The 110,781-nt window shown below is 41.5% G+C and overlaps 8 protein-coding genes and 1 long non-coding RNA gene across 21 annotated transcripts; 6 read left to right on the top strand and 3 right to left on the bottom strand.

Moving 5' to 3' along the window:
- Nucleotides 1–1,584: 1,584 nt before the first annotated feature.
- Nucleotides 1,585–10,826, top strand: LOC116065233. Its single transcript, XM_031320641.2, has 4 exons — nt 1,585–1,692; nt 5,044–5,506; nt 5,636–6,037; nt 6,479–10,826. The coding sequence occupies exons 2-4, from the start codon at nt 5,063–5,065 to the stop codon at nt 10,382–10,384; spliced, it is 4,752 nt and encodes a 1,583-aa protein (XP_031176501.2). The 5' UTR covers nt 1,585–1,692; nt 5,044–5,062; the 3' UTR covers nt 10,385–10,826.
- A 3,152-nt stretch (nt 10,827–13,978) lies between these two features.
- Nucleotides 13,979–20,187, top strand: mief1 (mitochondrial elongation factor 1). Its single transcript, XM_031320698.2, has 5 exons — nt 13,979–14,230; nt 14,583–14,736; nt 14,871–15,051; nt 15,917–16,188; nt 16,852–20,187. Exons 2-5 carry the CDS (start codon nt 14,590–14,592, stop codon nt 17,689–17,691), a joined length of 1,440 nt encoding a protein of 479 aa, XP_031176558.1. The 5' UTR covers nt 13,979–14,230; nt 14,583–14,589; the 3' UTR covers nt 17,692–20,187.
- On the bottom strand, nt 20,083–28,358 carry napsa (napsin A aspartic peptidase). 2 transcript variants are annotated; one of them, XR_004896220.1, is made up of 10 exons: nt 28,140–28,358; nt 27,621–27,774; nt 26,634–26,757; nt 25,421–25,539; nt 25,067–25,266; nt 24,678–24,800; nt 23,999–24,143; nt 21,936–22,034; nt 20,580–20,939; nt 20,083–20,548 (listed from the first exon to the last, which is right to left on the bottom strand). XR_004896220.1 is itself a non-coding variant. In XM_031320709.2 (9 exons), exons 1-9 carry the CDS (start codon nt 28,205–28,207, stop codon nt 20,778–20,780), a joined length of 1,194 nt encoding a protein of 397 aa, XP_031176569.1. In that variant the 5' UTR covers nt 28,208–28,358; the 3' UTR covers nt 20,083–20,777. The 2 variants fall into 2 exon arrangements, 1 of the variants encoding a protein (XP_031176569.1); XM_031320709.2 differs by having other exon boundaries at nt 20,083–20,939.
- A 6,733-nt stretch (nt 28,359–35,091) lies between these two features.
- On the top strand, nt 35,092–43,073 carry LOC116065246. Of its 9 annotated transcripts, none has more exons than XM_031320673.1 (12): nt 35,092–35,161; nt 35,259–35,393; nt 35,487–35,642; nt 36,763–36,879; nt 38,789–38,875; nt 39,099–39,194; nt 39,590–39,685; nt 40,793–40,921; nt 41,502–41,576; nt 41,721–41,760; nt 41,936–41,990; nt 42,252–43,073. In XM_031320673.1, the coding sequence occupies exons 1-12, from the start codon at nt 35,093–35,095 to the stop codon at nt 42,988–42,990; spliced, it is 1,794 nt and encodes a 597-aa protein (XP_031176533.1). In that variant the 5' UTR covers nt 35,092; the 3' UTR covers nt 42,991–43,073. The 9 variants fall into 9 exon arrangements, with proteins under 9 accessions (XP_031176533.1, XP_031176532.1, XP_031176531.1 ...); XM_031320672.1 differs by having other exon boundaries at nt 38,789–38,904; nt 39,110–39,194; XM_031320671.1 differs by having other exon boundaries at nt 38,789–38,905; nt 40,796–40,921.
- Nucleotides 39,989–46,280, top strand: atf4b (activating transcription factor 4b). 2 transcript variants are annotated; one of them, XM_031320701.1, is made up of 3 exons: nt 39,989–40,051; nt 44,310–44,765; nt 44,889–46,280. In XM_031320701.1, exons 2-3 carry the CDS (start codon nt 44,414–44,416, stop codon nt 45,893–45,895), a joined length of 1,359 nt encoding a protein of 452 aa, XP_031176561.1. In that variant the 5' UTR covers nt 39,989–40,051; nt 44,310–44,413; the 3' UTR covers nt 45,896–46,280. The 2 variants fall into 2 exon arrangements, with proteins under 2 accessions (XP_031176561.1, XP_031176560.1); XM_031320700.2 differs by lacking the exon at nt 39,989–40,051 and adding an exon at nt 43,268–43,523.
- Nucleotides 46,281–49,788: 3,508 nt separating this feature from the next.
- Nucleotides 49,789–56,527, bottom strand: si:dkey-110g7.8 (GTPase IMAP family member 8). Of its 3 annotated transcripts, none has more exons than XR_004896219.1 (7): nt 55,256–56,484; nt 53,852–54,407; nt 51,991–52,088; nt 51,735–51,866; nt 50,542–51,132; nt 50,256–50,403; nt 49,789–50,212 (listed from the first exon to the last, which is right to left on the bottom strand). XR_004896219.1 is itself a non-coding variant. In XM_031320691.2 (7 exons), exons 2-7 carry the CDS (start codon nt 55,284–55,286, stop codon nt 50,330–50,332), a joined length of 1,482 nt encoding a protein of 493 aa, XP_031176551.1. In that variant the 5' UTR covers nt 55,287–55,881; nt 56,417–56,527; the 3' UTR covers nt 49,789–50,329. The 3 variants fall into 3 exon arrangements, 2 of the variants coding, with proteins under 2 accessions (XP_031176551.1, XP_031176550.1); XM_031320691.2 differs by having other exon boundaries at nt 49,789–50,403; nt 55,256–55,881; nt 56,417–56,527; XM_031320690.2 differs by having other exon boundaries at nt 49,789–50,403.
- A 40-nt stretch (nt 56,528–56,567) lies between these two features.
- On the top strand, nt 56,568–71,093 carry adsl (adenylosuccinate lyase). The gene is made up of 12 exons (XM_031320693.2): nt 56,568–56,861; nt 62,047–62,250; nt 62,496–62,540; nt 62,791–62,870; nt 64,904–65,075; nt 65,203–65,249; nt 65,501–65,591; nt 65,718–65,787; nt 66,284–66,431; nt 67,486–67,666; nt 69,558–69,734; nt 70,899–71,093. Exons 1-12 carry the CDS (start codon nt 56,718–56,720, stop codon nt 70,983–70,985), a joined length of 1,446 nt encoding a protein of 481 aa, XP_031176553.1. The 5' UTR covers nt 56,568–56,717; the 3' UTR covers nt 70,986–71,093.
- Nucleotides 71,094–72,274: 1,181 nt separating this feature from the next.
- On the top strand, nt 72,275–83,967 carry tmem150b (transmembrane protein 150B). The gene is made up of 6 exons (XM_031320725.2): nt 72,275–72,670; nt 79,278–79,337; nt 79,475–79,542; nt 79,849–79,976; nt 80,106–80,283; nt 83,256–83,967. The coding sequence occupies exons 1-6, from the start codon at nt 72,606–72,608 to the stop codon at nt 83,462–83,464; spliced, it is 708 nt and encodes a 235-aa protein (XP_031176585.1). The 5' UTR covers nt 72,275–72,605; the 3' UTR covers nt 83,465–83,967.
- Nucleotides 83,045–103,864, bottom strand: LOC118494145. Its single transcript, XR_004896223.1, has 3 exons — nt 103,853–103,864; nt 100,388–100,392; nt 83,045–83,140 (listed from the first exon to the last, which is right to left on the bottom strand). It is a non-coding gene; the product is annotated as an uncharacterized LOC118494145 (long non-coding RNA).
- Between the last annotated feature and the right edge of the window lie 6,917 nt (nt 103,865–110,781).

The raw sequence follows: 110,781 nt of genomic DNA, 5'->3' as shown, positions 1-110,781 counted from the left end.
ATTTTGATGATAATACTTCTGTACTTTTACTTCAGGACATTTTTCAATGGAGGACTTTTACTTGTAGAAGAGTATTACTGTAGTACGGCTGATGTATATTTAGTATAGGTAAAAGATCTGAATATCTCTTCTGCCACTGGATGTTCAAACTGAAACAAAATGTTAAAACCGTGCATATACCAGTGTATCTATGCAGCAGACATTTCAATCAGGAGAGACTTAATTTGATAGTGAAATAACTTAAATTAACATGCTGCATAATAGGTTGATATGTTAGAGTCTTTGGCGATTACACTCCATCGTAGTTTTAAATTATATATGTATATATAGAAGCCATGGATATACAAGGAATATCCCCCGATGGAGTCTAGACACTGGTGGTAATGGATGTAATGTGGATGATGGAGGAACCCTGGGCGCTGGGAATGATGAGAACTGGAGATCGCATTTTTCCTGAAATGACAGCAGTAAAGAGTAAAATAGGTTAAAAGCTTTGAATGCAACAACTTGATAGCTCACAGACATTGTGGCAAAATCTGGTTGGTTCAAACTGACAGAGTGAACGCCCAGAGTCAGCTGATGACAATGCAGCTGATTTGGATTGGGAGAGAGAGAGAGAGAGAGAGAGAGAGAGAGAGAGAGAGAGAGAGAGAGAGAGAGAAATGTGAAGCAAGTTTTCCTGAATGAACTTACGCTGCGCTTCATTAGACATGCTTCTGTGTAATGTTGAGGTTAAATAAAAAAGTGAAAAACAGACACTTTGAATTAAAATTGTACTTCCAATTTAGTCAAATAGTTGATATAAAACTACACAGCTGTTGGGTGCCCGGATAGCTCAGTTGGTAGAGTGGATACCCATATATAGAGGTTTACTCAAACTCGACTTTACTACTTTACTCTCCTGTGGTTTTTAGCTCCATGTTCAGATATGGTTGTGTTCACTGAGAGAGACGCACAAAGGCCAAAACATGAAAGAAAACAGATAATTGAGATGTGGGTGTACAACATGCTGTTAAAATAAGATAAAGTTACCGTATGAGCACCCAATCTAAAATAATGACTGGAGCTGCATTTGTGGGTGCCATGAGGACCTCAGAGATTAATGCTACAGGCTTTTTGATTGTGACAATCTTAAAGGTATACAATGAATTTGCATGATCACAAGACACCTTGCTCAATTTGTTTGTGTTTTGTGGAGGCTGGCTTTTGATAGGTTACATTGGGAGCACATTGGACCCATTAATGGCTGTAGATTGAGGCATACTTTAACAATATTGAAGACCAAGTTGTATGTATCCCAGTGAGGATTGGTGCTTTTACCATGACAATACTCCCTGTTATGTACAGTATGTCTAAAAGTTGCCTTAAACATGATGATGGTGAGGGTGCTTTGGTGAAGTTGGACTGTGCAACAGACATGCAACTGTATGTGAAACCCACAAACAAACAGGGAAGAGACAGGCTGAGAGGCTGAGAGAGAGAGAGAGAGAGAGAGAGAGAGAGAGAGAGAGAGAGAGAGAGAGAGAGAGAGAGAGAGAGAGAGAGGGACAAGACACTTAATTGCTTAATTGGAGTCACTGCCTCTATATTATAGGCAAACCCTTGTGTTTGTAGTCCAACCAAGTTTTCCTTCCACGGACCGTTGTTCCATCCTACCAACTGGCCAGATCTTCCAGAAATTTCCATTTTGAGGTAAGCTGATTTTCTCTCTCAAATAAAGGAATAGATGATGTATTTATAATGTTGTACTCAGATGTGAAGTATGTGTTTCTGAATGAATAGTTTGAAACTTGAAATCTTGTTGTTTTTGTACTTTAGGTGTAAAAAGTAAATAAAATACTTGAGGAATATCTTTTGGGATATATCACTAATGACCAAAATGAAAAACACAAATAGTTCTTCTGTCACTTTGATTGCTTTTTGGCAGTTTTGGGTTTGGGGATTTTGGGATATTTTGAATTAAGAATAGTTTTTAAATGGAAAAGAAATCATGATTACAAATATTACAGTAATATCAGTGTCCCTATAATTGTCAACAGTTCTTTCATTGGCGATGGAGTAATTTTCTTTTATACAAGAAATTGCATTTTGTTTCTTTAAGTTTGAAATGAAAAAGGAGACCAGGATGGAATCTATGAATATTGCATATTAACAATTTGAAGAGCACAGTGTCTTCTCACAAACAGTATCATGAATCCACAGCCTTCACTGTGTTTTTTATAGGTAGTATTTCATTGGTGAAACGTTTTTTCTCTTTTTTACTCAAAAGTAAACTGTCCCGAGAAATTGGGATATTGGTTTTGGAAAGAAATGTTGCTGTAAAAAAACAAATCTTCAAATTTGCAATGCTTTGAGCAGCACAAACTAAATCCCATTTACTGTACCTTGATTGTACTGGAGCATTGGCAACAAAAAGTCAGAGATGAAAATAAAAAATGAAATAAAAATCTGCATGGCTTGACACCACTGGGCTAAATGAGAAAAAAATGTCTTCATGCAATTTGCGTGAACTTTAAAGTAAGACCACTAAAGAGAAACTGATTAAATGTTTTGAATAATTTCAAATAAAAAAGAATGATAAAACAAATCAACTTTAATGTCCATAAAATCTGATAATCCAAATCTTACGGAATCTAAAGCAAATGTAGTGTTACATTAAAGAAAAAACCTATGAAAGTAGTAGTACTGGTAGTACTGCTTGTATTGAGTAAATGAGCTATTGGAATCACAAGACCAGTATCATTGCAAAACCTGAATCCATCGTCAGATAGAACACAGACAGCCAGCATTGTGTGGAGGACTCGAACTGATGAGACAAATCAGGAGAAATCTAATTTTCATACAGCGTGGGATGCATTCCCTTGACAACCAACAACATTGCCCAGCTTTAGTTTCGTACAGAGGAGTGGTTAAAGGGAATAACTGCTTTCACGTGAGAGCAGATGGGTCATTACTTGGGTCCGTATAGCTACTGATTCCAGGGGGTATTGTCTCACAAATGAGTAAAATCTGGATGCATTCCATCCGTTTACTACATTAATACACAAAAAGACCAGTGTTAGACATCAGCTGTCCCATACCAAAAATCAGATAATTGAATTACTGGTTACACTAATGTAAGAAAGGTTGGACATCATGTGAAGGAAATGTAAAGGGCAATGAGATGGACGCATGCCAGTTGGTGTGTGTGTGTGTGTGTGGGTGTGTGTGTGTGTGTGTGTGTGTGTGTGTGTGTGTGTGTGTGTGTGTGTGTGTGTGTGTGGGTGTGTGTGTGTGTGTGTGTGTGTGGGTGTGTGTGGGTGTGTGTGTGTGTGTGTGTGTGTGGGTGTGTGGGTGTGGGTGTGTGTGTGTGTGTGTGGGTGTGTGGGTGTGTGTGTATACTGTATGTCAGTAAACCTGACACTTCAGGCTTTACTACAGCTACACTAGTGGCTTTGTGAGACTGTATGTAGGAACAGTGATGCTTTAAGCTAAATGCTAACGTCCACATGCCTACATGCTCACAATGACAATGCTCAGTAGCACCGCAAAGGGGGGGACAAGGGGGGACAGCCACCCTGATACAATCGCTGCCACCCCACTAGCCATGTACTTTTGCACTAGCATGTACCTGCAAAAGAGGAAGCTGCAGTTTCAAGACCGCATTCCTAGGACCCTAGTTTTTCAGGTAGATGCTAGAATGTAGTTACCGAACATAACTGGCATGACACAGACAGTTATTTGAACCTTGCTACAACCCAACGTTGTAGTGAATAAATATGAGGCCAAACGCAGCAATAATCTACTTTGTAATTCATTATAGGTTGCATTAAGACAGAACTCAAACCCTGTCTTTTAACCTAAACCCTACATTAACCCTTCATAGCTAGCTGCTGCTAACTTAAGTGATGGCACTTGCACAGTATGACAGTTTCGTTTGGTTACTAGGGTTGTGAAAAAGCGGTCCTAGGACTGCAGTCCTGAAACTGCAGCTTCTTCTATTGCAGGGACATAGTATAGGATTTCATGCCAATATCCTTATCTGTTGTGACACATTTCACACAAACAAAACAAAAATGTCAACCTCATGGTGGCTCAAAAGGAAATGTCAGGGAGTCACCAAAGTCATTAGGACCCATATTCCAGTCCCACTATAGTACTTCAACTTCAACTTCAACTTCAACTTTATTTATTTGTGTCCCCGAAGGACTATTAGGTGTGCAGCAAGTATAAAACACATACAAGACTCATAAATACATACAAGTTCTACACACAGTCCAACTGGAACACAACCGTAACAGTACAAGGACAAATAAATACCAGTACAAGGTGCATGGATAGCAGCATCAAAGTAACCTACATAGGGTAGGAAAAAGTGCATATCAGTCTACAAAGTTGACACAATATAATCAACAATGACCATCGTCAACAACAACATCAGCATCCCTTACATTACATCACTAACCCCTTTTATCAACATTTCTGACATCCTCAACACATAATCAACAGACTAGAATAGTGGACAGATCAACCAACTGGCATAGATAGACTGGCATTGCCTTTCCTAGTGCCACGCAAGCAGCATGGATTTAGAGCTCTTGGCTCTAAAAACAAAGGTTACATAATCACATCTATCCACTATATTCTGTGTCTATTCCTTGCTATCTAAATATATTTAGGAGAACACACCTACTTAGCAGCTTCTGACAATTTTGAGTTTGTCGTGCTGACTTTGGCTGATTATAGTGCCTATATTCAACTCCTGACTGTGGTTTACTGTGCTTATGTGAAAATATTTTGTTTCTGCTTGTGTTTAAGTGCCATTTGTTTGTCAAGGTTAAATGGATGTTGTTTGCTAACACTATATACATGTAAAACAGCTTTCAGTATAATTTTTATCAGTATCATTAGCTGCAGTACAGTCATATACACTTTACGTGCAGGTGCATGTTTTTTTTTCTGTGCTCTTCATATGCATCTAATTCTGTTTCACAGTATAACCCATCAAATAACCAGTACCTGGCATCACCGTTCATGCTTTCTCTCTGTTCCTTCTCTATCAAGCCTCCTCCATATAAACAGGATGACCCTTCTCGACTACCCTGTTCCAGAGTTGGATGCTACCTTGCAAGAGGTGAGCCGTGTCCTGCAGCTTACTTTAGGTCCAGACCTTTACCCAGAGTTCAAAAGTACGTTGGAACAGCAGAGGGAGATCCTTCAAGAGGCCCAGCAAAAATTGGCAGCCATTGCTTCAGGCCAAGAAAACTGGGTGACGAAGCAGTTTAAAAGAGGTCTTTTGTCTTGTGATGACCCTCTGCCCACCTCCACTGCCCTCCCTGTTGTTCTTCTTCCTTCCAAAGCAAAGAGAAGTACCCAACTGGGGAGGGCAGCCGCTCTGCTCTGGGCAGCAGCAAAGCTGTACAGTGAGCCCATGTTACTGGAAGGCAATGCACCAATGGAGCGCACACAGCAGTCTGAGGTATTCGCTGCCAGTCGCATTCCTGGCAGGAGTCAAGATGAGATTAAGGTGAGATTACTGGCAGGGCACAACTGGTAAGATTTAGTAAAGCAAAATAAAAGAGGAAGAGAAGTTACAGGTTTTCAATTATCAATTTGTCAGATGTGCTCTATTTCTAATCTGTAGCTTTATCTCCAGGTATACCCAGATAGCCTGCATGCCATCATCACCTGTGTTGGAGGAGTGTTCCCTATTGACATACTGTGGCGTCCCAGCACTGGTAGGCCAGTTTCTGCTCGACCGTTCATTGACATCTACAACCAACTGGCTCAGGTGATGGATCAACCCAGTGCAGGAAATCAGAATGATCCCTCTGCAATTTGCAGTCTCTCAGCTCTGGGGCGCAAAGTCTGGGCTGCCACCAGGGAAGAGATCCTGGGGCAAGGAGGGGACGCAGCGGCATCACTGGGGCTGATGGAGAGTGCCGTGCTGACACTCTGTTTGGAAGACTGCAACGCACCCTCTGAACTGGCTGATATCCTCAATGCAGTGAGACTGGGAGGAGGAAGAGACAGTCCATTCCTGAGATACTATGACAAGGTATTGGATATAATCTGGATCAGATTCTATCACACACAACACACACAAACACACACACACACACACACACACATGCACGCATGCACGCACGCACACACACACACACACACACACACACACACACACACACACACACACACACACTCTCTCTCTCTCTCTCTCTCTCATACTGTTGAACTTTGCATTTATTAATAATAATAATAATAATAATAATGGCATAAAAAGCCCCAGAGTAGCAATAATTGGGAATTTTATTGCTGCCTTTACTGAAATGGTGTGTCACAAATTGGTTCAATGTGCATTTTAATATTCATACCAGGCTAAATTCAACGATTGAACACATCAGTATGTTATCAGTGCTATTAGAGGTGGTCAGAAAATCACACATTTTAAATAGACTAATAAAATAAAACAATCTTTTGTTTTTCTATTTTTTGACAGGTGTTGAACCTGGTGGTGTTTAAGGACAGCACAGCTGGGATGGTGTTTGAGCACAGCGCTGTGGATGGGATGGTGGCTGGGCTTATGACTGAGCATGTATACAATCTGTCTGAGACTGCTGATTTAGACCTAATCCATACTGACACAGTAAATGTGAATGGGTCTGTCACAGTAAATAATGTTAATTGTGTTTGTCCAACTTCCCTTACATTCCCCTTGCAAGGAGTAATTACCCCCAAACTAAGCCGTGACTTGAAAGCAACACACCCAGTTCTCACTTTTGATGTGTCTTCCTATCCTGATGTCTTTTCTGCTCTCAGAGGGCAGAGAGGCCTGTACGATGCTTGGATCAACTTCTCTTTGCAGCTTTCCCTGAGGCAGACTCTTGGGGAATCTGCTTCCAATCACATGCTTGTTACACCTACCCATATGCGCCACTACAAACATGGCCGTTGTGATCCTACTTACTCACTCACTATGCATTCTCAAAAGTTAGTAGGTGCCTTGACATCCTGCATTGGCCCAGATAACACAATGCGATACACTACTGACCTCCTACGCGTGTTCCATGTGGCATTTCTGGAGCATAAGAGCCTAATCAGAAACACCAAAAGTGGTCGAGGAGTTGGTCCCCACCTAGCTGCCCTGCGCCGATTATTGCCATTTGACAACCCATTGAAGAAGTACCTGGACCCCTTTGGATGTCCATCTGTGTACCTCACAGGTACAGATCTGATGGAGGGTGTAGAGTGTGGAGTAGGGAATGTTTATGCACAAGATCAGCTGGCTGTAACCTACCTTGGAAAGAGAGACACGGTCCGCATTGTGCTTAATGGGAAGGGGAGCTTTACTCTGGCACTGGAAAAGCTTCAAGAACGTCTGAAGATAAATCTGAAGTTAGTGATGCTTCTAGCTGTAAGGTATGCTATTGCACACCAAATGGGAGCCCTGGAGCATCTACTGAATCAGGGTCAAACAGAGAAAATCAATGGAGAGACAAACCACTGTTCAGCAATCCCAAACAACGGCAAAACTACTGTGGACTCCACCTCTGGCATGAGCACAGACTACACTGTGGTGATCCATGGTGGCGCTGGAGAGGAGATAATGCTGAACACCGAAGTGATTGGGGTTATTGAGTTTGCTCTACAGACAGCCTTAACCCTTGGATCCCAAGTGCTTCAACAAGGTGGAAGGAGTCTGGACGCAGTTCAGAAGTCAGTAGAAGCTCTGGAGGACTGCTTCCTGTTCAATGCAGGTAAAGGCTCAGTATTCAACAAAGATGGCAAAAATGAAATGGAAGCAACCATTGTGGATGGCAATACAATGAGGTCAGGATCTGTTGCTTGTGTGCAAAGTGTGAAGAACCCAATAAAAGCAGCTAGATGTGTCATGGAGAAGAGCTCACATTCACTCATAGTGGGAGATGGAGCTGAGGACTTTCTGCAAGGGTTGGAGGAGAAAGAGAAACCTGTTGGGCCTGAGTATTTCTACACTGATATACGTCACAGACAGTTAATTGCAAAGCTCACTGTTGGAAACACCTCAAAAAACAATCACCCTCAGACAGTTGGAGCTGTGGCCTTGGATCGTTGGCATGGGTTAGCTGCTGCTTCGTCCACAGGGGGGTTAGTCGGAAAGCTGAAAGGGCGAGTTGGGGATACAGCAGTAGTAGGGGCAGGAATATATGCTGATGACAAGTTAGCTATTACCTGCTCTGGAGATGGAGATGTATTTCTGAGGCAGACAGTTGCACAGAAAATAGCCAGTCTCTACCACCACAAAGGCTATAGCCTTAGGCAGGCATGTAGAGAAGTGATGGCTGAAAATCTAGATGGTGTCTGTGCAGGAATCATTGCTGTGGACACGAAAGGTGATGCTATCATTGAAACGAATGCTGGAGTGATGTTTGTGGCCTCAATGATAGGTGGCATTTCACGAGTAGAAGTCCTCCGGCCCCTGAAGAGCTTCTCTGATGTGATCTGGGAAACAGATGAGCTAGTTGCCTACCTAAATCCCAACCCCTGGATCCCTGGGTCAACCATTCTGACTAGAAAGACTCTTAGTGGGGCAAGCAGCATCTTCCAGTTGGCTCCACCTGATTTTGTAGCAATGCTACAAGGAGCAAGAGCTGTGTCAAGCTTGCTATGTGAGCGATTGGGAGTGCAGCGCTGTGCCTTGGTTTTCAATCCAACCCCTGATCAACCAGCACAAATCAGACTGCTCCCGCTTCATGGCGTAGAGCCAAAGTGGCAACCCCATCTTGCCAATGAAGAGGAATTCCACACTCACGATCCTGGCTACTGCACCTCAAAAAGTGGCCCCCGCTGGGATGATGAGGCACTGGCCCAGGTTCAAGCCCAGATTGGAAACGGACTGCCAACACCAAATGCACCTTCATGCTTTGACTTTTTTGGAGACGCTTCCAATGATAACCTGTTCAGTCGTATTGTACGTGGAGAGCAGCAACAGTGGAGAGTGTGGGAAGACAATGAGCATGTTGCCTTCTTGACACCATACCCAAACAGTCCTGGACTAACAGTTGTAGTGCCACGCAAACACCTGTCCAGTGACATCTTTAAACTGGAGGAAGCTGACTACAACACACTGATCTTAGCCACTTATAAAGTTGCCCGACTTCTAAAAGAGGGAATGAGAGCTCAAGGTGTTGCGCTGATCTTTGAGGGCCTTGAGATTGACTATGCTCATGCCAAGCTAATCCCTTTGTTACCTTCACCAGATGGCACTAAGCCTTCTGAGCTGCAAACAGAATGCTTCCAAAGCTACCCTGGATATGTGTCATCATTGGATGGCCCAGCTGCTGACCCTGAGGCCCTTAAAAAGATCCACTCAAAAATCACCCAGTGCAGGCCTCCTCATTCATGGCAAAACCCTCAGTCTCACTCCACACTGGCCATCAAGAGCCAGTGGTATCGCAACCTGTTCCAGATTCAAAACACTCTCTTCCACAGCACAGTGGAATATTTCCACAGTTCCTGCCAGTACTCCTACGCTTTAACCCCTCTCACCACAGACACCATCTCTTCACCAATGGGCTTGGGATCTGACTCAGAACCAGTGTCCGTTAACTTGCTGGGCCAGGACATCTACCTGGCTGACTCAATGCAATTTGTACTTGAATACTTCCTTCGCTTCCAAGACAACCTGCCGGGGACGTATTACATATCCCCCAGCTTTAGAGGGGAAGATCCTGATGCCACACACTTGAACCAGTTCTACCACGTGGAGTGTGAACTGTTGGGTGACATGGACAATGCCATTTCCATAGCAGAGGGATACTTGGCTCATCTCACCAAGTCCATGTTGAAGAAACACTCTGATATGATTCTCAACACTGCCGGGACTCTTACACATGTCAAAGCCATGCTGAGTAAGCTGGATGGAAAAACCCCACTTCCAAGAGTCCCTCTAGATCAAGCCATTCCCATGATGCCATCTGCCGACTGCTTAGAGTGGGTACAAGATGGCCAGCCGCATTTTGGCAGAAAGCTTACACGCAAAGGAGAGCGTGTCTTGATAGAGAAATATGGTGGCGCTGTTTGGCTGACTGAGATGGACCATCTAGGAGTTCCCTTCTACCAGGCCTATGTGGAGGGCACTGGACGGTGCAAAGCCAAAGCTGCTGACCTTCTCCTGGGGCTGGGTGAGACTGTGGGTCTAGGTGAACGTCATTCCACCCCTGAGATGGTACTGGAGGCCCTCAGACACCATGCAGTGCCAGAGCAGTCCTACAAATGGTACACTAACATGCGTCAAGTTAAACCACTCCTCTCCAGTGGATGGGGCATGGGGACGGAGCGCTACTTGTGTTGGCTGCTTCACCATGATGACATCAGAGATATACATATCATTCCTAGGATGAAAGGAATGAAGTACATGCCCTGATGTACTCCACAGGTCTACAAGCCATTAGATGTGATATAATTGTAATAATGGGGCCAAATATTATACAATATGGATTTTATACATAAAAACGCCCCAAAAGTCCAGACTTTGGACTTTCATCCAGCTTTAAGTGTCCTATAATCCTTAATTGTCCATGGCTAGAGAAAATTTACAACAACCCTTTAATCTACCCGTCCCTTGTACCCTTCAAAGTATAATGTTTCTGAAAATGTGTGCTATGGCACTGCAACACAAACTGGAGATGTCATTGCAGTAAATGAAATTGATGTAAAGAAAGTTGAATTTGAGGTTACAGGAAGTTAATCAACAGTTGTTTGTTAAATGTTAACATTTAGAGTTGGCTTCTTTTCTTGGTGGTAAAGCTATAGCGCCAATGTAAATGCAAAGTGAGAATACATAAATTGTGTAAGTACAACTTGAATTGTTTCAGCATATTCATTTCTTGGTGTAAGACTTAATAACTATTTAATAATGTAATTAACATAAAAAGTTAATGTATACTTTTTTTCCAGACTATGTAAGACAACATGAAGATGAACATGTGTTTAAGTCCTTGGCCATATAATTATTTATGCAAGCAAATTATTCATATTGTTCCTAAATATGTTATTGTTTTATATCTATCAGTCTTTGTATTACAGGATTTTTGTTAAAGTCATATGGCTCGTTAAGCTCTTTTTAATAAACCAATAATGACTTTTGAAACAGATATCGGCACCATCTGGATGGGATAATGATAAGGTCAATGGGACCTGTTCCCAGAAGCCTCTGATCAGACATTCATAGGCCCCTGTGCATAGAGACAAATATCACAAAGCTAAGATGTGTATGCATACATGTAGCATTTTCAATTTTAGATAATAAATGATAGGATAGAGTGTGATTGGTAAAGGTATTTATCATGGTCTCTGGCCAACAGATTTCAAGGACAACAAGGTCATTACACAGTGTATACCAACTATTTAAAGAGTAACTTAACACCTCCTGAAAAGCTGACTTCCAGTGGTTTAATTTCTTACCTTGTTGTAGTGATGTACAAGTGTACTCCAGGGCCCTATGACATCACAGCTGGATGTGGTAACAGGTACACCAAAGCACACTTATTCTTTCTTTTTTTTTAGTTTGTTTCACCAAGGAAAGCACACTTGTGACCACACCCAACTACACCCATCAGTGTTGCTGATGTGGTCAGAGGTGAAACAGGTTTGAAATATTCAATCAGAGAGGGCAGTGAAAAACATATTTTCAGTTTGATGTTAAATTAGTCTTTAATATGACAACAGACCTGATTGATCGGTGTCAGTGTACAACAACTTATCAGTTTACCATGCATACCTGAGCAATGTGATGAAAGTGGCTGAACTCTGCATTGATCTGCAAAGTTGGATCACCAGTTCTATCAACACTCTGATATTACAGGGAGTCAGTTTTCAATGTTTGAATTATAAATATATTTTGATGCAACTTAAAAGAAGATAATTTGGACGTTTTTGTTAAGGTTGTACAATCTCAGTGAAAATGGCTCAGTTCACCTTTAACCTTATAAAGAATGCTTTGAAGATGTCGGCCTCCCCAAACTCATCACCCTTTCCCAAGGTAATGTTGCAAAGGCTTCAATGTACCTGAAACTCAACTTTTGCAAGGTTTGTCCCATTTATTCTATCTAAGTATCAAGACAATGTTTATGAATAAAATCCATAAAAATAAATGAAAATGAAATAAACACCATAAGGCCAACACTGCAAATATGTTGATGAATGTTTGATTGAAGAATATTTGATTGATCGGCTATTTAGAAACACAATTGTGGTGTGCACAATTATACCACACACATTTTGTCCTGTAAACCATTTACATCATTGACATAGTGGAGTTATAACTTCAAGGAGAAACCACCTAATATGACATTTGAACAGAAATACCATCTGGCAACATCTGTGTGGTTAAAATAGAAAAAAAAGTGCAGGATGCTCAGTTGTGTAGAGCTTTATCTCTTATAGATTCTAATTTGTTGTAATTATCTTGCTTTCCAGTGGGATATATAGATATTTCATGTGAACCATAAATAACACTTAGAGAGAATTATTTATTTTTTTTTTTATCTTGGGCTGAATCTGTTTTCAGAAAAAAATGACATTACCCCTCTCAGTCTAGATAATTTTTTTTCCATCACTTTATCTTTTATCTTTTTTATTGATACATAGCAAAAACCAGAAATAACCATAACATCATTAAAAAATAGAGATGAGTGATGTGATAGAGACACACAAACTTCCAAAATTCTTGAATGCATCATGTAAGATCTATCACATGTGGCAACTAAATCATAAAAAAATAAGGTAATACCTTCTTATATACTGTCTATGGGTAATACTAATAATACCATAGACTTTATATAAGAAGATAAATACAGTAAAAAATGATAATAACCCGGATGTAGTATGTGAATAGTAGTATTTGTTTCCGTTTGTCACTGTCGAATCTGACCCCCGGCTTGAGCAGAGCGCTGCCTCTGTCTGAAGACGTATCTTTGCTCTAATTTCTGAAACGTAGGTTTGCGCGTGCTTTTTTTGCTGTCTGTACTTGTGTTTTTGCTTCCACTTTATCCTCCGCACATTTTTACGAGTGTGTGTCTTGTCAATAAGGCTTGCTAAAGGTAAGGTCAGCGCTGGTTTAGCCTAACGGCTAGTTAGCGTGTTAAGCTAACATGCTAGTCAAGAGTGAGCGAATCTGTGACTTTCCGTTGAGCCAGCCATTTTCTGAAGACAAATGACCCTCTGTAGATTTAAATGCCATTATTGTACAGTCGGTAGAGGCAATGGTCACATAACAGTCATTGGAAATTTAGGGAGACAGTGAGCCGCGGTGTTAAGCTAAGTGGTCACATTTGGATGGTTGCTAACCGTAGCGAACCCTTATCACTGCACCTGAGAGGCAGTAACGTTAGCTAATGTTGAGTGTGACTGAATGTGTGCCACAGACGGAATATAAGCTGGCAAAGGAGCAGGTTGTTTTGACATAACATTAGTATAAAGGTGGCGTGCTCTTAATGTGAATCTTATTTATGACCATACTCTTTGCAAGGCAGAGACAGACTGAACAAAAATATGTGCTGCATTGGTCATGGATGCGCTGTGGGATGATGTTCGCTTTTTGCATCTGAAATACTACTATAATAACTCAGAACAGAGTGGTAACCAACCAAGAGTGAAAGGCAGGTAGCTTTCCCTGGGAGCCTATTAGCCTATTACATAATTTCTAAGTGCAATGCATAAACTTCAAACTACAGCAGCAAACTCTTGTTCTCTCTTTTTCCACCCATACTATCTGTGACTCTTTCTACCAGTTGCATCCTTCCATGACCATTGATCCAGCATGATGACCAGAATGTGTGGCCCACATGAGCTTTCTAATATTTTAGACATGGTTGCTTTGTAATCCAAATACTCATTTCAATTCAAAAAATGATGCAATGTTGTTATCTGTTAACGTCTGTCCCTTCACACAACTTCTGCTCTCCTTTTCCCAGGTGCCAGGGTGTCCCCCCTCTCCATGTGTGGTCCCTAATGGGCGGCTGGTCTCGCAGTGCCGTGCTGGAGCTGTACCGGGCGCTGCTCCGCGCAGGGCGTCAACTTCAGTACACTGACCGCAATTACTATCGTCGTGCCGTGGCTCGCGAGTTTCGCCGCTGCCAAGCCCTGACGGTACCTGAAGATAAGGAGGACGCACTGAAGAGGGGCCAGTTCTTCCTCAACAGCCGATTGGGTGGGCTTATGTAGGGGAACGGGCCACGGGTTTAAGGTCATCTGGAGGTTTATCTCCCAGGTGGGTTTTCATATAAGAAACTACTCTTTATGTCAGCAATGCAAATGTTTAGATCTGAGACATTCTTTGTGGGGAATGGTGGACTATTTAGTGTAGGATAAGGCAAAGATCACAGGTCATGAGTAGGCAAATGGTTAAGTTTTAATTTTTTATTTGAAAAAGAGATATTTATGAAACTAGATTTTCTTTTTTCATTCTTTTGGCTGTAGCTACGCATAGATTTTCCTCTTATAAGTGAAATATTCAATCAGTGCCTCTAAGCTCAGCAGCAGAAAAAATTTGCTTTTTCTGTCCTTATCCGCTTCCTGTCAGTGTCCTCCTGTCTTACTCTCTTTATCTCCTCTGTGTTCAGTGAAAGGATGGCGGGGGTGAATGGAGACCGTAAAGGGAAGAAAGATGACAATGGGATTGGCACAGCCATTGACTTCATGCTTTCCAATGCTAAGCTTGTGCTGGGGGTGGGAGGAGCAGCCATGCTCGGCATTGCAACACTTGCTGTCAAAAGAGTAAGCGAGAAGCAATTTATCTCCCAACTGTTTATTTTCTTCACTCCCATGTACGACGAAAGGAAAAAAGCAATGCTCTTACTTAAGCATACGTGGCAGCGTGAACAATGTGCTCACAGTTCTTTGTTGTGCAGATGTATGACCGTGCAATAAGTGCTCCCACCAGCCCCACCAATATGGAGCCGACGGGACAGAGAAGCTGGGAGGAGCCCGCCTGGATGGGTTCGTCACCACGGGTACTGAACCATGACATGAAGTCCACAGTTAGCAGGTCTCTACAGTCTCTGCCTACTTCCTCACATGCTTTTGAACCAGGTTAGTGCCCTTTAAGAGTTAAGTTAAATGTGTCCCACTTCATTGCATCATGTCTTTTTCGTGTTTTATAATGCAGTATTGACCAGTATATTTTGTTGTTTAGACTTTCAGCCAGCTGTCATTTTATCTGTTGACAGACAGCCTATTTGGAGGATTCTTGCTCTTCCTTTACAGTGGGTGTTGGCTCTCTGTAGTGCAGTAGTTGGTCATCCAGCTGTTTGATATTAGTTTGATATGATGTAGTTGAACTTTTTAATTAGAGGTGTGAATCTTCACTGATCTTTCGATTACGATTATCATGTCTTCGATTCGATATCTCGATGCATCAAATACATTTTTCTATTAAAGCCATATAGGATATTTAACTCATAGCGTTTCAACCTTCAAAAACAAAACATTCTGCAGTGCTCTAATACTAAATAAATTGGATACATAAAACTACAGCACTGAGCACATGGCACGTCCTGAATGTGCAAAACATAACAGAATATATAAACAGAAATGTTGTTAAGCCTACATTAAATTGTAAACAGAAATAATCGATTATGGCCCGGCCGATTATCGATGCAGCATCGTCCATGTCCACGATTCGATGCATCGATTATTTGATTAATTTCAACACCTGTACTTTTAATGTTATAATTCCTCAGATACTGTAGAAGCACCTTAATTTGGTATTTGTAGATTCATAATTTGAAAACACACTCATACCTCTCCTGTTTTTTTAACTTTACCTGCTACACACACACACACACACACACACACACACACACACACACACACACACACACACATCAAAAGTCATTATTTGAAATGGTGGAAGAGGGAAGATATTTTAACTTTCAATTGCTTCTAACCTCCTCAGACTGTCTGCGGAGGGCTGTGGGTCGAGCTGCTGTGGGAGGCAGCGGTGCCACTCAGTCAGACCGCCAGCGGGCCCGAATGCGTTTGTCCCTGCAGGAACATCTGTGGGAGTTCTACCAAAATAATGTGAACATCCCTACTGAGGAGCAGGCTGTGGCTAGGAGGGCTGCGCTGGACATCTGCGCCGAACTCCGAGTGTTCCTTCATGCCAAACTGCCTGACATGCCGCTCCGAGAGATGTACCTGAGTGGCAGTCTGTATGATGACCTGCAGGTAAGAGGTTACTTACATTTGGTCCTACTTTAGACAAAAGAGTCCTAATTTGAGCTTGGAGCCAAATATAAAAAATGTTCTCTCTCAACATAGTTAGTAGGACTGGGACCATATGCTTTTGTCCCGATTTGATTCTTTCACGATACATGGGTGCCAAATAGATTTGTATTGCGATTTTCAATCATTGCAATTCTAGAAGTATTGCAATTCGATAGTATTGCGATTTTCTTTTCCTTTTTTAACAAAAACAAGAGTTGAATAAAACACTTCTAGAGAAGATGTATCATACGACATTTCTAAAAATGAATAGTTTTTTAAAAGGAATGCACATGTCAGTTAGTCACTCTGATATTTATTTCATTTGTAAAGAACATAACATGTATTTTCTGCATTTTCTGCTTTCCGTCCGTTTTGCTAGAAAGGGATATGATGTAGTTGCCGTCAGCGGTACCGTATAAACAGAAAATATTTAGGTGAATCATTGGTAAAAAATAAAAATAAAAAATACAGATTCTAGGGAAAAGAACCGATTCTAAAAATTGTCGGGGGAAAAAAAATCCCCATACATACGATTTCTTTCCCCAATCCTAATAGTTAAGTCATTTTGAGAAAAGAGAACCTGTCGTGCCTTCTTCATTTTTATCCCCTTCCTCCATCTTTTAGGTGGTGACAGCGGACCACGCCCAGCTCATGGTGCCTCTTATCTTGGAGAAGAACCTGTGGTCGTCCATCCCCGGGGAGGACACCATCATGAATGTCCCGGGTTTCTGGCTTGTCCGCAGGGAGAATTTGGAGTATTTCCCGCGGAACAGCAGCTACTGGGACCGCTGCATGGTCGGAGGCTACCTCTCCCCTAAATCAGTCCTCGAGGTCTTTGACAAGCTCGTGGCTGGCTCCATCAACTGGCCAGCTATAGGGAGCGTCCTCGACTACATCATTCGCCCTGTGGTTCCCTCAGAAACACTGACCCTGGAGGTGCAGTACGAGATGGACCGGAAACTGTACGTGGACTTCCTACCGTTACTTGTGATGGAGGACGGAACCTCGCTGATCGCCAAACCACATCGACTCGCTGCAGAGCGCCACGAGAACCTGTGGCGGCAGAGCTTCCGTGTGGCTGAGACGGCGCGACTCAGGGCCCTGGACCAGGAGGACGGAGGCTGCCGGTGCGCCTGCCTAAAGCTGGCGAAGGCCGTGTGCAAGCTCAACCCTGCCCTTCACCGACTCAACGCCAGCCAACTCACCAACACCATCTTGTTGCTATGCGAAAAAGAAGGCGACTGGACCCGGGAAGCGCTGGCCGACCGCTTCCTACAGCTGCTACGAGCGCTAGTGGGACACCTAGAGGCCGGGAGGCTGCAATGTGCCCTCAGCCCTAAAGTTAACTTATTCTGTGAGCTGACTGAACAAGAAGTGGACGAGCTGGGATACACGCTCTACTGCGCCCTCTCAGATCCCGAGGGGCTGCTGAGAACTGCTGTGGCACAGCCGCCCCAACCCTGACAACCTCGTATAATAACATCACTAAACGGCAACGTGGCATTCAAATTTCAACAACTGATTTTTGGGCAATGGTGACCTAGAGTCATGATGAGGTTCCTGAAGGAAAAAAACAACTTCATGGAATGGTCCTCTGTCCTGAAACACTCGTCCTCTTCAGTCTTAAATGCCATCAGTAAGAAAATGGGGTATAAACGGTAGCAGTTACTTAGTGTTGAGATGTGTATGAGTGTTGACATGAAAGCTGTATGTGGTGTGATCACGCAAAGCCCTATTGCCGTTCATGGCTCTCACTAAAGCCATTGTATTAATGAAGTTAAGAGTAAACTGTATGCTGTTAGAGCCTGATACATTGGAATATAGGGATTGTACTTTGCATTGGTTGATCATATTAAAATGGAAGGGGAAGACAGTATGTTATTTTTAACTTGTTGGAGTTTTAGGACGGACACGTCCAATGCAGGTAAATGTTGTGTACTCTGTTTTGAGATAAGTCCAAGCCACTGTGTCAAGGGACAGAGTGTAATGTTGATTGTGTGTACGCCAACCCAAAAGCTAATAAATTCATATCGGCCTAAGGAGACAAGCTGTCTTTTCATGCTCCTTTTTGTTAGTACTGCTAGTGCTTTGATATTCAGTTTGAAATGAATGTTTTGTAAGAACTTCATTAATACAGTGGCTGCGGTCAAGATGTATGATGCTGTCCATGTTTCCAGGGATCTGTGAAAACGGACATTAGGCTGTGATTGGAATGTGTGCAGCTTGCATGTGTTATATTTACCTAATCTAGAAGCAGTCTCTTTGTAATATTTCAAACTCGCACCATTCAACTATACATCTGATGAAAAGTTGAATATATATCCAAACAGTGGAACATACTACCATTTATGGAGTCATGAAGTCTGAACAACACAGCGCCTCCATTTTCTCATACGCTTATTTAGGCCAGAACGGAAAATGTTTCCATGTGACTGACTTGTCTAATACTGAGCTGCTCTTTGTTCTGAAAAGGGTTTCTTCTTCAGTCTCGCCATTTGTTACATTGGTAAACAGGTCTGATACGCTTTATCTAATTTTTTCCAACACCGGTTATTTTGCGCTGTCAAAATGTTAGTAAGTTGGTCAAAAGGATCTCTGTAGGACTCAAAGTGCTTTTGTCTACTTGTTTTCGCTTTCATTTAAAATCCAATTTAGATCCTCTTTCCTCTAAATGATAACCTTTTAATATTGACATGGGTACTTAAAATCCTGCACCGTTGGCTGAATACAACAACACACTGCTGAAAACATTGTACTAATGTTTGTCATTTGGTGAATTAGTCTCAGTATTAACTTCCTGGCCTGATTGCAGTTAGAGCCTTGAGCCTGCCACCTCTGTAGTTTCAGTACTGTGTGTCTGTATGCACACTAGTGCACGTTTTAAGTCCACATTAAGCCCTGATTACATTATAGGTGCCCAGTCTGTCTAGAATAGGTAGCCAGACATGGATTAGTGGAGTACACGAGGCCATGCTGTTGGTCAGTTCTGACCATGTACATGAAGTGTACCAACAACACATCACCTGTACTGATCACTATTCACAGGCTGCTTCTGTCTGCCAGGACAACGTGTATATTAATAGATTACAGGTGCTTATCTCTTATAGATCATGATCTGGTAGAGAGGGATCTACTCACAGATCCTCAGTTATATAAAAGCAGCTTTGATAGCAGATGTTCCTGACGCTAGATTAGCCTGCTACTCATTGCAGGCGACAGCAGGTGGAGTCGTTACAGCAATAGCTGCCAGACTGTCAAGTGGGGTTTGTGTCTTCTCTCTAAATGACATCCTAAAGTGATGTCCAAAATAATGAAATGCTTTTTGTTCTCACTTGTAGCCTTACAATGAAAAGGAAATGCAATGACATGGAGCAAAGTGTCCTCTCAATCCCCAGCCCACTGTTTGTATTGTGTACAATATGAAGGGTTGTTTAGTTGTCTTGTGCATTCAGTTAATCATCCAGGTAACGGAGAAACAGGTGAATATTTTTGTATTTATTGTACATTTGTAACCAAAAAAAGAGCAGACTATTTATTTCGTTCCATTAAACATGTAAAGTACCACTTATTGTGCTTAAGTCCTGGATGTACCGATATATAAAAATGAAACCACAGTAGATCTTCTTTGTTTGCATATTAAGTCTTACTTTGCAGACCTACTTTATGCCAACAATGACTGCTGTACTGAAGGAAGGGAAGTCACTGTGCCACCTTTGTAATGTTATTGTAAAACAAAAACCCAAAGTAGATCACTACCTCTACATTGTGGAGTTCATACTAGCCATATGCTTTGTTGCATGCTTTGTATTTTTGCAGTGGAGATGGATGTTGCAGCACTTTGTATACTTCATTAAATGTTACAAATAACATTCTGTATGTTTATTTTAGTTTTTTTCCCAAGGGAGCAGTGTGAAAAACTTATTTTACACAATGGCAGATCACAATCTAAACCCATCCATTCAAAATTTCGAAGAAAAAAAAAAAAAAAAAAAGTAAAGCTTTCTTCAGTGATTTTTGATAATACAATTAAAGGCATATTAAGTGAAGCATGCTGAGATACATTGGAAGCTGGAAAAGTGGGTCAGTTGTTCCAAATGATTACATCCAAAGAAAAAGTTGCATTTGTTCCCAAACATTACAAAAATGAAAATGGCACAAACACTTTAAAATGCATAGCTCTGATTGAATCCTGCCATATCAAAAGGTGAAGCATAAACCGAAAGCAGCTTCACAGACAAATGCAAGAAACTGAGTACATCAGTGCCTTTGTTCAGTAACACAAAACATCTAAACTATTAATATAGCATCCACACTTGCTCATCAGCAGCCACTTTCTTATATAAACAAACAGAATAAACATTCTAAGTGATATATTTATGTGGCAAGCCAGGTCTTGCAGTGATGTACAACAACCATTAAGTGCTTTTGATTGCTGCAAATGAACTAACGCAACAATGACGATGAAATTAAGCTTTGCTCGGTGTGACGTAAAAGTCAAAAAAAACATTAGAACACTGCAATGTATTTCACACAAACAAGAGTTCAGTAATCTACTTGGCGGGGGCAAACCCCACACGATCGGCGTTTCTGTCGAACACAGTGTAGTACCTCCCGATGAATACATCTCCCAGGATCCACAGGGGCCCTGCGGGAGGCGGGATATCCATGGCCATGAAGCCTGACAGACAGATTGATCTACCCAACTGAGACTCCTGCATCAAAAGCAAAACAAAAATTCAGTTTTGCAAGCATATCTTCAAGACAGGGTCACACTTTTATCAAAGTTGTTTTTAAAGACAGTACTTACATGCCTATATTTTATCATTTGTCACCATTTGATCACTTCAGTATGGAGAGTCGAAACAATTACAGCGACCAATATGTTGTTCATTGTACATGGGAAAATTCTATTAAGACAGACTCAAAAAAATGTCAACCTGTCCTTTAAAAATTAGTGACTGCATCCATAGCAATATTCAAACTCAAAGTCTCATAAATACACCTGTAAAATATATTGCAAGTCAATACAATGCTTTGTTCCAAACCTATCGCCATACAACAGGGAGACAGATATTAGAAATCTATCAATATGATGCAGATCAATACACCAGTCAAATGACCACACAGATAAACAAAAACTGAACATTTAAAAAAGGGATAAGGCTGGCGATACTCTATAGTTGTAACTACAGTAGTAACTCTTGTTGACTCGTGACTTAAACTGGAGTAAATGGTATTTGTTGGGGACTACCTTTTGTGCGCTACAACACCAAATGACTCAAACTACAGCAGCCATGTTTATCAGTTAAGGGTCATGCCTCATTGATGCATTTTATAATACAATAACAATTGAGCTCTACAGCACAGAGGAATAAGCTACATTGGGCATTTGCTGTCTAAACACACTTGTTATAAAAAAAAAGGACCAATGCATTGCTGGTTTTGGTACATTCATGGGATTTGTTGACAATAAGAAAAATTAATAAATCCCCAGACTTATCCTTTACAAATGGTGGGGTTTATTGCAAGGCTATTGTATTGGATTGCATTACATTCTAGATATATTACCATAATCTCTTCCAAAGACCGTCACATGGACATTTTTTTACCTCTAAGAAAAAGTACACTCCTCCTTTTGAATTGGTTTAAATAACTGGCAGTGACAAAATAAAAGTGAATGTTATCCATATGAAATGAGTAATATCTACCTGCACGACATAATCCTCTCCAGTCAGGTTAAACGTCTTCCCTCCAATGTTGAAGGAGATGGCGGGGAGGGATGGGATCCTCTTGCAGTCAATCAAGTACTAGAGGGGAAGGAGAGGAGGGAAAAACATACTGAAATGATCTCAAGATCCAGACAATTTATCAAACCACAGCAGAGTCAAAGATGCAGCTTTTGGAGGTGTGCAATATTAAGAGTAAGTCTAGATATAACATGACCTATGACATTTAGTGGGTGCCTTCACCATAAGCACCATATCTCTTAAGTGTTAAAGCAACACCAAATATTCTTTTGTACCTTAAAATAATGTTTCCAAAATCGTTTCAGTGGTTCATCAACCCGTAACAGGGTGAACGGCACTTCTGCATTCTCTTTGCGGCCCTCTATCGGCTATAACCGCACTATGCAAGTTTGCCAGATCGGGTAGCAGATCTGTAGTTCGAATGAGACATACGACAGCGGTAAAGGACAATTCTGCTTCCAACCTGTAGGGGGACCGAAGAGGGAAAGTGCTTTGGTGTTGCTTTAATACATGTTTAGTGGGTGGGAGAAAAAAATTCCCAGATTTTCACTAGGGCTGTCAGCATTAACGCGTTAATCGCGATGCGATTAAGGGCCGAGCATAACGCGTTCATTTTTTTATCGCATGCCGCCATTTATTAATTTATTTTACACTTCACTCTGCTTTGCGTCGTGCCTAACAACGCCCCTTAGCTGTTCTAAAAATCACTAGAATCTAGCAAGGCTACTATTTTGTAGCAAACAATTACTACAGCTCTTGCAAAATGGGTGACAACTAACTGCAGACCTGTCAGCATCGTAGAGGACTCGGGTCTTAAAGACGTACTACGGTTGGCATGTTCTGAATTGTGCAATAATGACAGAGTCACACATTTTTCTTTTGTTTACAGTAAATAAATAATAAACAAATACAAATCTTAAAGTCAAGTTCATAAAGCAACTTTCTTTGCATCAATTTGATTCCCAATCAAGATACACTGGTACGAACTGCTTTCCATTGTTAATATGTACTTAAAAACTGTTCTGAAATGCAAAATAATAGAATTTTAATCATGTGATAAAACATGCGATTAATCGCGATTAAGAAAAAATGAATCGTTTGACAGCGCTAATTTTCACGTTTGTTCTTGTATAACCAGTAACATTTTGAATTCTAACCAACACTAACAATTCTTTTTTTTACTGATGGACTGTTGGCAGAGAAGTTAACTGGTTATTCAACATGCAACCACGCAATGACATTTAAGCACTGTTTACCAACCAAACAATAAAATATGATTGTAATGCACTGAGGAAATCGCGTGCGAAACCAGTCGAGGTGAGCGGCGTCATACTAAATGAATAGGGGAAATGCAACGCTACCAAGCCACGGCCAAGCCGACCAATCAGTTGTTGCAGTCTGCGAAGCCGCGACATAAAGTTACTGTACATTTTTTTGAGAGGTACACATCATGCTACGGCGTAGGGTCCGTATCAACACGTACCAACGACGTGGATTTAACGCAGAAACATAAATCCGACTTAAGTGTGACTAACAGTATGTGTCAAAGAAAACAGTCTACACCCTCCTACAACCGCGATGTCTGCAGCTGATTGGACGAACGCGTCACGTGGGTCTGTCTGCTCCCGGATTTCAAAACCGACCACATTGGTCGGATTTGGAATCCGGTCTCTTATTTTACGAAAACAGTTCACTGAAACGTGTTTCTGAAAACATTTCAAGCGAGAAATAGGCCATGCAGTTGCTGAATCTGTCTTTATTTCAGATCGACAAAGGTCAGTTTAAAAGATTTTTGTCAGCTTTTGAGAGGAGTCGAGCCGAGCCGGCCGCTCCTCATTTGCATAAAGTTGGCTGGATTCAACTTTATGCAAATGAGGAGCGGGCGACTCAACGCCCCGCTTCTCCAAAGCCCTTCCCTACAAAATAAATGGGAAGCGTGGAAATGACGCTGACAATGATGGACACACACTGTATGGCGTCATGTCTTTTGTAAAATAGCTCTGTTTGACATGTGTCAGCTCTACCTCTCCCATCAGCAGGGGCAGAGCTCCGATGGCTTTGTGCAGCGCTCTGATTTCCTCCTTAGGACCGACAATCAAGGATGTTCCCGTGTCGACAATAGCCTGGCAACCGGCCTTGCAGAGAGTCAGCTGGTTGCCAACATCAACTCTGCGGGGCAAGTTAGAGAGGAAGCAGCAGCAGGGCGAGGCAGAGAGACAAGAGGCATTAAGTTTATTACCAAGTGTTAGAAATGTGTTGTCGTGCTACTGTAGTGCAGCCTTTAAAAGGAGAAATCCGGCGCAAAATGAACCTAGGGGTTAATAACACGTGTACCGAGTCGACCGTTCTCTGGGATATGTTTTCATGCTAATCGAATGTGACCAGTTTTAGCGCAAACCGCTAATTAGCTTATAACGCTAGTCGTCGGGGCACGGGTAAAGTAAAAAGAAGTTGCTACTTCTATACCACTAACGACAAACACTGTGCAACCAGTAACCGGTAACAGTGCTCAAGCACGGCGTTCGTGGTTCGACTGGTCGTGACCGTTTTCCCAAGATGGCGCCCGCCTGTATACGTGAACGCTACGGTCTTTATAATCTATCTTTTTAATAAACTGGAATGCATCATACCATAACGAACACAAACAAACACTATTCTATTTCTGTTCCTTGTAACAATGTAGCCAAAAAAGGTTTGTTTTACCCGCTCATCATGATCTGCCAGTAGGCCTTTCGTGTGACATTGACATAGTGCAGGTCTCCGGTGTAGTACTGGGGGTCTGTCCCACCCAGCATCAGCTCTCCTCCTACTGCTGCTTTGGGGTCTCTAACAGTCAGGGTGGACAGAAGCATACCTCGCTGTGAAGAAACGCCCAAATGTGCCAACTCATTTCCCAACTGGGAAAACCCCACAGTTTCTGAATTAATAACTGGCAGTAGCAGAGAAAAACAAAGTAAAGACCAAGTTGATAAACCACAAAGTCTCTCTGACCAACGTTTAATACAGAAGGCAGTAATTCTCGAGCTGGCTGATTATAATATTGATAAAAATCAAAGCCTGTTCTTCCATACTTCCTGCTGTCAGACACCAACCTGCTTATGTAGAAAGAGAAAATATTCTGGGGCAGCAGCTTGGCAGCCATGGCCGTGTCAAACACCGGGGTGACATTAGCTACTGATATGGAGGGGTAGGCCATGCCCAAGACCCCATCGAACCGTGCCACTGCAAATGTAATGCCAGGCTGCTTCACCGCTTCACCAAACTGCTGGCCAGGAACAGACAGACCTGCAACCTGCAAGCCGGAGAGAGATGTCAAAAATAAAAAAATAAAAGTCTCTAATGAAATGATAGGAATGGCGTGACCACCAAAATTGAGGAATGCAGTCAAACAAAAGTGGCTATGTGAGTGAGCGAGGGAATGTGAGTGAGCGTTTCCTCATACTCACAGAGACAGTGTCGCCGCTGATGTAGCCAGACAAACTGCCTCTGCCGTACCGGATGGAAAACTGTGTGCCATTCTGGACGAATGTGCTCGACTTCTTCGAGTTGTAACGATGGTGAAGCCCTAATGAGAGAGGACAGACGATCGGTTTCCTGAATCCTTGTAATCTGAACATTTTCATTTTGATCGTTAGTTGTTATACACAATGAACAGTTTGAAACAGAGCCAGGGGGTTTCAGTGTTGTAGTACTCAAACTTGTTCTTAAAAGAAAGAGGATGTTATTTAAAGTCCGGTCAAGACCACAACTGCAGGGATTTTCCTAATTTGCCTGTGCATTGTCTGATTTAGGCCTATGTGTTAAAACTTTGCAAAAATGCAACCAATAACTTGACTCATATCTAATTTGAAATGTGTTACCGTAAAGCCCCCTCGCCGTGCCCCCTTTACACACACTTCCAAGAAAGTTGCAGGTAGCTGGCTTGTCAGTATCAGGTGCGGTGGGGGCATTTCACATGTTTGTGTTCAGGAGCTAATCTCTCATACGATGTCCATGGCTGTAGGCTATATGGAGTAACAAATACAAGCTATTTATTAATATTAGAATGTTTAAAGTTGTTCGACATTCAATTAATACATTGAATAAACAATGTCCTATTAATAATGTTTATTATTACCAAGAATTAGGGCTTTGAATTTATTCGAGTCTTAACACTCATTTCCTAAATGTGCCCGCTTCTTTGAATCTTTTAAAAAAAAAAGGTCAAGGTTTGGTTTTACAGGCTTTTTAAAATAGGACAGTCCTTTGTGTAACTTTTGTCTTTTGAACGTCTGTCCTACTTACAATGTACTGTACATTGTAATGTTATACATTGTATTGTACTTTAATTGCAATAATGCCAGAAAAAAAGAAAACTCACTTAACTGTACAAGTCAGCAGTTACGTTACATATACATTCCTGTGGATAAGTATTACTCAACAGTTAATGGTAATGATGCTAAAGAAGTCAAAACAGCCCTAGGATACAGCTAAAGGTTTGCATGTATACTTCAGGTAAAAAGCAAACTCTAAAAAGGTATAACAAAGAAGAAGAAGAAGTGTGATATTTTAGTCACTGCTGCTTGGAAAATACAGTGAGCATCTTCCAGGAAGTAGCCAACAGCTACGCATGCTCTACACATATAGAGCATGCTGAATGAGTCAGTTCCCCATACTCACAGCAGGCCAAATCGAGGAAGGAGCAGTGAATGGAGGGGACCCAGAGGTTGGAGGAGCCAGTGTCAAAGAGCACAGTGAAGTCCTGTGGAGGGGTGCCAATGCTGATCATCCCATAGTACTGGGCCTGAGGAGACCATACATAACACTGAGATCTGCTGGGAAACATCTGGGACTAATAACATATACAGTATAAGTGAAAAAGACTTAAAATACAGGAAGAAATGCAGAGCCTTTTCTGATTCCAACCTTATTCCAATTATTTAAAGTGGCAAAAAAGAAATGTCAACTAGGTCATGGCAATATATCAATATTACATCAACATCAATATGTGAGGCTAGATATCGTCTTAAATTTTGGATATCGTAACAATAGTAAAAGGATACAAGTGTCTTTTCCTGGTTTTAAAGGCTGCATTACAGTAAAGTGATGTCATTTTATGAACTTACTAGCTGTTTTATTATTTGCCTTTACCCACTTAGTCATTGTATCCACATTATTGATGATTTTTTCAAAATCAAAACTCTTATTAAACTTATACTTACAGTGAAAACACCAAAAGTCAACCCATCACTGCAGTATCGACACTGATGCATTTAGTCGAAAATATTGTGATATTTGATTTTTCTCCATATCGCCCAGCTCTAAGCTCTAATGTCAACCCATGATATCATGGGTGCCCAACTATAATATTTACTTATTTCCCTCCTGTTTCTCAACGGCAATACTGCTCAAATATTGAACTCTGTTTCACCCACATTGCCTTGTGTATCTAGTAAACTCTTGGATAAAGTGAAGAAGTGTGATGTGATGTAGGCCTGCATCTGATAAATTTGGGGTTATAAGAAGCTGGCTCCCTCCGATAAGGCTGCACTCACACACTTATATTAACCTCAGTGTGTTGCTGCTGACATCAGGGAGGAGAGGATGACTCAGTATTGTCATTCTGGGTTTAACTGCTAAATGAAGTATACTGTGTACTATTCATACATCCATGAAGTTGGTCAGCCTCTCTACGGGCACTTTGGGGGAGGGAGAGCTGTCCGGTGCTCCGGTGCTCCTCGCTAAAGCCTGAAGCTCCTCCAGAGACATCCCATTGTCGCTCATCAGGCGGCGTAGACTTCTGGTTTTATGAAGAGGAACTCTGAAATGAGGTTATATTGAATTAAATGTCACGGGCACAACGTGCGCCTTGCACTCGAAAAAAAATGCTTCCTGGTACAGAGCGCTCGCGTCTACTTTCATGTAAACTGTGTGACTGTACAAACTGTTAAGCTACCATTTAGGCTAACTGCAAGTGCACTGGCGTCACTATTACAGGTAAACACTTTCTTTGGAAACATGTGCACATACCAGAGAACAAAATAAGGAAGTTAACACACACGCGCGCGCATACATTGACTGCAATCAATCAAGCCAATTTGTCTGTTGCAATGAAGTGATATATTTAGGCTGAAGTGTAGTATTAGCTCATACAGAGTTGCCAAAATATCAGCGTACAGTATTTACCTGAAGATGGCGGCGCTTTGTGTTATCAGCAGCGCCCAGATGATACAAAAATACGCCAGCTGCGCCATTTCTGTCCTTGTTAAAAAAATAACTCACACTTTGGAATTGTTTCCGCAACTAACGAGGGCACAAACACAGTCCACTATTTCAACTGACGCAGAGGGCGATTCGGCAATGTCCGGATTTACTCGGTATTCCCCGTCATGTGGCTCAGTGATTGGAGGAAAAATAATCAGTAAGGTGTTCTTATTGGTGGAAGAGGATGGCCATCATCCCCCCACAAACCGGTGAAAAAGGTCTGTGCAAGGTCACGAGTTGAAGGCTGTTGTGACTGTGAAATGCGAATGATAGGGCACACACACACACACACACACACACACACACACACACACATTGTGTTCATGTTTTAACTCCAGCTGAGAACACATTTCATATAATAGACAACATTCTTCTAACAGTTTACTGGATACATTTCCCCAGATAATCTATAAACATAACCACACAGACTAAAGTTTACAGATGTTCAGTAATCATACATAGGCCTTTTGTCAGTATGCTTTTAGCCTCGGCTCGGCTTAATCAAATCAAATCTTGCAATTTTGGTGAAGAATTACTTTTTGGGAAGCCTAATGAATGACAATGCCACTATACTTAAACAAATGAAAGAGGCACTCCAGTGGTTAGGATTGCAATTCCATTACATATGGGCCTTGGGAGAAACTCAAAAATAGTGATCAACACTTATAATATCTTATTCCAATTATTTAAAGTGGCAAAAAAGAAATGTCAACTAGGTCATGGCAATATATCAATATTACATCAACATCAATATGTGAGGCTAGATATCGTCTTAAATTTTGGATATCGTAACATCGTGATAGGATACAAGTGTCTTTTCCTGGTTTTAAAGGCTGCATTACAGTAAAGTGATGTAATTTTATGAACTTACTAGCTGTTTTATTATTTGCCTTTACCCACTTAGTCATTGTATCCACATTATTGATGATTTTTCTTCTAACAGACAACATTCTTCTAACAGTTTACTGGATACATTTCCCCAGATAATCTATAAACATAACCACACAGCCTAAAGTTTACAGATGTTCAGTAATCATACATAGGCCTTTTGTCAGTATGCTTTTAGCCTCGGCTCGGCTTAATCAAATCAAATCTTGCAATTTTGGTGAAGAATTACTTTTTGGGAAGCCTAATGAATGACAATGCCACTATACTTAAACAAATGAAAGAGGCACTCCAGTGGTTTAGGATTGCAATTCCATTACATATGGGCCTTGGGAGAAACTCAAAAATAGTGATCAACACTTATAGTATCTAACATGGGTCAAGCTTTAAAAAAACAGGATCCTACACTTCCCACAATGCAACCTAATAGCATCTTTTGTTAGGCCATCCCTGTCTGGTCAATGCTCATGTCTTTCAAACTCCATGTCGCCGATTTGCTTTCTGTTTAAGAGGCCAATGATTTACAGGAGAAGATCTATACCAATCTCTCATGCAAGAGTGGTTTCAATCTTCTCATTTAACTCTCGGCAAGAAAGTGAAAGCATATTTCCCAAAATGTTGAACAACAGTATTCTTTTTAAGATCAGACAAAAAGATGCCACGGGCTAGAATCACTAACTCACGCACTCACAAGCAACAACATTCTATTATAAATGATAAATGAAGTGTGGTTCATATCCAAACCACAGCAAGTACAAATTCAATGAGTCATCCAAGCTACCATTCAAAAAGCTGCTCTTCCTGACACAGCCCCGAATGGCATGAAAGCATTCACAGAAACAATCACAAAGCAGATACTCACTTGGCCTGTTGGACGAGCTTTGGATGGAATCCCTAAGACAGAAAACACAAACGCTCGTACATAATTACTGATGCATGCACAAAAAAATACACCCACACACAAACACACACACACACGGTCCATCACTATCAATCCGACTTTGAGCTGTTGACAATAAGAAAAGCTGGTCCCCAACAAGCTAAATCGTTAAACTTTAGGGTTCAGTCTCTTATTTTCTTATGTTAAACAGCTATTCTGTATATACTTGTTTCTGTATTTATTGTTTAATATGTTTGTTTATGTATGCACCAACCAGCAAGGCAAATTCTTTGTAAGTGTTACTTGGCAAAAAAAAAATCCTTTTCTGATTCTGATTCTGACTCTTTCCACCTGTTAATGTTAATGTGCAAGTTTTTCAAAAAGAGGATCCACACCCACACATTCTTCTCTCTGTTGTGACGCTGCAGGGAGATCACACCTATTTAGACTTGACGATAGAGACAGAGGCATTTATGGTATCTGTGGCCTGACGAAGGTACAGGCATGTAAACGCAGGGGAGAATCGAAGCCATTTCCTACACTGGCTCCATAAATAAAGGATGAAATGGAATAATAAAACAGAGAGGACTGATAACTGATGAAGTGGAACATGACGGTAGGAATCAGCTCTTTCTGTACTGTTGTATATAAATTGTCAAATGTGTCAAAGCGTTGGGCCTAAAGGATACATGACAGAGAGAAACTCTAAGGCTCACATGTGAGACACATGTAGTGAAATGGAAGTTAATTTACTTAAGTACTGTACAGTTTTGGGGTACTTCAACTTACTATTAGTAGTAGTAGTAGTAGTAGTATTTCCATGCTACGCTATACTTCTACTCCACTATATGTTGGAAGCCAATATTGTAGCCTACTTTTTACTCTTATCTGACAACAATAATTAATTTGCAGGTTTAGATTATTAAAGGTCCAGTGTGTAACGTGTTTAGTTGTTCATTATCAAAATCTGTGTTGCCCGTTCACAAACTTTTCCTTTTTCATGAATATTTACCACCACCATCAATTCTAAGTATTCCTATTGGCTTGAAATTTTACATTTGCATTAGCATGAACTGGGGTAGACGCTCCATATTCATGCTCCATTTTGAAATACGTTAGCCGGTAAGGGACATACAGGACATACTGCTCCACCTTTTGCATTTTCGCTGCCACACGATAAACTCACAGGTGCTGCTAATGCTGCTAATGGGTATCGTAGCTTCCCGGCCCCGGCAAGTTTAAAGAAGGAAACATGGAGGACCACACGTATTCAAAATCCAAATTTCAGAAACAGGAGTCTTCTTCTTCGCCCAGAAAAAGAAAAAGGATATTGAAAAGAGCAAGAGACCAGCTTTTTGAAGCGTGAAGGCTCCCGTAGCTGTAATACGTACTTTGAACTGCGTGGCGCGAGAGAGTTGATTGCGATATATGATCTCAACGCTAGATGGGAAAAATTTCCACACATTGGACCATTAAGAACAAAATATAAATCAACTAATACATTATTAATGTTATTAGGTATAGAGATACCCAGCATTGTATAAAGTAATAAAAATGAGCCCCTTTACCAGCTGCAACAATAATGATACTAATAGTGATGCAACATCAATGCATTGACATGCAATGATGCTAATACTTTTGAACTTACCAAGTAAGATTTTATGAATGAATGAATGAATGAATGAAAACTTTATTGAACAACAATCAACAAGAGGTGTTCAAAAGGATAAAAACATAATAAAGCCCAAAGTCTTGTTTCCATTGTGGTCCTTAATGTTCTTTAAATGCAGGACTTTTTAATGTAACAGAGTATTTTACACTGTGGTATAGCTTAAGTCAAAGATCTGATACTTCTTCCACCACTGGTGTGGCATGTACCACCACTTCACTGAATATATTACTATAACTTATATCTGGAGCTCTGGACACTAATAAGTTACACAATCAATTAGCCAGTAAAGGCCGTTTTATGCTTCTGCGTCGAATCAACGGCGTACCACCGCAGACCCCTCTGCGTCTACGCCGGACCCTACGCCGTAGCCTGACGGGTACCTCTCGAAAAATGTAACTACACGAATCAGAGACGCATGTCGCTCGCTCGTCCCCCGACTCATTTGCGGGTTCTCCTTCTCCATAAACAACATGAAATCAAGGAGAGGGTTAACTTTTCCTGCTACAGATTTCCCACTGTGGTCAGAAAGAACAGGGGAGACACTTTGTTTCTCTCACTATGCCTCTAGAGTCGGTACTCGCTCCGAAGCTAATCGCTGTCACTCTCTCACTTCTCCCTCGCTCTACCACACTCCCCACACACACACACACACACACACACACACACACATGCCGGCTCGACACACACACACCAGCGCACAAGTATAAACATCAGGCCACTTACGTAGGCTAAGGCGAAAGCTCTGTGTGGAGCCTCTGCAGAACCATAAAACGGCCTTAAGATTGACAGCAACCTTGTCCAACCTATGAGTCAATGTGGGAATCCGGTTTAACATAACAAACCAGTTTTGTGAATGCGTGAATACAGCAGTGCATGGTGGTGTGTTTAAAAGGCCTCAAACATCTTGCAGTAGTCACACTTCTCAAACAACTGTCCAACTATTGTACAAATAAATAGCTTTTAGTAGGCTACAACGCAAAACCCAACACAATTTGAGTCTACTGAAATATGACGACATCAACGAGAGGCACTAATTATATTGCCGGTGGATTTCCCTGTGTTGCATGTGTGTGGTAAATTCACATCAGTAAGGCTGAAATTGTTAAACAATTCTTATCTCACCTCGACTGGTTTCTCACACAATTTCCTCAGTGCATTACAATCATATTTTATTGTTTGGTTGGTAAACAGTGCTTAAATGTCATTGCATTGTTGCATGTTGCATAACCAGTTAACTTCCGCCAACAGTCCATCAGATAAAAAATAATTGACAGTGTTGGTTAGAATTCAAAATGTTTATCGTTACACTGGTTATACAAGAACAAACATGTGAAAATCTTATACTGGGAGACTCCAATAAAGGGATATATTAGTAGCACCATGACGTGTTGCTAGCTTCTTGGGAATAAGTTAAATAACGCTCCAATTGTAGGCTAAATTTAGGTTAGGGAAAAACTGCCATGACCATTTTCAAATGGGTCCCGTGACCTCTCACCTCAAGATATCTGAATGAAAATGGGTTCTATGAGTTTCCCCTTCACAGACATGCCCAGTTCATGCTAATCCCATGCAGTTTGGAGCAATAACCATGCAGTTTTTCACATTCGGTATAAATGTGTTATTTTCGCCTATTCTAAAATGGTGAATTTGAATATTTAGTGGGGTCCCTAAACAGTCTTGGAGTTGCATACATTTGGTATGATTGGAAAGCTGAGACTCTTTAGGGTTCTGGATGTGTCTTAAAGAGGGCCCCTTTGTCAAAACTTATCCTTCATTATGCTCATATTTTGCAGATTGCTAAATTAATGTGTTTTTAATGGAATTACTATACAGCAAACCTAAGGTCAGGCATGGGAATACCGTAGACCAGGGATCAGCAGCCTTAGGCAGCTACCATTGGCAGTGTTTGGAATAACGCCGTTTAAAAGAACGGCGTTAGGTAACGACGTTATTTTTTCAGTAACGGGGTAATCTAACTAATTACTTTTCCCGTCGTTACAACGCCGTTAACGTTACTGGACGTTAAATGCGGTGCGTTACTTTGCATTGATTGAATAAACTGTGTAATCTGAACGCACCCCTGGCTCACAGTGAGGAGGTGGGTTAAACAGCTAAACAGAGATTCGAGGAAGCCGCAGAGATGGCGAGTCAGGAGCAATCCGATGAAAAGTTGGCATTTTCAAGGTGGAGATATAAGCACTACTTCAAATTCATTGTGGTCAAAGGCAAGAACGTGCATGTAATGTGTACATTATGTCCAGGAGCGAAGACTTTGTCGACATCCGTTGTAAGCAACTCTAATTTAATGAAGCATCTCACAACGACACACGCATCTACAAAGCTAGTGGCCAAAAACACCGATACCTCCACCACAGATGATAGCTCGTCATCCACTAGCAAAGAAGGACTCGGAGCAAAGTCCTCCAAGCAGCAAAAGCTAGATCTTTCTGCCTCACAACAAAAAAACTGCTCAAAAAAATCCAAATTCTTTGACATATAGCAACTTTTTTTTTAACAGTAACGCAAATAGTTACTTTCCCTGGTAACGAGTTACTTTTATTATAGAGTAATTCAGTTACTAACTCAGTTACTTTTTGGAACAAGTAGTGAGTAACTATAACTAATTATTTTTTTAAAGTAGGCTAACGTTCCCAACACTGACCATTGGCATACGGTAGTTCAACCAATGGCACACTAGCAATAAGTGTGCAAAAGAGTTTTTTGGAAATGTTCCAATCCACATGCCAAATGACCGCTTTCACATTTATTTATGGCAGTTTGAATGACTTTTTCCCCATCCGCATTCTGCAAACACCCGCCTTACGAGTACTGGTTGCCTTTTTCACAGAATATGTCACAAAGGGCAAAAATAACACTGCCAGAGTAGATGATGGCAGGCTTAATGCTGATATGGCACACTGATTAACAAGAACATTTTAAAATGGCACTTCATATTAAAAAGGTTGCAGACCTCAACCGTATACAATATAACTGAATATTAAGAGAAGCAGAGCAGCTCATTTTTGCCCCGAGGAACCCTTATTTATACCTCCTTGATGGTTACAACTGCTGATTTAGCACGATCAGAATCCGAAACCCATAAATTTAATCAGGGATACAGTATGTGTGGTAATTATTTACTCAAATGTGTTGAGGGGTTTTAGTTGCTGAATGGCAGGCAGATATACAGTCGATGTTTGTGAGCGATAACACCTCTCCACCCCTGCTTTCTTGAGAAAAAAGGGTTCCAGGATGCTGATACTCCCATGGTAACAGATAACAAGAACATTCCTGCCACATGTTTTTATGTAATCATGAAGTGCACGGGTAGCAATTCCAAACCAATGATTGGTTGTTTGTCAGCCTTTGCTCTTTTCTAAGTAGTTATAATATTAGACAGTTAATTTGTGTCACTATTTAACCCCATAGCTGTACTTGATGAATTCCACCATCACCAGCTCCCAGGACGTCCTAGAGCCGGTCTACGAAGACCCGGATGCGCCAAAGGTAGACATGAGGACCAGCTAATTGTGGTCCATTTTTTAATGCATGAATGTTTTTTGTTGTGTCTGCTGGTATTTGCATGTTGTGTTTTTTTTTTCAGCCTGCTGTTCCAGATGGAAGCCAGTCAGAGGTCGAAGCCAAGCCTGTACCTCCTCCCAGGTCCAGACAATCCCAGTCCCAGTGTAACGATAACGTTTACTCTGCAGACACAACTAGCAATACAACCAATGCAGTGGTGAGTGGTGATATTGTCTCTATAAAATGAACTCATGATAGCATGTATTCATTTAGTAGCATGTATTTATTTTTTATGTCCTTCTGGCGTCAGAATTCCCAACTCGGTGAATATCCTGCAGACTATAAGACACCTCGCCCTGTTCGTCCTCCTCCCAGACCACCACTGAGCAAATGTATGACCACCATTAAACTCAAAGCAGCTGTCGATGAAGACTATCACTGTATAAGTTCAAACTCTGAGCCAACTGTGAGTTTTTTTTGTTGATATTTTTATATTAGATATGTAAATACAAGCTTTATTTTACTTCTGAAAAGATTGCCAAATGTGTGTTTTAATACTAGCAAAAAATAGTCTGGCATTGCCAGACCTTCCTCCGAAGCGCTGCGAAGGAGGGTCTAGCTAGTCCACACAGCATTCCGGGATGGGAGAAAAACGTGCTCTGGTTAATTGGCATTTCCTTAAACCAATCACAATCGTAATGGGTGGCGCTAACCGCTGGACAGAGAGACAGTGCTGCTGCAGAATAAAATCGGGAAGGAACTTGTTTTGGTGAAACATGTACATTCAAAAGTTGTTTTAGTCATGCAACAGAAAACTCAGATTGGACAGATAGTCTAGCTAACTGTCTGGATTTACCCTGCAGAGATCTGAGGACCAGTTAACCATAGTCTTCATAAATCCACCAGAGTTTAAAATTACAACACAAAGAAAGCGGAAGGTAACGGACATCCGGCCGAAAAGAAAGACATCCGGCGGACTTTCCGGTGGTACCGGAGCAATCTCGGAAGTGGAACGTCGTGGATATAGACTACTAGAAATATGACTCATCTTAAACGAATAGTTTGACATTTTGGGAAATACGAGCTTTCTCGATGAAAAGATCAATACCACTCTGCACTCCTGAGGTCTTTTTGTCAGGTTGGTAGACAGGCAATCATCAGAGACAACAGGAAGTCACTGCATCTGGCCAAGAAATCATTACCTCCTTCAGGGTTTTGCATGAAACAAAAGACATATAATATGTTCATTAGTGAGCTTTAGAGGTGCTGGTAAACAGGCTAGCAGTTTCCTCTAACCGATAGATATGAGAGTGGTATTAATCTTCTCATCCAACTCTCTGCAAGAAAGCGAAAAAGCAAATTTCTTAAAAAAGTTTAACGATTCCTTTAAAATGTTGCTCACATTATTACATGTTTTTTTAAATAATGATTATGGTCTATTATGATGATTTTGGATACAACTAAACCCTATATATAGCCTATACCAATTTACTTTTCCAAACATTGTGTGTTTCATTACACTAAATGATACTAGGAGCAACTAGAGTGACTATAGCTTACTTCATGCTTCTTATTTTCTCTGCAAGCCTCCAGCTGTTACTCCTGAGAAAATACAATCTCCTCCTCCGCCGCCGCGGCCTAAATGCCGCCCTTCTCCCTCCAGCTTTTATGGACCACATTCTACAAATGGTCTAACATCTGAGGTAAGGGCTAACGTGTTTCACCGCATCCCAACCTTTTTATGCAACACATGTTAGACTTCTTTAAGACACATCTGATGGTGATTGACAGTCATTTTGGAAAACCTTTGCTAGACATCAACAGATTAGGGGTCACATTTGAATCATCTGTTGCTGATTTAAAAATGTGAAATATGTTTAATAATGTTCCCTGTCATGCTAATATTGTTTTGGATCAGTGGTGCAATGTAACTAAGTACATTTTAAAACTAAGTACTGTACTTCTACTTCTACTCTACATTTCAGAGAGAAATTTGTACTTTGTAGCCTACTCCACTACATTAATCTGACAGCTTTAGTTACTAGTTAGGCTACTTTACAAATATTTTTTTGCACACAAAACACATGTAGTTTATAAAATAAGATGTTTTATTAAAAATTAAACCACCCAACAATATATAGGCCTACACTTCCAGCTGATATGATTAGACAATTAAACACTTAGTTGATTGACAGAACTGTTTGGATCGTTTCCAGTTTTTAAAATGTAAAAATATCTGGATTGAGTATATTTTCTTTTATTATTTAAGTACGTTTTCCTGATGATACTTACATACTTTTACTTAAAGCTATAGTGCGTAGTTTCTGTCGCCTCCATGAGGAATTAAGTATTGACAACAAAACTGTCGGCGCGTCCACATGATAAAAGCCTTCCGTGATCGCGCCCCGCCCCACGCAGTTGCTAGTAGCCAAGGAGGACACAGAGGATTAAAAAAACAAGATGGACTCTTCAGAAGAGGTAATTCTCTTCACTCGAGTTTCTGCGTGCGAAAGTTGCCAGACGAGGACGACCCCATTTCCTGAACATAGTCATACTGAGAAATACAGAGAGAGTTGTGTGGAGCCGATAGTCTTAATTGGCTTTGTATCGTCTCATTTGGCAATGGCTTGAATGTAACGGACGTTCATTAATATTAAAAAAGTTGCACTAAAGCTTTAAGTAGGGGAGACGGGGATAGTTGTAACACTTCCAATTTCTCCAATCATGAACACGTTTCGAATCACCTGAATCACTCTAAACGTGCTCTGTTTAGTCCCTACACGTGAAGAATCCCTGTGACAGACGCTGCACATTTTAGAAAGGGAAAAACTCTTACGGTAGGAAAGTATTTTTTATAACCTAACTTATTTTTGGGATAGCAACGCCAGCTTTGTAGTTAAACTCAACAAACTTGAATTAGGTTTAGTGTGTGTCTATATGGACATCTTTCATGCAGGTTGAATTCGTTCGCTAATGTTAGCTGTAAATTAAGCTAGTTCATGACAACAACAGTCTGAGTTAGTTGCTGTTACGAAATGTTACAACCTACCCCAAGCAAAATGTTGGTTGTATTTATGTTTTTTTTCTTTAAATTTCGGTCATGGAAAAGAGAGGCTGACTGAGGAGTGCCTTTTCAACACATACACAAACAAATATTATGTTAAAAAGTCACGTACGTGTTGAATAAAAGTTTCAATATCAAATTATTGTCATAATCCTAATTGCATGATGTTACATTTCACCCCAGTGTATATCATAATGTTACATTTCACCCCAGGGCATCATACAACTAACCCGGACAATGGGTTACATTGTAACATTTTCCTCATTGTGTTTGAGAGTAAACATGCATTTTCTGTTAGGGTTGCAGGTATAACAGCTACACCATTTAATAGCAGACACATGTAATTAGTTTGCATCACATTTTGAACCCACTGGCTTTAAAGAGCTCCAAGAGACAGACAGAAATGTCAAAAATGTTACAGCTATCCCTGGTCTCCCCTAACATTTTCAGTGCAGGACTTTTACTTGTATGTTTACAGTGGTGTAGCAGTGCTTTTACTTACTGTAAGTAAAGGATTTGAATACTTTTTCCACCACTGTCTTGGATAGAGCTACACTGATGAGAGTCAGCAATCCAGCCATTACTACGTCAGCTTTATGCGAGAATCTCCTGCCTCAGCTGCTTCTGGAGAACAGGTGAACCCCTGCGGGACTTTTAATCCAACAGTAAACTGCAAGCTAAAAGTTATGCATTGTGGACTCTGTTTTTGTGCGTTGGGGTAATAAATAAATATTCCAACTCAACAATAAACAGGATAAAAGCTCAGCAAGTTTGAAAAGAAATGTTTGAATACAATCTGTTTTGGTTATATTCAACTTGTATTATGCAACCACAATGGGAATGTCTTTGTATTTTCAGGCCACAGACAGCACTGACAGACCTGCAGCCCCGCCTCGATTCAGGAAGTACCCCCTACCCTGCTCTGTCTCCTTGTGTGAAACGTCGCCTTTACAGGTATGCCGGCTACTGCAGACTACAGGTGATGAACCATATTGGCCAGGTGCAAAGAAACCGCAATAAAAGCAGCAGAAACACATGCTCTGTTTTTCATGCTGTTGTCATGGAAAATCAGATGCGTATGGCTTCACTTTTTTTGCTGCATTTTCCACTGTTAGTCAGTGTGAAATGCAGAGTTTTGGTAGGGCCGGCCCAAGTGCTGTTTGTGCTCTTAACAGAACGTGACATCCACCTTTGGTGCACCAAGGTGATTCAACAGTAGCCTCTGTGACTTGGAGAAACTGAGACTATTGTATATAAAGAGTTTCCTAGATCTGTTGGAATACAATCTATGTTTTGGTTATTTTCAACTGCATTATGCAACCACAATGGGAATGTCTTTGTATTTTCAGTCCACAGACAGCACTGACAGACCTGCAGTTCCGCTTCGGCTCAGGCAGTCCTCCCTCCCCTGCTCTGTCTCCTTGTGTGAAACGTCGCCTTTACAGGTATGCCAGCTACTGCAGACTACAGGTGATGAACCATATTGGCCAGGTGCAAAAAAACAGCAACAAAAGGAGCATAAACACATGCTCTGTTTTTCATGCGGTTGTCATAGAAAATCATTTGCGTATGGCTTCACTTTTTTTGCTGCATTTTCCACTGTTCAGTCAGTGTGAAATGGAGAGTTTTGGTAGGGCCGGCCCAAGTGCTGTTTGTGCTCTTTAATAGAAAGTGACATTGGTGCACCAAGGTGATTCAGCAACAACCATTATGACTCACAGAAATTGGGACGATTAAATTAAAATTGCTGCGACCCAGCAGCCAACAAAACGGTACATCTAGCCAGTGCACTTCTAATTCAGCAACATGTCGTAAGTATTCATTATTATTATTTATTTATTTTTTACAATATTTGGTCGCTGACCGGCCGTAGGTGTGCCACCTGCCTTTACAAGTATGAGAACCACTGCAGACTGCTGGTGATGAACCATGCTTGGCCAGGAGCGAAAAACGACAAAACGCAGAAACACATGCTCTGTTTGTCATCCTGTCGTCATGGAAAATCGGATGCATATGGCTTTGATTTTTATTTTTTTATTTTGGCTGCATTTTACACTGTTCAGTCAATTTGAAACCCAGAGTTTAGTAGGGCCAGCCCAAGTGCTGTTTGTGCTCTTAACTGAACGTGACATCCACCTTTAGTGCACCAAGGTGATTCAACAACACCCATTGTGACTCAGAGAAATTGAGATGATTATATAAAGAGTTCCCTAGATCTTTAAGTGGGTCAAGTGCTCTGATTATCCTCTCAACAAAGAGATTCACCTTCCTTCCTATAATGACATAACCTTCCTATTCAGGTGTTCGTGGAATATTACTTACTTAACCCTCTCCGTCCCCCTTTTTGACATGAGGCCACACAGTGAGCTCTCATGAACATTTCACTCAAAAACACAAGTGTAAATCTCATGGTAACCTTAAACAAAAGTCAGCAGGATTCATCATCTGGCCTAAATCTGTCTGTCTTGTGTAAAACCATTCATTTATACTCACATTTTGTATATTTGTGCAGTACAGTCAATTAACAACTTCATTTCCTTTGTCTATTACAGACCAAACCTCCACCGCCTTCATTCAGCCCGCCATCCCCACCTTCAAAAGGGAAAGCATTGGAGTCAGTGTACAGTGAGATCCAGTATCCTCCCTACCTGGACGTACTGCCAGAGGATGTAGATAAGAGGGTGAGAGAGACCGTACACACACACGCACACACATAGATGTAGACCGAGGATCTTAAACAGGGGGTTCGGGACCCCTAGAGGGTCCCCAGAGTCAATGCAGGGGTGCCTCCAAATTATTGTTCATTTTTTTAAGTAAAAAAGAAAAAGAAAAGTCTTAACATGAATCCAACATATTATGGGCAAATATAAATCCCCACTGCTTACTGGCCTGTAGGTAATGTGGTCACTGAGGCAATCCACAGATAGTTAATCCTAACGATTCACTGTCCCACATGTATGTTTAACATTAAAATATGATTCATAAAACCATGCCAACAATTATTAGGCTATTTTAATAGCTTAGTATTCTATGCAAAAAAGGTATTGATAAAGGCTTTAGGCCACCCTACACGTTATTGTAGGCCCCGTTTATTATACAACATTTTATACAATATATGTAGTAGGGGGTCCCTGCTCCCGTCTCTCTTTCAGTTGAGGGGTTCTTGGCTTAAAAAGAAACGTTGAAGACCCTTGATGTAGACAATTGGTATGCTTTAATAATATTCTGATCCATTGATCTTTATGTGTTACACACTACCAGACAAAAGAGAGGCCAGCAGTGCGCTACCAGAATGACCGCTGCTCCCCTCATCAACAGACCCCCAAGGATAAAGAGGTCACTTTATCCACTCCTTCACCAGCAAATAAACAGTGATTTTGCACAATTTCATATTGTACTAAGTTTAAGGAGGTTTCATGAATAAGATTTATTGTCTCTCTGCGACGGATTTTTCATGAAAAAATAACCCGTTTTCCTCAGGACCTCATTGGGATGTTGAGATGGTTGATACGAGTGTCAAGTAAGTACATTTTGTTTTCTAGATAGATATTTTCTTGAACTAAAGAAGCGTCAAATGTTATGAAAAGAAATGTGCAATAAATACATAAGTCACCAAGCAAAACATGACACTGTCATCAGGAACAAAGAACATAATCAACGTGTACATTATCTAATCTGTGCTGTCTCTCCAACAGAATCTGATTCCATGGCGCCGTCATTGTATGGCCTCACTATAGAGGAAGAAATAAGGTAACCACACAGAATCGTATGAAATCCTTATGTACTGGCAACGTCATTTTGGTGCCATTAGTTTCCTGTTACAATATTTCTAGGAATTTAAAGTGTACTTCATACTTTTTAAGAGGAAAGTAGTGCTTCAGATTAAATTAGATGTGCAGTTTGGAACAGCTACAGTTTTCTAGTGAACAGTTTTGAATACCTAAATACAACATGGCCTTTAACCAAATGAGCTGGATAAATAAAAAGATGTTTGCCATTGTCCCTATGCAGGTCATTTAATCAGAGGGCGATAAATGTGAGAAAGGCTCTGCGTCTCTACAACCTTCTCATGATGAAGCGCAACGAAAGCCTGCGGACCATCATCGGTGAGTTCAGCTCCATCTCCGACGGCCTGGACAAGATAAAGAAGACGGCCAAAACCATGGGCATCGCTGGAGGCACCACAGGTGCTGTTGGAGGGGTGACTGCAGTCTTGGGTATCGCCTTCGCTCCTGTCACCTTTGGTACCTCACTTATTGCTACAGCTGTTGGTGCTGGTATGGTGGCGTCCGCTGGGGGTATGGGCGCCCACAGTGCTAAAGTCAACAAGAAGATTGTGAATAAGATGACAGTTGAGAAACTAGTATATGAATATAAGGGAAATGTTGTAGAGCTGGAACATTGTCTGGGGTTTATCCTCTCTGGGATGAATGAGCTGCGAAGGCACGACATTGCCAGGTTACAGAGGGCAGGAGCCCAGCCTGATGCACTGAAGATGGCACATCTGTCACAGTCAGTGTTTAACGTGAACAATGATAGGAAGACATCCAATGCACACACAGGCGGGATGTCCTCCGAGAGGCTGCTCCAGGACTTTGTCAAGGAAATGGATCAGTATTTTACAGAAAAGGATGATCAGAAGCTGAAGAAGTCAAACAGGAGCAGGTTTTCTGGTAGAGTTCGCCTGCTGGCAAAAAATCTAGCAGATGAGCTAGATCATCTGAATCGTATGTGGGAAATGTTTAGTTGAATCAAAGGTGTGTGTCTGTGTGTGTCTTTGTGTGTGTGTCTTTATTTACCACTTGTATTTTAATAAACATTGAATATTTGTTAAAACCTAATGTGTGGTTCACTAAAGCCAGTATTTAACGAAAGTTCAAGATTGTAGTAATTCTACCATTCATGATTGTGCTAAATAAAACCGCAGAATTAATGGCAATCACCCACATTGTTAAAATAACACCAGTAGGGCTAGGGCCTATGAGTGTTTACTTCTTAGTTTGACAGTAGAAGAGTATGCATGGAATGTGGAAGAAAAACACTGGCGGAGTGATAACGTGGGCTGGGCGGAAGGATACCACCAGTCCTTCCTTAAACCATATATGAGCACCGCGCCACCACATGCGCCATTTTCCTTTCCGAGGAACTAACAAACGAAGGAACGCCATTGCTGAACATCGCTCTATTAGCCGAAATGGCAGTGTGAAAGTGCCGCGACTCAGCAGCCAACAAAACAGTGCATCCAGCCAGTGCACTGAGTTACTTCTAATCCAGCAACATGTCGTAAGTATTATTTTTTTGAATTACCATTTGGTCGATGACCGCTGTGCGGCCTACGGTGGCCGCGCGCATCAACAACCTGACGTTACCGCTAACACGAAGCTACATCGTATTAAATTCCAGTTAAAATTAGTTTTGACATTTATAATTAATTTGACTTTATCTGAATCGTCGAATAGTTGGAAAGTGACGTGGGGATGTATTACAATACAGGATTAGCTAGCTCAGATGACGTAAAACGTCAAATGAATATGAAAGGTTACAGGTTGTATTTAATACAATGTACCGATACCATTTAAACAAATATAATCGTAAAAGACTCCGTTGCCACATTTGTGTAACGTTAAAGCATCCGTGTTTAATCCCGAGTGTCTACGTGGGAGCTATAAAATGGTTCGTTTCCTCTTCGTGTTAAAATGGCGGCTTCGTGTTGGCGGATTGAGAACAAAAGTGTGGCTGTGCGTAGAGAGGCGGGATGACGAACTCTGTGACCCTGTTCGGAGACAGACTGACGTCAGAGTCACAAGACTGGTCGCTGGGTGGAAGCATGTGACGTGCAACAGGAGCATTGCAGTGATGGGGGCAGTGTTGCGCCAAAATATGATTTGCCTTTTGAGATCAGAATCCTTATTTTCATACTAAACGCAATATTATTTACCCACGCACTTATTTATGAGAGTAGTGTTGACAGTTTAAAAGTCTAAATCTTTTGATCAGTGTATTTACACCATATTGATGTTCAGATGTTCATAGCAAATGTCTTGTTTTCTCCCCCCCCCCCATCCTCAGGTCCTACGTGGAAACCCTCAGCACTGCTGCATTCGACAGCATAAAAGAGTTCGAGACTTTCCTATCATCGATACGCACTCCGTTCGTGACCAACAACAGCCACTATGACCATGATGATGACAAACTCACAGTTTGGCCTGGAAGACATGGAGGCCCTTCTCTGGGGACCTTCCTCTCCCATGGCTGACGCCGCGAGCTTCCTATCTTCAGGCCTTGAGCAAGAAAATCAGGAAGGAGAAGGAACCTCATTGGAGGGGGACACTTCACCAGTGTCACCCCTAACCTCCTCATCACTGTCCTCTTCCTCCTCTCCCCCTCCCTTTTACTCTCCTCCTCCCTCACCACCGGCAGTCCTCCTCCAGGGGGACAAAGCTGGGACAGAGTCTGACTTGCTCTCCCTCCACTGGTTGGGCCACCCTGGTCAACTGAGACAGGCAGTCTCAGATGACAGTAAAGGTAATGAGTGTAAAATAATTGGAAAGCAATCTTTTGAGCACCATCTCTTGTAAAGATAATCATTGCCAGTGTAACAGGAAAATCAGACGGCTCATTAATATACTGCCTTGTTTGCCTCCACAGAGGATATGTTCGGTGACCTGGACTGGATGGCTGAGAGAGTGGATCTGAGCGAGTTTGACCTGGACTCTCTGATTGGCTCCTGCAGTCCTACTGAAGAGTCCCCCAGCTGTCCAGAAGACCTCCTAGCCTCCCTGGATTGCCCCATGGAGCTTGACTCCCTCCCATTGCCCACTCTGTCAACTCCTGCGCTCTCGAGTCTTCCCTCTGATTCTCTTCCAAGCATACCTACCCCTCCCGCTGTCTGTTCAGATCCTTGTGTCATTACAGTTGATGAGCATGAATCCTACATTGGAGCACAGGATGTTCCCTACCTTCCCCCGTGTGTCCCTGAGCCACAACAAGAGCTGGAAATCAAATCTGAGCCCACTTCCCCCGAACCGCTTTCCCCCTTGGTTGATTCTCCCTCCTCCCCAGCCTACACCCTGGACCTGGGCAGTGAAGTGGATGTCTCAGAGAGTGAGGTGAAGCCAGTGGTAGCTACTGTCGTCTCTCAGGTCCCGAGGCTTGTACTCTCCCTTTCGCCAACCCGCATCGTCCTCGTGCTGGCTCCCAAAAATGAAATCGGGATCACCACCACCACCACAACTGTAACCACTACATCACAGATCGTTCATTCCTCCCCTCCTGCCTCCCCTCCACCTAAGTCCTCCAAAAGCAGACCATACCCTGAGCCCACCTATAAAGCTAGTCCACCATCTCCCAGTCCCACCGGTGTCAAAGTAAAGTCCCTCCAGGTTGCAGATGGAGATGTAAAGGCAACTTTGAAGGCACCAAAGGCCAAGAAACTAAAGAAGATGGAGCAGAATAAGACGGCTGCTACACGTTACAGGCAGAAGAAGAGAGCTGAGCAGGATTCACTTCTTGCAGAGCATACACTGCTGGAGAGGAAGAACATGGAGCTGAATGAGAAGGCTGAATCCATGGCCAGGGAAATCGAGTACCTCAAAGAGCTGATGGAAGAGGTCCGCCAGGCCAAGACCAAAAAATGTCTTGGTGCAGACCACTAGTGGTTGGACCTAACAACAATGACCGATGATGTGTGTGTAATCAGAAATGACAATTGAGAAAGCAGATTTTCTTTCTTTTGTGCAAACAAGTATCAGTAAAGTATGTGTTATGTCCACACAGCATGTCTTGGATTCACAATGTTTTTTCAGAATTCCTTAAAATATCAAACGCTGTTATTAAATATAGAATAATTTAGTCACGTTTAGAGTAGTTATATGGAAACAAGTACTTTCCACAGTATATGAAATGTGTTTTTTATAATGTGTGTTTCCTATCTCTGGGCCTCAGTAACCTGCCAGTAAGGTGTATTTTAAAAATCGTGTATTTATAGTATAACCGGACCATCTGTATTATGAATCTCTTAATAAAGAGTCTTAAAACTAATTGAATGTCATTTGGTGTGATTACTTCTGGGGCACATATTATGTAGGCTGTGTTGGGAGGATAGTGGTAGGCACTTTTCCCCTTGGATAATTCATTATGTCTGTATGCTTCACTTAACATGATAGAACAATCAAACTTGAGGGTATATACAGTGTAAATACTCATTTAGTGTACTCAAGTTCATAAATGCCAGTTTATACGGCATCTGTACCCTGCTGCGTAGTGTGGCCTCGGTGAAATGTTAACTGCACTGCAGGTGATTTGTGCGTAACCTATACAGTCAACTTAAAGTTAACATTGGTAAAGCACAAGTCTATAACCCGTTTTGAAAGTGTTTTCAGTTGGTTATGAATGTAACCTTGTCCTGCACAAAGAGTCTTTGTTCCCAGTCTGATAATACATTACAATGAACCTGTGGATGTCCATGTGAGTGAGGACTTTTTTTAAACCGACAGACAAACTAAGAGGAGGATAATGGAGCCCTCCTGACCAGCAGTGTGCTGCGGACACATGTATTCAATCAACTAACATGTCATGTGAGGTTAAAATGCAGTTTTTAAGTGCAAGGGACCAGTTTCAGATAAAAAAGACACGTCATGTTTCAGTGTATTTTGTCTCTCTACTGATCACCTAATTAAGATGCTGAAGATATAGTGTGTGTTTAAAAGACTACATGTATTTGTCATAGTCTGGGAGAAGAGAAGAGCGTGTGAGAGAGGGATAAAGAGAGTGCTGACCTCGGCACAGCTTGAATAATATTACCAACAGAAATGTGTGCGTTCAGCCTACAACTGGCCCTGAATGTGCACTGTAATTGGTCCAGGCTTTCGTCCAGATAGCTTAGAGACGATATGTATCTGGAGGCACGCCAAAGTCAAGATGGTGCAGAGCTATTTTTCCTCCATAAAAATACAATACTTGTGCTCTACTGTACTGATGTTTCTTTGGCAAGGTAAACTTAAAATTGATAGGTTAAAAGATTAAAAACCTTTTTGTTTTACTGCCCTTAAGGTACTTTGTACTGCCTGAGAAAGGCTTTTTAACTGTAATTGCATAAAAGATCATCAAGATTTATTTAACATTGTTTTGTTTTTAAACTATTGTTCTCAGTGTAATTATCCTCACATTAGTACTCTGTAGGTATGCTCTTGCAGGCTAATTTGCTTGCCGCAGGGCCACCTAGTGACGATACCACACAATTACTATTTCCACCACAGAGCATGTAGTACACAGGGAAGTATTTAGTATTGCAGTCCATTAGTGGGGAGCAATGTACATGACAAATAATTAAAAAAAAGGTTAAAGGTTCCATATGCTCATATTCATGTTCATACTTTGATTTTGGGTTTCAATTAGAACATGTTTACATGCTTTAATGTTAAAAATAAAACATTTTTCTCATACTGTCTGAATATACCTGTATTCACCGTCTGTCCGAAACGCTCAGTTTTAGCGCATATCTCTAAGTCCCTCTCCCGAAAAAGGCCCAGTCAGCTCTGATTGGTCAGCGTTTCTTGGCGTTCTGCATCTGCGTATGTGCACCGTCATTGAAGCCAGGGAATTACAGTAACGGCACTGTAGCGGCACTTTCTACCTATATAGTAAAGTTGTGACATCACAAACATACAGAAGTCCTGATGGCTTGTTTAAAGGCACAGATTCTGAACACTTAGACCTGCTTTATATTTTAAAAAAAAACATGGAAATCTCACTTTTTAGAATATGGGAATAAGATGAAAGCCACAAATACACAATATATCCATATCTTTTATTATTGTCTGAGGATGAGCAAAGTACTGATGATACAATCACCATTTGGGAAGGACCACACAGGAAGTAACTAGTATCACTTTGGCCACACTAAAGTGGTAGAACTTACACAGTGCAAAATGCTTCGCTAAAAGCGTACAATGTTTGACACTGCAAATATACACGTCTTGTACAACATATTCACAGGTGAAGTGGGACTCTAAGACTCCAAATGAATGTTTGAAACATCCTCATATCAAATTGTAAAGTCATGCTTGTCACACAAAGTGCTGCGGTATCCTACATCACTAGATGAAGCACAGAGTCAGTGAAGCATATGGGAAGCAGTGTCAGGGTTTTCTTTTATAGGCTACATCATTGGTAGAAAATAACATTTTACAGCACGGCAGTGGTATCGGTCACATATTATATATGCTTTTAGTTTTACCTTTCAGAGTGAGTACTTTTTTTTCTTCTTTTTTTTTTTGCAGTCAGAAAAGGTAGAGGGATGTAATGTCACAGCAGAAATCCACACAGACTTGCTCAAGCAAGAGTCAGAGGAATAAGAAGTGAGGTTGCCTTCAACTCTATAGGCACTCGTTTATCTGCATGCGTTGTCTTAACATGCCTCCGAGAGCTGAATATATGAATATATATATATATATATATATATATATATATATATATATATATATATATATATATATATATATATATATATATATATATTTTAATTATTTCAAAACATCGCTATTGATGTCAGGAACAGATGTCTCACTGATGTAGAAAAAGGTAGTAAAAGCCCTACAGTATGTGAGCTCAAATGGTCCATGAGGTTATGTTGTTTCTGTAGCATGCGAAAGCTTGATGTAGCGTATAGGATACTGCCCTGCCGCAGGGCTGTACAGTACTCCCACTCTCCCGCTTTGATGCTGAGGCACGTAGCTGAATCTACCTTGGTCGATAAATGCACTGGATGCATGGCCACAGACAGCGAAGCGGAGCCAGCCCAAGCTGCTCCGCAGGGATCTGAGACTACAGCCTTTCCTGTAACTGTTCTGAGCAGCTCACAACATTGAATGCTACAGCAGAGGTGGGCTCAGAATGACTACATTTACTTCTGTAAATGGATTCAATTTAGGTTTTTCAGCACAAGAGAACCAAAGGAACCAATTACAACCAAAGTGCAAACACTGACTCTCTTTTACTTCCAGCAAACCAAAACAAATGCTGAAAGAAAAAAAAAAAACTCCACTCTGTATTAATATGTGACTTCTGTTTGCAGTTTCGCAATCGGCATTAATCAGCGTTTCTGTAAATGTACCAGATTTTGCCCTGGAGGAAGCAAATTCAACCCTGACTCCCTGAGCAGAAACTAATCAAATGCTAATGACGAGAATTTGAATACCACTCGTGTCTGAATGTTTACTATTTATGATACTGGAGTGCACAAACAACTCAAGACTCTTTTTAGTTTACATTTGAGTGCACACATTCCAGAACACATTATTATCCTTTGTCCCACTGTCGGTTTGGTATTCAATCGGTCGCTTTTACTCAGACCATTTCCTTTTAACCCTTTTTTGAATCAAACTAGTTCGAAGTGAATGACAAAAAATGGCACTTGATGTAGAAGGGGATGACTATATTGTAAAACATTGTCCAAATTCATGATACAAGTCATATATATATATATATATATATATATATATATATATATATATATATATATATATATATATATATATATATATATATATATATATAAATTACTATAAGTCCTCTTGGTTACAATAACCAAGAGTGACACATACTGCAGACGTGAGTCCTACCGCCAAATCTGTCTTCTTTTAGTTTTTTGATTTCACGCTTTCAACTTGTATCAGGGTGGTCTGAACACATAGTTACAATGACGAGTAATTATTTACTCTGCAGTGTTAAAACAGGGTCTCTATAGCAGCAGTTATGATATCTGTGCACATGCTCATGAACAGGAATCAATCTTTGATCCCTTGAAGCAAAAGCAGAATATTTCTCCTCCTCTTGGGGTTTGAGGAGAGTTTGCGCTTTCAGTCCAGGTTGACCCTTTTGCTCAGTGATCAGTTCGGCCTTTCTAACAAAGAGCTACTCGTGGCGAGACTCCCCTGTTCCAAGCCATTTGTTTTCCCTAAAACTCTTTGGAGTGAGAGCGAGATACTGTGTCTAGATGAGGTTTAAGTAACGCGAGGTGGCGTTTGGGCCTGTTGAAGACTCAGAACAAGGATGAAAAGCCGGACCACTTTCCTTTTAGTGCGATCGTGTCACTGTAGCTGGCATCCTCGACAGTCATCCTCCGGCTCGGTGTTGTCAGAAGAGTAAGAGCTCTCCTCGCTCACTGTCAAACGCAACACAGGTATATTAGACAGAAGTATAATATGACATATCAGTGTTTAGACACAAACCTCAGACATAAACACCCTAAACACTTATTAACTTTGGAAAATATTCATGAAAATAAACTTGTGCGACTTACACCACTCTGTCTGTATGGGGAGGAAAGCCTTGTCACCGTTCTCTCTGATCATCTCCTCCATCTTATCCAGTAGGACTGACACACTCCTGTCCTTGCCAGGTATCTTACTGTCCAGGACGTGGTAATAGTTCCCACAGTATTCGAGTAGTCTTTGCAGCTCCCTCCCACCCCGAAGAATGTGCTCCTCGATGGGCGTGCGGCCCAGCCAATCACCACAGCTGAACAGCACCATGGTGTGGAGGCACGCACTGTCACCAAACAGAGTCTCTATGTGAGCCAGGAGTGTCCGCCTCTTCCTGGCGGTGAGGGACGAGACGACGGGGAGGACCAGTAGCAGGGTGTGGGGTCCAGGTCGCAGGAGGGCGGCCCCGCGCTGGGACTCTTGGCGGATGCGCTTCGGGGTCCGCCGCACCGAGAACCAATCCCAGCCAGGGGTGTCGACAATTGTGATCCGACGGCCGGATACGAGCGCCTGCCTCCTGAGGCACAGCTCCGTCTCCTGGCCCGATTCAAAGTAGCGACGGCCTAGGATGGAGTTCCCCACCGAGCTCTTTCCGACACCCTTCCAGCCTAACAAGAGCAGTCTCAACTCTGTCGAGACGGACACAAGGAAAGAATGAGATATGAAGTAGAAGATAGTGAGAGAAAAAGTGTGAGAGAATGAGAAACCGTGAGGAATAGAAAAAAAATATACACTACCGGTCAAAAGTTTGACTTCACTTTCCATCCATTCCACTCCATTATAGACAGAATACCAGCTGATCTGAGTGGGTGGCTGATCTTTAATGCAATATCTACATTGCCCATTATCAGCAACCATTCATCCAATGTTCCAAAGGCACATTCTGTTTACTAATCTGATATCATTTTATTATTATACATTATATCAAGGCTAACTGAGAAAACATTGGAGAACCATTTTGCAATTATGTAAGCACATAATGTAATCTGAAAACTGCTGCCCTGGTTAAAAAAATGTAATGTTAATGTATTGGAGTGGAATGGAAATTTCTGAGTGACCCCAAACTTTTGACCGGTAGTGTATGCTGTATATTGATTGACCAGAATGAGTAAGCTGTTTCCTAGAACACCAATTCAGGACTTTTGTTTTCTCTGGAGCAGCCTTATGACACGTGCACTCATCTCTCTCCTCACTGCATGACTCACACACACACACACACACACACACCTACCTCTGGGAGGTCCTCCAATCATCTGGTCCCTCTGTCTAGCGTGCTCCTCCATCCTCATCCTCTCCTCCTCCAGAGCTCTCCTGGCTTGCTCCTCCTCCAGTAAAATCAACTCATTCACCTCAAAGTACCAGCCTGCGTGACGGCAACAATAAATGATCTATTGTTTTTTCAATCAGGTCTATGACACAAACAGTGTATTCATCCATAATGCAATAATATGACTTAATATGAATATTACGTAATATGAAAAACAAACCTTGGTTGTCAGTGATCATTTCCTCCACCTTTTCCATCAGCTCGGGGACCTGTGTGTTGTCTTCTGTGTCTTTCCGAGTGTTATCGAAGGCGTGGTACCTGCAGGTGAAAAACAAATACATTTTTTAAGGGGCACTCCGCCAGTTTTACACATGAAGGTTACTTTACTCATCATGAGGAGTCATACTCAGCCTGTGAAAACAGTTGTATACTGTCTTCTGCAGCACTGAAGGGAGCTTTCCAAAATTTTAAAAAATAACCCCGGTGATGTCAGTAATGTCATCGGGGTGATCACAGCTTGGGCTTGAGATTTAAAGCCTGACACTATCAAGAGGAAAATGTAGGATTGAGATAATAGGGACTAGAAAGTCGGGATATCTCTGCTGCTTTGTTCTTTTTTAAATCTGTCGTAAGTCACCTAACTTACTGCAATACTAAATCGCTGGAGTACCAGCTTTAAAAGATCAGATGTGTATGGATGCAGAAGTTAGCCTTTGAAAAGAGTACTCCACCTGCATTACCCACAATGCAACTTGGCCGCTAACAGTTCAGTTGGAGATTTGGGTGTGTTATGCTCAAGGGTGTAAGCGAGCATCCGGAAAGCGTACCTCCTATGGGGAGATTCTGAGGCTAACAAGCCATCACCTTCCGCTAGCATTCCATTGACTCCCATTCATTTTGCCGTAATTTTGGCGTGGAGTCATACAGTCAAGGGAGAAGCCCATAGAGAGTCCATGAAAGCATCGGAACAAAATATTTCACCGTTTTGATGGATTGGAAAGACTTCGGTATGTGGTAAGTGAATTCATATGAAGTAACATTTATCCACGAACAGATTTCTCTTGGCACAGCTACCAGAAGACTTGCAACTTTCAGACAGGTTGCTCACGTCACATCTACGTCGTCAAGCTCAGTTTGAGCAGCATGCTCACTAATTTTAACCGGTTGCGGAACGTCTGCGGATCCGCTCCGGAACGGCGGCGAAGTCAATAGGTTTCCATTAAAGTCAATGCGTGTATTTCCACTGACTGCGGAACGGCTGCGTTCCGACTGCGTCCCAGATACGCAGACCTTCTATTTTTGCCGGATGCCGGAGAGCTCCGCAGCAATTCAGCACAATTCAGATTGTGTGGGACAGGAAGTCGAGCACAGAAACAAAATAAAACATCCGGTTCATTTTCAAAATAAAATCGTTGTTTCCCCTCTACTCCTCTGGATGGAAACAAACTGTTGTTGGTTTTGTGGTTCTATTCTACGTGAATTCGCGAGATCTCGCGGGTCCTGGTGACTTCAGCTGTCAGTCATGGCCGCAGCTGTTCCACAACAAATCCGGACCTGGTGGGTATTGACGGACGGCGGAGCACGGAGCCGTTCCGCAGCGGAGCCGTTCCGCAACCGGTCAGCCATCACCGGAAAAGTGCTTTGACTTCACTGGTCTCCGTCGAAGTCTGTGGCGTCGCTGTGTCCATTTCCTTCACTGTCTATGGTCATGCTAGTAGCAGCTAATGTTGCTCCACACCCCCAGCTTTTATTCATTTTAACTTTACGATGCTGACTCAAGTGACATGAGGCATTTTTACAGAGTTTGCACAACTCCTTCTGGATCCGCAAAAGACTTTATACAACTTTTTGCACATATGCAGTAGTACTCCCCTGAGACATACAGAGGCTTTGATGCTATTTAACTGTGGCTACACTCTTTGATATATAAAATCGGTGGAGTTCCCCTTTAAGCTGTCTATTTAACTGCTGCTTCAACCACAAGATTCAGTAATTATTTGTGATCATTTTGCTTGCACTAACAAAGACATGCTCCTTTGTTTAAAGATGGCTAAGTCAAAGAGAGAAGAGAGACAATGTACCTGCTTCCACATCTCTCCACCAGCCACTGCAGGGACTCTCCAGTGTTCGCTATGTGCTCCTCAATGAAGACCTCTTTGGGCAGCTTGTCCACCCCCGTAAAGACCACCATGGAGTACCTCCAGGTCCCTCCGCCCAGGGCCCCCAGCTGCTCCTCTGCGGCCCTCCTCTCCGTGTCACCGAAGGGCTGGGTGACCGACACCACCAGCAGGATGGCGTGGGGTCCAGGAGGGCAGAGAATGGCCCCCATGCACGGCCCCTCGCTGTCCAGGCTCTGCGGGGCCCGTGACGGGTTGTCCAACTCGGCGCCGGCATTGTCGTCGTTGTCAGCTTCGGCGTTGTCCTCTGGGTCACTGGGGATGGCCCACGGCGGGGTGTCCACCACAGTGACCCGTCGGCCGTATATCTCCGTCTGGCCAACGTTGCTGTGAGTAGTCTCTGTCCCAATGTCGAAGACCTCATCCCCCAGGATGCTGTTAGCGGTGGAGGTCTTACCAGACTGTGGTCCCCCCAGGATCAGCAGTCTGCGCTCAGGGGGGTGTCGACCCCTGGGGTCCCCTGTTGAAACAGCAAGATTAAACTGGAGGTTCCCCACAAGGATGGGTTTGTTGACTTAATTTTCTGACTGCTACATGAAGCACAGCAGTCGTCCCCCGAAGGAAAATGCTCTTTATCCTTTATTTTGCTTTAATCTCCGGTTCTGTCTCTAAAGTATGGTCCGCAAAGGTTTTTTTCGTAGATCCTGCATTCTTTTCACTTCAACGTATATCCCTCTCCAATTCATGCACTCTCCCTCATTTCTGTCCTCACTCATCAAATTTCCTCTGAGAAGGGTGCTTCTTATCTGATTTCCATGTAACATTATATACCTCTTCTCCTTAACTGCCTACACTTTCACTCTTGTCCTTATCCCATTCTCTCCCCCTAACCTCCCTCCCAGCATGCCTCCTCTTTGTTTTCATCTGTCCTTAGCCTTTGGGAAAATTGGGTCAGAGAGGAGGAACCTTGGACTCCCAGAGAGAATGCCATGTGTACAGAAAATTATTTAGTAAAAGGTACATGAAGAAGATATAGTTTTGATTAACGGCATCACAGAAAAATATGAATATTCAGAGGATGTCAAGAGGAACGACGCCTAGCCTGTGGGGATGACAAGAAGGGAGAACATAGAGGGAGGAGAGGGAAGTTTATAGATTTACCCCTGTTACTCACCACTGCTGACACTTTCCATGTGAGCTGCTAAACACAGAAAGTTGACTCAAGCAACAGTTTCACAGTATTGTGGATGTTGTGGTCCATATAATGAAATGGCTCTGAGAGTTTAGCTCGGATGCTGCAACTGAATGAATGGTGATGATGGGGGAACATGCGGCGAGGTGTGCAGCTAGGAATAAAAAGCCACTCACCAGTGTCAGAGGCAGAGGACACAGCAGCCATCTTGTGTGTAGAACCTCTGGCTTCCTCCTCCTCAGCCCCCCTCCTCCTTCTCCTTCTCGCCTCCACGGTGGCTTCCTCTTCTTTCCTCTTCAGAAAGCGATGGATCCTGAGTGGCGTGTGAAAAGCTGGCAGCTCAAATGTTTCTTGGCTCTCTCTTTCACTCTAACCCTCATTCTACTGCAGTGTTACTCACTCTATTCTCTGTTCTCTGTTTCTACCCCTGCCTTCCTTTCTCTCTTCATACCTCCTCTGCCATTCAACCTCTCCCCCTCTCTCTTTTTTTTTTTGTAAATCTTTTTTCCTCCACACCCCCTCTACCCACTATGGCTGTTTTCTGTCCTTTACCCTGTAGCTTCTCTCCCCTTCTCCTCGTCTCCCTGTGCTCCGTCTTTTGTTTTATTTATCTGGCCAAGCAGAGGGGAAAGATTGTGCAATGCAGGAGACTGTAAGCCAAATCCACCCCTGGTGCTGCAGTTCCAGGAAGACGTCTCGTCATTTTTCTTAGGTAAAACAGAAGCGGAAGCTGTTCCTCCCACTCGCTTGTATCACACAGCAGCAGCAGCAGCAGCAGCAGCAGCGTGGCACTGTATGCAGACTGCAGTCAGGAGGACAGATAGAAAGATGGATAGACAGAGAGAGAGAGGGAGAAAGAGAGAGAGGGAGCACTCTGTTCTCTGTTTACAGCTGGACATATTCCCCAGATGCTGCATCATGCACAAACACAACTATTTATATGATGCCTGCAGACATAGAAACATTGAGGCAGGGGAGGGGATGTATACTGCATGAATGCATTTAAATATTGATATGAGACATGCAGCCACAGCTTACATAATACATAAAAGCTCCCATAAATAGCAGATGACTGTAAGACGTTATCTAATTGCATTGAATTCTAAGCACTGTCATCAAATTGTGAGTCATTTCTGAAGGATGTTGAACTCAAAAATGATAAAAATCATGCTGAACGTCTGAGCTCATCCTTGGCTCCTTAACAGGTTGATAATGTACGCTGTGTGGCGAGATATATTCACGGACCCAAGATCACGTTTAAAAACAAACATTACTTGTATGCACTTTAAAGAAAAAAATAACCATATTGATACAATTCGTAACGTTTGTTGACGTACTTTCATGGACTGGGGCGTTGTTTTAACTCTGTAGCGTCGCAGCTGTTTTGAACAAACAATTGAAGAGCAATTAGAGCGATGACGCCACTTTTCCGTACATTGTCAAAAGTGTCGTACTCACGTAGCCTACCTCCCGCCGTACGCCGACTTGGAGTGTCGTAAAAAAAGCTTCCCTGGTCCCATGTGATGCTACAAGCTGAAGTCGGTCGGCGCGGTTATTTGGGAAGCTAGTGTGCGTTGGTGAAGGTGCAGGGCAGACTTTTTTTTGTGTTTTAGCGGACACCACTTCGTCTTTACAAACATGGAGGGAGCCGACGAGTTCATGAAGTACCGTTCCCCGCTGGTGTCGAGGTATGCCAGCAAGGAGATGGCGTACAACTTCAGTGACAGGAAGAAATTTACAACCTGGAGAAAGCTGTGGATTTACCTGGCTAAGGCTGAGAAGGTTTGACATATTGTAGCTGTACTACAGCAACCCTGTTCTTGCTAGTGTTGTGTTTATGTGCACACATTTTCATGCTTTATAAGTCTTACTATCTTTTTCGACCTTCACAGAGCCCTTATCAAGTTCCCTGCTCTAAATATAGTTTTAAGGAGAACCCCCTTCAGAGCTTATGGTTGTCAGGTCCTGAGCTAAGCAGAGTTATGACTACTCCTTGTACCATACAATAAGCAGGAAAAAACACATTATGAAGTATTAATCATAACAATTAACAGTTTTAGGCGAGGTGGGACTTGCATTCCTAAAAATATGGAATCATAATTCAAGTCTTTTTCAATTTTAACAGCTTTAATTTACACAAAAATCACGTGAAGCCTAAATGAAAATATTGCTTAACTTAAGTTAGCTTATAAATAAAATGTACTTCTCCTTTTTTTATCAACCCATTTTAACTTTAGAAAATGAAATTTAGCAATTACAATATGAATATCCGTTATATACAGCGTATTTACAGCTGCAAACTCATATATATTTGTATTTTAGGATTCCGAATACTACTTGTTTTCATGGACTGCTCATAAAAAATGGAGGCTGGTAAAAGTACAAAGGTTATATTGTCCTGCGTTTAGATGTGCGTTACTTTGCCTGTCAGCAGTGGTGGAATGTAACTAAGTACATTTACTCAAGTACTATACTTAAGTACAAATGTCAGGTACTTGTACTTTACTTGAGTCTTTTCTTTTCATGCCACTTTCTACTTCTACTCCACTTCATCTCAGAGAGAAATGTTGTACTTTTTACTCCACTACATTCATCTGACAGCTTTAGTTACTTTACACATTAAGATTTTTGCACACAAAACACATGTTGTTTATAAAATACGATGTTTTATTAATAATTAAACTACCCAACAACATATAGGCCTACAAGTCCAGCTGAAATGATGATTAAAAAGTTAGTTAGTTGATTGACAGAACTGTTTCCAGTTTCTACATGCCAGGATTTTTCTGCATTGAGTACTTTTACTTTTAATACTTTAAGAACATTTTCCCGATAATACTCACATACTTTTACTTAAAGGTCCAATGTGTAGTGAATTTCTCCCATCTAGCGTTGAGATCATATATCGCAATCAACTCTCTCGCGCCACACAGTTCAAAGTACGTATCACAGCTACGGTAGCCTTCACGCTTCAAAAAGCCGGTCTCTTGCTCTTTTCAATATCCTTTTTCTTTTTCTGGGCGAAGAAGAAGACTCCTGTTCCTGAAATTTGGGTTTTGAAGCACCTCTGAGTTTATCACGTGACAGCGAAAACGTGAAAGACGGAGAAGTATATCCTGTATGTCTCTTACCGGCTAACATATTTCAAGATGGCGCATGAATATGGAGCGTCTACCCCAGTTCATGCTAATGCAAATGTAAAATTTCAAGCCAAAAGGAATACTTGGAATTGATGGTGATGGTAAATATTCATGAAAAAGGACACGTTTGTGAACGGGCAACACAGATTTTGATAGTGAACCACTAAACACGTTACTCACTGGACCTTTAAGTAACATTTTCAATTTTCGAGGACTTTTACATGTGACAGAGTATTTTTACAGTGTGATATTAGTACGTTTACTAGCTAATACTTCCTCCACCGCTGCCTGGCAGTGCCATATCCCACACCAAATGCCTTGTCTGCGTTCTTTGATAACCAGAGACAGAAAACGGTCAAAATCCAACTCTCAGTGGAACAAACCTCGACCTTTTTCTGGTTGAGATTCATTGCACTGATGCAACACACAGTTGTCTCCATTTCTTCCCCATGGTTGTTAAAATCATCTTAACCCTCACTGTCTGACAGTATCACACATATAGTCTGTATCAGTTTCTAATAATGTATATAAGCTCTATAATGTTTACGCTGATTGAAATAGTCAAACCCAGGACTCCATGTTTGAATCGCTGCACCGCTAAAAATGGAAATATTCTACATGTGTTGTAGGGCTGTGCAATTAATCGAAATGTAATCGTGATTATGATTTCGGCTCCCAATGATCACAAAAACAGAATAATCGAGAAAAACAATTATTTAGCTTGTTACGTTTTGCAGGTAAACTCTTATTTTCTCTTGTGTTCTGAATGAAAAAATAAAGTTTCAATAGGAAAAATATTAAGGCAAAGTTCGCAGTTGTATGTGTTTTTTTTACTGTTGATTTATTTAACTTTTCCCACTGTTTTTTAAGTTCAATAATTGCAACATCTTTCCAGAAGTCAACGAGTAATCGTGTTAAATTATCGTGATTTCAGTTCAGATTTTTATTGACCGAAATAATCGTGATTGTATTTTTTTTCCCATAATCGAGCAGCCCTAATGTGTTGTACATCATTTTATAAACATTCCCCCAAATGTTTGTCGTATTTGGTTTCCTTGGAAACTTGAGGCCTAAACTAGAATTAAGAATAAACAAATGTGGGTTTGAACAATGTTTTGTTGCACAGACGGAGTCTGTAATGATGGCTTCAGGGCTTAATAGAAAATACCCTCTAAAACCGTCTTGACATTTAGCTCCCTAACCAAACAGCCATGTGATCCCCTAAGGTCTCCCAGCTCATGTTTAGCACATTGGCGTCGTTGAAAAATGAAGGTGACCGAGCCTTTTCAGTGGCTGCTCCAAGCCTCTGGAATAGTTTACCTTTTCATATAAGAACATCTCGGACCGTTGAAACATTCAAGTCCTTGCTTAAGACCCACTACTATTCGTTGGCTTTCAATTCAAGTTGAGCTTTGACACCTTGTCCTTTTATTTTTCTTTTTTCTTTTTCCTCTCTACTGTTGGTTATTTTGTATTGTGTATTGTTTGTGTATATTATCATTTTGGTTTTTTTTGAGCTTGTTAAGCACTTTGGTCAACTATTGTTGTTTTTAAACGTGAACTGAACTGAACATCAAGGTTTATCAAAAAGACACATGATATGTTTAACCGAGCAGAATGTTGCAGTTGCTGATGATTTCTAAAGATCTATTCGGCTAACATTACTCTGTAGGCATCACACATGCTGAAACAGTAATTCGGGCAAATCTTATAATTGCTCAGAGTGAATTATGCATTTGTCATATTAAAGAGGGCGGGGGGGGGGGGGTTATCTGGCGACAGACCCTCTCTCACATGCATCATCTCACATGACCACACACTAATCAGAACTGATCAGAGTCCGTCTTTTCTACTATTCCTGTACTCCGAGATGTTCTTCAGGGAGTTAGCTTTGCTACAGTCAGCCTGTGCAGAGTTTAGTGAGGCCTGTGGCTGCCACTGTGTGGCTTGTGTGTGAAAATAGCATGCAGGGAATGTCCCAGTAACAGGAGACCATCCCCTGAGAGGCTGCATGTTAGTAGCCTCAGCCTAGCCCAGTCCAACTTCTGTAGCCTTGGTAGTGGTTTTGGCATTTCATGGTTCAACGATAAGGTTTTTTTTCTTTTTTTTTCTTTTTTTTTTTTTTACTTGTCCGGTCAGGCAAGTGAAAAAAAATTCTACTTGCCCAAAGTCAGTTTTTACTGTCCCCTATACAAATATATAGTTTTTTTTTTTTTGGGGAAAAAAAAAGTTGAAAAAAACCCATCAAAACTGTAAAGCCAAAGCGTCAAAGAACGCTGGAAAAAACACAGAAAAAACTGTAAAATGGCGATTTAAAAAAAAAAAAAAAAAAAAAAAAAAAGAGGGATACACCGAGTCCAGATTTTGGGGGTTCGGACGAATACCGAATCCACTGGTTAAGATTCTGTCGAATCCGAAACCGAATACCGAATCCTACTCCCATCCTCAGTCCATTAACACAGTAACCACGTTAATGAAGTAAACAAGGTCCACAGCCTCTAAAATAGTTAAATGTAACAACTTAATGTTGAAGTCACACGTTCTTTTCACATCGCCAGATGAGTGACAATTTTGTTTGGCAAATTTCCACTAACCAGTGTATGACGAAGACATGGGTTGGGTGGGTTAAATTAGAAGCTAACGTTAGCTAACAAGAAGCAGCCGGCCGTTCGGTCGCTCCCACTGTAGGGAGACTCATTTGCCGAGAGAACAACTGACAGCCCGGGACAGGCACTGTCTGGTTAACACAGGTTTTTAGCTGTGACTGTCCTCCCTTTGCCGTACCTGGGGTTGCTGTGTTTTGGCTGCTGTCTGTGGATTCCTTCATGCACAACTCGTATTCTTTCGGATGTTTCATGCGCAGGTGTTTTGGCAGCGGCGATGTTGTGTGTTGTTTGGGGTCCTTGCCGTCGCGGGACAGGTCGGCATTGCGGGTCGGGCGTGTGGCTCGGCTTGGGTCGCCTTCTTTTCCCTGGGGGTGCTGTCGGGCGGCGTTTTTTCTGCTCGCGAGTTACATTTTCACTTTCTCACTGCCTACTGCACTGAACGGTCCACCTACGTGAACACCTTCCTGTAATCAACAGCGGCATCATTACGTCGACCAGCGTAGCGCGAGCGTAGGGTTCGGTTCGGTGGAAAAAAATTCTAAGGTTCGGCAGAAACCAAACCCCGTCAAAAAGCCCAATATTTGGCCGAATCCGAACCCGAATCCTGGATTCAGTGCATCCCTAAAAAAAGTCAAATCATTGAAAGCATCAAAAGCTTAAACAAATGTCAAACAAAAAAACTTTCACAAAGTCCCAAACACCAACTAAATTCTCTGTTGGCCAACGGCACATTCAAATCAAATCATTCAATGAGCTTTTTCCGACAAGGGTAAGAGACCGATAACGTCATTTATGATACCATGGGGGTGGGTTGTTACATTTACTTGCCAGACGTGGCGTTTTACCTGCCGTTGGCCAGGCCATTGGGCAACCCTTATTGTTGAACCCTGTGTGTGTAATGTTGGGTCACTGATTGCTTGGAATTGGCCTGGCCACATGTCTGACCTTTGACCTGTCACTGTCCTGTGTTCATCCATCACAGGACTGCTCTATCCAAAAAAAACTCCAATCTAATCAGGATCTCACGAGGAGAGCACATGCCTGTAGAAAAAGACAGGAGGATAACTAATGTCATCATCCGGCTGTCTGTCTCCTGTTCAAACATCTTAAGCATGATGTCATAATATTGTATTTTAAAAGAAAAGAAAAGGTCTTCCTTTTCTTTTTCTCACCGTGTCTCTCTTTCCCTCCTCTCCCTGTCTTCATCCATGTCCTCCTCAGGCTTTGGGTCTGCCCATCACGGACGCCCAGATTCTAGAGATGGAGAGCCATGAGCTGGACATTGACTTCGCCATGGCGGCCGAGGAGGAGCGGAAGCTCAGGCACGACGTCATGGCCCACGTCCACACCTTCGCACACTGCTGCCCCACTGCTGCTCCCATCATCCACCTCGGTGCCACCTCCTGCTACGTGGGAGACAATACTGTAATTATGATGGCCATCTTGATGATGATAATAATAATAATAATAATAATAATAATAATCTTTTGATAACATGCTCAGAATTCTCATATTTTCTCTCCAACCGTCATGTAATGATATAAAAAAGCATCCACAAGGATCAGTAGCTTTGGCCCTTGAAAAAAGAATTCCCATCTAGAAATTATAGTTATAATTTTTTTTTTTTTTAAGTTCTCTTGTTCTTTAAGTGGTTTTGTTTTTCTTCTTAGGATCTGATTATGTTGCGTGACGGATTCGACCTTCTCTTGCCTAAGGTGAGGCTCAGCTGTTTGCCAGAAAACACGCACACCCATCCAGTTGTGCATCTATGAAATTGGCATACGATTTATTTTTTTCTTTGCAAGCCTCAGCTGTTCAGTAACAAGTCAACAATGTAGAAATAATCATCGCAATAATTTCTTTGCAGTGTTTTGTCACACCACACTCAAAATACATAAGTGAGCTTAACATGCGTAACAATTATACGTATTATAAAAAAAACCCCTTTGTTCTCTTGTTCCACAGCTGGCCAGAGTCATTGACAGGCTGGCAAACTTTGCAGAGAAATACGCTGACCTTCCCACGCTCGGCTTCACACACTACCAGTGAGTCTGAATACAGCTGCCCCTCTCTGAGGGTCGCCTCATCATGTTTTCAAGCACTGTTTGTCTTCATCAGTTGGCCTGGGCCTGTTTCTTTACCTGATTTTTCTGATGAAGAACATTAGGGTCCCTATTTTAACGATCTAAGCGCACGGCGTGAAGCACCTGGCACAGGTGCGTTTAGGGCGTGTCCAAATCCACTTCTGCTAGTTTGACGTAAAAAAAAAAAGGGTCCGTGAGCCAGGCGCATGGTTCAAAAGGGATGTACTTAGTGTCTTCATTGATCATAGGTGTGTTTTGGGCGTCCCATGCAATAAACCAATCAGAGATCATCTCCCATTCTCTTTAAAAGCCAGGCGCGTTTGGACCTTGGCGCATTGCTATTATGATGGAGGATTTGCACCGTAATATTTTTATTTGTAATCTTTTGCATGTTTGTGTGCTGCTGCGCTTCCCTGTGTGTGTGTGTAACAAGCATAGTGTGTGCGCTGTGCACGAGCCTACGCACATTTTACTAATTTGCTGTTAAAATAACAATGAAATGCTGTGCTATTGACTTTAGACCAGGTTTTTGTTGGTCAATGGCGCGATCACTTCCCGCTGCCTCAAGATAGCAATACGCCCAGAACGCACCTCCCTGTAAGACCAGCACGCCCATGGGCGCAAAGATGGGCGCAAAGATGGGCGCAGGTGCATTTGCTATTTAAACTAGACTTAAATTAGACGCGGGCGCTGGACGGGAAATTGACAACTGCGTCGGCCTTAAACTAGCAAAGACACTTGCGTCAGGCTTTGCGCTGCGCTGGGTACAAGATAGGGCCCTAGGGGTGTAACAATACATCGATCTGGATCGATATATCGATTCAATGGACCACTATTCAATAGGGGTGGGAATCACCAGAGGCCTCATGATACGAAATCATCACGATACTTACAGGATGTTACGATACGATGCTATTGCGATTTTAAACATATTGCAATATTCTGCGATATATTGCAATTTATTACCTTTTTTTCCCCCCCAACTTTTTTCCCAATTTCAAATTATGTCTATGTTCATCTCACTTGAATTTTATTGCTGCAAAATGGGATTGTCAAGCAGACAAACTGACCAACACATATATACATACCTGCAAACTAGTCGCTTTTTGGCGAAAATGGCCGTTTTGAATGGGAAAATGTCATCCACGTGAATCGTGTAGATCCGAAGAGTTTTTATTTGGGGCGGTCCGAGACCCGGTGCTAATAGGGCACCGGTGCCTTAACGGCCGTTATCTACCAGACCGAATAGCAACGCAGATTTTGGTGCCTTATTTAGGTGCCACTTAAATGCCTGCGCTTCTCTGTGATGCTCCGAAAACGGACGTTAGAGGGAACTGAAACATCGTCGCACGGGACGCTAGTCAACACTACACTCGACAGCAGCTAACGTTAGCCTGCCTAAAATGCTGACAGCTAAACGGTGTAAAAGTGTCTGTATTTCACTGTAGAGGGTGTCACCTTTTTCAGCCCTTCTGAGTTTGCAGGTATGTATATAGTAATAGATAGATACTTGGCGTCTGTGTATCGATACAGTATTGCTACAGAAAATATTGCGATACTATTCTGTATCGATTCCCGCCCACCCCTACGATCCAATATCATCGATGCAAAGTGAAAATATCGATACATATCGTCTGTGAGAAGCCCTTTTTTATTTTAGATTCCCACTTTATATTTATTCTTTTTATTAAAAATATTTTTTTAATTAAAATGTCCTCCTTAATGAAATTGTCAAATCATATTTAAGTTGCTTTTTTTGAGTTGCTATAAATGTAACCATGTAAATGGGCACATGGTATCGTCTTGATTGTAGGCCCCAGAATTGAATCGAATCGAAATGGCATCGTGACAGACTTTAAGATATCAGCATGTATCGTATCGCTGTCCAAAGAATCGATATATAATATCATGTCGTGATAACACCTGTGATTTACACTCCTAAAAGAACATTGCAGTGTTTACATATTTCCCCTCTCCTCCTGCTCGGCCTACAGGCCTGCCCAGTTGACCACGGTAGGAAAGCGAGCGTGTCTGTGGCTGCAGGACTTGGCCATGGACATGCGGAACCTGCAGCGAGCCCGCGATGATCTGCGTTTCCGGGGGGTTAAGGGCACCACAGGCACCCAGGCCAGCTTCCTGCAGCTCTTTCAGGGGGACCATGATAAGGTATACATCATCAATAAATTGGCATGTAGGCAATGATGAAGATTTAGAATTCAGAAGCATTTTATTATGGTGGATTATACTGTAAATGTAGCAATGCTCACGTTTAAACTCGTTTTTCTTTCGTCAGGTGGAAGAGCTTGACAGAATGGTGACAGAGATGGCTGGCTTCAAAAAGTAAGTTCTGTAGTAAAGTAAAAGAAGTACATTCCCCTCCTCTAAAACTGAGTAGAATCCTATCTGTTCCCTCAGTATCATGGAAGAAATGTGATTATTAATAACACAAGACTAGCAGACATGGAGATGATATGCAGTTATTGTGTAAACTGTTAAATGCCATGGCCACAAAAAGGGTGATGTTATTTAAACTGGTTGTGGAGACTTTTCTTTGTTATTAGCCCTGATGATGATGTTCCCACGCTCCACAGAGCCTACCTGGTAACTGGACAGACATACAGCCGTAAGGTGGACGTAGACTGTGTGGCCAGCCTGGCCAGTTTGGGAGCCACTGTTCACAAGGTAAGCTGCCGGAGCTGGAGACACGTAGAGGAACGTTGCCATCTAGTGGTGTTAGATGGAACTCTGCAAGTAGAATATGCAACCTTTCGACTTGTTTCTCTTCGTTGTTCTGTCTGTCTGCTGCAGCTCTGTACAGACATCCGCCTGCTCGCCAACCTGAAGGAGATTGAGGAGCCTTTTGAGAAAGAGCAGATTGGTACATTCACTCATTACTTGCCATATAATCCTGTATTGCAGGTAGGGCTGGGTATCATTAAAAAAATTCCGATACCAATATCGTGACTTCGATACCACTTCCTAAAAGATAATTTTTTCAATACCAATTTTATAAAACAAAAATAAATTACAACATTACACATTACAGCACACATCTTCGTGTTTAATTTTCAGCTCCTACTACGTGAGCCCTGTCTGTGTGTAACGTAGAGTTTTTCCAGCGTGCCTCTACGAGGTGTAACGTTAGACAGCCAATCACAGACGTTGTTAGATCTTGGTAGAAGCTTGCTGCATGCTTATTGGGTCACTGACTCTGATGAGATTTACTCCTTAGATATTGAAATTGGGTATTGAATGACGAGGCATTTTTCGATACTCAATTCAGTCGGTAAAAATGATTGAATTCAGTACCCAGTCCTAATTGCAGGTATCAGTGCAAAGCCGTATGTCAGCATGAAGTTGTCTTCCCCCTCCAGGTTCCAGTGCCATGCCCTACAAGAGGAACCCGATGCGCGCAGAGCGTTGCTGCAGCTTGGCCCGACATCTGGTGGCGCTGATGGCCGACCCGCTGCAGACGGCGTCCGTCCAGTGGCTGGAGAGGACGCTGGACGACAGCGCCAACAGGTCGGCCCCACCACACACACAAATGCACTGCATGTGTGAGATACTGTGATGTGCCGGTGTTGGCAACCCACAGTGTTACTCAGTTATTCCGTGAGAATTTTTTTTTTGAATCAGCTAAAGATATCCGGGTTCTGATTTGGTACTGGATCCTGCAGAGGCTATTCTTTCTCTAAAGGCTGCAACTAACGATTATTTTCATTGTCGATTAATCTGTCAATTATTTTCTCGATTCATTGTTTGGTCTATAAAATGTCAGAAAATGGTGAAAAATGCAGATCAGTGTTTCCCAAGCCCAAGATGACGCCTCAAATGTCTTGTTTTGTCCACAACTCAAAGATATTCAGTTTACTGTCACAGAGGAGAGAAGAAACTAGAATATATTAACATTAAAATAGCTAGAATCAAAGCATTTAAAAAAAAAAAAAGACTAATCGATTACTAAAATAGTTGCCGGTTAATGTAATAGTTGACTAACTAATCGATTAAAGTGCTCATATTATGCTTTTTGGCTTTTTCCATTTCCTTTATTGTATTATATATCTTTTTTTGTGCATGTTATAGGTTTACAAAGTGAAAAACCCCAAAGTCCACCCCAAAGGGACTTACCATCTCCAACAGAAAACACTGTTCACAAACTGCTCCAAACAGCTCTATTGTAGTCCAGCCTTTACTTCAGAGACAAACGTGGTCACTTTGGAACACACATTATAATGCTCGCCTAGCTGCTAGCATGGCACGCCCTCATACTCTGCTACTGACTGGCTAGTAGTCCTTACCTAGCTACTGTGCATGTGCGACTCCCAACAAAGATGGAACAGAAGTGCGATGTCTCACTCTGTAGCTAAAACAGAGAGCTCAACACACAGGGTGAAAAGAGGAGCTGCAGCAATGTGCAGTACAACAAAAATATGATGTTTTTTGAAAATATAAACCTATTCTGGTACAACCTCTAAATACAATGATGAACCTGAAAATGAGCATAATATGAGCTCTACTCTGTCTTACCCCCTGTACACATTTACTCATTCTTCCTCTCTCCCTCTCCCGTGTGCAGGAGGATCTCCCTGCCTGAGTCCTTCCTGACAGCTGACATCATCCTCAGCACTCTGCAGAACATCACAGAGGGTCTGGTGGTCTACCCTAAAGTCATCGAGAGACACATCCGCCATGAGCTGCCCTTCATGGCCACAGAGAACATCATTATGGCCATGGTGAAGGCCGGAGGAAACAGACAGGTACTAGTGAGGATTTTTGGTTTAAATAATTTAATAAATTGTGATTGTATTAGGGCTGCACAATTTACTGTTTTTTTATTTTTTATTTATTTTAATTTTTTTATCGCCATTGCGATATCAACTGGCGCAATAAACACATTGCGAAAGGCTGCGACATATCACGAAACACATACATAACACTTAGGCCTGTCACGATAACAAATTTTGCTTGACGATAAATTGTCCCACAAATTATTGCGATAAACGATAATATTGTCGTTCTGAGATCATTTTCATCTAATATAATGATAATGGCATAATAATGCAGGGACACCTTTTCATAGATCAATAAACTTTTATTTCTAAAGAATATTTAACACTGAACTGGAAGACATTTTAAATATCCACAATATGTCTTTGATCTCCTTTAGTATGTCGTCTTTCACGCTGTTGGACAGTTGTGGAATTGCCGTTTGTGACACGTATGTTCTCCCAGGTAATTCATACTGGCTGTCAAATGTTAGCAGCATTCCTCGAGTGTTTGTGCGATAGCCTACAGACTCTGTACTACATTTAACAATTATTTATTAAACACTAAATATAAAATTTAAATAATATATAATTAATAAATTATATCTATCTATATCTATGTGGCCACATGGCGAGTAAATGTTTGTATCAAAATAGTTCTGTTTTTCAGTCTTCATTTTGGCGAAGGTGCAGCTACTTTCTTCTGCTCCTCTGCTGTCTGCAGGTCGGAGCTTCGCGGGGGTGGGCCGACACCCACCCACCCACACCCACACACACACCCACCCACACCCACCCACACCCACCCACACACACCCACACACACCCACCCACACACACCCACACACCCACCCACACACCCACACACCCCCACACAGACACACACACACACACACACACACACACACACACACACACACACACACACACACACACACACACACACACACACACACAAACACTGGACCAGACGCCAGCCACCACATCACTTCTGTTTACTGATAGCTATTGTTTACCTCAGGCTAATTAATTAGCTAGTAAGTGGCAATTTTTGGCGGAGAGTGTGAACGGAGTCTCAGTTCACCGTCTGGGAGCCTCTGACACACTTTCCGCACTCCGTGTCCGCGGACAGCTGTAGGCTTGTACCGGTTAATGTTCTGTGCATTGTCGGACACATGCTGCCACTTTCCTGAAACCGCTTGTCCACAGCGGCGTGTATGTCCGAGCCTGTCTCCACCGCCTCCACCTGCAGGTTGTCAACTGTGTGCTTTGGAATGAAAGGGAGAAAACAGGACGCCGAGTAACACGGCGGATATCGCTCATATACTTTTATTTTAATTTTTTTGACGGTGCCTTAACTGCAAAGTGCTGTGGGAAACCCTGCTCCAACAACTAGCGTTTTCTCTGTCTCTCTCTCTCCGCCAGGAGTCCCGCCTCCACACACAAAGACCATGCGACTGACGAGGGTTCACGAAAAATTATCGAGCTTGTGCGATTAACTGATTTATTGACTATCGCGACAGGCCTAATAACACTCAGAGATTTTAAAAAAACTGCACTTTAAAATTTAACTGTCATTCTTTTTTAAGTGGTGCCTTTTCAATTTAATGTTCAATTTGTTAATGTTGGAAATGTCCTTTTCATTTTGTTTTTAACTAAACAAGCAATTTTTTGTATTTAAGCAGAATACTGATAGCAGCAGAACTGCAAAACAGAGTACACTTCAATATCTGTTTATTTATCGCAAGTAATGTCGTCGCAATATTCAACACCGTTATCGCATATTTCCCTCATCGTGCAGTTCTAGATTGTATACATGTGTAGCGTGTCCTGACCTTGTATTATCAGCCTTTGTGCTTAAAACAACATCTTTCTATTCCCTCAGGACTGCCACGAGAAGATTCGTGTTCTGTCCCAGGAGGCAGCCGCTGTGGTCAAACAGGAGGGTGGGGATAACGACCTGCTGGCCAGAGTCCAGCGAGACCCCTACTTCGCCCCCATTCTGGGGCAGCTGGACGCCGTACTGGACCCTAAGACCTTTATCGGCCGTGCTCCCCAGCAGGTACAAATGTGACCCGCCCCTGGTCTTTATTCTAGCTGCCTTCCTGACAATTACAAGAGCTCTCAGTAGGGCTGGGTACCCAATTCGATACTTTTTAGGCACCAACCATATTGCCTCTAAAGTATCGAGTATCAATAAATCATACCTGCAAACTAGTCGCTTTTTGGCGAAAATCGCCGTTTTGAATGGGAAAATGTCCACGTGAATCGTGTAGATCCAAAGAGTTTTTATTTGGGGGGGTGGGGTCCGAGACCTGGTGCTAATACGGCACTGGTGCCTTAACGGCCGTTATCTACCAGACCAAATAGCAACGCGGATTTCGGTGCATTATTTAGGTGCTACTTAAATGCCTGCGCTTCTCTCTGATTCTTCCGAAAACGGACGTTAGAGGGAACTGAAACATCAGCGCACGGGACGCTAGTTAACACTACACTTAGCAGCAGGTAACGTTAGCCTACCGTTAGCTAGCAGCTGGAGCAAACACGGTTAACATGCTGACAGCTAAACGGTGTAAAAGTGTCTGTATTTCACTGGAGAGGATTCTAACACCAGACTGTAGCTGCCGCTGTCTGAAAAACACAGACTCAGCCTCGCCAGCCTTGTGGTGCATTCAAAGTTATTGTAAAATACCTTTTTCCCATCCAGTGGTTGTTTTGTAGTTAGGAATTTACTGGTGAAATAAGTTATTGTTATTCCATTTTTAATATATATATATATATATATATATATATATATATATATATATATATATATATATATATATATATATATATATATATATATATATATATATATATATATATATATAAAAAAAAATAAATCTTTTGGTTCAGGCACCGTTTCAAAAGTATTTTCAATACCTAAGAAGTAAATCTCTTCAGGGTCAGCGAGCCAATAAGCATGCAGCATGCTTCTACCAAGACCTAATGTTGCTGGTGATTGGCTGTCTAACGTTACACGTCGTAGAGGCACGCAGGAAAAACTCAACAAAAAGATTTTTGCTGTTATGTTGTGATTTCTTTTTCTTTAAATGGATTTCATAAAATTGGTATCGAAAAAAGTATCGCTAAGGAACCGGTATCAGAGTCACTGTCTCGGTATCGAAAATCTTTGACTTATACCCAGTATGTATACTAATGGGGAGTAATGTATCCTCTGGTCCAGGTGGCCAGGTTCCTGTCTGAGGAGGTCCGCCCCCTACTGGAGCCTTACAAGGCTAAGATGGATGTCAAGATCGAGCTTGAGCTCTGACGCGCGCACACGGAGACGATGACTTGCACACAAATCAAAAGGAGACTTCATCGTGGTGCATGGCCACGCTGAACGCTGCACCTCAATAAAGAACAATTGTTGAATGAATTCTTCTCTATCATAGTGTTTTCATTTCTGTCTGCTGCATTTTAAAAAGTAATAAAATAGAATGTGATAAACTCAAAATTAGAGATGCACCGATTACAACTTTCTAGGCCGATTCCGATTTTCATTGAGTTAGGCCAGCCGATACCGATTTCATTTTTTCTAACCACTTTACAGCACACACATATTTATTTTCTATCTTTTCTTTAATAGAACATTTTGCATAGAACATTTTTTGAACAGATAATGGATCACTATAAAATACAACTATATAAATTACTCCTGGTGTGGGAAATTCACACACATCTAAAAACCATTTCCTTCTTTTCACGTCCAAAAAAATGTGATTTTTGGTGTTGTCCCGCCCTACTTTTTCCTTGCAGGTGTTGCATATTGCAAACTTGTTATCTTCTGCACACACGGCGAAGAATTTCCAAACAGCTGACATGTTGCAGGTTAATTCACGAGGTTCCTACATGTGCAAGAATAGCGCCGACACACGCTTCACACCGCGAGCGGGTACGCGCAACACACGGCGGAAAAGTTGAGAGAAAGGAAAAAGAGACTGTGCTGTCACGTCCGTGTGTGCATGTAACTCGTATAACTTATGTTGTCAGTGAATTGTAGCATTGACCGGCATGAAATCGGCATATGTCAGACTGACCTGCCGGTCATGGCCGACCACGTGAAAACCGGCCAATTCCGGTCACCGGCCGGTCTATCGGTGCATCTCTACTCAAAATCATACACTTTCTTTAATGAAATATAACTCAAACAGACTGATTTATTACAATGTCGTTCTCAATTATGTCAGTAATTCTTCTATCATCTTTATTGACAGGAACCAAGGGTCATATGTTGTGCTGCGGGGTTTTACAACCTGCCTCGTCATTAAAACAACATGCTGATCCGATACTTGAAGTGAATTTCTAATCCACCACTTTATTACTTCACTATTATGATGACTGTCCCTTGACACCAAGTCCTTAACATTGCATGTGTTTCACCCGGTACTATTTAAACCGTTAGGACCTTCCTGAACCTTTTTTTTTTTAGAGTTTTTAGACTTTGTGGTTTGCTTTCAGTAAACGGAAAGGAAAAGGTAAACCGTTGAGGAGAGGAAACCCATGTTAGAGTTGGAAACCCCAAAACACGCTCAAAGTCCAGGCCATCTCATGTTACCGTACCTTACAGTGTAGTGGACCACTTGATAATTAAAATCTCAACTTTTTCAAATCTTTTTTTTTTTGCTTTGTCCACCCCCTCAAAGTACACCCTTCCTTCCAGTAACCACATACACAACCACTGATATTGATAGCACGTTGCTGACACAAAGTTGACTTGCGTGTGAAACATCAGGACAGAGACAGAGTGCAGCAGTGTCCAAGCTCACATCATCTGTTAGTGTGCTTACGGTAATGGGAAAGATGGCATGAGCTACTAAGATTTATTAGAGATCTGAATGTCAACCAGTGAGTACAAATATCTCCTCACTCAGGCAGCAGCTGGACTAACATGTGGCTGTGGGCACTGCTCCCCATCTCCCTGGCGGTCTTTGGCACCGTGGGCGTTTGGACTGTGTGAGTATTTAGCTTTCTCCTTTTATGACACTTTTTTTTCAGAGAGTTTTAATTAATTATATTATTATTATTTTTTTTATTATTATATATATATATTATATTAATTAATTTAAGCTTTAATAACAAAAATCTGAGTCCATAAAGACAAAAACAGGCTGGCAACTAAAGAAAGTTCAGAAAACAATAGAAATACAAATCACTGGGGAGATAACTATAGAAACCAGGAACTATAGCAAACAATCTGACACCGAGACAAGAGAACACCATACGTGCATCTCACTTCCCTTAAATTGCATCGCCGGCTCCTCCACTTGCAGAGGAGGCACGGGAGAGATGGAGGAAATCATGGGAGGAGAGAGGAAACAAGAAAATGTGTTGTTTTTTTTTATATTATATTTTTTATTATTTTGCATAAACAGTGTAAAGATATGTCAAACATAAATCTCATTATGTATATTTCAGATCCTTCACACGAGGACACAACAGACAAGAAATGCCATAAACATAAAATAAAACACTAAATAAGGACACAAAACTACAAAACCTACAAATCAAACAACCTAATAAATGCACTCAGATATCACTTTTGTCGTGATCCCTGACATTAATGTAAAAATGTATAAAATCAAATTCTCTATGAGACTGCCATATCTTCAAAAAGTCGGAGGTTCTATCTTTACTATTATAATAAATTCTGTCCAAAACAAAGTAGTTTGAGAGTTCATTCCACCAGTGGACTATTGCTGGGGGCTTGGAAGCCTTCCATTTTAAGCTGCCATCAAAGCAAGATCTATGTACATACTTTCATATTTATTCCACTTGTCAGACATATTAGTTCCCAAAAGACATAAACGAGGTGAAAGGGGATCAACTTGGTAACATATTTCCAAAATAACTAAAGTTGTTCACATATGAAAAAATTACCTTTATATTTCTTACATCGCCAGCAGAGGAATGATATCTCATTGTTCATTTTATTTAATTTCTCTGGGGTATATGACCCTGTGCATTATCTTAAATAGTGCTAAGTTATGCCTTAAATTATAAGAGCATTTATGTACTTTCCTGCAAATAAAATACCAACCTTCTTGCTGTATTTCCATATGAAGATCTTGTTCACTTTTGTCTTAAATAGTCTGTATTTACCATTGAGCTTGTAATAAGAACACTATAAATATTTGAGATAAGTTTATCCTTATTTTTCTCAGTATTGTTCATTATAAAATCAATTTTTGATGGTTCAGGTTCTTGCAAAGAACCGTGCTCCAAGTTGACTACATGCCTGATTTGAAAATACCTAGACAAATGGGAAGAAGGAACTCCAATGATGATGAAGGCCTTAAGCGTGTCCCGTATTATCAATGGACACTCTGAGCTATTTTGATGTACCTCAATTAGGCCTGTAGCGATAGTCAATAAATCAATTAATCGCACGATAAAACAAGATGAGCTTGATAATTTTTCTGGCCGCGATAATTCCATTTGCATGCTTGTTTGTTTTCCTCGTCTCTCTCTCTCTCTCTCTCTCTCTCTCTCTCTCTCTCTCTCTCTCTCTCTCTCTCTCTCTCTCTCTCTACCAAAGAGACTGGATGACCACTCTCGGGTCCTTAACGTAACGAGGAGTGAACCCTCTTGTCAGTCGCATGGTCTTTGTGTGGAGGCGGGACTCCTGGCGGAGAGAGAGAGACAGAGAAAACGCTAGTTGTTGGAGCAGGGTTTCCCACAGCACTTTGCAGTTAAGGCACCGTCAAAAAATTAAAATAAAAGTATATGAGCGATATCCGCCGTGTTACTCTGCGTCCTGTTTTCTCCCTTTCATTCCAAAGCACACAGTTGACAACCTGCAGGTGGAGACAGGCTCGGACATACACGGCGCTGTGGACTTGTGTCAGTCTCGCAAGCGGTTTCAGGAAAGTGGCAGCATGTGTCCGACAATGCACAGAACATTAACCGGTACAAGCCTACAGCTGTCCGCGGACACGGAGTGCGGAAAGTGTGTCAGAGGCTCCCAGATGGTGAACTGAGACTCCGTTACCTGCTAGTCGGTCAACGGTTAATGATCGGTTATTTAATTTCATTGTGCTTTCTTTTGGAAGGCTGGCTGCCAAAAATTGCCACTTACTAGCTAATTAATTAGCCTGAGGTAAACAATAGTTATCAGTAAACAGAAGTGACGTGGTGGCTGGCGTCTGGTGTGTGTGCCAGTTTTTGTGTGTGCGCCAGTATTTGTGGGTGGGTGTGGGTGTGGGTGGGTGTGGGTGTGTGTGGGTGGGTGTGTGTGGGTGTCGGCCCACCCCCGCGAAGCTCCGACCTGCAGACAGCAGAGGAGCAGAAGAAAGTAGCTGCACCTTCGCCAAAATGAAGACTGAAAAACAGAACTATTTTGATAAAAACATTTACTCGCCATGTGGCCACATAGATATCGATAGATATAATTTATTAATTATGTATTATTTAATTTAATATTTAGTGTTTAATAAATAATTGTTAAATGTAGTAAAGAGTCTGTAGTCTATCGCACAAACACTCGAGGAATGCTGCTAACATTTGACAGCCAGTATGAATTACCTGGGAGAACATGCGTGTCACAAACGGCAATTCCACAACTGTACAACAGCGTGAAAGACGACATACTAAAGGAGATCAAAGACATATTGTGGATATTTAAAATGTCTTCCAGTTCAGTGTTAAATATTCTTTAGAAATAAAAGTTTATTGATCTTTGAAAAGGTGTCCCTGCATTATTATGCCATTATCATTATATTAGATGAAAATGATCTCAGAACGACAATATTATCGTTTATCGCAATGGCGATAAAAAAATTAAAATAAATAAAAAATAAAAAAACAGTAAATTGTGCAGCCCTAATACAATCACAATTTATTAAATTATTTAAACCAAAAATCCTCACTAGTACCTGTCTGTTTCCTCCGGCCTTCACCATGGCCATAATGATGTTCTCTGTGGCCATGAAGGGCAGCTCATGGCGGATGTGTCTCTCGATGACTTTAGGGTAGACCACCAGACCCTCTGTGATGTTCTGCAGAGTGCTGAGGATGATGTCAGCTGTCAGGAAGGACTCAGGCAGGGAGATCCTCCTGCACACGGGAGAGGGAGAGAGGAAGAATGAGTAAATGTGTACAGGGGGTAAGACAGAGTAGAGCTCATATTATGCTCATTTTCAGGTTGATCATTGTATTTAGAGGTTGTACCAGAATAGGTTTATATTTTCAAAAAACACCATATTTTTGTTGTACTGCATATTGCTGCAGCTCCTCTTTTCACCCTGTGTGTTGAGCTCTCTGTTTTAGCTACAGAGTGAGACATCTCACTTCTGTTACATCTTAGTTGGGAGTCGCACATGCGCAGTAGCTAGGTAAGGACTACTAGCCAGTCAGTAGCAGAGTATGAGGGCGTGCCATGCTAGCAGCTAGGTGAGCATTATAACGTGTGTTACAAAGTGACCACGTTTGTCTCTGAAGTAAAGGCTGGACTACAATAGAGCTGTTTGGAGCAGTTTTTTTAATTTCTGGGACAATTTATCGTCAAGCAAAATTTGTTATCGGGACAGGCCTAACCTCAATGAACGTTTCTAAATACGCATTCATATAAAACGTAAATTCCTCTTTTAAGAGTAACATGGTATTACATCTCCATGGCTTGAAATTTGATGCTAGCTTTCCAAATTCTACTTCACAAATCAAAGCAGAGTGGTCTGAAAGAATCCTAGCATAGTAAGAGCAGTTTATAATTTTCGAAAGATAATTAGCTGGGATAAATAAAAAATCTAATCGTGAATATGAATCATGCACATGGGAGTAGAAAGAGAATGCTTTCTCCTCTGGGTGAAGCGTTCTCCATGCTCCATAGAGTCCTACATTTTGTGTATTATTTACCAAAGCTCTTGACATATTAGATAATGCATATTTATTTTGAGATGCTCTATCCAAATTTGTGTCCAGTACAATGTCATACTGGAGTAACATAATATAAAGATCATTAATACATTTGGGATCATCATAATTAGGACTTTAGGAATTCAATAGAATAACTTCTTCATGGGCAAAAAACCTTTATCAAATATATATCTACCACATGGGTCCGATTTATCTTCTTCTAGGGAGAATGGTATATATATATATATATATATATATATATATATATATATATATATATATATATATATATATATATATATATATATATATATTTATTTATTTATTTATTTATTTATTAGTGGCTATATTAGGGCTGTCAAAATAACGCGTTAATTTCGATTAATTAATCTGAGAAAAAATAATGCGTTAAAAAAAAAATAACGCGGATTAATCCATTCCAGCCGTTCTAGCCTCCATTGGACTGTAAAATGAAGGAGGGAGACGAGAATGTGCTGCCTGGATCATTAACTGGAACATTTACTTGTAAAAATCTTCTTCCTGTCAACCCTGGCTACCGAAATCTGGTGCCACTGATATGTCTGCTCTTCTCTCTGATGCTCTGAAACAGACGGCAACACAAACACCTGCATGTGACGCTAGTTCACACTATACTCGACAGCAGCTAACGTTAGCCTACCGCTAGCTAGTTAACACTATACTCGACAGCAGCTAACGTTAGCCTACCGCTAGCTAGTAGCTGGATTGAAAACGGTTAAAATGCTGACAGCTAACGCTAAACGGTGTAAAGTGTGACTGTATTTTAGCCCTCGGAAAAACAACACAGACGGTGCGTTCAATGAAACTGGTAAACTACAGTATCGTGGTGCATTTGAAGTTATTGTAAATGTCCTTGGTGGTTGTTTTTGTTGTTCAACAGCAATTTACTAGTGAAATAAGTTATTGTTATACATTATTATTAAATCATTTAATTTTGACCATACGGCCTTAGCAATAAACATGCCGTTCTTTAATGTCACCGACTGTTGTTTAGTACCCTTTTTTTTTCTTTTCTTTTTTTACTTTCTTAAAAAGTATCGGTTCAGGCACCGTTAATTATGTATGCGATTCATTTCGATTAATTCATTACAGAATATGTAATTAATTAGATTAATTTTTTTTAATCGATTGACAGCCCTAATTTTTACAGATAAGAACCCCTCTCGAATTAGATGTAAATGACGAATGATACTTTCCCAAACCACCTAGAGTTAAGATGATCATGAGCAGATGATATGAGGTGAGTCTCTTGTAAATAAGCTATGTCTATTTTATTTTCTTCAAGGTGCAACAAGACTTTCCTCTTTTTAGCAGAACTCCCCAACCCTTAACATTCCAACTCAGAAATTTATATTTCGGCATTGCATAGAAACATAATATGAATACTTATGAAACCGAGATGCATTGCAAAAAACACACAAAAAAGAAGAAAAAAAAATACATACTTTACAAACGACACCCCGTAGAGTTTTGCTATTTCATCATAATGATCTCATTTCTCAAACTGATCCACACTGATCTTTATTTATCTTTATGATCTTTATTGAAAACTCTTCTGTAAATCGCATAAAACACACATACTGACTTATTTAAAAAACACGTTTTACCATGTTATTTATCATTAGTATTGTAACTCGATAATACATTTAAAATGAATGATACTGAAAGTAAAAAACGCTTTATATTAAGGTCCTTGTAATAAGCATTAGTTAATAGCTAATAAAGCCCTTATTGCTAACCTCTTGTCATCCTCCCTTATACTTGGTGATTACATGGTATATCACGTATATACTAAATAATACTGTAATTTGGGGGCAATAATTTAAAACATTAATATTTATTCAAATTCACAGTGATATCATTTGCAATAAAATGTACATTATATTTCTATAGTCTAATACCTGACATTGTTTTAAAGTAGCAGGTTTCTTTTTTTTTTCTCTGCTTTAAAGTCTGTTCCGATACCGAATCATACGGTGTTATATGTTTATATATGTCTAAGAAAATAATATAAGAGATAAGATAAAACTTTATTGTGTGTTCACACAGAACATTTTCAGTCAACAGGTAACATTAAAAAACCCACAAACAATAAAAACAAGCATCTGTATGGTCACCCAACAACGTCTGACACACCTTCAGTCGCACACACACACACACACACACACACACACATATACGTACACATACACACACTTACACTCACACACACACACACACACACACACACACAGGGGCGGGGTATTAATCTATTCATTTTGCTTCACTTTTAGTTGGTTGAGCATGTTATGGAGTGAGGGATAAAGGAGTGCTTGTACTGGTTTTTCCTGCAACTTGGCACCCTAAAGCGCCTCCCATAGGGCAGAAGTTGGTACTCCTCATGTAAAACATGAGTAGGGTTCATAGTGATTTTCCCTGCAATATTTTTATAAAAATACAAATATGACAAAGGGTTGTTTATCCTAAACACTCACGTCACTGAATATTTCTGCTCTCAGTCATTACAACACATTACGGTTGTTTTTGGTGTTTGGTGTTTTAAGCCCCCAACGTCGTCTTCCAGGCAGCGCTGCCTGGAAGGCACTAGGATTAAGCAATGGTTAGGGTTAGGTGCCTTGAAGTCGACGTTGGGGGCTTAAAACACCATTGAGTGTTGTTTTTGTCCCATTAGGTTTGCTGTAGCTGTAAGAAATGGATCAGTCAACCTCACAGAAGGAGTCCCTTACATCAGGTTGGTATGACTGCACTCAGAGATGAAGAAGAATAAATAAAGTAGTTAAAGTGATGCAGCAAAATGTTGAGCAAAACCAGGATGTCAATAAGTTCATGTTGAATGATAATGCTTATATTTTCTCATCCTCCCGTTAGTGTGTGTGGCTCTTACACCCCTCAGAGCTGTCTCTTCTCCCAGATCTGCAACATCATCTCCTTTCTAGGTAATGCCAGATCTATTTATGCCATTCTTGGAGAGTAAGAGTCCTTATTTACTCAAGTTCTGTCTATCACATGTTCTATTCTTGGTGGACCTGCTTCCAAAATGAATCGGTCTGCTTTTGAAATCTTGAACATTTTATTTTGTATTGACATGTTTAAAATTGATTGTTTTTAATGAAAAACATATAGACCAGTACAATTTTAAGTTGGCACTGTTTTTCTTTAAATTTTCCTTTTCATCAATACTTTTTAAGTAACTTCTGGACTTCTTCTGCCCTTGTCTCTCTCTCTCTGTCTGTGTGTCTCAGCCCTGTGGATTGTGCTGATCCGTTTCAAGCACGTTAGGGACAATGGTAACCACGGAAAGGCTAACACAGCCAGCATTGTTTTGGGTTTGATCTCCTCTGTAGGACTCTCCATTCTTGGCAACTTCCAGGTAACAGTCCACAAAAAGAAAACAAAATACATAGTAATAGAATAATAAAGAACTATTTGTTTTCATCTAACACATTATAATCACTCTATGCTCACTAAAATCCCTTCTCCATCTGCCTTTACCATTTAGGAATCAGTCTTGTTGAGTATTCACCTACTGGGAGCGTACCTGGCTTTCTACCTTGGCCTGGCCTACTTCTGGGTCCAGCTGTTTCTAACCTACAGAGCTCCGCCGTCTCAGGACCGATGCTGGGTCACTCCTGCCAGGGCCACCTGCTGCACCCTCTGCACCATCCTGGTCATCCTTAGTATCCTTCCTATCAGTTTGCATTAAGACATATTCGGTAAAATATGAAAATCCAAGCTTAAGTGATACTTGTGTCCTTGTGAAGAATATACGGAATTATTAGGAATACAAGGGTTGTCTTTTTTCACAATTTAAAAATGAATGCACGTAGGGCTGGGCGATATGGAGGAAATCAAATATCACGATATTTTTGACCAAACACCTCAATATCGATACCGCAACGATATTGTAAGGTTAACAATTGGTGCTTTCACAAAATATCTTCCACATTTAGATTTTAGATAAATAACCATCATAATGTGGATATAATGACTAAGTGGTTAAAGGCAAATAATAGAACAGCTAGAACAGTCTGGTAAATTCAGAAAATGACATCACTTTACTGTAATGCAGCCTTTGAAACCAGGAAAAGACTAAACTTACCATGTAACGATATTACAATTCTTTAAAATCTAAGACGATATCTAGTCTCATATCACGTTATTGATATAATATTGAAATATTGCCCAGCCCTAAATGCACGTGTAGTCAAGTGTTAAAGTCTTTGGCAGTAGCTCAGTCCGTAGGGATCTCGGTTGGGAACCAGAGTGCTGGTCCGGACTGGTAGCTGGAGAGATGCCAGTTCACCTCCTGGAGGCTGCCAAGGTGCTCTTGTGCCCTTCAGTCCTAGTTAAAGTGTATTTTAATAATGTTCTGTTAATGTTTTGGGTATGTTAACTGGGTTTTAGTTTTGTATGGCTGATTTAGTGTTACCTAGACCTGGGTGGAGACTGATGAATTCTGGGCAGTGGCAAAGTCTTTTGTAACTTATTACACTTACTGGAAATCAGTAACTCTGACTCCTGAGTGAAACTTTCCATGCAGTACAATACATTGGAAAACGTCAGTGCTTGTAAGTGTATTCTTTGCTTTCCTTTTTAAGGAACGTATGTATTGAATATGATGTTCTTAAAACCATACTGTCATAAAGGAAAAACAATATTTATATTAACAAATCATTTCTTTAGTAGCACTTAGTTGCCAAATCTTTTATATTTGTCATGTTTCTTTTCAAGTTTAATGACACAGTTGCTAGTAGCCAAGGAGGACACAGAGGATTAAAAAAACCGTAATGGACTCTTCAGAAGAGGTTATTATATTCACTTGTTTTTCTGCGCCAATCTTCTGAACATAGCCATACTGAGAAATACAGAGAGAGTTGTGTGGAGCTGATAGTCTTAATTAGCTTTCTATCAACTCATTTGGCAATGGCTTGAATGAAACGGACGTTTATTAATATCAAAAAGTTCCGCACTAAAGCTTTCATTTAACATGCTTGTTTTAGACAACATGACTCCAGAAAAAAATAATTTAGTTTACTAATGATTTTTAAGTAATGACTTCTAATGTAAACTTGATTTCGCTACCGTATCAACTTACCGCTCTGTGTTAGTACAACTTGACCTGTTAAGTTTCACCTTGTGTAAAAACTTAAGATGGTTTAAGGCAACAGGTTTCCACGCAAATGTCTAGTAAAGTCAACTAATTTGGGATAACAGTGCAGACAGAGATGTAGAAGTTGCTGAGAATAAAAACACAAACTACTACATTTCATTGGTCACACAAAAGTAACACTCACCCAAGTAGGGCTGGGCAGTATATCGATATTATATTAATATTATATCGATATCATGATCTAATATCATATAATATCGTTGTTATATGGTAAGTGTTGTCTTTTCCTGGTTTCAAAGGCTGCATTACAGTTAAGTGATAAGTGTAACTGTCTGAACTTACCAGACTGTTCTAGCTGTTCTTAACCACTAAGTCATTATATCCACACTTTTGTTTGTTAGATTATGAATCTAAAATCTAACTGTGAAAATATTTAGTTAAAGGAACAAGCTGACTTATTGGGACTTTGTCTTATTCACCGTATCCCCCAGAGTTAGATAAGTCCATACATACCCTTCTCATCTCTGTGTGTGTCGTAACTCTGTCTGACGCACCCACCGCTAGCCTAGCTTAGCACAGATCCTGGAGGTAACCGGCTCCATCTAGCCTACTGCTCCCAATAAGTGACAAAATAACGCCAACATTTTCCTATTTACATGTGGTGATTTGTATAGTCACAGCGTGTACAAATAACAAGGTCACATGAGACACAGCCATCTTCTAACCGTATATAAACTGGGAACTATTCTCAGAGAGGCAAAGCACTGCAACTTCTGCTACTTGTGCGGAGTGATTTGCTCACAGAACTCCAGGCAAACTCTCTGCTCCTCACCACGGGGCTTCTGTCGGCACACGATTCGTGCTGCCTGCACGATCCGTTCCGTGCATGCACGAACATCTTGCGTATGCGCAGAACGGATCGATCGATGATAATCCTGTTGTACGAGGATTTATGACACTGCACGATCTGTTCCACGCTTCCGGTCGTAGTTGTAGCGGTCTGCCGTTAGCCTCCACTGGAAAGCTAACGTTAGTTTAGCTAACGGCTAACTTATAAAACGGATTATCATCTTGCGCATGCGCAGAACGGATTGTGCAGGCAGCACGGATCGTGTACCGACAGCTTCTCAGGTGCTCTGTAGCAGCTTTGCCTTTCTGAGAATATAGTTCCCAGTTTCTATACGGTTAGAAGATGGCTGTGTCTCATGTGACCTTGTTATTTGTACACGCTGTGACTATACAAATTACAACATGTAAACAGGAAAATGTTGGGGGTATCTGGGGGATACGGTGAATAAGACAAAGTAAGTTGCCGTGTTCCTTTAAAGCACCAGTTGTGAACCTTACACCATTGTCGCAATATTGACATTGAGGTATTTGTTCAAGAATATCGTGATATTTCATTTATTCCATATCGCCCAGCCCTAGATGTGCAGATTTTGTCAACAAACCTGCAAGGGGAAATAATTTGACTATTTGATTTACCTTGACGTGCATTTATTTATCGTTGCTCTCCTTGACCGCTCTCTCCTCCTTCAGTGACCAGTCTCGGCATCACAGGCTTTCACTCTGGGGCTGCTGTGTGTGAATGGGCCATGGTCATGTTGTTCTTCGGCCTGTTTAGCCTTTTTGCAACTGAGTTCAGACACATCAACTGCCAGCTCACTGTACGGGAATCAGCTATTAGAAATGACTACAGCTCCTCTTCAACAGAAATCCATGATCATGTCGCAAATGCACTTAGCTGAAAACACTTGGACTGTACCTACAGTTGTCATTTTGTCTTTTTAATGTAGTCACAATGCTTCTGCACTAGTTTCATAATGTACACATCAACTTATATTTAGATGCAATAATAACCCATTTATTTGATATCTGTATATTTAAAATATTTTAACAAAAGCTGTATTTTAGCCTATTTGAACATTTTATTTAATACTTTGTCTCAAGTGTTTGTAAGATTTACCACCTTTAACGTTTTATGTCGCCTTTCCATTCCATGATCAACACCGTAAAGAACGTCTTTCTATTTCTTTAAAATGATAATCTGACTCTTTGTTTTTAGCTTTAGTGCGGAACACTGATGAACGATCATAGTATTCAAAAAGCCTAGGGGATGTCATCAAATGGATTGTTTTGTTCAACCCCAAGATCCAGGAAGATAAGAGTTTACTCACATTAAATAAAAAAAAAAGAAGTAGAACTTTAACATAATTGAGAAGCAGGAACAAGAGATGGTTGTGCATTATTGCTTAATAAATGATTCAATAGTGTCTGATTAACTGACTAATTATTTTAGCTTTAAAAATGGTGGAAGCTGCATGTAATTGAAATGAGTTCATAAAATTTGTCTTGGGCCTATACAGAAATACATGTAAACTAACACATGGTGGCACTATTCAACTATCATTCACTCTGCACAGTGCTGTGCCTTCTATTCAAATATAGCCTTTTAAATAGAACTATATATGAGCAATGTATCCACAGATCCATCACATCACTCTCTCAGCATTGTATTCTATACACTATAGTCTTCATCCTTAGATTGTGACGTGAACTGAGGATTAGTGCATGGACGGTGAATGACAGGAAAAGTCTTTTGGCCTTTTTCTTTGTCACTCTCCACCTGTCAGCTGGGTTATACAATAGAAGACGGGGAATAGAAAAGAAGGGTGGAGGGAAAGGATTTGTTAACAAGAGGAAAAAAAACCTTATGACATAATGCATAATCAGATAAAGTGAGTTGGATGCTCCGGAAAAATACTTTTAAATGTGCAAACAAGGCACACACAACGTTTCGGCCAACAATTTGGCCTGAAGGCTTTATTTCACTTTATTTGAATATTCATTTTTTTTGTAGTGCACCAGCTACATGGATGTGCACAACATCGTTTTTCTTGACAAAGCATAATCAGAACAGGAACACACAATTTGATACATTCAAGTTTTTTTATTTTGAAGGGCTTTGCAAACGTTACTAATCAAAGCTCTGTACTCCTAATCAAATTGCATGTTGGTTCATAATAATAAATCTTATCTGCACATTGGAGATGCCCTTCCCATCCGCAGTAAGTGCACTGACCAGCAGTGGCGCTGCGGAGCGATGCTGGCTGATGAGCATTTCACTGATGGGAAAATGCAGCTCTGGCGCCGTGCCACCATGTTTTTGGAAGATGCCTCGAGTTTAGACAGAGGTTTTACATTCAGCACAATTTGTCAGGGCTATTTGAGAGATTGAGCAAGACAGTGGGGCTCTCACAGCCATGGCGATAGTGGGAGAGGTCCTACTCTTGGCTCCGGCACTCAAACTATTTCTCTCATCCAACTTCTCTGTTTATTTAAACGTATTGTCTAGAGGGTCTGTTGGCACTGTTTTTGGTCATACTTTATCATCAAATTTCTCACTTTTGTTTGTGTCTTTTATTAATGTCATTATAAAATCACTGTGAGCATATAGGGAGGCTAGAGCTGGGAATACTGGGCCCCCAGTGTCCTGCTATGTCCCGGCAGCATTCTTTCACATACTCCATGCTGTGTGATCACCAGAGGGGGGCTTTGACGAGCAGGCACAGGGATCAGACGGACAGCTCGGAATTCTATGGGAATTTCTCAAGTGCTGTTGGTAACCAGTGTTTCTGCTGCAGACAGCATGCAGATTTTACACTTGTGGTTAAACAATGCAGTCTCGGGTCTCTGATCAACTTGTTTACTGCAGCTGATTGGCAACACGAACTTCAGTTCGCTCTTGTGACGCCTGCATTTACTCCACAATGCAGACGTGCACTGGGATAAAAGCTGAGAGAACTTGGTTAGTCGTACCTTGCATATTTAAACGTTCAATGCCAAGGATCTGACGCAGCACCTCAGATGGTGTGAATATTTTGTTTGAAAGTGCATTCTATCTTGGCTAGCTTTGTTGAAATGACAATATGTTCTTAAATTATACAGCAGCTCATACTGAGGAATTCAGAGGGAAAGCCTTGGCGCCAAAATACCCTTAGCCCTGCTGTTTTCATTAGTGAGTATAAAAGGCGTCTGATAAAGTAATACAGCTCATAAAATCACCTGTAGCGGGGTGCAAAGAGTGGGAGGCCCTTGATGTAAATGTCAGAAAAAAGGTCTGGATCCTCTATTGTAGTGCAGGAGAACATGGTTTAAGTGATGCCCGCCTTGTTGCTTTTGACTTTAATTCAAGAAAGAGGTGCATGCTTTGTAGACCTACAGTATACTGTAATCTCTCCCAACACCTGCTCGCGCTCTAGTCTCTCTTATCCCCGCAACAGCTCTCCACCAGAAACAATAGCAATGCTTTCCTATCATGCAGCGGAGCAGTCGCCTCCAAGTTCACTATCAGATACCGCCGCTCAGCTTATCTAAAACAGTCCGTCAGCTCTTATCATCGGGGAGCCAAATCCTGTGCATTCCATCTCGAAAAGGCCACTTCATCTGCAAGACAGCTGGATCTGACAAACTCGAAGGTTTAAGAGAGGGACGGGGGAGTTAAGTGTTGGGTAGTCTCGCATTGCTAGACCTTCCTCCACAGCGCTGCGGAGGAAGGTCTGGCTAGTCAACACAGCATTCCGGGATGGGAGAAAAAACATGCGCTGGTTTATTGGCATTTCTTTAAACCAGTCACAATAGTCTTGGCCGGCACTGAGTGACCAGAAGGAGCAACGGTGCCGCTGCAAAATAGCCTCTGGAAGGAACTTGTTTTGGTGGAACGTGTACGTTCAAAAGTTGTTTTAGTCGTGCAACAGAAAGCTCAGATTGGACAGATAGTCTAGCTAGCTGTCTGGATTTACCCTGCAGAGATCTGAGGAGCAGTTAACCATAGTCACTCATTAATCCACCGAAGTTTAAAATTCCAACACAAAGAAAGCGGAAGGTAACGGACATCCGGACGAAAAGAGTGACATCTGGCAGAATTTCCGGCGGCAACGGAGCAATCCCGGAAGTAGAACATCGTGGATATAGACTAAGTGTTGGGGAGAATGGTTGGTGAGAGAGGGATGAAGAGACGGGGGGTGTGGGGGTGTGTGTGTGTGAGGGGGGGTGTCAGAAGAAGGATGGAATTGTCCAGAAGTGAGAGAGCTAGATCTAGAGACAGATATAGAGACTCAGAGACAGGCAAGAGAAAGATGGAGAGAGTAATAAAGACAGAAAAGAGAGAAGAAAAAAAAAAAGAAGAGTGGGCACCAGTAGCCGTGATCTCACCCTTCTCTCCTCTCCTCTCCTCTCCTCTGGCAGCGGCTTCCAAAAAGCTGCCCTTTCGCTGAAAAATGCCAAGCGCACCGCATTCCACCGGCCACACAAAGACCCTCCCTCGTCTCAGCTGCACAGGCACAATCACACAAGGGATAATTATGTAATTAGGCTGTTTGGTGCAGACAGGGACCCTCAGATGGTGTGTTGGTGTGTCACATTTATGTTCTTAGACAATGAAGAGAGTCTGCTCTTATCAGAGGAGGCAGCAGAGTGTGTGGGGGGGCTCCAGCTGTGGCACTTAGGAACAGATTGTCATCATAGAGAATAACGGGTCGATAGAATGACCTCCAGCATGTGGCCCGGCGCCTGTGCGTGTGTGTGTGTGTGTGTGTGTGTGTGTGTGTGTTGGGATCCTGTGATATGTGAAGAGGTGGGGACTTTTTGGTGCTACGACAACTAGATATAGATAGGGGAAACATAGAAGACACCCAGTGCTGAATGTTATTTAGCATTAAAGTGGATATTGTCACAATGATTTTTCATATGAACTGTCCCTGTTTAGGTCAGTTTGAGTTACTTTTGTACTCTGCGATGATCTGAGTGACCACGGTGGACATTTCAACCTTTTATCCATTACTTTTTATTTTTAGCCAATTAGCTAATTTCAGCAATTCACCATTTGATATTATAACCATTTGTCCACTCCTTTTAGCCTTTTCAACTTTTATCCATTACGTTTATCTACATGGTTGATCTGTTTATCCGTTACTTAGTCTATATCCACGACGTTCCACTTCTGGGATGGCTCCGTTGCTGATACCGCCAGATTTCACTAATTTAGGCCGGACATCCGGATGTTTTTTGTGTTGAAGCTCAAAATGGGCGGCTCCTGGCGGCTCCGGCCGTCGCCATCTTGGCAGTGGCTGACATCATCTAACTAAGGGCTAATCCAAAAATGGCCAAAGAGGTGGAGCGTGGCACTTGCGCGTTGGCTTCATTTTTTTTTTTTGCAACGGAGGTTGCCGCTTGGTCAACAAGTAAAAAACATCCACAGCTTATGGCCTACTGACGTTATAATCCTCAACATGGCCGCAAATTTGCGGGCAAGACAGTTTTCTTGACTTTAGAATTGCCAAACAGACCACCTCTTCCCTCTTGTTGAGGCAGGATCCACGCTCCCAGACGAGAATTGAGCCAGTGTCCTGCTCAGTTGGCCGCCACCCAGCAATCTCCCCTCGCACCGTGGCCTTGGCATTGGGTGTGTCTCCACTCGCACGGGACAGCACAGAATAGACTATTGTTGATCGCACAAGACAGCGAGCCGGGGGAAGGAGGGGGGTGTCGGGGAAGAGAGATGGTGGGGGGAGAAATTAGCTTTTAACGAGCGAGAGAAAAGCACATGGACAATGAAGCATGGCTCTCCTCCTACTTACATGCATGTGCACTGAACCAGAGCCACTGGACATTTTTTTCATGCACACACACACACACACACACACACACACACACACACACACACACACACACACACACACACACACACATTTCCAGGTACATAGTGTTTTTAGGATCAACATTGTGCACCAGGCATCTGATATGTCAACATTTTGGGAAATATGTTTATTCGTGTCCTTGCCGACAGACACCAGAAGATTGCTTTGACTCTCATATCTTTACGATAACTATGAAGCTACAGCCAGCAGGTTAGCTCAGCACAAAAACTGGGAATAGGAAAACAGGTAGCCTGGCTCTGTCCAAAGGTCCCCCCCCCCCCCCCCCCCAAAACACCTTAAAGTGCTCATATTATGCTTCCCTTTCCTTTATTGTGTTATATATATTTTTGTGCATGTAATAGGTTTACAAAGTGAAAAAGTCCAAAGTCCCCTCCAAAGGGACTTCTCATCTCCAACAGAAAACACTGTTCACAAACTGCTCCAAACAGCTCTATTGTAGTCCAGCCTTTACTTCAGAGACAAACATGGTCACTTTGGAACGCACGTTATTATAATATAATATACTTTCATAAAGGGTCAGTGAAGGGCATGTTAAAGCTTTCTTCAATAAGTTTGGCAGTGTCTTGAAATATTATCAACCAAGTGGGGAGCGTTATGAAGAATCCGTAGGTGTCAGATGACATTGTTAGATCCCTTATACCTTATATAACCATACAAAGCACAAGGCGTCATTATAGCCTACTAAATGACACCATTGGATGGTTGACCATACCATCACTGATGTAATAATATATATATGTAACATATAAATGTCATTTTTAGTCATTTGTATTTCATTTTACTGGCGCAAAACCTTCCCGCCAGAAGCTTCTGGGCAACCTTCCATTTTCTGGATGGGTAGAAAATCAATCTGGAACGCACGGACTACTTTGGAAAAGTAATGTGTCCCATTGTAGTTATGCAGAACCAGTCTATGGTGCATTCCCTTTACAACACATGGTATTTTGTCCTTGTATCATGCAGTATTATAACATGCATGCCTGATGTTTTCTGTCTGACACACACACACACGCACGCACGCACGCGCGCACACACGCATGACAAACTGTTAAGAATTTCTTTGTTTCACATAACTGCAGCCGCCTGTTTGCCTGCAACATCAGCAAACAGTCATTAGCACTTATGAGGCTCCAATTGTCTGTCTCATTGCTGAGATTACTGCTTTTGAGCACGTGGAAAAACAGATCTTCATACGGTAGAAAATATCACTCTCATGGCAACAAAAACAACCCTCTTCAATTACAGATTCTCATCCAGCTTGGAGGAGATATTCACATGTAACTCTGGGCTGCACAACTATATTTAGGCTTTAGACGTTTTTCAGATGGTGAGAAACTACTGTCAAAGTAGAAATGGCTGCCATCACCAATAAGGCTTTCTGTTTTTAATCATGCTGTTTTTAGATATTGGCAGCAATATCTTAAGCCTTGTTTGTCCCCAGAGGTTTGCATTGCTTTGGAGCTTTGGTAAACATAATCCGAGGAAAAAAAAAAGAATTGGGCAGAGGTCAGGTTTATTGGCATGGAACAATGATTTTAAAAAAAATATACAACTTTTCATGGCATGCCATGTTAATATGACAGGTGACAATAAAAAGTAAATTATAGAATCCATCATTTGTGTTCCGTGTTAATAATATAAAATGACTAGTCTCACATTGCCAGACCTATCTCCACAGTGCTGCGGAGGAAGGTCTGGCAACAGGAGCATACACTCCTGGATAGGATTGGGCATCGAGAACCGATTCCTACTTGGAATCGGCAAACTATCAGGGGTTGTTTGCATTTCTTTAAAATAATCACAATCGTCTTGGGCAGCGCTTAGCTCCTGTTGCAGTAATAGTGGCTCTGCTAAATGGTCCTGGGAAGGAACTTGTTTCGGTGGAACATTTGCACCCCACAAAACAAAAAACGCCACATACAATATTTAATGAAGCTGTTCACAAAATACAGTAACGTGATCTATTATATTATTATATTAGCATGGTTAAACGCCCCACCAATGGGTCCCAATACGTCCCAGTTAGATGGTAAATGCCGTAGACATAATCCTTGTAAATCTTTACAATCATTCCCTGGAAGAACCAAGCAGGCCTGCCTTGTTGCACGATCCAAATTTTCTTCAAAACTTGCCATTTTCAGCGTGCAACGTTGCTCAGAGGTTCCGGTTGCTGATGCGACCGAAGTCGAACGTAAATACAAAGAAAGCAAAGTGAGGGACATCCGGCGGAGTTCCAGCAGCGCCGGAACTATCCGGTAAATAAACCATCGTCGATCCAGACCAGTGGTTCTCAAGCTTTTTTCAATAATGTTCCCCCTTTGAACAATGTTTTTTAAGCCATGTACCCCCTAACCAGCACGAATAATTCTTTAGTAGAAAAAAAAGTCTATATAAAGAGGAACAATACAGCGATGTCAGCGATAGATTTACTAAACAACAGCCTTGTACCTGGAAAACATTTAAATGCTAATGAAGAAAGGCGACAAAAACTTTTTGACAAAAAATTCAAATAAGCGTCAAACTTCAAAAAAAGTGACAAAAACGTTGAAAAAAGCAGGAAAAAAAAACTGAAAAAAAGAGTCAAAAACTTTGAAGAAAAAAAGACAGTAGAAAAAAGTAAGGAAGAAAGGCAAGAGTAGGTCAAGACAAGCGACAAAACCTTCAAAAATAAGGTGACAAACTTCAAAAACAATGACAACAATTTTGAAAAAAGCGACAAACTTAGACAGTAGAAGTAACTACAGCCTTGTAACTGAAAAACATTTTGCAAAAAATGTCACGTCCTCCAAAGTACCCAAAGTACGTGTATGTGCCAACGTGTTGAGAAACATTGATCCACTATAAAATGACTAAATTGACAAATGAGTCACTTTGTATGACAGTGATCTGAGAGGTTACAGGCTTCCAGTTGCCCACTCGCCACACCAGTTTAACAAAGCCAGACTCAGACTTGAATACGCAACTTCGTAGGTCACTTACAGGCAATAACTGTGACGTAACCATAAGTCAGCATTAAAAGTTGGGGGGGGGGGGGGGGTTCTAGGTCATTCTCTAATTGTCCAAATTCCCACTCTCCATGATAACCTTTTACATGATACTAGGCGAGCATGCCAGAGCCATTCTCCCCTCTCTAATGTCTTGACCTTTTTTGTCTTGTTGGAAGTCTTCAGAGCGTGCAGAAGGGGTATAGCTGGTGGGTCCCGACAGAAAATACATGCAGGGATTATGTAAGGGCTGTGACATTTTGGAGTGGGACGTGACCTGCTCTGCTCCTTCACTGCTTTGAGGATCAGTCAGACGTTGGCTCAGACGGACCCCAGAGGTCGGCGCCACTCGTGGGCTGAATTGATGTCTTGATGCAGCATCTGTAGTTACAGTAGAGCGTCTCGTCACAGGCTCACTCTGTGCGGTGTGAGACTACAAAGACATCATTATCACTGTCACACGGTACATAATGTGTCAAATTGGCAATGCATTGTTATCCATCCCTGATGAAAATTGAAGTCCTCCACTCCACAGAATGCGCTTTCCTTATTGTTACTTTGCTTGAATGTTTAACCGTCGCTGTGCAGAATGATTTATGTGCAGAGTTTCGACACTAGAAGGCTGTTTTTACACTCTACTAAAAGCAGAGTTTCCCTTTCACGCATGTACACAATAAGAGATTGTCCGTGTCAGACACACACTCACCTACTGGAAATACGCTCTATCCATGCAGAGTAGGCCTACACCGCGGTCACTGTAGCTGGTTTGTAATTTGGTTATAAACAACCAAGTCTATTGCCGTTCCCTGAATTTCTTTTTTTTTTCTCATTTAAATTTTTATTGAATTCTTAATAGCAGAGTATATAAGTACAGGGTTGGTCATACATTTCAGAATCTTGGCATAAGCATATGACATGTCACAGAGGAAAAAATAAAACTTGAAAAATAAAGTAAATATAAGGGGCGTTCCCTGAATTTCTTGACAATTTTGGCTTTGGCCCTTACCGACAGAAGTTCCTGAATCCCATCTTTTTTCCAGTTAGACGTAGTTGTTGCCGTCTTCGTGTAAATCACTTTCTTCTTCACCCTTGGGGCTTTAGTTTTAAACTTTCTGACATCACAGTGTGTGTATATATATATATATATATATATATATATATATATATATTTATTTACTATACTGTATATATACACACGCATATACAGTAGTTTCTGATTTCAAAGTTTGAATCAAGCGTTTACATGCACTCTTGAAATCGTAATTAATTCCCTGCAACACAAAGGAGATAAAGCAAGTGGTGTGCGTGTTGCTTTCTATTCATTTTGTAGAAATGATATGGGACACACATTACAGACACTAAAAAGTGCAGCTTTAAAGTACATTTTATTATCTGACATTTGTTCACAATTTGCTGCAATTTAACAAATCAAATAGTATGTCACGCTCTTCTATTTCGTCTAATAGTACGTTCACTATCACGATAGAAATGATTAGTCTTTTGTGTAGATACAAGCAGATGAGCAGTATATTGGCCCCTCACCAGAGATCTCAGATGAACCTGAAGTCCAATCCAAGGCTGGGCCGATCCATGGGAAACTTGACGTCAAAGAAGTTCACCCTCCAAAATAAGTAAGCTTTTTTTTCCCCTTCTTTCCTCGCTGGGCCGGCCAGCATTTTCATATTTCATTGGTATTTCTGGATGGCTCCCACATTTGCAAAATAAAGGCCATCAGAGTAATCATTATAATGTGGAACAATAATAACTGGGGGAACTGAATAAAAGCTTGGAGAGGCTTGTTGACCTTTCCGAGCTAAACTGGTCCTGGCTTCTGTCTGTGCACTGCTGAGCCCATTGTGTTTCCAGACCTTATCATTGTGTTGCAGTTTCCTCTCCCTGCTGCGTGTGCGCACATGTGCATGTGAGCATATGAGTTGATGTGCGTGCGCGGGTCCTGTCCTGGTGTAGAAATGTGTGTGTGTTTGTGTTTTAGTGAACTGGGCCGGCTTACAACAAAGGTACAGAGGCTTGAAGAGCAATACATGCTGTTTCACACTTACTGGACCACACACACACACACACACACACACACACACACACACACACACACACACACACACACACACACACACACACACACACACACGCGCACGCACGTGTGCATGGTTTCTGATTTTTGATTTTGTTTGAATCAAACGTTTAAATGTTACATTTTTGAAATCACCTGTTGCCACCATGTTGTGACATCATTTAACACTAAAAACAGATAAAAACACTTTGTTGATGTGTAGCACGGCATGCGCCTTTTTAAAATACATTTTAATGGCCTACATGTTACAGTAATTATTTTTGTATTCCACTATGTCACAGTAAGAATTATTATTTTTCTTTGCACCATTCCATAAAAAAAAAGTAACCTTGCAATTTACATTATTACGAGAAGAGTCACACTTAGAGGAGTCCAGCAAAATAAACAAACATCAAGTAACTAGAAGGGCACTCGGAGAGCACAGACTAGGGTTGGGTATCGTTTGGATTTTACGATTCCAATGCCGAACCGGTACTTTTAAAACGATTCCGATTCCTAAACCGAGTTTAAAGCCACACTTTCAACTGCTTCGCTTTAGGCATTTTAAATGCACTAAAAGCTAGCTAGCTAACGATAGACTAGCAGATATGTAATATGTTTACTAGCGATCACATGCAGTGAATGGTTAATATGCTTTTACGTCCGTTTTGGTGAGCCTAAAGGGAAAATATGGCATTTTAAAAGTAGTCTACATTTACAGTAGCTAGCTAACGGTAGACTACAGAGAAAGTGTGATATTTTTACGCCCGTTTCGGAGCGACAGAGGGAAAATATTTCAGTCAACACATTAAGTGGAACCAAAATGAGGAACCGCAATTTGCATTCTAATCTGGTCTGATTCCTACCCGTTGCGTAGGTTTCGGTACCCAACCCTAGCGCAGACACCTCATGAATGCAGCACAACTGCCCTCACAATGCCCACGTCTCACAATCTTAACAAAGTGAAAAATGATTTGTGTATCCGCCTCGTAATTCGGATCCGGATCTGCTCCCTTGGCCCATGCTACACCCTTCCATCAAGTTTCATGGAAATCAGGCCAGTACTTTAGTAGCAGGTAATCCTGCTAACGGACAACCAGAAAACACAAAAAACAAACAAAAGGAATTGGAAAAACCGATCCAAAAACATAACTAATTCTTTGCGGAGGTAATAAAACTACATATTTTAAAAATTATTTTATCAATGCATGAGAATGATATCATCAGTGACTGATGCAACCGCATTACATGGGAGAATGAATAAATATGATCTCACAGATGCAAATGCACACACACACACACACACACACACACACACACACACACACACACACACACACACACACACTCACAGTATATGTCATAGTAAGTTCCAACAGTAAGAGTTTTCTTCCCTTGGCATCACATCTCAGTGCTCTTGTTAAATCCTACTGAAATAAAAACAGTGAGGCTCATTCATAAAAGTTAATAGCTGATGATAGCTGCAGTTATCAAAGTATTATGGTACTACAACTCAGGAATGAGTGACAGATTCTGCTTTCACCAGTCTGTTAAGAAACGTTAAGAAAGAAAGAACCACTGCCTCCACCTGTTCCCCTCCCCTCCTCCTCCCCCCTCCCCTTTCCACTGACTGGTGTAGGAGCGAGACGTCCTATGATGTCACGGTCAGCTCTGTTCTCCCAGACAATACACCCACACCTCTGGGGCTTCCCCTGCCCCGGCAACAGGGGGAGCTGTTGTGTCCTGGTGGTATGTGTGCTATGACTCATCGCCTCCTTTCTCCCACGCAGAACACACACGCAGCCGTTCACACACACACACACACACACACACACACACACACACACACACACACACACACACTTGAACAGCCCGCACACAGCTGCTGTCAGCCAGAGCTCCATAGTGATACACACATTCACAAACACACGGTGCATCATTGGGTATACAGTGCAGTGCATGGACAAAAGGGACAGGGGCTGCATGTAGGATGTGGGGGCGGACCGATGGAGATGTTGCCAGGGGCAACTGATATCCCAACACAGCTCTGACCCCGTTAACGCCTGTGCCTCATTGAATCAATGGTAGTATTGATACACATGGAGAGAGTGAGACAACAGAGGAGAGGAACGAGGGGACAGAGCACAGTGTGTGTGTGTGTGTGTGTGTGTGTGTGTGTGTGTGTGTGTGTGTGTGTGTGTGTGTGTGTGTGTGTGTGTGATTAGTTGCTGAGTCTGTATGATTTATGTATTGCTGAGTTTACATGTGTTTGTGTACTTTTATTGTTTTTACGAAAATGCTGAAGCTCGGAGCCCTGTATAACGTGTGTGTATTTGTGTATTTGTGTGTGTGTGTGTGTGTGTGTGTGTGTGTGTGTGTGTGTGTGTGTTGATGAGATGGAACCTTTGTGTTGGTGTTTGTGTATGTCCCACATATGTATTCTCTAACCTTGTGAGGACGTGTGCATATGTGTCAATGGAACAAATGTGTGCCAGTATGGTGAACTAAATAACTCACTCCAACCAGGATAAAATGCATTTTATACAGGAGTATAAGACAGTTATAGAGAGTTATGTCATGAAAGCCAACACAATATTTGACAGCTATTGAGGAAAACGTTGTACTTTGTTGTCTATATTATTAAACGTGGATGTGCAGCACAATGGGGGAGTCCAGAGTTGATGAGGTTACTAAATTACCTAAACAACAACATATTGATATGATGAACAACTAACATAAAAAAATACTTATTTTGCCTCTTTCCTTTAGTGCTATTTATCACTCTAGATTGTTTTGGTGTGAGTTGCAGTAGAGATGTCTGTCTTCGCTCCAATATAATATAACTAAATGGCACTCGACTTGTGGTGCTCAAAGCTGAAACAAACTAAAACTAACAGTAACAGTAAAGTTGTGGGTCATAAAACTATAAAAAAAAGAGCTGAAATATGCTTTAAAAGCTTCATAGCGCTGTGGGAAACAGTTTGACACTAATTCTGTTTGTTCATCACTGTGTGCGAACCCTATTACATACCGTGCATATAGTCATTTGATTGTTTTTTCAATATACAACTACTGATTAGTGCAGCTTTATTTACTTTACAAATGACAAATGAGTTTAAACTGTTGCACTGTTGTAAGTTAAAAAGCTAATGCTTTGTGAAATCAGGCATGTACCTACAATATATTCTGCTGGGAGAGGTAAACTGTAAATGATCGGAAAAACCATAAAGTGAAAACTATAGAATAAGACTAAGCTGTTAACACTCGTAGGGTCGGTATTTAGAACAAAAAGAGCTGTTGACTTTCTACAAAATCACTTTACATGTAACTGGCTATCATGGGGATATTCATAACAATATGCGTACGCTCACCTCAATCACCTAAGCTAATAAGAGAACGCTTGCAAAAACAAGCCATTTTTTAATGCAGTTGCACATCGTCCATACATCCTGACATCCTGACACTGCTAAAAGAATAAAACTGTAACATACTATGGGATGCTGACAGGATCTATAGCTAATCTGGCGATGCGGGGGCCGATAAGGGAGTATCTACAACAAACCACCTCTGGCCATCAAAGCTATCCCACTATTGTTCGCCCACGCACAGGAAGCAAGCTTTGTTGTGTTATTGTTGGATGAGGGAGAAAGAGTGAGGAAGCTTATGTATGTGTGTGTGTGTGTGTGTGTGTGTATATATATATATGTGTGTGTGTATGTGTGTATGTGTGTGTGTGTGTGTATGAATGAATGAATGACTATGATTTAATATTTGAACGGTGTGTCACGCGTGTGTGTATTGATCAGCGTGTTGTGCATCGCAGTGAGGGGAAGCCATGGCTATGCTGTACCTGAGCCAGAGCGGAAGAGGAGCTTAAGCGGCCCTCTGCTCAGCGGAACATGGAGCCGTGCAGGAAAACACCTGGGAGCTGAGGGGAGAACAAACAAACTCAGAGGAGGGAAGAGGAAGAAGAGGGAGAGGAGAGGCAGGATGAGGAGGGGAATTAAACAGAGAGAGAGTGAGAGAGAGGCTGAGCAGCTGCTGTTGAAGCCATGTGGAGTCCAGGAAGAAGGCAGCGGAAGAGAGCGTTCCGGGTTACACGTCAGTGAAGCATCATCGCGCTTGAGCTGCTTTAGAAGAAGCTGGTTTGTGAGTTAGCAGGGCGTTTTTTTCTTTTAAAGGTCCAGTGTGTAACGTGTTTAGTTGTTCATTTTCAAAATCTGTGTTGCCCATTTACAAACTTGTCCTTTTTCATGAATAGTTACTAGAGATGGCCTGATACCATCTTTTGCTTCCCGATACCGATTCTGATACCTGAACTTGCATATCGGTCGATACCGAGTACCGATCCGATACCAGTGTGTCCTATATTTTATTATGTTTTAACATCTACATACTACTATCCCTGTATGGATGTGATATGATTTCTATCTTTGTAGACAGTCTGGCTCAGGTTAAACTCTTTGTGAAACATGAACAAACACAAACAATGAACGCCCCAGAACTTTCTTTTATTATCCAGTTTGACAGTCAGTTATAACGGAAAAAGAACATAAATAAACTACTTTAACGTAGATTTTCTTTAGGGCTTTCTTACGTGGTATCGGATGAACTCCAGTACTTCCCGATACCGATACCAGCGTTTTAGGCAGTATTGTAGCCGATACCGATACTGGTATCGGAACATCTCAAATATTTACCACCACCATCAATTACAAGTATTCCTATTGACTTGAAATTTTACATTTGCATTCGCATGAACTGGGGTAGACGCTCCATATTCATGCGCCATCTTGAAATACGTTAGCTGGTAAGGGACATACAGGATATACTGCTCCGCCTTTTGCGTTTTCGCTGCCACACGATAAACTCACAGGTGCTGCTAATGCTGCTAATGGGTATCGTAGCTTCCCGGCCCCGGCAAGTTTGAAGAAGGAAACATGGAGGACCACACATATTCAAAATCCAAATTTCAGGAACAGGAGTCTTCTTCTTCGCCCAGAAAAAGAAAATTAAAATGAACGGACCGGATCGCCGGAGGAAAAGCTGGATGAAAACGTGGATGACCTCTTGGCTTTTTGAAGCGTGAAGGCTACCGTAGCTGTGATACGTACTTTGAACTGCGTGGCGCGAGAGAGTTGATTGCGATATATGATCTCAACGCTAGATGGGAGAAATTCCCACACATTGGACCTTTAAAGATAATCTTTCAGCTAAGCTAAGCAACTAAGTTGTGCAAGTGTTCCAGTTGCGTCAGTGACCAGAAAGTCGTGGCTAAATGTGAGTTTACTGATACTGCTTTAACGGACATATTCTATCCGTGTGGAACCAGGGCTGTTCCTAATTTGACTTTGTCTTTAACAGATGATCTGACCAAATTATCCTTTAGTTTGAAGAGTTTACAGACATAATCTTTATGTTACCGACTGGATTGAACTCTCCCCGATTTTGAATCCACTAGTGTCAAAGGAACAACGATGGAATATTGAGCAGAAACCCGCAATAGCCAATGAGAGCGAGCTGACCGGGAAGCGTCACCAAATTCTAATATTATAATATATAATTATATTTGTAATGATCACAAGTTTCATTCTCCCCTCCACTTGTGTACAGACAACAATAGCCTAACGGCAGCTTGTAGCAGTAGCATGCACCAGCCCAGTTTGAGACTGACAATGTTTTTTATTTCCAACTCACCTCCAGGTCACGCGCTGCAAAATGTATAAGCCATGCTGATTCCGTCTTCTCAGCCATGTCTTCAATTTAAAAAAAAAAAATTCGGTACAAAACCGAGTGCAACCATCTGACGACAACAGTCCCCTCTCCATGTTTGAGTTTGGGTGAGATCCAAAGTCCCTGGAATCGCCACTCTGAAATCATCTAGGATAACGCAAAGTGTGTGGTTCTGTGTCCTGATCGTCCGGGCTTTGCGTTCTTACGATTACAATATAAAAAATTAGTTAACCCTGTCGGTATGTCTGTGGTCTCCCACGTTTTTTAAAATCAGTTAAGATTAAGATTTGAAAATCCTCTAGTTTGCACCAGGCATTAAGGTGATGGTATGCTCAAATAATTGGTTAGCATGACGCTCAATCTGAAGGTAAAAGTGTTTATAGCTGAGAGTGGGTGAGACGCAATAATGGTTTAAATATGGGGATACTGGTTTAAATTTGTAGGCAGTCTCTCTTGAAATGTATTCATATGTCGCACAAAAAGTGATGGAAGTAGCTAAATGAAGAATGAAAACAGCTTGAGATAGAAGCATACCGACGCCTTTCCGCCCTCAAAGCCGTCTAAGAAAATACAGCTTTGATGCAGGACACAATAAATAAATAAATAAAAACAGGAATAATAATGAAAACGATTTTTGTTGACTTAAAAAAAAAAAAAAAAATCAGACAGACTGGCACAAAGTAACACATACACACATCATAGACTGGCCCTTCCCTAAGGAACACAGAGGCCCTGCTCTGTTGTAGTTGTCCAGACATCACATCCTTGACACAGTTCCCTGGCTGCCATGCAGCTGAACTGGGCCACTCCAAAGTTTCTCCCACTCTGTCTCTGCAGATGGCATTGTTTGCAGACACAATTTTCATTGTATCTGGAGTAGGAGGGGATGGAAATCACTGCTGCAGTAGACGCCACACAGTTTTGTACTCAACGACCCTCATCGGCATTAGGGAGTCAGTTGCAGGTCTTCTTGCCTGCTCCCCAGCCCCATCTTCTGGGAGGTAAAGCCTGGATTTCCCCGTTTCCACTCTCCCTAGCTCTTTAACAACTAACGCCTCGTTCTCACCCTCTCATTTAGCACCACTCCTCTCATTTCCTCTCCTCCCCTGTTAAACCATTATGTCCTTTTATTCAAAAAGCTTCCTCCTCCCCCACATCTGGGCCTACCTACTCTGAACCTGTGCGCATTGGCATTATTTATTGGATACTTACAACAGCAAATTTCTCCTCCATTCCTCATTGCACCAATCCTATCTGACCAAAATCTCATAACTGGCCTGTAAATAAAAATATTCCCAGCCTTTGTTTTTAAAGTTGTGGTATCCGACACATTTTCATATATAAATGTGTATATTGTGCGAGAGTACATCTTCCTCACTCAGTTTCTTTGCTCATCCACAATGTCCATTTTTCTACCTCCAATCACGTAGAGAGAAAGTGGCCACATTGCTTGCTCTTTTCCTTCTCTTCTCTCCCCTCGCCACCCTCTAATCCATTGGATAAGTAATTACCTTTATAATGTAATAAGCAGGTACGGCAGAGATATTTAAGGCATTTTCGGATGCAGTTTGGTATTTGCTGAGTGTTCCCTCTGCACCGCTCCTGTGCTGTCTGGACCTGTCTGATTGTTCGCTTTGATTACAGGGTCCTCGGCTCAACCAAAGTATTAAAACTTCCTGCTAAGTATGTGTGAGATACCGTGCAGAGACTGTGTGTGACTGCAGTGATGGGTGAGTGTTTGTAGGCATGTGTGTGTGTGTGTGTGTGTGTGTGTGTGTATACAGTATGTGTATGTGTACACAGGCATGTTTGTGCTGTACAGTATACATTTGGCTGTGAATGCAGGTGTGCACACTCTGTATAAAAGCCTTCCAAGAATCTGTGCGGAGGACTTGACATCTGTGAAATTTATGGCGCTCTAAGGATTTTCAACTTTGGGTGCGCAGCTGCATGGCAAAGCAACAAAGAGAAGCGCTACCAAATTACAAAGGTGTCGAGCGTGGGTGTGTCACATGAATTAGCTGCTGCCTCCTGACCTTTTACTTTTACTGTACAGTGGATCTTTAGAGTTTTTATTTTCCATTAAACAGACCTAACACAGATTCATACGGCACACTGAGGTGCTTATAGAGGATACTTACTAACCAGCAGGTCTTTGTGAAGACTTTTAAAGCAGGTGCTCAATGATCGTTACCCCTCTGACCCTCCTGCACAGTTAATACTGAGTTTTTATGTTTCTTAAAAAGTGAATTGCAGTGTCAGTATGTCTACTGTCTAATGATAAAATGATATCTACTGATACAATTAAGGCAAATTCAACAAATGAACATCTATCAGTAAATTTCACCTTTTCTTGGCCTCAAATTTAAAGCAAGAAAAACAACTGACGTAGCAAATCACAGCAGACATTTCAGACAACCATGCACGTGTGATAACAATAGATACAAAAATGCAAGAACAGCACAATGGAAAACATTTTATCCAGTAATGAGTCTCAATTCAATTCAATTCAATTCAATTTTATTTATAGTATCAAATCATAACAAGAGTTATCTCGAGACACTTTACAGATAGAGTAGGTCTAGACCAAACTCTGTAGTTTACGAAGCCCCAACTATTACAGTGGTTGCCTCAAGAGCAAGCATTAGCAGTAGCTATTGCGACAGTGGCAAGGAAAAACTCCCTTTTTTTGTTAGGAAGAAACCTCGGACAGACCCAGACTCTTGGTAGGCGGTGTCTGACGGCACCAGTTGGGGGAGTGGTGGATGGTGGCAATAATAGTCATAATAAAGATAGTGAAACAGTGATCACAATGGTAGTCGTAGTAGTTCATGTCATAGTAGGGCACAGCAGGGCGTTACGGGGTGTAGTGTGGCACAGCAGCCTGGGTGGACGCGGTTGGACGCGGCAGGACGCAGTCGGACACTGCGGGGAATCGCAGAGCGTAGCAGGGTGTAGTAAGTCCATAGCGTCAGCTGCACCCAGGACCCCGGTGTAGGTGCCACCCAATTCCAAGGTGATGTTCTGGGTGAAGAAGAAGCAAAGGGACTCCGGGGAGAAAAATCCCCAGAGCTAGGTTAGTAACAGGCATTTCTGGGACTAAGATGCACACAAAAGGAGACAAGTGAAAAGAGAGAAGAGGGAGCAGTTCATTGTGTCCTTGGAAGGAGCTTCCCACAGCAGTCTAGAGTTATAATAGCATAACTAAGAGAGGCAGGCTAAAGAGAGGGGCCCTGGACCGGGCTCGTACTCTCCCCTGCCGGAACAGGCTTGTACTTCCTGCCTCCCTCTACTCTACTATGCTGCAACTCCTCACTCCCTAACTATAAGCTTTATCAAAGATGATGGTTTTCAGTTTATTCTTAAATGTGGCGACGGTGTCAGCCCCCCGAACCCAAGTTGGGAGCTGGTTCCACAGGAGAGGAGCCTGGTATTGGTACCGATTATGAGCCACGTCCAAGCAGGCGGTTAACAAAGCATCTTTGGTTTTTAAGTCCTCGGAAAGCCGACGAACATCTTCCCTGAGGTCAGCAATTTCTTTGTTTGTATTATTAAACAACGAGGAAATCCTGAGGGGGAGTGGGGACTCGCCAGGTGTAGAGGTTGCCATGAAGCTAGCGTTAGTTTAGCCGGTAGGCCTAGTCTTGATAAATTAGCGTGAGGCTAATACTTACACGTAAAAATGTATCTTTGGTTTTTTTTTTTTAAAACACTTTATTAGTATAATAAAAACTAGGCAATAGAGCCGACTGTTAGGTAGGAGGTTGAAGGCAGCTGAGCAGAGCAGAGTCTCTTGTTTAAGTTTAAGTTAGTTTTATGTAGGATTGGGCATCGAGAACTGATTCCTACTTGGAATCGTTTCAAAAATTCAAAAATTTCTTTATTGGAATCGTTTGGAATCGTTTAGAGGATTTGGTTTCAAATACGATCATTGCTTCCCAATTTAACATGCGCAAGTTTTGGTTTCCTAAGCGACCAGGCGCTTGTTGTGATGCAGCCTTGGAGCACAGTAAGCAGCGCTCTAGTGTGCCTTTTTATTTTACGTTGAAAAAGCCCGGTAAAACTGCAAACCACCACTGAATAAAAATAAAACGTTCCTCTTATTTGTTAAAATAGGCATGTGACCCGTTTCAACTCCACCCCTCAAAGAATTGGAATCGAAAATCGATAAGAACCGGACTCGAAAGGAAGAATCGGAATTGGAATCAGAATTGTTAAAATCCAAACAATTCCTAACCCTACTTTTAAGTTTAGGTTTAAGTTATTTAAAAACATGTTATCAATTATTCATTACATCTTATTCCTAAAAAAAGAGATTACTTTACAAATTATTCAGGAATTAGATACTTTACTTTCATTACTTAGCCCAACTCAATCAAAGGTGCCTTTAAACGGGGCGCCTAGGTAGCTCACTTGCGGCATGCGCCCCACATACAGAGGCTCAGTCCTTGCCCCCTTTGCTACATGTCACCCCCCCCTTTCCCGTCTTCAGCTGTGCTATGTAATACAAGCCTAAAATGCCCCAAAAAATAATAATCTAAAAAAACCTGTATTATAAAGGTGCCTTTAAACAACTCCAAAACCTCCACACGTCACATATTCTGTGTTTAACACATGTCGAAACACTTCTACGCTACTAAAGCAATACACCTCACAACTTAATGCCCCTTTTGGTCTATTTTCTTTGTCAAAATAGAAACTTGAAAACTTTATTATTTGCCGGCATTTGTGTGTCCATTTCCCGTTTTTGTTATTGCCCCACGGGTAAGGTTATGACAGTATGACAGCAACAATTTCAAATTTGTCATTTCATAAAGTCAGAGAACAATGTCATGTCCTCTGTTGCAGGATGTGAACATGTGTAGCCTGCAGACAGCACAGCTGAGCACGTCACCAAAGGGTTGCTGAGGATCCTCAATCAGAAAGATGGAAGGAGTGTATCTGAAATCTATGATAAAAAAGTCATGTGGAGCAATTCATAAGGGCAGGATCAATTAATAAAAACATAAGCACACACACGCACACGCACACACACACACACACACACACACACACACACACACAGTGTTGTAGTCTAATGTATTGTAGTGGGTATACTGTACTGTATATTGGCCAGAATCTGGGGGGTCAGGGTGTCCTCCCCCAGGGAAGTTTTGAGCATCAACGACTTCATTTCCTGTATTCGGATACACTTTTATGCACCAATTTACGGGGGAAATTCCTTTATTTAGCCTATGTAAAGAAAAACACAGATGACAATTCAAAATATATCAAAAATATAATGGAAAGTATGTTGTTGCGTGTCATTGGGCATTTTTAAGTGATTATATGGAAATCCTGGAGCTTTCTTAGTGGGTATACTGCGTATACCTGCATATCACGTAGACTACACACACACACACACACACACACACACACACACACACACACACACACACACACACACACACACACACACACACACACACACAGCATACATACAGGGGTCCTGCTCTCTGAGAGGAATACCAGATGACGGACCATGACACACTCAGCGCAACGTCATCAGGAAGCAACCTTGTAAACAGGAATGGCTGGGAGGAGGCTCAGCCACTTTGCAGAAACAAAAACGTAGAGAAACAAAGTTCATGGAGGCATTTATAGATTGACCGTTACAAATACATCTGTAATCCTGTCCCCCCCCCCCCCCCCCGTCCTCCCTTTTCTAATTCTGCTTCCATTTCTATTTTTGTTTTTATGTGATGAATCCTGGCTGCCTTTTTGTCCCTTACCTGCTACTCTCTCACCTTCTCCTTTTCACTCCTTTTGCTCTAAAGGCTGTTGGCACAGTGAAGGCTGAAAGAGTACAACATAACTGTGTAATACAGAATACACCATGTTTCTTTTTTCTCTATTTTTTTCATAACAAAAGATACAGGAACACTATCAAAAGTCTATAGTTATGAAATAACATGTAATTAATTTGTAATGGTCATTGCATTTCAGGTTCATTGCATGTCAGAGTTGACAAAAGCATAACTCTGGTCTTTGATTTAAGAGTCTACAGCCCTCAGCATGCTAACATGCCAACAATGACAATGCTAACATGCTGATGTCTGTGTTTAATGTGGTCACCATCTTGGTTTAGCATGTTAGCATGTTTACATTTGTTAATTAGCACTTAACACCAATGTCACTGCAATGTCACTGCATATCGTTTGTTTTGACCTGATGATGGAGCTAGATGGAGAGTTCAGAATACCAAAGTCATTATAGTTAATCCTGAAGAGAGATCATGAATGTTTGTACCAAATTGAATCCATCCAATAGTTGTAGAGATATTTCATTCTGGACCAAAGTGGCAGACCGACCATCTGACAGAGGTTGCTATTCCTAGAGCCACGGCTAAAAACAAAGATAAAGAATATGTAATTAAGTAGATAAAACGGATCATCAAGATCAAGAATAACTTTAATATGTTTGTATTTGTAAACATCTTTTTGCTAATTTTGCGCTCATGCTTGCATTTTTTATCCATTAGGCCAGGGCTCAGCAGCCTTTACTATCAAAAGAGCCATTTTTGGCCCCAAACAATATAAAGAAATTTGTGTGGAGCCGCAAAACATATTTGAGCCTTATAAAGACAGTCTATTTAAGTGTAAATTAGCCAATCAACATTACTTTATAGGTCTAAATGAGCATTCATTAATATGGTGATGTTTGTTGCCATTTTTATGGCCCTGTCTTTGACGGTCTTTGCGGAGAGGGGCATATCTTTCTTTTTCTGAACAATCACAATTTACAAACTAGCAGCAGTAGTGGAGTTAGTAGACTTGATCCAACTCTTAAAGTACATTTGCTCTGCTCTGCTTTCTGCAGCAATGGTAATGTCTTTAATATGACTTTATTATTTTTTTTTAATTTGACAATTTCTCAACACAGATCAAGCATAGTGGTAACCCAGCAGCAGGGACGTGCACAGACGTTTGGAGGGCCATTGCTCTAATCTGGAAAAAAGGCACCCCCCCACCCTCGTTCAGCCTTCAAAGATGGAGATGTCTCCAAAGAAAACATTATAATTCTGAATAAGTTCTACAGTATAATGTACCTTTAAGTTAAGAATACTATTGGCCGCAGCATCTATCTTTTTCCTTATCGCGCTTTTACTGACATGGCCCTTTTATAGGAACACTCACCACTCTCATTATGTAGCCGTCTGATTTGTTGAGTGATGCTCCGCATCCTCTTTCACCAGAGGGGCAGCTAAGCCAACCAGGGCAAACGGGCAGTTGCCCGGGCAACAATAGCCCGTACCTGTTCACGTCCCTGGCCAGCAGCAAGCAAATTTATCTGTCTAAGCATCATTAATTTCTTAATTTTCTTTCAAGACTTTTTTGTTTTTTTTGGATTTGTAATCCATAGCTATGGTCTATGGAAACTTAAGACCGCTACTGAGGTTCGGCAAAATTTTGAAGATAAGGCACCAGGATGTAGACATACTTAGGATATCACCCACATTTTAGTTGACTGAAATGTTTGTAGCCTAAATGGAGAATCACTCTAGGCTTACAACAACAATACATACAATTTTAAATGTTAAAAAAATAACCAAGTTTCATTTCCATATAACTTTTTGTCAAAACCACAGGGAGGGCTAAAGAGCTGCGTGCGACTTCCTAGCCGCAGGTTGCCTACCCCTGTATTAGGCCTACTGCAATGTGGCCTTTGAAATTGAGTAACTAATGAGTGGGCTCAGTATTGACAGATGTGACTTACGATTGACAAGTTGGCACATGTACAATATGTTGGGAATAAAGGATCACATTCCCACTTGAATGACAGCGTTGAATTCCCTCCAGTATACTGGAGTGTTTGTTTGAGCATAAATGTCAGAGTGAGAATAAATCACTTAAAGACAAACCGAGGTAATTCATTAGTGCCCTGTGCATGGCGATATTAAATATACAGACATTCACAGTACAGTAAGCCTACGTGGTGTTCATTAGAGTAGTTTGAGTACAGTAGAGAGCAGGGAAGTCCCCTGTGAACCAGGACAGGGAGGGGACGCTGGCAGAGGAATGCTGCTGTATGCAGCCTCTTGGAGCTGAACAAAACCAGGCATTCCTCATGGAGGTGTTTATACTCTGCAGCACGGTGTGGCCCATCCTCACTGGATCTGTTAGTGTCTTCATAATGACACCGTCAGCAGCATGTTCATCCAACAGAAATAAAACTAAATATAACAAGAAATGTTGACATACACTCAATATTGGCAAAGCTTGAAGGAAGAATAAAGCACTGAGGGAATTATTATTACAATCTCAATGTAAGCCCATAAACCTGCCATTGAAGAAATACATCAAATATATATTTTTTAAAACATTTTCAAACTGGTTTTCTACTGTGGCGATCATTTAGATGATTTTTCATGCATGTCAACGATAATTCAGGTTATTTTCACACAATATTACCAATATACCTTTAGACTTCTAATATCAGATTACATGACACGCTTTGGCTATTTTCTTGGATAAATCCAGCCCAAAAACATATCCCGACTAATGCTTATATTTTGGCTGAGTATTGACACCCATTAAAAGTCAGTGCTGTCTGTAACAGAATACACATTGATACTGTGAGTCAGTTTTGCATGTCCATATGCTTGTGTACGGATAAATAAGTTACAGAAGTTTAGGTGTCCCCTTTGAACTACAAAGAAAATCTATGTTTACTGCAGCACTTAGAACAGCATGGGGCAGTAATGAGTGCAGTCAACCGTGACTTTAATTGCACGGAGGGTACAGACTGGCATAGGATGCAGCCTGAAAGAGTCAATATCAGCTGTGAGAGCTACAGTATATGGCTTTAAATTAGCTTCAGTTGCAACAGCGGGGTTACAAATATCAGAGGGACTGCTGTTGGCTCTCGTCCAGAGGCACTCTGACAGAAATTGACCGTGTGTTCTTTTCCATAAATGTACCCCAATATATTTCCACATAGATTTGCTATGACTTTTCTTTGTCATTTTTTTTATGTCATTTTTTTCTGTGCTTCTTTTCCTCTGGGTTTCAATCTATTCTGTCACTTTGTATAGCCTATCTTAGTCTGTCTGTCTTTCCTTTTCCATACCGTCGTCTCATACCGTCTCCGTCCTTGTTTCAGTAGAGTGCATTCCAACAATTCCTCACTGTCAGTCTCTCTCATTCAGACCTGTTCGTTAGATGCTGTTGACAGATCCTTGCTGAGACATGAAGGCTTTGAGCTGCTTTAACTCTGTCAAACTGATCATTGGTCAATCATTATAAAAGTCCCACATCTAAGCTGTGTTATTACTGTGATCTGACTGCTCAGAGAGAGTTTTTTTTCTTCTTTTTTTGCCTGTTGTGCTTATGCCGTGGCTAAATATGAAAAAAATCAGCCACTGGTCTTTTCACCTGAATCTTCCCCTGTTTTGTCTTTTGATCTGATTCAGCCACATTCCTCCTCCTGTGATTGGGAAACCTGAGAGCCGGGGTGAGCAGTCATACTCGAAGCTCGATGGGCCAACTAATGACTTCCCATTTGTCCATTGGGTCTACATGATCCTCTATTATCTCAGAGACACGCGCTGAAGAGAGTCTATCCCCACGTCTAATGGAGGGTCAATTGTCTCCCCTCTTAACTTTGATGCATGTGACAGCAGCCAAAAGTGCACCTCTGCACACACGCACACACACACACACACACACACACACACACACACACACACACACACACACACACATGCACAAACCCATGGCCCTTTTGTACAACACAAATACAGTACATTCATGTTTTTCATCTAGAAAAGCTGACCGTGGGGGAGAGGACCCAACTATGCGATTACTGCGTCAAATTAACCACTGAAGCTTTTCAGCCAACGATGGAAAAAACGCACAAAATCAAATGGCATCATTGTTCAATCAGAGATTAGTTCAGGGTGCTGTGACCTTCTCCGGATCTTCTGAAAGGCTCTTAAATATTTGAGCGAGTGCTGTCATTTCTCACTCAATTGTTAAGCATAGAGGGCCCTCTGTCCCTTCGTTCATGGTGAAATTGGTTGTCAGCTCGGGACAGTGTGTGTGTGTGTGTGTGTGTGTGTGTGTGTGTGTGTGTGCGTGCGCGTGTGTGTGAGAGAGCCATTGAAGGGGTGTGATCTGTTCCACACAACAGTGCTTTAACGTGTGTGAATGCTCTTCATGTGCAATTTCATTGAGTTTCTGTGTGTTTGTGCGTACAGTTGTGTGTGTTTGTGTGTGTGTGTGTGTGCACATGCAAGAGTGTATTTGCTTGAATTTCTAAGAATTCAACTTAGATACATGTGTGCATGCACGTGTCTGTGTCTTAGGATACGGTTGCATGTACAGTATTTTTATGAATGTTTCTTATTCAGTTGTCGCCTCTGTAGATAATGATGGATGGCCTTCTCTCCATGGGATTGTGGTTAGATGTTACAGTCACAGGTGTGAGCGTGTGTGTGAGTGTGTGTCTGTGAGAGAAAGTTCGCTAAAGTGTGAAATGAATGCAGGTCCCGGTGGGAAAATCCCTACCTCTAGTCAAGAACCTGCTCCACCCCCCCCGCCCTCCCTCCTCATCCTCCTCTTCCTTCTCCTCCTCTTCCTTCTCCTTAGAAACCAAACACGCCACACACATGTTTTGAGAGCTACAACCTGAGCATAAAATAAAAAATATGTTATGACGTGTACATGGCCGTAAAACTGGCGACACTGATAGCGTATAGGTACGGGTAAGAAAAAACCCTGATTTTTTTTTTGCTGTCTTTTCCTAAAGTTACACTTAGCCCCTGGTACAAAGATTACATTATAGTATTAGTGATGAGAATCAAGCCCACATTTTACTCACCGTGGTCATGTCTACAGACCTTCTTGAATAAAGTAAAGTTTTAAAATGTATTTTCAGTTTCAAAAATTGGAAGTATCTTTTGAACTTTAGGCTGAAAACGAATGGCAACATACGCACATTTTTACATCTATTTATACAAGAAGATTTGCTGTACAATTTGATCATTTCACTTCACATCACCATTTCCTATGTGTTGCATTGCATTTGTATCCTTAGTCACAATTGTTACTCATACTGCCAGTGGCCTTGGCCAAACGTGTGAATATGAAACGGAGTGTAAATATAGCTCCATAGCTCATGCTGTTTCCTCCATTGACTCTTGTTAGAAAAACAATAGCATCCTATTATTCACAGGCCATGGTTGAAGTGGAAGAAAAGACTTAACTGTGGGGACATTGTTCATTGCTGCGGTGTTTGAGAGAACTGTGAGGATCAAAAATGGTCTAAAGTGCCTTCAGTCAGAAACAACATATAAATTTAATTTAGCAGATTTGTTCTTGAATGCACCTCCACGATAAAAACTTTCTTGTCTTTTTAGATGGTCCCTAAGCACTCGTCTTACTGCCGTCTCACCGCCGGCTGCTCGTAGAGACCAAAGCCGTCAGGCAAGTGCTATTTAAATAAACTCCTGGTGTACTTACAAACTTTCCAATGCCTTGTTTTATGAGTACAGAACTTATTTGTACTACTGTAGAAGTTTG

This window comes from Sander lucioperca, chromosome 21 (assembly GCF_008315115.2).
Source record: "Sander lucioperca isolate FBNREF2018 chromosome 21, SLUC_FBN_1.2, whole genome shotgun sequence".
Lineage (NCBI taxonomy): Eukaryota > Metazoa > Chordata > Actinopteri > Perciformes > Percidae > Sander > Sander lucioperca.
This window is presented reverse-complemented; position numbering and strand designations above follow the sequence as displayed.

Bases quoted from the DNA above. Each gene is read 5' to 3' on its own strand.
- LOC116065233 (XM_031320641.2), top strand. From the start codon at position 5,063: ATGACCCTTCTCGACTACCCTGTTCCAGAGTTGGATGCTACCTTGCAA. The intron at 5,507-5,635 runs GTGAGATTACTG...CTTTATCTCCAG, and splicing joins GGAGTCAAGATGAGATTAAG to GTATACCCAGATAGCCTGCA. The intron at 6,038-6,478 runs GTATTGGATATA...ATTTTTTGACAG, and splicing joins TCCTGAGATACTATGACAAG to GTGTTGAACCTGGTGGTGTT.
- mief1 (XM_031320698.2), top strand. From the start codon at position 14,590: ATGGCGGGGGTGAATGGAGACCGTAAAGGGAAGAAAGATGACAATGGG. The intron at 14,737-14,870 runs GTAAGCGAGAAG...TTTGTTGTGCAG, and splicing joins CAACACTTGCTGTCAAAAGA to ATGTATGACCGTGCAATAAG. The intron at 15,052-15,916 runs GTTAGTGCCCTT...TAACCTCCTCAG, and splicing joins CTCACATGCTTTTGAACCAG to ACTGTCTGCGGAGGGCTGTG.
- napsa (XM_031320709.2), bottom strand. From the start codon at position 28,207: ATGGCGCAGCTGGCGTATTTTTGTATCATCTGGGCGCTGCTGATAACA. The intron at 25,540-26,633 runs GTGAGTATGGGG...CTCTCTCATTAG, and splicing joins CTTCCTCGATTTGGCCTGCT to GGCTTCACCATCGTTACAAC. The intron at 24,801-25,066 runs GTTGGTGTCTGA...CCTGACTGTTAG, and splicing joins TTCTCTTTCTACATAAGCAG to AGACCCCAAAGCAGCAGTAG.
- LOC116065246 (XM_035996814.1), top strand. From the start codon at position 35,093: ATGAATTCCACCATCACCAGCTCCCAGGACGTCCTAGAGCCGGTCTAC. The intron at 40,922-41,501 runs GTGAGAGAGACC...ACACACTACCAG, and splicing joins CAGAGGATGTAGATAAGAGG to ACAAAAGAGAGGCCAGCAGT. The intron at 41,761-41,935 runs GTAAGTACATTT...TCTCTCCAACAG, and splicing joins ATGGTTGATACGAGTGTCAA to AATCTGATTCCATGGCGCCG.
- atf4b (XM_031320701.1), top strand. From the start codon at position 44,414: ATGACCATGATGATGACAAACTCACAGTTTGGCCTGGAAGACATGGAG. The intron at 44,766-44,888 runs GTAATGAGTGTA...TTGCCTCCACAG, and splicing joins AGTCTCAGATGACAGTAAAG to AGGATATGTTCGGTGACCTG.
- si:dkey-110g7.8 (XM_031320691.2), bottom strand. From the start codon at position 55,286: ATGGCTGCTGTGTCCTCTGCCTCTGACACTG. The intron at 52,089-53,851 runs GTACATTGTCTC...TTTCACCTGCAG, and splicing joins GTGGAGAGATGTGGAAGCAG to GTACCACGCCTTCGATAACA. The intron at 50,404-50,541 runs GTAAGTCGCACA...TGCGTTTGACAG, and splicing joins CCCCATACAGACAGAGTGGT to TGAGCGAGGAGAGCTCTTAC.
- adsl (XM_031320693.2), top strand. From the start codon at position 56,718: ATGGAGGGAGCCGACGAGTTCATGAAGTACCGTTCCCCGCTGGTGTCG. The intron at 65,788-66,283 runs GTACATTCACTC...TTCCCCCTCCAG, and splicing joins TTTTGAGAAAGAGCAGATTG to GTTCCAGTGCCATGCCCTAC. The intron at 69,735-70,898 runs GTACAAATGTGA...CCTCTGGTCCAG, and splicing joins TCGGCCGTGCTCCCCAGCAG to GTGGCCAGGTTCCTGTCTGA.
- tmem150b (XM_031320725.2), top strand. From the start codon at position 72,606: ATGTGGCTGTGGGCACTGCTCCCCATCTCCCTGGCGGTCTTTGGCACC. The intron at 79,977-80,105 runs GTAACAGTCCAC...TTTACCATTTAG, and splicing joins CCATTCTTGGCAACTTCCAG to GAATCAGTCTTGTTGAGTAT. The intron at 80,284-83,255 runs GTATCCTTCCTA...CTCCTCCTTCAG, and splicing joins CACCATCCTGGTCATCCTTA to TGACCAGTCTCGGCATCACA.